A 144,179-nucleotide genomic window follows, 5' to 3' on the forward strand; every position below is an offset into this window, starting at 1 on the left:
TGTGTGGACGTTATGAAGTTTGGAACGTTGTTTTTTAGCCATCTTTGGTTCACTCGTCGAGCTTTGTGAGACGGTGCCGAGTCGTGTTAAAATGACCATGGTCTGCCACCGAAATTTTTGTCTGCCCACGGCTTCAAAGCAATCTCCAGAATACTTTCCCGATAATATTTCGCATTTACCTTGACGCCAAGCTCGATGAAAACGATTGGAGAGCGCCCATCTGCGGTTACAGCAGCCCAAACCATTACCTGTGGCGGGTGCCGCCTCCTGGTGACCAATCGATGACTCAAATTCTCGGATGAACGGTTAGTCAAGTAAACCCTATCGTTTTGGGAGTCTACGAATTGCTCAATTTGAAAAATTTTCTCATCAGAAAACATAATGTTCGGAAATTGACCGCTTTCGGCCAAGCGAAGCAACTCCTTCTCTCTGTCAAATCTGACTTTTTGCTGCTTTGGTGTGAGATCATGCACCTTTTGGATCTTGTAAGGATCTTGAGATCATTTATCACTATGCGGCGGATGCTACGGTCAGATATTTTCAGTTATTTCACCATTTGATTGGCACTTCGTCGAGGATTTAGCTCAAGTCGCTTCTTCACTTTTTGAACCATTTCACGTGGCGTTGTAGTCTTTTGATGACCACCTCCATGACGTTTCACGATGCTACTAGCATCATTGTAACGAGTAATGGTGCGATAAACAAAAACTTTATTTACTTTAAGGTGCTCGAGCTCACGAACAATCGCTGGTTGTGATTTTCCAGCCAAATATAATGCAATAACCCAATTTTTCGATTGAAATCCATTACTGATTTTCTTTTTAAGCGTTTACTCTCGGCAAAATGCTTCCGCTTGTAAACAATACTCTGGACTGTCATTTATCCAACTAGCAGACAGCTGATGCCCGTGGATCAGCTACGCGAGCGGTCTGAAGTTGGTTACACTTCGAGTGCCGGACCCTGTAGCATACGGGTATTATATTTGAGTCGAGAGGTATTCCAGTGAGAAATCAAAAATATATAGAACCAGGCTATGCAAAACGTATCAAGCGCCCCTCGTATATGTACGCGCATAGATATACATATATATATATTAAATTCATAATAGAGAACTATATACATATTTATATGTATATATATATATATATATATGTACATATATGTATTTACAAAACGCAAAAACTATTGTAGTTCACACATTCATGAAAAAAGGTGCTAAATGCGGCTTTGCTTTTGTTAAAAAGGAAAATACGTAAATACTTGATGTGGGCATTTATTTACATTACGTCATCAAGCTAATGTATGTAATACTCGTATTTGAGTCATTGTCATCTTCTGCCTTTACTGCTAACTAACATCGTGGATTAGCATTAAAAGTGAAAACACTAAAAAAGCACTCAATCTGACACTGACTGCTGAATGATCATTAGCATCATGTATACACATACTCGTACATACATACAAATCCACACAACTACACACATTCGTATAGAAATGAGTAGGTAAACAAATAATGATTTCTCTTAAACAAGCACGAAGTCATTTAGTTGTATTTCACGAAAATCGATTAGTTCTGAACTGGGAGCTTTTGGTAATTTAGAATTAAAACTAGTCCACATATCTCTTTTGCCCCACATAAGCAACTGATGGGTAGATTTCATTCATTCCCTTTGAGGGTAGTTCGAAACTAGTAAGAAACTCGATTGTTGACGTCTAGTGCGCTTGTCACAGCTATGACATAAGGGTTCGCCTTTGTTAGGTATTTGCCTGTGCTTCGCGTCTCTCTCTTATGTGGCACAAAAGGTTATTCAATAGCGTCATGAGCTTTCACTAAATTGAGGGGTGTTCAACTTTATCCCAAAAAAAACACCGAACTGTTTGCAACTAGAAACAAGCAGCGTAAATTTTGTAAAAATATTTTTATCAATCAAAATATTCGCCATCAGTTTTGTCGTTATTGTAAGGAATATCGCTTAGGCAAGTGGTCACAACTGCTTCTTTCATCAGGAAATGCGTTTTCGAGAAGAGATTATTTTTTGTTTGTCGGGACAGACTAGCAAGTACAGCACTCAGACACAATTACGTCCATTGTACTGCATTGGGGTCACTTCTTAATTTTCTTCAAATCTACCCGACCTCCGAAGAAATCTGAGTAGATCTTGTGGTGCCAAGGAGCCAAGGTGTCGCTTCTTAACGCATCAGTGTCAAGGACCTCAAGCCTAATTCGAGCGAAGGTCAGGCAGGCGCACAGAAAGTGGTCCTCCTCTCCACATGCTGGGCAGAGTGCACGTCTGAAATGACTACCTTTTCCATGTGTTTTGCTCATAGGTAGTGGCCCGTCATCAGTCCAACCAGCTGCTTACAGTCCCCTCTGCTTAGTGACAGGAGGAACTGCGACCGGGGCCGTAGAGACCATATTCAGGCCCCGGGGGAAAATTGCAAATGCGGGCCCTCTCCAATTATGTCTAATTCATATAATTCGAATTACTCTTGAGTTCGGGCCACTCTGAGATCTCCCCCCCCCCCTCTCGTCGGGCCTGAGTGCGACAGTCGGTCGGACATGACAGGTAACACCAATTTTGTTCATCTGCAGCCTCTCTCAGCCTGCCCAGTTCGCTTGTGAGTTAGAATAACCCGTTTGCTCTACAGCCATCAAGCTGTAGAAGGGCGTAGCAGAACGGGCTCCGAGCCACAGAAGTTGGCCTAAGAGCCCATCTTAGCTAAATAGTCAGAGATCTCGTTACCCGCGTTACCCACGTGTTCCAGGACCAATGCTAGCATAAGGTTACTATGTCTACCAACATAGTTCAGCATGGATTTACATGACTCGACTACCATTCAAGTGGTTGGGGGCTGTCTAAGGCCATGAGCGTAGCTTGGCTGTCGCTGCAGATACATATAGATCTGCCTCTCCATCTATTTTCCACAACAAAGTTCATTGCTTCTTGAACAGCATACACCTCCGCTTGAAACACAGCTACTCAAAGAGCAAAATGCAGTTTTGAGAAGAGATAATAGTTGCACTGTGCGAAATCAATCAAAATCTTCTTTTTATAAGAAACTCACTCACAACTCTTGACTCTTGATTTCGTGGTTGGGTGGCATGTAAAAGTGACGAGCGGTCAATTTGAATACCGGGAAGACTCAGTAAAAGGAATGGAAACAACCACCATTTCACTTCAGTGATTTTCATAGACGACTGATTCTAATTTTTTTTCTGTATGAAATCACGTATTTTTTCCAATTTTTTGGGGATAATTCATTTTGTTTCTTTACCAGCTTCTATTTGCTTGTGTTTGTTTGAGTATAAGAATTCCGTTGATTTTTCTAATTAATTTCTGTCTATAAAAGGCTAAGGTGTGTAAAGTTTTTTTTTTTGGCCATTAAAACTTTAAACTTCGAGTGTGAAAATTAATTTTTGAAAAGTTGAAAACAATTAGCAGATATCATTCGAAATTGACCAATTTAGTAAAAATTTTCATATGATATTATGATTATTATTATTAAGCACTGCGATCAAAAGAGATCTATTGTGCAAAGCCGGCTGAAGTACCCTATATTTTGGGGCTTTTTAAGAATTTTATCACATTCTGGAGCTTATTGTTCCATAATTTTTATGAATGTACGGCAATACCACTGAGGTAGTGCAGCCTTTTTCTACTTAGTGCAGGACATGTACAAGGAATGTGTTCTTAATTTTCAGTGTCCATTTCACATAGTCAGCAGATGTTGGTCTGAGTGCGACCAATTTTGCTTAAGTTGTATCTCAGGTTACAGTTATAAATACTTTAGAATTTTTGTATGCGCATCAAAGTAATGAAATTACTGTGGCACAGCTAAGGTTAGGTTAGGTTTTTGTGATAGTCGGCTTAGAGTAGCCAACTCATTGACTATTGAGCATTGACTCATATAGACCATTGTGGGTCCGAGGTGGTACCACTGTGTAATACGAGAACCTCAGTGTTTCTTCATCATTGGAACCATTTAGACGTCCTTATGAAGCGTAGGATAGTTTTTATCCCAACACCGGATAGTTCCGTAAGAGAGTCAAAGTAGTATTTTCCTAGCCACCTTGCTCTACTCCTAGCTAAGACTAGACAATTACAGAGGAAGTGTTCTCCTGTTTCTTCCTCTTCCTCGTCTCCACAACTGCAATATTCATGCGAAAATATGCCTAGATGAGCCACGACCTTCGAGATGGTTTCTCTTGAGAGGTTAAGCAATTCTCCTAACCTTTTCTTATGTATTTGCAGGCAAACTAGTCTGGTGGCAATTCTTTTCTTTTCTTTTCTTTTCTTTTCTTTTCTTTTCTTTTCTTTTCTTTTCTTTTCTTTTCTTTTCTTTTCTTTTCTTCATGACCTATTGGCCTCCTGGAGAATATTAGTTTTTATTCTTAATTTGCAAGTTGCCATAGAAATTCTAATATTGCCTCTGTTTTCAAGCAGTGGAAGATTTGACTGACCTTGAAGACTGTGTTATTAATATTTAGCGCTGCCAGGTATTCCTGAGCAACCTTTGATAACTGCCTTCAATGGTGCCTTCTGATTGATAGACGCTACAGCAGTTCAGAAGTCGGGCAGATAATTATAATCCTAAAACTTTTGAAAAAACTCCATAAAAAAAATTAATCTGTTAGGTGTTGGCCGATCTCCTCCTCCTATTTGTGGTGTGCGTCTTGATGTTGTTCCACAAAGGGAGCCGACTCCGAACGGCAAATGATTTTTATGAGGCGCTTTTTCATGGCAGAAGTACACTCGGAGATTTGCCATTGCCTGCGAGGGGCGACAGCTAGTAGAAAAAATGATTTCCATTATTTGATGTTCATGCACGGAGATTCATGCACCCGTGAACACCAGAATGGTAGTCTCGCACCAACTCATTCGGCTACGGCGGCCGCACCACAACTCCATAGTCTAACACATGAGCTGAAAAGTCCCAGGCCTAACACATAGACGGCTCTAGTTTTATTGCATTCACCCATTTTCAGTTGGTACTAACCTTACACATTCAGCTGATAAGATTTCATGATTTTCTAATCATTAATTCATAAGTTATTGTTTTAAGAGTGACAGTGCTTTTGTTATTTTCAAATTCCATTGGATTAAAAATAATTTCGTGTTTTAATTTTACACAGCTTCTTTAAGAGAAAAAATACCGTTGAAACAACAATAAAACGATGGCTTGCTGACTTCAAGCGTCGGCGTAGAGACACCGATAATCCATAACGCAGTGGACGTCCAAATGAGGAGGTAACACCACAAAACATCAAAAGGATCCACAAAATCGGTTTGACATATCGAAAAGTGAAGTTGCGCGAGTTAGCTGACATCGTAGATATTTATATCAAAAGAACGTGTTGGCTTTATATTGCATGAGCATTTAACTACGAGAAAGCTCTGTTCAAAGTAGGTGCCGCGTTTGCTCACTGTTTTGTCTCATCTAGACAACGCACCATGTCACAAGTCCTTCAAAACAATGGCAAAACTACATGCATTGAACATCTACGGTATGCGCAAGATTTGGCTCCCAGCGGCTGGCTGTGCGCAGACATAAAAAAATGCTCGCCGGTAAGAAATTTCGCTCGAATGAAGAGGTTGTCGCTGAAATGAGCGTTCAGCATTCAAAATATAAATCGTTCTACAAAAGTGGTATTGAAATGCTAGAGCGGTGGTGGAATGATTGCGTTGTTCTTGATGGAAATTACGTTGATAAATAAAGTTAATTTTGAACAAAAAAGTGTTTTCTTTATTAGGCTCGGGACTTTTCAGTCCATCTGTTAGTAGTATCTATTGAAAAAGCACACACCAAGTTTCAGCTTGATCGGTCTATTTTGTGTTTGGCATTTGTTTGAATCGAGAAAGTCAAGTGATTTCCCTTTTTTCATCACGAGAAGCACCAGCTCACTCCTCGGCAGTTGTGGTTGCGAAATTAATGGTAGTAGGGGTCCAAGTCGTTTCACGTCCCCCTATTCTCCAGACTTGGATCCCTTGGACTACTACATATTTGTTCCCCGATTTGAAGAAATGGCTGGCGCGAAGAAGATTTTATTCAAACGAGGAGGTGATTGCAGAAATGAATGGCTATTTTGCAGACTTGAACGAATTCTATTATTCGGAAGGGATCAACATTCTAAAACAGCGTTTCACGAAGTGAATAAACCTAAAAAGATACTGGCCCTTATTATGAGCAACATTCGATCTTCGACTGTAGTCGAAAGTGCTGATCGAACGAATTTTCATTTGGTATTATGGTGCTCATTCGTTGAAGAATAGGACTATTGTGAATTTCGATCGCTCGACGCATTTACAATAGATAATTTTTTCTCAGCTGATACAGCAAATCAAAATAAAAGAACAACCGATTGTGTTGAAATTCTTTGCTAGCAACATTTTTAAAAGTTAAAAAAAGTATTTTTTGTGAAAATGAGTCCAACGGAGTTGTGGTTCCACGATTCATCGGACGATGAAAGATTAGTGGAACTAGCTAGAAGTAGAAAACAGTTGAGGGGCGAATCCAACCCCCTAGAAATGGCTTCCACTGAGTAAGTTTAGAATTTTCAAAATGTGTTGACGTACTTAATATTACAGAAATTTCCTTACAGATTTTTAAAGAACTTTAGATTATCTAAAGAGGCGTTTATGAACCTACTGTCCAGTACAGAAAACCAGTTGCAGCAGTGAACCCGAGCCAAATCCATTTCAAATATTTTAAACAAGTCACAGTTCTGCGATTTTGTGCTCAGGGATCGTACCAATTGAGTATTGGTAATGAAGGTATGCTAGGACTTGCTCAACCCACTGTGTACGATGATGCTGAAGATATTGAAGTGGAGTCAAATAACGGAGAAGCAGAAAACATAAGAAATGAAATTCTTAGAATATTATAGAAAAATCTAAAAAGTATTAAATAGAAACCTTTACGCCACAGTTTCTGTTTTATTTTTGTTAAAAATTTTCTTTATTCAATTATTCGTCATTCGAAAAAAATATGTATTTCAGTTCCTCTACGTATATTATTTCAGCCCATGCCTGCCAAGGGAAAATAAAAATGTATTTCTATAATCACAAAAAAACCATTATTAACCTTAATCCATTTTGCTGCCGTTCTAACTGGTGGTCCCAAGCAATTCAGCTCCGTTGTAAATTCCTTACATTTTTTTGCTGCTTGAACTTTGGTGCAAATCCCTTTTGCGAATTGTGGATTCTCTTCCATTAATGCAACTAGCCTTTCTAATTGCTGTTTAGTACTCAAGACTTTCGACCTGCATAAAATTAACAACATTAGTATATATTTATTATTTGGTTACTATAAAACCATAAATAATCGCAAACAACTTACATTTTAACAAATTTTCCCACAATACGCTACACAATCGAAAGCAAAATTGCATTCGACTCTAAATTCGGTATACAACGAAAATTTCGACAGCATTGCACCGCTCATAATACCAAATTGACATTCGATTTTCGATCTTCGACAACCAACGAATATCGAAGATCGAATCTAACTCATAATAAGGGCCACTATGTCGAAAAAAAATTTGCCCCAAATAATTAATTAGTTTTTATTTTTGCACGGACTTTTCAAACGATTCTCGTCGTTTATGTGAATTCATGCATTTTTTATTGGAAGTGTATACGAATTTGACAGTACGCCGATACAGGCTAGATATTATGACGTACATAGATGCATAAAATGAAAAAATGTTATACACTTGTCAAAGTGTAGTCGTGAGCCGATACTCTGCTCTCACTAAATTTAATAGATGCAGCTGTTTTTTACATTGATTTGCTTACAAGCCACTTTGAACTTTATATTATCTTTAATTATTGTACTTACATTCAGCTTTTTTAATTTTGCACACCAGAAATTGGTGAGAAAACTCGCCTGGGTTGGATTACATATTATATTCGTGACAAATGATGTACATTTCTGTTAGCTGTCTTAAAGAAAAATTTTACTTGATAGTGTAAACTAGGTGTAATAGAATCAAATGTATTTAAGTATAATATATATAACATTTCAATTAAAAAAAAATTAAAAAAATGACACCATACATGGACTGCTCTTGAACTAGTAATAATGTAGTCTCAAAAGTACTAGTTCGTATTTGGCAATATAACACACTAGTTCATGTTACGACTGGGTAGTGGCGGCGTTTTATACAAAGAGTAATTATGGAAAATTTGCGTGACACATTGTGGCCAGGTCAATTTGGTTGAACTTTAACACGTTAGTGCATACATACATACATACTTGTATACGTAGAAACAATATTGACATTCTTTTTCTGGCCACATACCTATGCATACAAACACTTGTAAATATTTATCAAGCAGTGTCTATTGTTGGTATTTGTAACTTTTTCGGAGAATGCTCAAAATACGAGGGCCGATCAATACGTACCCATACTTGATGGTAGATGGCCGTATTTAAGGGAGTTCGAACGATTATCACCGTTTACTGGCGCTCATACCATATGTCAGATGTCGTGACGTCATATTAAACATAGGTTAGCTTCATTTATAGATTCAGAGGTGAGTTTTTATTTCACCGTAAATTCATTGCTTCGTATTTCTCGACAACATGAAGAAAAGCAATATCAAAACGCAATTTGCTTATTACTTTTGGATAGAAAAGTATGTGAAGAAATATAAACGAAGATGGAGCTGTCCATGAGGAACCTTCACCGTCTATAACAGCCATAAGTGCAATCACAATTTTCATACCTGAAGTTTAACTTCATCTCCCAATTCGTTTGTACCGCAGCGGTTAGATATTAATGATCAGATGATATTAATTCTACAGTGAAGGGTGCCGCGTCGCTACTATAGAAGCACCGAGCAATCAATCGCGATACGAACTGGAAATTAATGAAAGCATAGGAGGTACGAGAAAGAAAAGAGAATATAAAAAATATGTGTGTAAAGAGCTTGAAGACTCCAATAAAACTAAACTCTTACATATTCGGATATCCGGCAGACTTAGAACCTCAATCATCTACTTTTACAATTTTTCATCGCTTATCAGTTACACAAAATGGTTGGATCACATCGGGAACTAGAGAGAGAGACTTAAGTAGAAACAAGTGGTATCGTAGACCTAAATGCGCCCCTCTGCTTTCTCGTGGAGAGTAGCAGTCCCCGCAACCTGACATAAGACGGCAAACAAAAAGTTTCAAGGATAGAACTAGTTTCTACAAAGACAAATGTGGGAATATCTTCAAATGAAGATTCAAAATGATAAACCCTTTCCAATGTTTGTGAATGAAGTTCTAGTCTTATCACTCTATCAAGACTAGAAGAAAAAAACACTAATGTGGTTTAAAAACAACAAAACCCTCGGAGCTGAGGGTATACCGGAATTAAAAGTCGGAGGCTAAGAGCTGGTAAAGAGCATGTACCACCTATTAAGCGCATTTTGGCCCGGCGATTAGTCTCTAAGTATATAATGTGCAATCCGTCAAGATGGTGATCCCTAATTCCAGCAAGATAATTCACCTCAATCTTGCCTACAATATCACATCGGCAATACTAAACCAATTGTTTGGGTCTAATCAGTGTGGCTTCAGGCTTGACAACGCCAACCTTGACCAAATTTTTGCACTACGCCTGAACTGGAAAATTCCCTAGATAAACGAATCAGTCGGTACCCGTCAGTTTCTGTTTGACCGTAAATTCGCTTTTGATAATACGAACAGAAGCTGCCTTTACGAAGCCGTGTGTAAATTTGCTGTCCCGGCAAAACTTGCGCGGTTATGCCGAATAACGTTGAGCATCACCTTCCTTCGAAATAAGATAGGGCTTCTGGAGGACCCTTTTCAATAAAACGACATTTTAGGCAAAGGGATTCACTTTCGGGTAACTTCCCATTCCCTTGTTAATTCTTGTGCCAATTCTTGGCTTCTCCGCCAGACCGTCGGTGCAGTTTTCTTTAACATAGAGAAGGGACAAAAGAAGTTGGTCTAGTGCTAGGCGGAAACAAAATAAAGTACCGTCTAACAAAACATTCCTTCATCCCAACCCAGCTTTACTCAAGGGAACTGGGTCTGGATGAGGTACTGTGATGAGTAGAGGGCACAAAAGGCCATGTAGTGGAATGACAAACCTCAAATCAATCTATGTATGTCTATATCTTCCGTCTGGGAACCCACAAAAGATTGCACACGTCACTATTGGCCGGCGTTCTAAAAGACGCCCTTCTTAGAAAGCAGCATAGATACCCTCAACAATGTCAGCCTTCAAAGCAAGCGAGGAATAATTTTACCAACATATGCTATCACGGGATCGGTAAACAACCGAAAAGCAGGGTTCTCTCTCGACAAGCAAATCTCTCAACATAATTGTTCTTTGATATGGCGCAAAATCGTAGCCAAACAAGCACTAGAAGCATTTAGATGAACTGTTCAATGTAAAATACCTGTTCAACCCTGTCTTCGTGAAGTGATGAATTGTACGAGCTTTATAATTTCATGGAGATAGTAAAGTGCACAAAAGTCCAACGACTGCTATGGATTGGCCGAATTATACATACATCAATGATGATTTAGCGAAAATACGTATCACTCATTTAAGCATTCATAGATGAGCAATGGAAGTAAGGTCACCCCGAATGCGGTGGAGAAACACTAGTCCGCACTTTATGTCTTGTTTTATATTTGTTTTAACTTTCCAAAGCGGACTGGGGAAGCTTTTTGGTCTCGGCTCGGACTGTGAAATGAGAGCAACATGTCTCGCACATTTGTTTTTCATGGGATGAGGCCAGTTGACCTGATAATTGTAGTTACCGAAGAAATCGTTATTCCAAATGAAGCTGTGAATAAATCATGACAGGTCAGTACTTTAGTGAATTATTCGAACTATTAGAAAAGAAAAAAAGGAGGAACATTAGAGCAAAGGAAAAAGAATGTTTCACCAGGAGAATGAACGGACATATTCATTCGGGATTTCTACGGTCATATTGTGTGAACTGCAACTACTTTAAAACTCCTATAAATTTCGAAGTGCCAACCACTCTGTCGCATATATGTTTTTGGAAAACATTAAGCCCATGAGGGAGTTCTAAGCTTACGTAGTAGAATACAAATGGATACTCGGCTGAATATAACGAAAAAAACATACTAGGATTACTCCAGGCAGTCAAAAAGTGAAGACTTACAAGTTTTGATAAGGGCAACTAATTGCTGGATATTGTCTATTAAAGATCTCGTCTGAAGAAGAGAACAAACAAACGTTTTGTTGAGAAAAAGAGAGTGAGGGACAGCGAGAAACAGTAGTCGTTTCAACAAGGCAATGCGCTGTCTCACAAAGCGTGAGTCGATCACAAATGGCTGAGATATGTGCCACACATCTTGTCAACCCCAGAAAATTATGCATTTCACTCGTTAGTAACAATTAAAATTAAAAATAATGCAATGAAATGAAAACAAAATGCCCAATTATCCCGTCAGTAAATCAGTTGATTCTGTCAAATCACTGAGAGCGGTGTAGCTGTTCGTGGATGCCAGCACCTTCTGTATTCTTTCCAAAGTGTATCAAACTAGCTTACCTCAGAGTAAGAGGCATTTTGAAAACTAAAAAAATGTTAAATTAAATTAAAATATTTGCCCAAAGACATATCGAAAATTCGAAAAAAACTCGATTAAATTAATTGTTCCCCAAAACTTTTTTGTGTCCCTAAGATTCTATCTTATATACAAAATAAAAAAGTATTCTTGGAAATTTAAGTTCAGTTGGGTTTTTTGAGCAACAGCTATTAAAGAATTCCCAAATTTCGTTAAGAAATGAATTTTTTCAAGCCAAATCATCTCTTTTTTTAACTAAATTCAATGTACAGTTACACACGTAAAAAATACCTGTATGTTTCATTAAAAAAATATGTTTCAATATTTTGAAAAGTATTGAAAAACGGAAGATATTTCACTATAAAGAACTTGATCACAAAATTTTCAACATTAAATTAATATTGAAAATTATTATTTTTTTTTTAATTCTCTCAGTTTTTTAAAAGTATATTTCATCTAAAAAAATTTAAAAAAATGCACAAAAGTATTAAAAAGTATCGAAGATATTTCTGCATAGAAATCTCTAAACCCACATTTTCAACACTGAATAAATTTTAAAATTGTTACATTTTTTTAACTTTTTAAGTTTTCAAAAGGCATATTTTATAAAAAAAATTATAAATCTGTTAAAAAGAAGCGAAGATATTTCTCTATCAGAACTCGGTACCATAATAAATATAAATTTCAAAATTATTGCATTTTTTTTTTACTTTTTATACTTTTAAAAAGGATATTTTAATCCAAAATTAAAAAAAAAATTATCAAGGTGTTAAAAAGAACCAAAGATATTTCTCTATAAAAGCCATTATACCACAATTCTCAACATTAAATAAATTTAAAAATTATTAAATATTTTTCAATTTTTTAAGTTTTTAAAAAGTATATTTTGTTCGAAAAAATTCAAAAAAAATTATAAAAGTGATAAAAAGAATGAAAGATATTTCTCCATAACAAACTCTATACTAAAATTTTCAGCATTGAATAAATTTCAGAATTATAAAAAGTTTTTTATTAACTTTTTAAGTTTTTAGAAAGTATATTTTTTCCACAAAAAAACAATTATATGAAAGTCTTAAAAAGAAACAAAGATATTTATCAATAAATAACACTATAACGAAATTTTCAACACTAAATAAATTTCAAAATTATTTATTTTTTTTCAACATTTTAAGTTTTTAAAAAATATATTTTATTCCAAAATATTCAAAAAAAAAATTATAAAAGGGTTAAAAGGAGCCAAGATATTTCTCCATAACGAACTCTATACCAAAATTTTCAACATTGAATAAATTTCAAAACTATAAAAATTTGTTTGTTAACTTTTTAAGTTTAGAAAGTATATTTTTTCCAAAAAACAATTGTATGAAAGTTTAAAAAAGAAAAAAAGTTATTTATCAATAAATAACACTATAACGAAATTTTCAACACTAAATAAACTTCAAAATTATTTAATTTTTTTCAACATTTTAAGTTTTTAAAAAATATATTTTATTCCAAAACTTTTCAAAAAAAATTATAAAAGTGTTAAAGGAGCCAAGATATTTCTCTATAAAAAACACTAGAGCAAAATATACACCATCAAATAAATTTCAAAATTATAAATTTTTTTTTTTTATTTTTAAGTTTTTAAAAAGTATATTTTATTTCACGAAATTCAAAAAAAAATATAAAAGTGATAAAAAGAACCAAAGATATTTCTCCATAACAAACTCTATACCAAAATTTGCAACATTGAATATATTTCGAAATTATACAATTTTTTGTTAAATTTTTAAGTTTTTTTAAAATATATTGTATCCCAAAAAAATATAAATAAAATTTAAAAAAGTGTGAAAAAGAACCAAATATAATATTGTATAATTCATCATAAAAAATCTCTACTAACATTTTCTATACTAAATAATATTCAAAAATTATTAATTGATTTTTAAAAATTCTTTCAGTTTTTAAAATGTATGTTTTATTCCAAAAACTTCAAAATAAAATTGTAGAGAACAGAACCGAAGATATCTCTCTATCAAAAACTCTATACCAAAATGTCAACATATAATGAATCTTAATTTTATAAATTTTTCCAGTTACTTAATATACTTAAGCATACAAATAAAGCAATTTTCAATGCCCAAAATAAATACTTGGATCCATATAAAAAGTAACTGCAATATTTTGGAGTTCGAATTTTTGTGTTCGCTACTGTAAATGCAATAATATACTACAACGATAAATTTTCACGGTTTCTATTGTACATACGTGTGTGTTTGTATGTATTCTTCTTCTAATTAGCAGTCTACAGTTGCAGCGCATATTTTTTATGAGGTGTTTGGCCGAGCTTCTCATTCAATTTGTAGTGTGCGGTTTTGATGTTGTACCATAAATGGAGCGGCCTACAAATTTATGCAGCCTCTGAGCCCTCAGCCGTCAGCCATACTCTGTCGATGGGTAATGATTAAAAAAAATTTTTTTTTTTGTGCAATTGTTGTTTCGAGTCCACAGCGAGCATCGAACCCGGCACGAATATAATAATAGTCACCAACATAGCAACTCGATTACGAGCACTGCAAAACATAACTGATAAAAACTCTACACCATAAAAACTAAGCACATGCACATTCGTGCCAAATGTTTGTGTTTGAAGCGCACACCAACAACGCCTCCAGTTATTTAAACTGTGCGGTTGCATGTGAGTGAAAGAAACAACATTTTTTCTACATATAATCAAGAGGCGGCCATTTTAAGCTTTCATAAACAAAAGTGACGAGGTAATTAAGATTTAAATTGCATTCTTGTGTAAGCAGTAAATCATTCTAAGCTAAACAGCAACAGTCCAAAAAACTTGTTCCCGAAAAAGTGCTGGAACAGAGATGGAAGGTGTGAAAAGCCGGTCGAGGTGCATATGTGTGCAATAATTTTTAATATTTCATACATTTTATTATAATATTTATTACATATTACATTAGTTTACAGCCGGAGACAACCCAAAGAACCAGACCATCCAATTTCTAGTTAGAACCAGACCAGTGTTAAAGCCAGACCATACAATTTCTATGTAGCACCGAGCAACCTAATCAGCAAAATGCTCGAACGCTAGGGCAGCTGGAAAGAAATATGTATATCGAGAGCGTATTATGAAAAAAAGATTGACCTCGCCACACTGCAACAAAGCGAAGCCGCACAGATAGAGACTCAAAAAGACAAAGCCTATAGCATGAAAGCTGGCTACAAATATGGCGGACCCAGACGTGGGTGAATAGAATTGGTCCTTTATGGATGCCGTTCTGGGCCCTCCCGAAGAAATATAGAAAGCAGTTCCGGGAGGGGTGTCTCCCCAGAAGGAGAGGAGGTATTGTTTTAGTGGCCATACCACTCGCCGCAGTAGACGACGGTCGCTGTAAGTGCGAAGGCATTTTGAACCCTACCTCACCCACCAAAAAAAAATCCAATTTCTATGTTTATAAAAGCGGCAAGTGATTGCGGATTTTTTTTCTATTAGACATATTAGGCTTACAAAAAATTTCTTATATTTTCATATTTTTGCAAACACAAAAAATATATTTTTTAACTTTGTAAACATGTTGAAAATATTTCATTTATTAAAACAATGAAGTATTAACCAAAAAAAGTCATTTCCGTGCCTTTAATTTCACGTATCACTTGCTTTGATAGGTTAACGAATGCTCCAGATATTAGAAATTTGTGTGATCTCCCTTTTATTTTGTATGATTCCTTTTATTTCAGAGCAAATTCTAAAAAAAAGTTCTCTAAAGCATGGAAATGAAAAATTTTACTAAAAAAGTTATCAGGCAATACTGTTTTTCTTGCAGCACAAAACGTGGACAAAAGCTAACTTTATTCATGTCGCGGCACTTCATTGAAATTGCGTATATCACTTTCCGGCAACAGATTTCGAGATCGGCCTAGATTGGAAGAAGACGAAGTTGTCTAGTGATGCTTTTCCGATCGGCTGAATTCCGATACCCTTTGGTTGATGCTTCCTTGCAAAGAAAGTTAACCCTTTTTTATTTAAAACTAGCTGTACCCGGCGCGCGTTGCTACGCCAACAACTAAAATAAATTTAAGAAAAATAACTTTAAAGAAAAATCAGTACACAAATATTCAATTCATTCTAAACGATTTTATTGATTTTGTTTATTTCGAAAAAATTGGTTAAACGGGGCAAAAGTTGCTACTCTGCTACCCTTTTTTAAAACCTTCGTTTTGGCACCCGGGTCTGAGCACACCCCTATGTATGGGAATATGTGGCAAATGCGCCACATTTACAAGGTGAAGTGCAAAATAAGCAAGACTGAGCTAAAATAGAAACGACCGGAGCTATGTTCTGATAGCTTCGAGTTTATTTATTCAAAATAGTCCCCTCTGGCCTCGATACAGTGTTTTGCGCGATCTAAAAGTTTTTCGAAAAAGTGTTTCAAGTCATTGACCGGAATATCCTTCAGGATGTCGGTACAAGCCTTTTGGATGGCCTCTACAGACGCAAAACGTTTTCCTTTCATGGCCAAGTGCAATTTTTCGAATAGATAGAAGTCACAGGGAGCCATATCAGGCGAATACGGTGAGTGATTGATGGTTAAAATGCGATTTCTAGTTAAAAAATCAGTCACAAGAGTGGATCGATGAGTTGGTGCATTTTCATGCAATAAGCGCCAGCTTCCTCCTTCGGGTATTCAGGGCGAATTCGATGAATGCGATGCAACAAACGCTTCAAAACGCCAAGATAGAAAATTGCATTGACGGTTTGACCCGTTGGCACGAACTGCTTGTGGACAATTCCCTTGGAATAGTGAAAACAAATGAGCATCGACTTGATTTTTGATTTCTCCAAGCACGATTTTTTGGGTGGTGGCTCGACTAGGGCCTTCCATTCGGCACTTTGACCCTTAGATTCAGGCTCATGTTGGAAACACCACGTTTCATCACCAGTTACAATGTTGTAAAAGAAGTTCTCGTCTTTTCTCGCCTCTTTCATGAAGTCCTTCGAAAGCTGAATTCTGAGCATATTTTGCTCCTCAGTTAACTTGTGCGGAATGAAACGTGCACAGACCTTTCATAAACCCAAATGATCAGTTAAAATGCCATAAATCGCTGTTTTGGAGATATTCAATTCCGATTCCATGAATTTCAACGATGATTTCCATTCATTTTTATAAATTTACGAACGATTTCGATGGAGTTTTCGGTGATTACTGATTTCGGGCAGCCCGTATGTTCATTGTCATTTATGTCCTCACAACCATCTCTGAAACGTGTAAACCACTCATGAACTCTGGCACGAGATAGACAATTATCGCCATACACTTTCTGCATCAATTCAAATGTTTCGGTAATCGTTTTACCGATTTTAAAACAAAATTTGATATTAGCTTTTTGTTCGAATCTTATTTTTTGTACCGATGACACAAACATACTGACACTTTAGACGCAATAACATCGCTTCCACTGAACCGAATGTCGCCAAGCTTTCACTCAGCTACGGATGTAACTTCCAACGCACTAACTCATTAAAAAGATGGCGCCATCAAAAACATTTTTATGACGTCAGCCTTGTTTATGTTCGAATTCACCTTGTATAATTCATTTTTAAGTATCGCAGGTATATATTTTTAATTTCTTACATTTTTCATTGGTTTTGGCATGAGCTACCTACAGAAGTAAAAATAATCGCTGAAAATATTTTGGTTTGTGAAAAAAAGGATTTTCTTATTTTGTTCTTTATTTTGACTGTTGAAGAGAAAATGTTTATTACAATAAAACTTATGGTAAAATATGAAATAATATTTATTTATGGATTCGGTGGAAGTAAAGTAAACTGGATTCTTGCATACAATACAATAGAAACGATTCAACGAAGCTTTTCGCCTCCTTGTAGACAAAGACGACAATCTCTCCTATCTGTGAGTGTGAATAGAGAATTGAAAAATAACGGTTGGATTATTCATACGATTTTCAATTATTATATTACAAGGAGCAATGTATGCAATAAAGTCGTCAAAAAATTTCGTTTCGCATCACTTTTTCCGAGCCCATCTACAAAACGGAAGTTACAGAAAAACAATAGCTCCCTGCAGCGCGGTGAGACTCAGAGACATAGGAAGCTGGACAACAAGGTCGTACGGTCACAGTAAGACCCTCTTACAGGGATCCTCGCTGCTCAAAAACAGATAAAACTACACAGTCCCCGACCTTAACTTCAAGAAAGGCTTTACGGTACGTTTTCCACCGAGAGCCGAATGGAGCAAAGGGAAGGTGATTGGAAGATACGATATCGAAATCTATACCGATGGTTCTAAGATGAACTGCGGTGTAGGAGCTGGCTTCCATTCGGAGCCACTCAACATATCTCAGTCAAGTTGTCTTACTGACTATGCCAGCGTGTTCCAGGCAGAACTGTTAGCGGTCAGAGAAGCATGCAAATCACTAAAACTCTAAAAGGAAGTTGGTGCAAGAGTAGCTATCTTCTCAGACAGTCAAGCAGCTATAAAGGCCTTGGACTCCAACTCCATTTCATCCAAACTAGTCTTACAGTGTAGAGAGGAGCTGGAAATGCTTAGTCATTGGCGCGAAATCACTCTGATATTGGTTCCCGGTCACAGGAACATACGGGATAATGAGACAGCGGATGAGCTAGCAAGAAAAGGTTCGACACTAGACTTAGCATAGACGGTGGTAATCTCCACCCCACTCAACACATTAAAAGCATCCATTGCTTCACACTATCATGCTTTAGCCGAAAGAAGATGGAAGCAACTAACTACATGCATTACAACAAAAAGCACATGGCCGTCATACAAAATCCAAAGGACGAATGATCTGTTAGGATGTTCTCGGCCAAACATCTCACTCATCACTGCAACCCTTACAGGCCAGTGGAAAGTAGGGTATCATGCAGCTAGACTCAACCTACCCTTCAATCCTATCTTCTCCTATCAAGCGGAAGGAGCGAAGGAAAGTCTTTTCCACTACTTATGTGAATGTCCAGGGCTAGCTAGGGCACGACTCCGCTCCTTTGGTAAGCCTTTCTTGCTGCAAATTAATGAGATCTCAGACATTGAGATAAAGAAATTGCTGCTTTACTTGGACCTCACTAAATGGATTTGACTTAGAAAAACAAAAAAAAAAATCATTATACGAGGACGGTGGTAGTACGAGTAAAACGGTGCTAGTCACTAATTAGGACTATTTCAGTGGAAATACTCAACCACTTCAACAACTACAGAAATTGTTAAAATACATCCCAATCACATGCATTGTCAATATACATACATATACATATGTGCGAAATCCACTAGAATGGTTCAGTTAAAAGTAAAACAACAAAAGCTTACTGAATTTCTGCTTTTAATGCATTTGCCTTAGCCTCAGCATTTGATGGCATCCTGACTGGTACTACGTGACGTATGATGAATGTATATGTGAATTGCAAGGTTTATGATTCACATGTATTATAATAAACCAGTTTTGTTAAAAGCTTTAATACTTTGTTCTCAAATGTATATTTCTTTATTGCCGTCATAACTGATAAAGCACCCTACAAGACGCCGAGCGTCATCTAATCAATCTTCTGTTGTTCAGCGCTGAATGAAATCTACTTCAGTATTTACTATCAGGCTTTTAAGAGCAATGCAGCAGAACAATGGAAAATATTTGGATGTATGTGATTTTTGCATTTCATTTTTAACATTCATATAGACTTAATAGCTGCCTCGCTCATTCTTCCTATCAGGCCTGCATGAAATAATAATCATATATGGCGGCAATAATAATCAAAATTGTTATATGAAGCAGTCAGGCATCTCTGAAACATTAATCATAGCTGAGCATTGAAGTATGTATGCAATTAATGTATAATCAAGACTGAGGATTGGTATTGAGTATTGTAGCACGATATTTGCATTGTTCAAAATCAAGAACCATTCTCGATAGTTATGGTGTTTCTTACAGCTTTTCAATAAGTTCCTGTAGAAACAAACTAAGTTTTAAATTATTTGGTAATAGGACATGACATTACTCTTACCAGCTATGATTAAAATAGTATTTCTGGTCCTCACTGCCGATTCAATCACACTTGGTCTACTACCAGCATTGGTACCGACTTCATATCTTTTTAAATGTAAATTAAAACCACACCTATCAATAAATATAAGTTTCACTTTACTATTAGTCGTGCCCTGAGCAAATTCTGTCTTATTAGCTTTTCTAGGACTTAGAGTATCTGGCGAGTTCATTGCTGCATTTTTCATATAAGCAAATTTGGGAGTAATTCTTAATTCCCTTTTTTTACTGCTGTTTCATAAATATAGATTTTTTTTCGTCGAATATCCGTTTTTTCGCTTGCGTTTGGGTCAAACTTAAGTGTTCTAGGGTTAAATAAATTTGCGAAGGCTATTTCTTAATTATATTGTATTAACTTCCAATTCCAAACCAAACTGAGTCAAAAAAAAGTTGTTTTTGGTAAATTTCTAACCCAAAAATAAAAAATGCAGAAAAATATGAAGAAATTACCGGCAGCTCTGCTGTGTAAAACGTGCATGGCGACCTCTCCTAGGCTGGAAAATAAGTTCGTAGCGCTTTTACCGAAGACTTTTATTTAGACAAAAAACAATAATTAGATTAATAAGTTAATCAATTATACTATATGCGCCGTTGCTGTTTGCAACCTCTTCCCACCTCTCGATCAATTTTTTGATGGCGCTCCGCCAAAAATCGCTTGGTCTGGTGTCAAAGAAGCTATTGAGCCAGTTTTTAAGAACCTCTTTGTTAACGGAGGTAACACCCTTCATATGGTTTGACAGGGAGTCCGGATGCTGAAGGGTCTCCCATTCGAGCTCTTGGAGTGCGGATTTGACGACTTGGGCAACATGGGGCCTGGCGTTGTCGCGAAGGTGTACGGTTTGACCAAGTCGATCAGGTCTTTTCAGTCGAATAGCCTCATTCACGCGCGGTAGCTGGACAATGTAGAGCTCCTTGTTAACCGTGGAATTCTTTTGAGCATTTCCCAATGCACCATGCCCTCCAAGTCCCACCAGGGACATATCACTTCTTTGGAAGAAGATCCGGCTTGACTCTCGACTTCGGCGTATCTTTTGGAGCCATCCACTTCTTTCTATGCTTCATATTGACGCTGTTTATGATCGCGTGTTGCTCGATGGCGGGCGAGATGCTGAGAAGTAATTTGAACGCGACTTGTTTTTTTTTTTTTTTTTTGTTGAGCTCGTGAGGCACCCAGGCTCCCAACTTTTGGGTAAATCCCATTGAACGAAGGTGATTGAGAATTTTGTGTTCGCAGTTCATTTTTTCCGCTAATTTTCGATTGGTTTGAATTCAGAAGACCTTGCGCTGCGGGATGTGTCATCGAGTCAAAGTCACCATTTTTGAACTTTGCAAACCATTTCCGTGCTATAGACTGACTTATGACACTTTCTCCATACACGTCGCAAATGTCCAGAGCTGCTCCGGCAGCATTTTGACCTCGATGAAAAGCAAAGAAGAGCAGGTGGCGAAAATGTTGATTTTTGCCTCTTGGGTATTCCATTTCCACGCCTCAAAACTAATAAAAAATTAAATATAATATCTCAAAACTATAATTAACATAGTAGAGCAGAAAGAGTTCTATCTAATGAATACTTCCCCTTTGCCCAACAGCAAAGAATCTTTATAAAATAAAAGAAAATATAAAAACGCTATGAACTTATTACCCAACCCAATCTTATCAGGAAATCTAAAATATGAAAATCTGTCTTCACTTTTACTTAACGAGGCATAGTCAATCGAAATCTTTGAACCTGTTTTCTCGATGTTTTCGTTTTTGGATTATGATACTCTTGCGATAAATGAGCGCTATGTATGTACATATTATATTAAAGTAAAGGATTTACTTAATTTTTTAAGAAATTTAAATTTTTTTTTCAAAATAGCTTTTATTTAGTAGAAATTGTACTAACACGTAAAGACAATTTTTCCAATAATAAAAAAAAATTAAATAATAATAAATAAATAAATAGAAAAACAAGCACTGATTTACTATGAATTCATTATTTTCAGTTTAATAATTACACTGGAAAATATTATAAAGAGTGGTTAAGTTTCAAGGGCCGGTGTTGATTTTAAATAAAATACAATTTTTTAGGAAATTGTCATTTCTCTTTATTATGATAATATTGGTATGGCTCAATTACGTTTGGAACAAAATATTGGCCAAGTGACTGCCGGGGCCTCGGCGGCATACCTCCATCCGATGGTCCAAATTTTTGATGACGCTGAGGCATAATTGAGGTTCTATGCCGTTAATATGCTGAATTATCTCATCCTTTAGCTCTTGAATTGTTGCTGGCTTATCGACGTACACCTTTTCTTTCAAATAACCTCAAAGAAAGAAGTCCAACGGTGTCATTGACGTTTAGGTGTGGTTCATATTCAACATCGGCCCTTGAAATTTAACCACCCTTTAGTATTTCCAAAAGGGAAATTTCTCCACCCCTTTTTTTGACAAAAAATTGTACAAGTAAGATTAGTTGATATCACTGGCACACAAAAAAAACAAGTTGTCTGTACACCGGGTGTCACCTATCTACGGCCATGTTTTTCGACCAGCGGAATACGAATTTCAAGTCAGTTTGGCCGTCCAGCCTTCAATTACGAGTAAATTGCAAAAAGCCCCAAAAATTAGCGAAAATTCGAATAAAATAGCAAAAAATGGATAAAATAGCAGAAAATTGCTGCTGAAAAAATTGAAAAAAATCTTTTAAACATCTTTATTAAAAAAATACAAGATTAAAATCTGAAAATTCAAAAAAATTGTAAAATCTATGAAAATGACGTATAAAAAGAATTAGAAGAACGATTTTCCTAACTTTCAAACTGTTGTCCGGTGGTATCGAACTCTTTTATTTTCAAATGATCTACGGAGAGGATTTCTCTTTCATTGTTATTATCTTTTGGTATATCTCTTTTGAGTGTCCAGCAATAGTCTGTCATCATGTTGATATTCCAATTTCCTTGATACCTAGTCTCCATTTCACTTATGTCTTGATGAAAGCTAGGAAGTGTAATTTTAGATTCATTAAACATCCTAAGTTTTTGTAATTTGTCACTAATTCTTCGACTATTGTCCTGTAATTTTCACTTTTATTATTTCCTAAAAAGTTATGAGACACATTTTTTTCACTTACGCAAGGTGCTCTCTCCGTATCATTCATTTTACCTATAAAATTAGCATCCTGAAATAGAGTTCTAATTTGGGGTCCATTAAAAATTCCCTGTTTTAATTTGGCATCACTTATCGCGGGAAACTTTTCTCTCAAGTACTGAAAACAATCACAATCCTTGTCCAGAGCTTTGACATATTGTTTCATGAGACCTAATTTGATGTGAAGTGGCGGTAGCAGACAGCGTGAAGGCTGAATTAATGGTGTTCGTATTACATTTTGAGTACCGACATTTAATTGCACTCTCGTAGGTCATTCTTTTTTCACATAGTGATTCTTTCTGTCTCTGCTATCCCACAAGATAGCAACGATATTTTGTGAATCCTGATTGTTGGCCTAAAAGAAGTGTTGCGATTTTGAGATCCCCGCAAATTTGCCATTGATGTTCTGAATACTTTATCTTGTCCAATACAATTTCCAAATTTTCATAGATCTCCTTAAGCTTCGTCGAATGGGCTATTGGAATTGGCGCTAATGTTTCCAAATATTAAGAAAAGCAGCTCAATTAAATCTTATATTTTGCGCCCTTTTTTTAATTCACTGCTCTCTCGAAATCTGAGTTGCTTTGGTGTTGGAAAGTATCTGAAAAAAAATTCTTTAAAATTATTTTGTTCACATGTGTTTTTTTTTTATGTACATATGTACCTCCGAAAAGTTTTGCTGCATTGTTCCCACCTTCCATCCCCATCAAGAAGTTCTCACAACTCATCCGAAACGATTTTCTTGACAACGCTGCTGACATAGAAGGTGGCGGAGAATTAGTCCCGTTTTGTTTTTGAATAACTTTGGTACTAAGTAAAAAACAAATTGAAGGATGCAAATCTTTACTTAGACGTTTTGGCGCCCCATCATTTGTCTGTTTGTATACTGCAGCTGTCTAGTTTACAAGTGTTAAATAGGATTGGCATACGACGCCATTTGCAAAAATTATAAAATATTCCGATAGGTTGATTAATTTTGCGCCATCTGTACTTATTTATGTACGTCCTTTGCTGATCCTTCAGTTCGTGGCCTGTGCGTAATCGTTTTTTTTTTTTTTTGTATTTTTTTTTTGGAATTTTTCTCCCCAGCTAAGAGAATAACACGCTTGCTATATTGTCCTTGATGTGATCAATGAGCTGAATCATTATTCGGCATACAGAGTGCCTAATCATTTTTTTTATTCCAACCTAACCTTCACTACACTTTCTCACAATGTTTATGAAAATTTGCTTATATCAGGCATAAGATTATCTATTAATGAAACTAATTTCTCTTGTGCGATTGATTTTAGATTAATCACCGCAAGACCCGTCTGGAGAAACGGGCTCCACACAAACATCGATAACTTTTACAATTAATTTTGTTTTTTGAAGTTTTGCTAAGGTCAAGTTGAAACATTATGTATTAATGCTATGTTTTTATTTTTGTAAAATAAAGCAGTTGACTAGCAAAAAAAAAAATTATTGGAAATCATCATTTTTTCATGCCTCTTACTACCCCTAACCCCTTAAATGCTTTCTGCTTCTTGCTGCCGAAAACATTCTTCCTGCTGGAGAAAAATAGCAAATAATGTTGTCTCACTCATGCACATGCAACCCAACCAGTTTAAACGAATGACTGATCGTTGCAAGCTTTCACTTCATATGCAAACAATTCCCAGTAGTGAAAAGTGAAATTACCAGACACTCTAGTTAATGAAGGAAGAAATCATGCTAGTTCATGTAGCAGTTATGAAATGAAAGCAAAAAATTCAATGTGTTAATTTTAAAAATAAAACCGTTTGCCACATTGACTGCCAAACGAATTTGTGAAAAGTTGCACTGCCATCCAAACATGTTTCACCTGTATCCGTTATGAACCGCCACAGCCGAACGATCTGCACGTGAGAGAGAACCAATTCAAGAGTGCCAGTTATCAACTATTAACGGCTTACCTTCCTCTTTATAATGAAATAAACATCCGATCATGTATATTAAAAAGTAGCATTTTTCTTTGAATATCAAAACAACACCTCTGTTTGGAAAACACTATACATACACATATATCATCAACTGGTATAATGTTGATGCATAGGCAGATAATTAATATTTCATAGGAGATCATTAGCCTTGAAACAACATAAAAGACGAACTACTACAAGGCGAACTGGTAATAAAGTAGTTCAGAACTAGTAGGTTTGACTGTAGGGTTGGCAAGAATTTGCATGTGCATTAGTGTTTATTGTGCATGTATTGGATTTACATACATACGCGTTGGCCGATCGGCAATTTGATTTTTTCTAGGAGGTTGTGCTTTTCTCGGCCGCCACCTACAATAATGACTACTAATATCTTTGAATTCTGAACATACATACAAATATATGTATGTATGAAAGTATATCAAATAGCCACTTATACACACATTCATACATACATATGTATGTATTAGCAAGTCATTATCCGTTGTATTTTAAACCTGATATTAACGGAGATAAACTGACACCAAATAAAGCCTTCTACAACTTCAAAGCCATAGCTAACAACTGTGACAAGAGTGTGTTGACGAGACTCATCCTCTCATCCCCGTCCAACTACATATCCATGCTCTTTACTTCTTTATCAATTTTATAAAAATTAGAATTAGTGTTGCGATTGTTTTTTTTTTTTTTTTGAGTCCTATGATATCAATATCGTCGTCCTATGTTATCATATGACTTCGTATAATTGAAACGATCTCATAAATATAAAGCCTAGGTAGCCAGACAGCTGGAATACTACTTTCAAACATAAGATTAAGTACATATGTAAGTGACAAAATAGGCAACAACCTTTGATATCAAATGTTTCTGAGAGATCCTTCCCAATTCCGGCGTATTGCCCAACGTTACTTTACACAGCCGTATTAGTTTTGTGGTAATAGAGTGTTTTGCATATGGATCTGTACAACGCTCACGATCACAGATACATACATACGTACTATAGATATATATAAAAACTGTACAGCTCGAAATGCCTTGCGCCACCCAAAAAAGTATCAATGTGACAACATGAAACATTCCCCTTACATTTTTTCGAAATGCTGGTGAAGTGACTATCTTCTTGACCGGATATAAATCTGAATCGTTTGAATAACGAATATGCAGCTGTCATCTTATACATATGTGTATCTCGCACAACCTATGTACACAGTTATATTCGACAAAATTCTATGATTATCTTTAAATTACCTACCACAAATCAATCGACTTGTCCGTGGTAAACAAAGTAGCATCGGTGTAGAAACAATTGACATACAATGGAGAAATCTCAGCGTTCCGGCAACCACATTCTGCAATATTGCGCTTGGTTGATGATACACTTTATAACAAGCGATTTCTCGATGTCACAACAATCACAATAATTATAGCCTTAAAAATATAATTTTTCACATTTGATTGCTTATGGACCGACAGCTATGGAAAAGGAGGCTTATAACATTTATATGCAATACATATGTATGCATGTTTATATGTACATATATATTTTGAAACTCACATCCTTTACCAAGCTTTATTCACAACAATATCAAAATTAAGTAAAACCGATTTATTTCTAGTTGAGTATGTATGTTTGTATATAATGCATATTTCGAAAAAAAATTCCAAAGAAAATGTTAAAAATATTACTTAAAGATTTATATTCATTAGTTCATCAAAGTAAGCACCAGCCATTAAGTCTTCCTCACGTATATTAAATATTTTCATCAACTCGTTAGCTATTTGCTGCCCCTCTTCTATCGACTGGTCTGGCCGCAGGCAAACTTCGAATTCCATAAAGTTACCTAAATTTATCACTTTATCCATATGTATACGCGTTTGACCGTGTAGAAATAAATAGCGCTTTTTCTCCAATACTCCTTTTATGCCATTACTTTTTGCCAAAATCTTCTCAAGCAATACGGGATCTTCTACATCGACTCGATTGAATGTTGAGAGTTTTGGTCCGGTCTTATTGGGGCGTACATAATAAATCAACTGCGAGGGTTTTGGCGGCTGTAGGTAGCGCAGTTTAAGTCTTGTACCATCAATCTCGTCTAGAAGGTTAAAAAACACATCCTTCTGCTCCAGTAACTCGCCGGTAGACTTTGTAAGTTCACGTGCTATTTCCACTCGACGTTCAAATTCTTGGTCACTTCCAATTCTTGCCTTTATTTCCACATTTTTTTCATCACAAGGAATACTTGCATGCGCATGTTTGGACATTTTTCAGTAATCGATTGAGAAAATGCACACTATTGGCGGGAAATTTAGTTATGCATTAACTATCAGTGGCTCCTACCACTGCGAACGATGTACTATGCAAAAAGCTGAGATCGGCACAAGTGTTAGGTTTTTGAATTTTACAGTTGTATATGTACTTCCATTCAAGATTTGAATACTTTCAATATTTAGTTATAATCAAACCAGTCGATTGCTTTTATGAGCACGCTTTTCCCTAACAAAACAAAAACACATTCGTTCGCATAATAGAAAACAAGGCGAATTCATACACGTTGCAAGGTACTGACAGCAACGAACAATACCCAACCATGCAAACCTGCAATGTGTGCGATCAGCTGTTTTTGTTTAGTCGGTGAGTTAATTTTGTGATTTGTAACAAATTTAAATTTACCTCGCGTAAAGATACGAATGTTTCCATACATTTGGGAAATGTTAAATTAAGTAAGTTTTTTGGATTTTTGTACATACTATTTCATGTGGTTATAAAATTGTTAATAAGTTTTCAAATACGAAATATTACATAATCGTCATTTAATTTCAGATATGCCAATTTACAGTAGCAGCATTAGACGTATTCTGGATAAGTGGCCCGGCAAGCAACGATTTGGGGTTTACAGGTTTTTGCCTCTGTTTTTCATTCTCGGTGCCGCTCTTGAATTTTCAATGATTAACTGGACCGTAGGAGAAACCAATTTTTGTAAGATAAACATTTTTTTTGTTTTTACCTTTGTGGACATTGACATATTTTGAACTTTTAGATCATACATTTAAAAAACGACAGGCGAAAAACTTTGTGGAGGATAAATTACAAACAACACAAAATCAGGTGCAGCCACAAGCTAAAGAAACGGCGTAACAAAATAGTAATCGATTTATTACCATTAACGGCAATTATTACATTACAAAATGCCTGCTGGTGTTTCATGGGGACAATATATGAAATTTCTTTCGGCGGCGATGCTATCAATGATGGCAGGCTCGCAACTGGTTCATTTATACTACAAACCGCTGAATGACATAAATGTCTACATAGAACGTGAAATGAAAGCTGCAAATGCACAAAATGCAGACGAAAAGCCGCCGGATGGAAAAATATTACCTAGTAAAAGCTAATTATTTATAAGAACTACTAAAATATAATATGTAAAGCAAAAGAGGACGAATTTTCTTCTTACAATTATTGTTTTGTTCAAAAATGAACTGTATTTCTTAACTTATACTTTAAAAAAGTAGATTTTCGTTATAAAGCCACAAAAACTTATGTAGCTGCAGAATTATTTAAATTGTATAATAATAAATTAAAACCAAAAATTGCCAACTCTTCATATTTCAAGAAGTTATTGCTGAATATTAGATCTGTTCTCTGCAATTCCAGCGTCAGTTATATTAATCAGAGTTCCAGCAACCTTAAAAGATGACAAATTAGGTACCCCTTTAGCGCTGCTACTAAAGTTTGTTGCATCGGTGTCACCATTTGTCAGAGGTACTATGTTCTGAGCAATCGTATGCACTGGAGCATTTAAAAATGAATTCATTAATGTCCGATTAATATTGTTTGATATCACGTTATCAATATTAAATCTTTCGTGCGATTTACGATGGTTTTTCAAACAGGTCTGTTGACGATACGCCTGTCCACAGACATCACAAACATACGGTTTCTCACCGGTGTGTATATACTCATGATGGCGCAACGTTTTTCTTGAAGCAAAACACTCGGAACAATATTGACATTCAAAAGGCTTTAATTTCATGTGCACTGCTCTAACGTGCGCTTCCAACTCAAATTTTCTAATAAACTGCCTACCGCAGTGCTCACACGGCATCTTATCAGTTGAGTGAACTAACATATGTTGGACGAGCATAAATTTTTTCGCCATTCTACGGCCACACACATTACACTCGTACTTCATTTCGTTGGTGTGCAGTTGTAAGGTGTGATACTTTAAGGTGTAACGTGAATGGAACACTTTCTTACACACGTCACATTCAAAACGCTCCTTTAATTGGTCTTGAGCGGCTTGTTCTGCGTCAGTAGGATGTTTAGAACGACGATGGTATTTAAGATTACCGGATTGGTTGAATGTTGCGCCACATTGTTCGCAAACATATTTTTTCACACAGGGTGTATCCGAGTGTTTCAATCGTTTATGTTTTTGCATTGCAATAAAACTAGTATAGACACGGTCACATCCAAGTATGTTGCACGAATATGAACGCACCTCGGCTTCATGAATTTCCTTGATGTGCGTATATAGTCCACCGATGAATGTATACGATTTTTCACATCGATCACATTGAAAGGGACGCTTGCTTCCTTCATGCACTTTACGTCTATGAGCATCGAGGGTGATTTTGTGAGCAAAACTGTGGCTACACTGCTCACATTTGAAGCTGTTTTTAGTACCTTTATTGCGTCTCTTCGATTTACTATCTGTCTGGTCAGTGTCCACAAGCTTTTGAGTATGTCGACTAACATCGATAGCTTTTTTCATACTTTTTTTATGTTTTTGTATTTTTGTAGCCACATATTCTGCAGATCGTTTACTGCGTACGCGTGTACATTTTATATTTCCCAAACCATCGTCATTTTGTCTATCGTTTAGAATACATTCAAGAGTATTAGTTAAATTGCTTTTAACTGTTTGACTGTTCAAGATCCTGCTATCAACATTTGCAGATGTCACTGATATAGATGGTTTTTCTAAATCAACTTCGGATTCATCTTGGCTATAACTTTGCCATACTTGATCATAGCTTTCTTCGTTGATAACGTTATTTGAAATTTCACTTTGTGTAGCTTCACGTTTAGCCGAAATATCTGTGTCGAATGGATCGGGGTCAGGTACACTCTCGCTCATTAACGTTCCCACATTATCTGACTCAAGCAAAACTGATTCGGTTTCCATAAGTGTATCCTTGTGCTATGGATATGAAAACAGAAATTTACTATGAATTTCATTTAAAAGAATCTCGTTGAGACTCTCACCAAGAAGTTAAACATATCTGTCGCCCGCGCAGTTTCTGGTTCTTTACCCATCCCTTGATTTTCTTCGGGTCCATCGTCAATTTCCACTTTATTAACTCCATGGCAGAGTATCGCCTGCAGTTTTTGAGCACTTTTCTTTATTAGTTCGCGAAATAATCCAAAACTTTGCAGTTTATTATAGCAATGTATGCACACACACTGAGGATATTCCCCCAGTATCGGTTCAGGCGCTTCAATAGGCCAATGCTCGTCCATGTAGGAGGCTATAAGATTTTGTAATTCTTCATTATTAACGATGCTAATACAGAAATCTTTACACTCTGAAACTTCGTCTGCTACATCTACATTTGGTATTAAACTGTTATCTTGTATTTTTAATTTTTTCAGACAAGTGCGGCAATGCTGATTAAGATTTTCTTTAGTTAGGAATGGCATTTTTCGCTTATTTGCATTTTAAATAATTTTTAAAAGAAATCTGACGATTGTTTATTAGAAGAGCACAAATGTTTGCTATTGATGTAGCTTTTTTGAAGGTTCGGTAAATGCAATCCGAAATAACCGAATACATTTTATATCTTCAGTACCGAAGTACCGTTCATAGTAGCCCCGAATATTTGTTCATAGTTCCAGAGAAATTAAATTACACTATTTTTATTAATGGACAATATGATTCAATATAAGAAACTGTAAATTACAATTTTCCCACAGTATTTTCCACAAACCGGTTATGAGTAACGTTTGCAAGTGCTTTGATATCATAAATATATTTTACCTGGCATCTCGACAAATTGCTCAGGTGACCATGCCATAATACTACGTTCACATATAAGTAGATGATCTGCTTTTACGTGCTTACCGCCCAATCCGTAATAAAAAATCTGAGATTATGAAATAATTCTAGATAATAATTATAATTTTTGACAAAAAACCCTGTGTAATAGGCGAAGCATCCCAGCATAGCTGGTTGTGCGCTGGGTTTGGGACCCGCCACTTAAAAAGCCCCCCCAATGAAAACAGCAACAAAGCCTCGGATGAGAACTTTCAACACTGATGACGACCCCTGCAAACGAAATAAGGAATACGATTTGAGGGCATGCACCTGGAATGTCCGGTCCCTTAATGGGGAAGGTGCCTCTGCCCGGCTGGTTGATGTCCTCGTGAGAGTAAAGGCTGACATCACTGCCATCCAAGAGATGCGATGGACGGGGCAAGGTAAGAAAAACATAGGACCTTGCGACGTCTACTACAGCTGCCATGTAAAGGAGCGCAAATTCGGTGTCGGATTTGTTGTGGGAGAGAGACTTCGTCGCCAAGTACTGTCGTTCACTCCGGTGGACGAGCGTCTCGCAATAATCCGCATCAAAGCGCGATTTTTTAACATCTCGCTAATTTGCGCCCACGCCCCGACGGAAGAGAAGGACGATGCGACCAAGGATTCTTTCTATGAGCGCTTGGAACGTTCCTATGAGCGCTGCCCCCGCCACGACATAAAAATCGTGCTTGGCGACTTCAACGCCAGGGTGGGCAAGGAGGGAATTTTTGGTCCCACAGTCGGAAAATTCAGCCTACACAACGAAACATCCGGTAACGGACAGAGGCTGATCGACTTCGCCGGGGCCCGAAACATGGTAGTCTGCAGCACCAGATTCCAGCATAAAAAGATACACCAAGCTACCTGGCTGTCTCCTGATCGAAAAACGCGAAACCAGATCGATCATGTTGTGATAGATGGAAGACACGCTTCTAGTGTATTAGATGTACGTACGATCCGAGGAGCCAACATCGACTCGGATCATTACCTTGTTGCAGCCAAACTGCGCACACGCCTCTGTGCAGCAAAAAACGTACATCTACCTACGCAAAGAATGTTCGACATCGAAAAGCTGCAATCACAACAGACAGCCAGAAGATTCGCCACTCGACTCTCACTCCTGCTCTCGGAGAGCACTGCCCAACACACCGGCATGTGCGAGCAATGGAGCAACATTTCTCGTTCCCTACGTACCGCCGCCGAAGAAGAAATCGAATCCCGGCGAGCCCAAAAAAACAATTGGTACGACGAGGAATGTCATGCTGCCGCAGAAAGAAAGGATGCCGCCTATAGAGCCACGCTGCGATCGGGCGCAACGCGAGCCATGTGGGATCGCTACAGAGAGCTGAAAAAGGAAGAGAGACGTATTATCCGACAGAAGAAACGAGAGGCCGAAATACGTGAGTGCGAGGAGCTTGAGATGCTGGCCAATAGGAACAACGCCCGAAAATTCTACCAGAAAGTTCGGCGGCTTACAGAAGGTTTTAAGACCGGGGCGTTTTCCTGTAAGAACAAAGACGGCGATCTGGTGACTGACGTACAGAGCAATCTTAAATTATGGAGGGAACACTTCTCGAACCTGTTAAACAGTGACAGCTGCGCATGTCATAGAGAATGTGAAGATCCCGATACCCCAATCGATGACGACGGAATGGTAGTTCCGCTACCCGACCATGACGAGGTGAGAATAGCAATATCACGGCTAAAGAACAACAAAGCCGCGGGCGCCGACGGACTGCCGGCTGAGCTATTCAAGCATGGCGGCGAGGAGCTGGTAAGGTGCATGCATCAGCTCCTATGCAAAATATGGTCGGATGAAAGCATGCCTGCCGATTGGAATTTAAGTGTGCTCTGCCCAATCCATAAGAAGGGCGATCCTGCAATTTGTGCCAATTACCGCGGGATTAGTCTTCTAAATATCGCCTATAAGGTTCTAGCGAGCGTATTGTGTGAAAGGCTGAAGCCCACCGTCAACCAACTGATTGGACCTTATCAATGTGGCTTCAGACCTGGAAAGTCTACCATCGACCAAATATTCACAATACGCCAAATCTTGGAAAAGATCCATGAAAGGAGAATCGACACACACCATCTTTTCGTCGACTTCAAAGCTGCATTCGACAGTACGGAAAGGAGTTACCTGTATGCCGCTATGTCTGAATTTGGTATCCCCGCAGAACTAATACGGCTATGTAAGATGACGTTGCTCAACACCAGCAGCGCCGTCAGAATTGGGAAGGACCTCTCCGAGCCGTTTGATACCAAACGAGGTTTCAGACAGGGTGACTCGCTGTCGTGTGACTTCTTTAACCTGATGTTGGAGAGCATCGTACGAGCCGCAGAACTTAATCGCTCAGGCACAATATTTTATAAGAGCGTACAATTGTTGGCGTATGCTGATGATATTGATATCATCGGCCTTAACAACCGCGCTGTTAGTTCTGCCTTCTCCAAACTGGATAAAGAGGCAAAGCGAATGGGTTTGGTGGTGAACGAGGACAAAACGAAGTACCTCCTGTCTTCAAACAAACAGTCGGCGCACTCGCGTATTGGCACCCACGTCACTGTTGACAGTTATAATTTCGAGGTTGTAAAAGACTTCGTTTATTTAGGAACCAGCATTAACACCGATAACAATGTCAGCCTTGAAATTCAACGTAGAATCTCTCTTGCCAACAAGTGCTACTTTGGACTAAGTAGGCAACTGAGCAGTAAAGTCCTCTCTCGACGAACAAAACTAACACTCTACAAGACTCTCATCATGCCCGTCCTAACGTATGGCGCAGAAGCTTGGACGATGACAACATCCGATGAAGCGACGCTTGGAGTGTTCGAGAGAAAGATTCTGCGTAAGATTTTTGGACCTTTGCACGTTGGCAACGGCGAATATCGCAGACGATGGAACGATGAGCTGTATGAGCTTTACGACGACATAGACATAGCGCAGCGAATAAAGATCCAGCGGCTTCGTTGGCTGGGTCACGACGTCCGAATGGATACAAACGCTCCGGCTTTGAAAGTATTCGATGCGGTACCAGCTGGTGGTAGCAGAGGAAGAGGAAGGCCTCCTCTGCGTTGGAAAGATCAGGTGGAGAAGGACTTGGCTTCACTTGGTGTGTCCAATTGGCGCCGGTTAGCACGAGAAAGAAACGACTGGCGCGCTTTGTTAAACTCGGCCAAAATCGCGTAAGCGGTTATCGCGCCAATTAAGAAGAGAATAGATCATTATTCTTACGGAGTGTAAAGAAAAACGTCAAAATAAAAATTAAATAAAATGGATGCCGGTTAAGAAAACAGGTTTATAAACATAATTCGAATAAAAACTTGGTTGAATATTATTAACTAGGCATTCATATTACTGAAAATTAGTGTGTTCATAAACGCTTTGTCCTCTTATTACTTATTATAAAAGGCAATATCGAATTTCGAATGGGTTTGCTGCCATAATTCTTTGAAACCTCAGTAAACGTCGTTTACGAATTTCCTCCAACTGTTTATTGTTAGTAGCCAGTAGCGCAATTCAATTAGATATTCCTTCTTCTTGTCTTTCCTTCAAATCGATAATAATAATTAAACAAACCAAAAACACCGAAATATTCCACCAAAATAATGTCTATGAAGAAAAACCTTTCACAGGTGTTTGTCAATTTTGTAGGTAATCTGCCATATGTGAACGGGTAGACTAATTTTATGGATTTATTGGTAATTAAGATAAGTAAAGATTTTAAGAATTGTTCAAAAATATTTTTGAAGTGAAACTTATTTACGCGCGTCAGAGAATAATTTCAAGGCCGCGACCACGAGCTAGTGTTACGAAAAACCGGTACAAAATGTATATATATATAATAGGACTATCAATAAGTTCGTGCGGTTTTACAACAGATGGCGTAACTTGATTATTATTCCATCGATCCACATTTCCAAACATTCATTGGAGAGCTACTGTCGTAAGGCACAAACGTCAGTATAAGTTTTTTATTTGAAGCGTAAACAACAATATTTTTACCACACTTGAAAATGTCGAATTTCGTGCCAAATAATGTGTTTTTGCGGGGAATTCTTCTTCATTATTTTAATATGAAGAAAAAAGCAGCCGAAAGTCATCGTATCTTGGTGGAAGTTTATGGTGAGCATGCTCTATCTGAGCGAACGTGCCAGAAGTGATTTGCACGCTTTAAAAGTGGTGATTTTGGCTTGGAAGACGAAGAACGCGAGGGTGCGCCGCCAAAGTTCATGGATACCGAATTGGAGGAATTGCTCGATCAAGATCCGGCTCAAACGCAAGAAGAGGTTGCAAAAACTTTGGGAGTTGATCAATCAACCATTTCCAAACGTTTAAAAGCCATGGGAATGATCCGAAAGGTAGGCCATTGGGTGCCGTATGAATTGAAGCCAAGAGACGTTGAACGCCGTTTTATGGCATGCGAACAACTGCTTCAACGGCACAAAAGAAAGGGTTTTTTGCATCGAATTGTGACTGGCGATGAAAAGTGGGTCCATTACGACAATCCAAAACGTCGGGCAACGTATGGATACCCTGGCCATGCTTCAACATCGACGTCGGCGCAGAATATTCATGGCCTGAAGGTTATGCTGTGTATCTGGTGGGACCAGCTGGGTGTTGTGTATTATGAGCTACTGAAACCGAATGAAACGATTACGGGGGATGTCTACCGACGACAATTGATGCGTTTGAGCCGAGCACTGCGAGAAAAACGGCCGCAATACGCCGATAGACACGACAAAGTTATTTTGCAACATGACAATGCTCGGCCACATGTTGCACAAGTGGTCAAAACATACTTAGAAACGCTCAAATGGGATGTCCTACCCCACCCGCCGTATAGTCCAGACCTTGCGCCATCCGATTACTATCTCTTCCGATCGATGCAACATGGCCTGGCTGACCAGCACTTCCGTAATTACGATGAAGTCAAAAAATGGATCGATTCGTGGATTGCGGCAAAACCGACCGAATTTTTCACAAAGGGAATCCGTGAATTGCCAGAAAGATGGGAAAAAGTAGTAGTAAGCGATGGACAATATTTTGAATATTAAATTTGTAACCATTTTACGTCAATAAAGTTTCAAATTTCGAAAAAAAACCGCACGAACTTATTGATAGTCCTATTACATATTGATCAAATCAAAAAATTCTTTATAGAAAGCGCTTCATTACCAGACTCACAGAAAGATGGCATATGCAAATTTGAATATGTGAATTTTCTTATACATATGCTATACTATGGCAACTAGAATCATGGCCTATATACGTACATATATGTATGTAAAGATGTGTTTATAAATGCTCACAGCTGCAGCTGCTGTGCGTAAAGTGCGCGCATGAGCATACAGTAACTTGCAGAAAACAACATAAATAATTTATAAAAAAGTTCTGTGTCGGACATTTCAGTACTAAAGGGCGGCGCAAAATTAACCATTAAACTTTTTACTAAAAAAAAAATACCAGTCTAACGGTTAGACGCGATAGAAGTGAAACCTTCCGCAAAACAAACTGAGAGAGAATGAGACGGAAGCAGCATTTGGAGCGGGATAATTATAGGTTCATTATAATATTGCTATAAAGTTCATATTTTATTTTCTTCATTTTATTATTATTCATCCTCAATGTTTTCAATTTCAACAAATGATACGAGTGGCTTATGATAGCTAAAATATGATACAAATGATTTGGTTTCGATGTTGTCAAAATATCTTTGAAATACCGCGTCAATTGTTGTTTTTGATCGTGTTGTCGATTCAGTGCGATTGTTACACATTTTTAAATTGAATGTTGAGAAAGTCAATTAAAGGAACCGCTGTGCCCAATGCAAAATTTACGTTAAAATCGCCACTTAAAATCATTGGAACTTTATCGTAATCCTTTCTAAGTATCCGCGATACTTCTGGTGTATACTTTATTAAATTTTCGTGAATGAATTCCGTGATGCTATTTATTGATTGATTCGGTGAAATATAAATTGCCACAATTAAAACTGTTTTTCCATTGCTCAATCTGGTTTCGCATGCACATATTTCTCCCACATTTTAGAGAGCTGAACAGATAGTGATTCTAGTTGCTGTGCATTCAGATCTATCTGTGGAGTTACAATACGAGCACCGTCATTTTGATTGTGGTATATTGCAACACCGCCTGCAATTGCGGTAAATATTTAAAAATGAAAATATTTACGAATATAAAAATACGGGCGCAATACAGCACTCGCGGTTGCTATTATGAGCGTCGTAACGGGTATATTACACAGACGTACTAACATACACACAAACATTCGTAGGACTCTTGGTCTAAGCAAGTATTAGGTAGTGTAGTATAGGTATACATAATGCCTTCTCGCTCACCGTGGCTCCGTAATACGCAGACGCCCACACATACGTACTAGCATACATACAAACACACATACGTATGACGCTTGAACTAAACACCAAAGCAAGTAATAGGCAGTGTAGTATACATACTACAATACTCACTATACTAGCGTGGCTCAGCAGTACGTATATCAGCATATAACGCTTCGTAGCCAAGAGTGTCGCTTTTTCGTTTCATCGAGTCTCAATTATTTTAAAAGACGGAAATCTTTATTTTGTCCCTTACGTGCTCCATTGCTTGTCTGTTTGTATGCTGCAGCTATCTAGCTCACAAGTGTCAAATATGATTGCCCTAGGACGATATTTTCAAATATTATAAATCTTTCCATAATTGATTAATTTTGCGCCACCTGTTAGAAGTAAATTTCGAAACAATTATTTTATGTTCTCTGTTAGTAAATCGCTTAGTATATTACTTTACGTATGTAGTTCTTCAATTGATAAAAAATGCACAAAAACATATGCATATATCTGCAAGATTATAAACTTACTCTGAAATCAGAGTATTTGAAGGTTACTGTGTTAGTACGTTTTAACGTTTATGTGTATATGGAAAGTTTTTATGCGTTTCGATAGCTGATCAGCTGTTGCAAACAAATGTTTCTATGTATTAAAAGTGGATTTGTTCGTACATTTGCATGGGTAAATAATTTTGGCGTCACTTCATATCTCTTTTCATAATATTAATTAGAAAAAGATGGTGTGTGACGATAGTGTACCATAATTGCAAATAAAAAAAGAACATTTCATTCTGTTAAGAATTGTGAAGGAAGTGTGAAGTGAATCGTGTTTCAAACAAAAATTGAGAGTAAGTATTAATTATAGATTAATTTTAATATGGAAAAAAGTGCTTCGAATGAAAATAAAATATTTTATATATTATTTTGAGACTTGTTTTAATTTCATTGGTGATTGAACAAAACAACCGAACAAACGGGAATTTTGGAAGATGATTTAGACAATTTTTTTGGTGCGTAATTTTTTCATAACGGGAGTTTCATTGGTGATTGAACAAATGACCATTTTTTATTTTTTTTGGACATTTTTTCATATTAATTTCTATAAAAACATTTTTAGGTAAGTGAAAATGTCGCATCAAACGAATAAAAAATTTAGATTTGTTTAAACGGAAATTTTGTTAGTGATTTCGAAAAGTGACGATGTTTCGTGAAATTCCATGTTCATTAATTTCATATATAGAGAGATTTAGACAATTTTTTCGGTGCGTAATTTTTTTCATAATCAAACGAAAAAAAAATTATTTAGATTGGCTTAAACGGGAATTTTGGAAGATTTAGACTCCGTATTTATATAACGCCGAAATTTCGACGTACGGGCGATCCTAGTATGTATAAATTCACAAATTTAAATTTGCATTTGCGTTTCTGTAGAGGATTTTGATTTGGTTGGGAATTCAACAAAGTTTTACAGAGAACCTTAGACAGACATAATATTTTATATATATATTTTTGGATGATTTGGAAAAAATTAAAATATATATATATATATATGTAATTGGCGCGTTCAGCCTTTTTGGGTGTTTGGCCGAGCTCTCCTCCTATTTGTGGTGTGTGTGTTGATGTTGTTCCACAAATGGAGGAACCCACAGTTTCAAGCCGACTCCGAACGGCAGGTATTTTTATGAGGAACTTTTTCATGGCAGAAATACCGGAGGTTTGCCATTGCCTGCCGAGGGGCGACCGCTATTCGAAAAATGTTTTTCTTAATTTCAAATACATAGTAATATTAAAAAGCTACTAACATTCTTTTCTTTTAATCAACGCTACAATCTGAAACCTCTCATATTAACTAGAGATTTCAATGTAAATTTTGCATCGGACACTCCCATGATATTATTCGAATTTTTAGAGCATCAATGAGCATGAGTAATGACCGCTATATTTCAACAACAAAATCAGGAACATCGATAGATTCCGTATTTTTTCGCTATATCGACACAATCGAGTTAAGAACATATATATCCTATTTCAGTTACCACAAACCGATTGTATCCACTGCTGCTATTGCGCCATCAATACAAAATATTATCGACTATTATTGTATGTAATTTTATAAAAAATCATTACAATCCTCATTAAAATATTTAAATTGAATCCAGAAATTAAGAAGTTTCACTTCAAATATGCGCACATAGTACGGCTGTTGTTGTTTCTTTTTTTTTTGTTTTTTGTACATACGATAATCGTCATTTAATTTCAGACATGCCAATTTACAGTAGCAGCATTAGACGTATTCTGGATAAGTGGCCCGACAAGCAACGATTTGGGGTTTACAGGTTCTTGCCTCTGTTTTTCATTCTCGGAAATTTCTTTCGGCGGCGATGCTATCAATGATGGCAGGCTCGCAACTGGTTCATTTGTACTACAAACCGCTGAATGACATAAATGTCTACATAGAACGTGAAATGAAAGCTGTAAATGCACAAAATGCAGACGAAAAGCCGCCGGATGGAAAAATATTACCTAGTAAAAGCTAATTATTTATAAGAACTACTAAAATAAAATATGTAAAGCAAAAGAGGACGAATTTTCTTCTTACAATTATTGTTTTGTTCAAAAATGAACTGTATTTCTTAACTTATACTTAAAAAAAAAATAGATTTTTGTTATAAAACCACAAAAGCTTATGTAGCTGCAGAATTATTTAAATTGTATAATAATAAATTAAAACCAAAAGCTTCCAGCTCTTCATTTTTGAAGGAGTTATTGCTGAATATTAGATTTATCCTCTGCAATTCCAGCGTCAGTTATATTAATCACAGTTCCAGCAACCTTACATGATGACAAATTAGGTACCCCTTTGGCGCTGCTACTAAAGTTTGTTGCATCGGTGTTACCATTTGTCAGAGGTACTATTTTCTGAGCAATTATATGATATGGTGCATTCAAAAATGAGTTCATTAGTGTCCCATTACTATTGGTTGATATCACGTTATCAACATTAATTCTTTCGTGCGATTTACGATGGTTTTTCAAACGGGTCTGTTGACGATACGCCTGCCCACAGACATCACAAACATACGGTTTCTCACCGGTGTGTATGTACTCATGATGGCGCAACGTTTTTCTTATAGCAAAACACTCGGAACAATACTGGCATTTAAAAGGCTTCAATTTCATGTGCACTATTCTAACGTGCGCTTCCAACTCAAATTTTCTAACAAACCCCTTACCGCAGTGTTCACACGGCATCTTATCAGTAGAGTGAACTAACATATGTTTGTCGAGCATAAATTTTTTTGCCATTCTACGGCCACACACATTACACTCGTACTTCATTTCGTTGGTGTGCAGTTGTAAGGTGTGATACTTTAAGGTGTAACGTGAATGGAACAATTTCTTACACACGTCACATTCAAAACGCTCTTTCAATTGGTCTTGAGCGGTTTGTTCTGCGTCTGTAGGATGTTTAGAACGACGATGGGATTTAAGATTACCGGATTGGTTGAATGTTGCGCCACATTGTTCGCAAACATATTTTTTCACACAGGGTGTATCCGAGTGTTTCAATCGTTTATGTCTTTGCATTGCAATAAAACTAGTATAGACACGGTCACATCCAGGTATGTTGCACGAATATGAACGCACCTCGGCTTCGTGAATTTCCTTGATGTGCTTATATAGTCCACTGATGCATGTATACGATTTTTCACATCGATCACATTGAAAGGGACGCATGCTTCCTTCATGCACTTTACGTCTATGAGCATCGAGGGCGATTTTTTGAGCAAAACTGTGACTACACTGCTCACACTTGAAGCTGTTTTTAGTACCTTTATTGCGTCTCTTCGATTTACTATCTGTCTTGTCAGTGTCCACAAAGTTTTGAGTATGTCGACTAACTTCGATAGCTTTTTTCATACTTTTTTTATGTTTTTGTATTTTTGTAGCCACATATTCTGCAAATCGTTTCTTGCTTACGCGTGTACATTTTATATTTCCCAAACCATCGTCATTTTGTTTATCGTTTAGAATACATTCAAGAGTATTAGTTAAATTGCTTTTAACTTTTTGACTTTTCAAGATCCTGCTATCAACATTTGCAGATGTCACTGATATAGATGGTTTTTCTAAATCAGCTTCGGATTCATCTTGCCATACTTGATCATAGCTTTCTTCGTTGATAGCGTTATTTGAAATTTCACTTTGTGTAGCTTTACGTTTAGCTGAAATATCAGTGTCGAAAGGATCGGGGTCAGGTACACTCTCGCTCATTAACGTTCCCACATTATCTAACTCAAGCTTAACTGATTCGGTTTCCATAAGTGTATCCTTGTGCAATAGGTATGAAAACAGAAATTTACTATGAATTTCATTTAAAAAAATCTCGTTGAGTCTCTCACCAAAAAGTTAAACATATCTGTCGCCCGCGCTGTTTCTGGTTCTTTACCCATTCCTTGATTTTCTTCGGGTCCATCGTCGTCAATTTCCACTTTATTAACTCCATGGCAGAGTATCGCCTGCAGTTTTTGAGCACTTTTCTTTATTAGTTCGCGAAATAATCCAAAACTTTGCAGTTTATTATAGCAATGTATGCACACACACTGAGGATATTCCCCCAGTATCGGTTCAGTCGCTTCAATAAGCCAATGCTCGTCCATATAGGAGGCTATAAGATTTTGTAATTCTTCATTATTAACGATGCTAATACAGAAATCTTTACACTCTGAAACTTCGTCTACTACATCTATACTTGGTATTAAACTGTTATCTTGTATTTTTAATTTTTTCAGACAAGTGCGGCAATGCTGCTTAAGATTTTCTTTAGTTAGGAATGGCATTTTTCGCTTATTTGCATTTTAAATAATTTTTAAAGGAAATCTGACGATTGTTTATTAGAAGAGCACAAATGTTTGCTATTGATGTAGCTTTTTTGAAGGTTCGGTAAATGCAATCCGAAATAACCGAATACATTTTATATCTTCAGTACCGAAGTACCGTTGATAGTAGCACAGAATATTTGTTCATAGTTCCAGAAAAATTAAATTATACTATTTTTATTAATGGATGATACATATATATTCAATATAATTTCATATAAAGACCGAAAATTGCACATTTTGCACAGTTTTTCCACAAAGTTGATGAAACTGGACCGGTTATGAGTAACGTTCGCAAGTGCTTTGATTTCATAAATATATTTTATCTGGCATCTCGCCAAATTACTAAGGTGACCATGCCATAATACTACGTTCCCATATAAGTAGATGATCTTCTCTTTCGTGCTTAACTCCAAACCCGTAATTAAAAAGCGAGATTTCCCATACAAAATTTCTCTCCCGAAATCTGAGATTGTGAACTAATCCTAGATAATAATCATAATTTTTGACATAAAACCCTGTGTAATAGATCATTATTTTTGCGAGTGTAAAGAAAAACGTAAAAAAAAAACTAAATATAATGGATGCCGGTAAAGAAAACAGGTTTATAGACATAACTCTAATAAAAATTTGGTTGAATATTATTAACTACGCATTCATGTTACAGAAAATTCGTGTGTTCATAAACGCTTTGTCCTCTTATTACTTATTATAAAATGCAATATCGATTTTCGAACGGGTTTGCTGCCATAATTCTTTGAAACTTCAGTAAACATCGTTTACGAATTTCCTCCAACTGTTTATTGCTAGTAGCCAGTGGCGCAATTAAATTAGATATTCCTTCTTCTTGTCTTTCCTTCAAATCGATAATAAGAATTAATCAAACGAAAAACATCGAAATATTCCACCAAAATAATTTCTATGAAGAAAAACCTTTGACAACAGTATTGACAGCTGATTGTCAATTTTGCAGGTAATCTGCCATATGTGAACGGGTAGATTAATTTTCTACATGTGGGGGTTTTATTCCCCCACATAATTGGTGACCTCTACGACTTACCAACACGCGTCAAGGAAAAGGCAAACCAACATCCACGTGCTGTTATCATCGGAGACTCCGCGGGCGTGGCAACAAGTGCACGCAGCCTTGTGCCTTCCAGGAAAACGCCAGTCGCCCTCAGTAGACACGGCGGATACTGGTGACAAGACAATTCCTCGTCAATGATTCCTATATTACCGTACAACAGCTACGAAATTCCTCGTCGATACCCGCGCGGATATTTCGGTTACCCCACCTTCAAGCTCATCAGCCGCACCTGCAGACTCAAGGTCATCTGCCGCACTCGCAGTCTCAAGCTCATCTGCCGCCCCTGCAGACTCCAGCTCACCTCCACAAGAATCATTCACGACCTTCGCAGTACTTACTCAAACCAACAAATTTACAGCCATCCTCAAGCCTTTCCGGAATTGCTGGGTAATTTTTCCAACCTCACGGCAGCCAAGCATTCCGTCAAACACTTTAATACCAAGCACTGGGCCACCGACGCGTTCTCATCAGATCATGGAGCTCGCAGCAGCCTTGCGCCTCAACGAGCCTCCTCGTATAACACTAGGTGTAAACACGCTCCACGGATTAATCATGAGCATTAAACTCAACCTTATTGGTTCCCAGATAAGGCCTTCATTTGGGGGGAGTTGTGTGGGAACACAGCTGAAAGTGTCGTACGGGAACACACCTATACATATCCTCTTGGCCACACTGAATTCATTCTTCATTTTTATTCATTATTCAATTTAATTTAACGCCGTTATTCGTTCTAAGAAAGAGATCATTCGAGAAGCGTTCTTGCAAACGACAAGACATATAAAATTAGGGTTCATTTATAAGTTATAAGTTTTTATCTTAACAGTCTTGAATTAAACATCACAAATAAATAGTGTTAATATAAAATAAAAAAAATACCAGTCTAACGGTTAGACGCGATAGAAGTGAAACCTTCCGTAAAACAAACTGAGAGAGAATGAGACGAAAGCAGCATTAGGAGCGGGATAATTATAGGTTCATTATAATATTTTTTCTGTCGAAATTCACGACACTTTTCTGCATTATTTTTCGGCATAATTGCGGTAAATATTTAAAAATGAAAATATTTACGAATATAAAAATACGGTCGCAATACAGCACACGCGGTTGCTATTATGAGCGTCGTAATGCGTATAATACACAGACGTACTAACATACACGCAAACATTCGTAGGACGCTTGGTTTGAATTTTTTATACATATGTATGTATGCTATACTATGGCCTAGCCCATGTACGTACATACATATTTGTGTTCTGAACTTCCAGCAAAACAGTGCTTATTAATATACACATATGCATCTACATACAACCGCACACACAGGCCACTCACTTCATTCCTGTAAATGCGTATGTCGTCCAAAGCTAAAATTCTATGCCTAGCGACTACAAGAACAAAATGCATTAATAGGCGCAGGCGTAGCGGCCATCATCCTAGTTGCCATAGCGCTGAACAGTCGCGGCGGCGCCGAACAGTTTCAACTATTGTACTGTGCAACAAAAACTCATCATCAAAAAATTGATTTATAAATTCGAGCTCATAGTTCTAAGAGCAAGTACAGTAGGTTCTGTTTTTATGCGGTAGATACGTTCCGCAAGAAACAGCATAAAAAAAGCTACTAGTTCTATAGTAAAACTATGGATACGTTTCAAAAGTGCTAAAACCGCATAAATCTGAAATAATGTAATAAAATCGCATAAAAAAGGGCACTAGTCCCATATTATAACTATAGATACGTTCCATAGACCGCATGAATCTGAAATAATTAAATAAAATCGATAAACAAAACAGTGTATTTTTGAAAATTATATCTTTATTTAAGAAACGTCAGAATCGAAAAATAAATTTAAGTCAGAAATAGAATCAGACAATACCCACATGTTGCGCGTTCGTTTAGGATTTTGGCGTAAAATCACTTTCGTCACTTGAGGAAATGTACACGTCTGATCTAGATAGTTATGCAGGCTGTTCCATACTTGTAGGGTTAGCATTTCTAATGTAATCTGTGATGAGTTTTTGCTTAGCTGGTTTAGAATCTTGTTTATATGTACAATTCCCGATAGGTCGACATGCATTTTGTAATTTAAAAAAAAACCGCACTATTTCAAAACCGCATAAAAACAGAACCTACTGTACTTTCATTCATAAAACGAGCCGCCCATATGCTAATTTTCTCGACAATTCGAAAATAGTCAATATTGGAATATTTCGCGTAGAATTATTTGCCAATAATCAATTTTTGTCAAGTCGAGCGCCCGCGGCTCCGTAAATATGTTTGTACCCATATATGTATGTAAATATATGTTTCTAAATGCTCGACAACCGCAGCTGCTTGTTCAAGGTTACTGTACATTAGGCCGGGTCGATTTGTGGGAAGGCAAAAAAATCGCCCATTGCTCTGTGAAAATCATATTCTAGGGATCAGAATAAGAAATTTTGCCGAAGGAACCATACCTCTAAAACGATTTCTGATGTCCCCCAATATGGGTCGAACTTTTTAGTTTCTTTTCTATAACTCACATTCATTCATTTACATATGTTCTGACTAAATAAATTTCTTAAGAGAAAAAATAGATAATATTATAAATAAATAAAAATAAAGAAAAAACATAGCCATTTAGCTGATTTTTTCATGTAAAGGCCAAAAATGGTGATATTTTGAACTTGGGGGACATCAGAATTCGTTTTAGAGGTATGGTTCCTTCGGCAAAGTTTCTTATTTTGATCAATAGAATACGATTTTCATAGAGCAATGAGCGATTTTTAAATCGACCCGCCCTACTGTACATGCAATGCTGTGCCTATGAATGCGCGCTGGATTTCTTGAGAAATTTTACCATATGTTTTGCTGTGGCGAGGCACATATGTACATACACACAACATATATACATATATCCGCATATATACATACATATATAAATTCACAAATTTAAATTTGCTTATGCCATCCTTCTGTGTGCCTGGTAATGAAGCATTTTCTATACATACATATATATACGTATATCTTTTTTCTTCTTCTTTTTGGTGTCGCTTTTTCGTTTCATCGAGTCTCAAATCACTCCCAACGATTCTAAAGAAGTTTTCACTTCAAAAAGTACAATTGGGGGTTTTATTCCCCCACAATGTGTATATGGAAAGTTTTTATGCGTTTCGATAGCTGATCAGCTGTTGCAAATAAATGTTTTTATGTATTAAAAGTTGATTTGTTCGTACATTTGTATGGGTAAATAATTTTGGCGACACTTCTTGTCTCTTTTCATGATATCAATTAGAAAAGGATGGTGTGTGACGATAGTGTATCATAATTGCAAACAAAAAAACAACATTTCATTCTATTAAGAATTGTGAAGAAAGTGTAAAGTGAATTGTGTTTCAAACAAAAATTGAGAGTAAAAAAGTGCTTCGAATGAAAATAAAATATTTTGTACATTGAGATTTGTTTTAATTTCATTGGTGATTGAACAAAAAAAATGTTTGGCGAGGAAAATATCGCGTCAAACGAAAAAATAAAGATTATTTAGATTTGTTTAAACGGGAATTTTGGAAGATTTAGACAATTTTTTTGGTGCGTAATTTTTTCATAACGGGAGTTTCATTAGTGATTGAACAAATGATCAATTTTTTTATTGTTTTTGGACATTTTTTCCTATTAATTTCTATAAAAAAAATTGTAGGCAAGTGAAAAAGTCGCATCAAACGGATAAAAAAGATTATTTAGATTTGCTTAGGGTTGTTTTTTAGTGATTTCGAAAAGTGACGATGTTTCGTGAAATTTCATGTGCAATCATGTTCGATAATTTAGAGAGATTTAGACAATTTGTTCGGTGCGTAATTTTTTTCATAATCAAACGAAAAAAAAGATTATTTAGATTGGCTTAAACGAGAATTTTGGAAGATTTAGACTAAATTTTGCTCTCCGTATTTATATAACATCGAAATTTCGACGTACGGGCGTACGGACGTACGTATTAATTCACAAATTAAAATTTGCATATGCCATCTTCCTGTGTGCCTGGTAATGAAGCGTTTTCTATAGAGGATTTTGATTTGGTTGGGAATTCAACAAAGTTTTACAGAGCAAATAGAGGGACCTACAGTTTCAAGCCGACTCCGAACGGCAGATATTTTTATGAGGAGCTTTTTCATGGCAGAAAAACACTCGGAGGTTTGCCATTGCCTGCCGAGGGGCGACCGCTATTAGAAAAATGTTTTTCTTAATTTCAAATACATAGTCATATTAAAAAGCTACTAACATTCTTTTCTTCTAATCAACGCGACAATCTGAAACCTCTCATATTAACTGGAGATTTCAATGTAAATTTTGCATCGGACACTCCCACGATGTTATTAGAATTTTTAGAACATCAACTGAATTTACAAATGAGTAATGACCGCTATATTTCAACAACAAAATCAGGAACAACGATAGATTCCGTATTTTCTCGCTATATCGACACAATCGAGTTAAGAACATATGTATATATCCTATTTCAGTTACCACAAACCGATTGTATCCACTGCTGCTATTGCGCCATCAATACAAAATGTACAGACTATTGAAGCACCGACTAATGTCCAAATTTCAGAAATAAATTAATAATAATATTTTCCACTATGTATTATTGTATGTAATTTTATAAAAAATCATTACATTCCCTATTAAAATATTTAAATTTAATCCAGAAATTAAGAAGATTCACTTTATCACTTCAAATATGCGCACATAGTACGGCTGTTTTTTTTTTTTTGTTTTTTGTACATACTATTTCATGAGGTTAAAAAATTGTTAATAAGTTTTCAAATACGAAATATTACATAATTGTCATTTAATTTCAGATATGCCAATTTACAGTAGCAGCATTAGACGTATTCTGGATAAATGGCTTGGCAAGCAACGATTTGTTGGGGTTTACAGTTTTTGCTCTGTTTCTCATTTTCGGTGCCGCTCTTGAATTTTCAATGATTAACTGGAGCGGAGGAGAAACCAATTTTTGTGAGTTAAACATTTTTTATATATACCTTTGAGGACATTGATATATTTTGAACTTTTAGATCATACATTTAAAAAACGACAGGCGAAAAACTTTGTGGAGGATAAATTACAAACAACACAAAATCAGGTGCAGCCACAAGCTAAAGAAACGGCGTAACAAAATAGTAATCGATTTATTACCATTAACGGCAATTATTACATTACAAAATGCCTGCTGGTGTTTCATGGGGACAATATATGAAATTTCTTTCGGCGGCGATGCTATCAATGATGGCAGGCTCGCAACTGGTTCATTTGTACTACAAACCGCTGAATGACATAAATGTCTACATAGAACGTGAAATGAAAGCTGCAAATGCACAAAATGCAGACGAAAAGCCGCCGGATGGAAAAATATTACCTAGTAAAAGCTAATTATTTATGAGAACTACTAAAATATAATATGTAAAGCAAAAGAGGACGAATTTTCTTCTTACAATTATTGTTTTGTTCAAAAATGAACTGTATTTCTTAACTTATACTTTAAAAAATAGATTTTCGTTATAAAACCACAAAAACTTATGTAGTTACAGAATTATTTAAATTGTATAATAATAAATTAAAACCAAAAGTTTCCAGCTCTTTATTTTTGAAGGAGTTATTGCTGAATATTAGATTTATCCTCTGCAATTCCAGCGTCAGTTATATTAATCAGTTACAAATTAGTTACTTCGTTAACGTTGCTACTAAAGTTTGTTGCATCGGTGTTACCATTTGTCAGAGGTACTATTTTCTGCGCAATTATATGATATGGTGCATTCAAATCTGAGTTCATTAGTGTCCCATTACTATTGGTTGATATCACGTTATCAACATTAATTCTTTCGTGCGATTCACGATGGTTTTTCAAACAGGACTGGTGACGATACGCCTGCCCACAGACATCACAAACATACGGTTTCTCACCGGTGTGTATGTACTCATGATGGCGCAACGTTTTTCTTATAGCAAAACACTCGGAACAATACTGACATTTAAAAGGCTTCAATTTCATGTGCACTATTCTAACGTGTGCTTCCAACTCAAATTTTCTAACAAACCCCTTACCGCAGTGTTCACACAGCATCTTAGCAGTAGAGTGAACTAACATATGTTGGACGAGCATAAATTTTTTTGCCATTTTACGGCCACACACATTACACTCGTACCTCATTTCGTTGGTGTGCAGTTGTAAGGTGTGATACTTTAAGGTGTAACGTGAATGGAACACTTTCTTACACACGTCACATTCAAAACGCTCCTTCAATTGGTCTTGAGCGGTTTGTTCTGCGTCTGTAGGATGTTTAGAACGACGATGAGATTTAAGATTACCGGATTGGTTGAATGTTGCGCCACATTGTTCGCAAACATATTCTTTCACGCAGGGTGTATCCGAGTGTTTCAATTGTTTATGTCTTTGCATTGCAATAAAACTAGTATAGACACGGTCACATCCAGGTATGTTGCACGAATATGAACGCACCTCAGCTTCATGAACTTCCTTGTTGTGCGTATATAGACTACCGATGAATTTATACGATTTTTCACATCGATCACATTGAAAGGGACGCTTGCTTCCTTCATGCACTTTACGTCTATGAGCTTCGAGGGTGATTTTTTGAGCGAAACTGTGACTACACTGCTCGCATTTGAAGCGGTTTTTAGTACCTTTATTGCGTCTCTTCGGTTCACTATCTGCCTGGTCAGTGTCCACAAGCTTTTGAGCATGTTGACTAACCTCGATAGCTTCTTTCATACCTTTTTTATGTTTTTCTATTTTTGTAGCCACATATTCTGCAGTTCGCTTACTACGTGCGCGTGTACACATTATATTTCCTAAACCATCGTCATTATGTTTATCGTTTGGAATACATTCAAGAGTATTAGTTAAATTGCTTTTAACTTTTTGACTTTTCAAGATCCTGCTATCAACATTTTCATATGTCACTGATATAGATGGTTTTTCTAAATCAACTTCGGATTCATCTTGGCTATAACTTTGCCATACTTGATCATAGTTTTCTTCGTTGACAGCGTTATTTGAAATTTCACTTTGTGTTGCTTTACGTTTAGTTGAAATATCAGTGTGGAATGGATCGGGATCTGGTACACTCTCACTCATTAACGTTCCCACATTTTCTGACTCAAACTTAACTGATTCGGTTTCCATAAGTGTATCCTTGTGCTATGGATATGAAAACAGAAATTTACTATGAATTTCATGTAGAAAAATCTCGTTGAGTCTCTCACCAAGAAGTTAAACGTATCTGTCGCCCGCGCAGTTTCTGGTTCTTTACAAATTCCTTGATTTTCTTCGGGCCCATCGTCGTCAATTTCCACTTCATTAACTCCATGGCAGAGTATCGCCTGCAGTTTTTTAGCACTTTTCTTTATTAGTTCGCGAAATAATCCAAAACTTTGCAGTTTATTGTAGCAATGTATGCATACACACTGAGGATATTCCCCCAATATCAGTTCACGCACTTCAATAGGCCAATGCTCTTCCATGTAGGAAGCTATAAGATTTTGTAACTCCTCATTATTAACGATGCTAATACACTCTGAAACTTCGTCTGCTACATCTACATTTGGCATTAAACTGTTATCTTGTATTTTTAATTTTTTCAGACAAGTGCGGCAATGCTGCTTAAGATTTTCTTTAGTTAGAAATGGCATTTTTCGCTTATTTACATTTTAAATAATTTTTAAAGGAAATCTGACGATTGTTTATTAGAAGAGCACAAATGTTTGCTATTGATGTAGCTTTTTTGGCAATTCGGCAAATACAACCCGAACTAACCGAATACATTTTATATCTTCAGTACCGAAGTACCGTTGATAGTAGCACAGAATATTTGTTCATAGTTCCAGAAAAATTAAATTATACTATTTTTATTAATGGATGATACACATATATTCAATATAATTTCATATAAAGACCGAAAATTGCACATTCTGCACAGTTTTTCCACAAAGTTGATGAAACTGGACCGGCTATGAGTAACGTTCGCAAGTGCTTTGATTTCATAAATATATTTTATCTGGCATCTCGCCAAATTACTAAGGTGACCATGCCATAATACTACGTTCCCATATAAGTAGATGATCTTCTCTTTCGTGCTTAACTCCAAACCCGTAATTAAAAAGCGAGATTTCCCATACAAAATTTCTCTCCCGAAATCTGAGATTGTGAACTAATCCTAGATAATAATCATAATTTTTGACATAAAACCCTGTGTAATAGATCATTATTTTTGCGAGTGTAAAGAAAAACGTAAAAAAAAAAACTAAATATAATGGATGCCGGTAAAGAAAACAGGTTTATAGACATAACTCTAATAAAAATTTGGTTGAATATTATTAACTACGCATTCATATTACAGAAAATTCGTGTGTTCATAAACGCTTTGTCCTCTTATTACTTATTATAAAATGCAATATCGATTTTCGAATGCGTTTGCTGCCATAATTTTTTGAAACTTCAGTAAACATCGTTTACGTATTTCCTCCAACTGTTTACTATTAGTAACCAATTGCGCAGTGGTTGGTGCGTGACTACCATTCGGAATTCACAGAGAGAACGTAGGTTCGAACCTCGGTGAAACAACAAAATTACAATAATAAAAACGTTTTTCTAATAGCGGTCGCCCTTCGGCAGGCAATGGCAAACCTCCGAGTGTATTTTTGCCATGAAAAATATCACCATAAAAATATTTGCCGTTTGGAGTCGGCTTGAAACTGTAGGTCCCTCCATTTGTGAAACAACATCAAGGCGCACACCACAAATAGGAGGAGGAGCTCGGCCAAACACCCAAAAAGGGTATACGCGCCAATCATATATATAATATAAATAATTGCGCAATTAAATTAGATATTCCTTCTCCTTGTATTTTCTTCACTTCCTTAGTAATAATTAAACAAACCAAAAACACCGAAAAATTCCACCAAAATAATTTCTATGAAGAAAAACCTTTCACAACAGTATTGACAGCTGATTGTCAATTTTGCAGGTAATCTGCCATATGTGAACGGGTAAATTAATTTTATGGATTTATTGGTAATTAATGCATATGTGAACGTTCTTTAATTTAATTTTAGCCTAATCAAAAAAGAAACTAAAGATTTTAAGAATTTTTCAAAAATAATTTTTTTATTTTGTTCACAAAACAAATATTTGTTTTTATAGCGATTTATCCAATGAAATATTTATTAAATCCAACGCGTTTTGTTATATAATATAGATCTGAAAAAAATATAAAACTTATAATTCCTAACATATATATATTATTGCGCCAATATATATTTAAGCTAATGATTAAAATACTTTATGAGATTACATCAAAAACATACAATTATGCGATAACTTATAACAAAGAAGATTTTTAGCTTTTTTCAGTCGTGTCATTTTTAAAATGCTTTAACCGATGCTGTTTCATTGCTGTTGGCTGCCGAAAGCCTTTTCCACAAACATCGCAGAGATATGGTTTCTCACCAGAATGCCGGTAACTGTGGAAGCGCAAAGATTTTTGCGTTTGGAACGATTTGTCGCACAATTTGCAGGGAAATAGTTTCTCTTTGAGATGCGATGAACGTTCGTGATTTAACAAATCTTGATACCACATAAAACTTTTATCGCATTGACCACACGGTATTCTGCCATCGGTAGAATGTGTGCGCAAGTGCTCGACCAGCCAACTTTTTACCGGAAACCGTTTACTACAAATTCCACAAACACGCGACATATCTTTCTTAATGTGAAAACACATATGTTTTTTCAGCGACAAATTCGTTAAAAACGCCTTGGGACATAAAGTGCACTTGAATTGAGCATCTGCACTCACCACTGCCTGATGCTTATGTTTCACATGTTCTTGCAGACTACGGATATACCTATACGACTTGTCACAATGCCCGCAAGAAAATGGCATTTTTGTTATATCGTGAGCCTGACGTACATGAGACTCCAATTCGGAATTGAACGCGTAGCTTTGCTCACAATGTGAACATTTGTATTTGTCTTTTTTGTCTACTTGAGACATTTCTTTCTTTACGTCGTCCTCTTTTTCCACACTTTGCTTCCCACTGCATTCGGATACCGATGGCGGCGACGGTTTACCACTACACTCGGATACTAATGGTTCGAATGGAACTACTGCATCGTCTTTTAATTCTACATCCGCCAAGTTAGCTACTGATGTTTCGAAAAATACCTCTTCGTTTTCCATAAGTGCATCCTTAAATAAAAATTTTACATAATTTTCATATTTCAATTGCCTATTAAATTTTTACCTGTAGTTTATAATCCCATACTGATAGACCGACCGGATCAGTTTTTTGCTGCTCATTTTCCTCTTCCTCATAATTTAATTCTACTTTAATGATGCCACTACTACAATTAAGTACTGTGCGTAATTTTTCTGCGCTCTGTTGTGCCCGTTTACGAAATGCAACAAAGTTCTGAAGCTTATTATAGCAACCAAGGCAAACATTTTCTGGAAAATTATGAATGGCCAAATTTGGCGCTTCGCTCTTATACGGACCATCCACATAAGTACAAACTAGATGCTGTAATTCTGGATCGCTGCAGATGTTGAAGTGCATATCCTTATTATCCGGTGTCTCATCTGTATTACATGCACTAGAAGCCATCTCTGTGCAACCATTTAGTCTTTTTAAGCAAGTACGACAGTGATCCTTTGCATTCTCCTTTGTTAACAACGACATTTCAATTTATTTAAGTTAAGGAATTTTTAATGCCACCGAAAATAATTTACAATTGATTGCGCGAAATAAAACACAAACTGGTCCTTCTCACAACGTTGCCATATGGTGTAGAAATTAATTTTAACCCTTAAAATTTATAAGAGACTTGGGGAGACCAACTTAAACTGGGAAAAAGATATGCGCAATTCTTAATAAAGGCCTTTTCATTGTTATAGATGTATATAAATATAAATTATCCAAAGTTATTCAGAATATGGAAAAAATTCTTTAAGCTGCTCTCTGTATTTTATGTTAAGAAACAGGTGACAGGTGTAAGCCACTGTTAAAACATATTTGTCCTAATGAATTTCTTGTCGTCACTATCTTTCGTAGTTAAGCCACCCAATTTTCGTTTTATCGAGGTCGAATTTAGCGATCTGATTTGCGTGATGCCATTTTGAAAATCAGATGTTAAGACATCGAGTTACTGACATGAGAAAATCGAAAAAGGTCAAAACAGAAACGTGACAAATATTAAGCCACATTTAGTAGAATGTATAGATAAGCGACTATTTTATATAACTAAATCTGTTTCTATATTCCATACGTTCAAATTTAATTTGACAAATGAAATAAAACAACTTCTGACACCTTTGAAAATATAAACTTGAAAAAATAAATGTTTAAACACTAACTAACTAATCTAACCACATGCATGCAGAGATAGCCAGAAACAATTCCCATATGGATCAAGGCGCATTCATTAAAGGCGGTGGTACTAGACCAACAACAATGTTCTGTATATTTGATTGTCAAAACAAAGTATTGGGTAACTAGAAAACAAATAATGAATTCGCTTGTTTCATTCTGAGCTGACAGCCACATGGACACGGCGAAAGAAAAAAAAAAAAGAACTCAGCTGATTTACCAACACTACCTTTAATAGATTCGCTTTGGATGCTATATTTTTGAAAACCTACAAAACATCAAAATGTCACAAAAATAAAAATGTCTAGATTCATTTTCGAAAATAAAACTTAGTCATATATTTCTTGATAATTCGTATTCTTAAATGTAAAATTAAAATCATGTTTATTATAAAAGGAAAATCTTATAGCTATATTATAGGCAGAATTGTTTTGAAATAAAAACAAATTAAGATGTATAAATGCAAATGTGCTGATCACTTTCATTTTCACATTGTCGGCAACTGAAATTGAAATCGAAATAAAACCGAAATGAAAATGTGAAAATTAATATCGACCCATTGAAGGCAAAGTAATAATTAGTGTTTTTGTTTAATTTTTTGCAAAATATATTTAACTCAATTCTAGTAATACATAAACATATGTACATATATATATATATATGTATATAAGTAAAATATTGGGGTATATGTCAATAATTAGTGAGAAGGGGAAAGTATTGGCACACATGACGTTAAATTGAATTCTCTAAGGATTAATTGAGCATCTTTCTTAATCTTATTGAACACATTTCCGTGACCAAGGAAAATAGTAACCTTTTCTTTTGAGATAATACAAGGGCTTTTACATATACACGTTTGCTTAGTTAAAGTAACTTCTATTAATTTTAAAATGAAATATAATCCTTTGCTTTTAATGTTGTATTATGCAATAGTCCAGAGGTATTTGTTTAAAAAATTTAGTTTAAAATTAAGGTTTGAGTTCAAGATCCCGTTCAAGTGTACAGTTGTCAATTACCTTAGATCTGTAATTAATCCTTTACATGACTCCTTTTTTGAATATTTTCATGACGAATGCGAACAAAATGACCGATTTCGTTTCCACGACAGTTCTACGTTACCGAAACGACTCGGATTTATATCCGGCCAAGGACTGTCACTCCAGCAGCATATAAGTAAGGGGAATGTTTATGCTGCTACAACAACAACAACATCAATTTCGAATCGGATCTTTTAATAAGCACTGGAATTGCCCAATTTTTTGATTTTCATCAACTAAAAAATATTTATTAGCTAAATGCCTATTGAACTCTTTCGCGTGATAAACTGAATCCACATTTCGACTAACTTTTTGATTATTCTGAAAGCATTTAAAGAAGTGTTACTATTAATTCGTCTGTATCTTAATGCATTATTAAATATTGATAACATAGATTTATTTTTCATATGAGAGTTCATACTTAATCCATTTCTCCAGAGTCATCTGTATTACTTATGAATATTGAAATGTATATTTTCTCCATGAATGGATTAATGAGGTGCAGTGCGATTTTCTTAAACCTCATTCGTATGTAGATGGATAAATTGTGTTAGTGTGACTCGGTTTCCCGCTCCGGTTTTAGATGTAAAAATATGAGTAAATATGACACAAGACCTTAACAATAAGACCCAATTAGTGTAATTGAGTACGAATCGTGTATAGGGTCGGGGGCAGAAATTGGTTTCCAATATTGCCAATTGTAGCTGACTGCAAAAAACGGAAAATATCATATAAAACATGGCGTGCCTTCAAGCTCGACTTAATAATTTATACTTACGGACGAAAGATTGTGGTAAACGTAATGACAATGTTCGGCAATGATGTCGACATTCACTTGTTGGACGTAGAAAAATATAACGAGTTCCAAGCGCTTGTTGCACGTATACATTTGCACATTCGGTGTCGGGCAAGGTGTACGCGGGAGCTTGAGCTGTATCGATGGCCATGTACCGTTCCAGCGCTATGCCGGTACGGGTCAGACGCAAAGTTGGGCTTGCAAACAGTTTACGTAATAGGCGTGCCGGCAACATACGATTACAGCGCCACATGTTATGCGTCTCTAAGTTATGCATGGGCTCTTCTTTACGTTGTGAGTGATTGAATTTGGTGAAGAGCTCCTCAAGGTTGGTCACGTCACGATTAGTCGATTGCACGCGATAAGCGTCACGCAGGAAGATCTCATGATTGTTGACATAAACATTGTAGAAATCCTCGAGCTGAATTGGTTCTTGTTTTATCTATATTAGGAATTGTAAGTATAGTTAATGTTGCTGGAACATCATAAAAATTTCCCCAAAAAATGCTGAGGTCACAGTCTTCGGGCCTTGACAGTTTGGATCGTTCCGCTAATGTAAAACCGACTGTCATGGGTACGAAGAATGCAGTTGTATACATCTACTCACCTTAAATACAAAAGGCACAAATTCATTTGACATATCGGCTGTACTGTCCTTTTTACTGCGTTCATTTTGAGATTTGTTAGAGTCCTCATAATGTATTGCTGTCTCTGCTGTTAAATCAAGTACACTTTCTACATTGGAACAAGGATCACAATTGAGTGCATTTACACCTTGGAAGAAAGGATTTTGCATGAGGCACGACTCGTCGTACAATTCTGTAAGTCGTGGGAAACGTTGCAACAATGGCAGTGTAATGCGACGCCACATTCGCATGCTGGGATAAACAAATGAATGAACACTCTGTTCTCCTGGTGCTGACAATGATGCTTCGGTGTATAGTGAGTCATTCCGATGGCGATAAGCAAATACGCACAGTGAAAGTAACATAAGATAAAACAGCCAATAAAGAATTTGCCGACGGCGATCAAGGATCTGACTGAGCAGCTCTAATTTAAGAAATGCTAAAGAAGATGGTGTTGAGTAGTTTCTTATATCCAAATCGCGATCCGTTTCCAGTGAGCTTTGTTGTTGAAAATACTGCCATAACACGTAATTATCGAAATAAAAGGGTCGTATTTGGAATGAGTTTTCAGATAAATTACGAAAGTGGCGAAGCGCATTCACATATTTTTGCAGCACTATATGGCGTGTAAGCACAGCGGGAACGCCATTAGCAAAATTAAATTCGTCCATATTACAGCAAACTACAATTTCAACAGTTTCTTTTTCCACTTTCCATGCTTTTTTTAATCGTAAAAAGAATTTTCGTGGTTTCCCTTTGTATGAAATAAATTACGAATATACTTCGCTTTGTGTTCGTTTAAGTTTTTTCAATTTTGTTTTGACATCGGAAAACTTTTACGCTTTGTAGTGCTTTTCTTCCTATTCACAACAAATGAACGTTATTCACAATAGATTTATGTGAAAATAATAAGAAATGTTTATTTCTTTCATAAAGGTGCAAATAGATTGATGCATACGTCCGACTTAGGATCCCACCAAACCCAAATAATTTTATTTTTTTTTTAATTTCTATAAACGGTGCAGTCATTGTTTTTTCATAGCTTTTGTTATATGAATCCGTATTGTAAAGACTGAAAGGTAAATTTGTAGCTAACGTGAATTTGTTGTTGTAAAAAAATGAAGAAAGAGGTTTCGCTGACTCCCACACGGAACACCACAATTAAACTTTCCAAAGTTTGGATCAGTTGTAATAGCAAGTCGAATTATTTCACAAAACTGCATTAAATATTTAGTTCCGCGTAGGTTTTATGCACACTGTCTTCAGCTGGAACAAGTATGTATTTTAGCCCAGACTCAAACAATTTTTTAGGGGAGTCGTTGGAAACGCGCGTAGTGACCAACATACATATAGACGTGTTCTGAGGAGGTGCCAGAAACTTCAGTCTACTTGCAATTCTATACATGTAGAACTGCAATAATTTAAATTTGCTAGGGGATATTAAAGAGACTGAAATTTGGCACTAGGAGGATACATGTGAAAGGCGGCTCTCAAGACGGCTGTTTGGTTAATATTTAATTTTTTTAGTATACTAGCACATCGTCAGCGCAAAGTTGGTGATCCACAAACGTAAAATCAGATAACAGAAGTAAGCTTAATTCGTCAAACGCTATGATAAAAAGAACGACTAACAAGGGAGAAGGCTTGAAGAGTTCTATTATTCAGCAGAAGAATGGAAGAACGGGTGATGGAAGGACGCTTATTTCTCGGTGGGATATGGTGGATTCTATGAATTTGAAAATACTTGTATCCATCTTCCTTTTTTTGAACTGCCGTAATAAAACGCGCATACCGATCCGAACATGCCCGCTGATATCCTAGAAGTTCCTTCACTACCGCATTGCAAGCACGTTTTCTGAAATTTTCACCAGTTAGCCGAATTGGTTTTGTATTTTAGCTTTGGTTTAGAAACGGTGAGTGGGCGGTTTAAATGGATTTTAGTTAGGACAGAGAAGTGGTCGCATCCATGCAAATTACCATACTTAAGCTCTATGATAGGTTCCCTACCCCTTCTCTACCCACAAATTTTTTACCCATACTGTCCTCAGTCTGTGTTCAACTTCATTATCCATTTGGTATCAATTTGGTAGATAATGAAGTTCTTTGCCGTTTATGATATTTACTGGAATAAACAGCCAGTTTAAAACCTCGTCTCTAAAAGAAACCATTAAGGGAAATTTTGTGCAAATACTATTTTCAATCAAAATTATGGGTACGGTTTTCTTGTAAATTGGTGTCAGCAACATCTACATTGTCCTTTGCACTGTTAAGAATCCGAATATCTTCAAACTGTGTATCAGTTTTTAGTTTATTGCTTAGATATATTTGTGATAATTCGCCTGAACTACAGTGCAAGCTTTAAATAGTCCATCAAGCAAGAGCTATAAATATTGCATCAAGCAATTGCATTTGGGCACTTTGTCACTAAATTTTTTACATGCCTGATGAATCCGATAGTTTTACCCGATGGCTCCTAGTATATGTTTTTGCACTTGTACGGCAACGTTGGCTATTGTAAATGTGAGGCAATGTCTAAATAAATGTCAAAACGCAGATTACTACCAGAGACGTTCTGCGCGTACCTAGAAAAAGAAAACGTTGAGTATTATTTTACTTTTTGTTTCTAATTAAATTAATAAAAAATAAGAATCGAATCGTTTTCAAGCTAAATTTGTGAGATAGAGTGATTGGTAAGTTCAGCGCTTCTCAAAAAGAAAATATTAAAGTAGCAGAAGAAAAACCGTATGGAAACGAGCGAGTAAGTGGAACGAATGTGTCTGTCGGTCCATGCCGAGGGGAAGTCGGAAGGCTTTGCAAATTTCACTACATTTGAGAAAAAGTGAAGTGAAATTGTGTAAAAAAAGTATTGATGCGCAAAATGAAGTGTATAGAAAATATAAGTAGAGTAAAATAAGAGTGGCATTGAATAGTCTCCTGGGATATATTAAAATGTGGCGGCTAACAAATAAGTTTGAGATTATTTCAATAATATAGTGATATTTTGACTGGTAAAGTGCGATGTGAGTTAAGAAACAAGGGAGACAGTACAAGTGATGTTTGATGCGCATAAAGCAGTCGAAATTGAAGCGCCGCAAAGACGAAATAGTGTAAAAATGTTATCGAAAAATGTTAATGTGGATGGCGTTATGCTACGCAACGCCCGCGCCGCCGCAGACGCTGTCTACGCTGCCTCATGTCGTCATAAATGTAGTGAAGCTGAGCGACATTGACTGCTTTAAAAAGTTCTAAGTGATTAAGGAAACAATAAAATACAATTTAGGGTGTACTTTGAAGGTGTTTATATCATTCGTTCATTGACAAAAAAAACGTGTGTCCACAAATGTATGAAAGATACGATGTGTAAAGTAGCGTGGAAAACGCATGCACTGCCGGTGTAGCGTTATGTGTACATAGTGACGACGGTCGGCTTCGCGCCGCATAACACGCATACGTTGACGTCGGCGGCGTTGTCATGCGAATGGAAACAAAAGAAATCAATGGCAAGAGTTTGTTGGTAGTGTGAGTAAGCGAGTGCGCTCTATTTTATTTGTTTGCCGGACAGGGAGAGTGAGAACTCGGTGACTGAAATTGAGCATTGCCATCGCTCACATTTCACTTTGAACTATGCTGTTTATAATTATGCTAATCGTAAAGAAAACATTACACGAATAAGTGCGTGTTTATCGACAAGTTACAATATCAATGGATATATAATACGGGGTTTTCTTTTGTAAATTAAGTGTTTGAAGCTACTGCATACCTTTATGTTTGAAAGGCATATTTGTTGAGGAAGAGGCTCCTGGTGAAAATAAATACGAACATATACAAATATTTTAGCATTATAAAAAGTATGCAAAAATATAAATGCATGGTTTTAAACCGTACCGGTACTGCAACGGCCAGTGAACAAAGTGAACAAAATGATAATATAAAATAATAAATAATGTTAACATTTTGCTTTGACTGAGAAAAGTAGAAGGTAGCCACCACCAACTAAATCCCCCCTTTGCATTCCGTGTTTGTCCTCGAACTTCAGGTTATGTATATATGTATGTATATGCATAACATCCCACTTCTGGCTCTTACTATGTTTCTAATTCATAGTATTGCCGATATTGAAGTGATACGCTCGCTCTTTTAACACATGAGCAGCTTTTACGTTACAACCCTTTACGCTTATCAGTGCTTTGCAATAATTACTGACAAAAATATACATCAAGGCATTTCTATTCTAGTAAAGCATTTTCCTGCTAAATCAACTCTGCAAAAAGTGCAAGACGTTATTATATCTGGTCCTTAGGCCTAATATTATATCGTGATTTTGATCATATTAGATTTATACATTTTACGCTTCTTCGTTACGTAGCTATTTGCCAGTTTTTTCCTGCATACCGAGTTAACATTACTGTGGACTCTGAAGACGTTATGCAGCCTAGAGCTTCACTATTGCAGGCAATTGGCGGCATGATGCAAGTGAAATGGTGCACTGGGTGCTTGCTATATTACCACACGACTTTCTTTCGGCTTCTTTACGGTTGCGCTCTCGTTTTTATCGTACTATATCGTTTTGCCCATTACTGAATGAATAGTTGCAGAAGTGTAGTGGTTGCTGCAGTAAGTTGTCCAATGTGAAACTGCATTCCGCTCTCCTACAGCTCCATCTCCACACATTGTTGCATTACAAAAAATGTGTAGATACTCGGCAATGGATAATATACAACCAATACGTGAGATGAAACCAATGGGCAAACGAAAATAGCGGAAACGATTCGATTGAACGGCATGTGATATTTTTTTGATGGTTCAAAAGCAATATTTTCTTCTCTATATTGTGGCGACATAAACAAAGCGTAAAACTTCTTTACAATAGGGAAGCAAAAGTATAGGTGTAGTGAGTTATTGAAAATCGAAAAATCATTAATTGCCAGCTAAAAATGCAGATTTCGAAGCCAAGATGCGTCGAAGTGCATCCTTGAATATCCTTGAAAATATGAGAAATTATGTGGAAAAGAAGTGAAAGTACATAATTGTGAAAATGAAAAGATAAATGTGAATTAATTGATTTAAATGTAAAAGCAACATTTTCCGGCATGCTCCGAATATCTCTCAAATGACACGCCTCTGTTGTCTATTACAGTTTCATGGCTCCATTTTATGCATGGGCCACAGTGTATGCTTACTACAATTTTACATGTATCGAAATACTAAATATGCAGAAACGAAACAACTGATCAGTTGAATGAAAAAAGTGTATGAAATAAAACGACTTTTCTAAAATTGTTTATTACGAATGGAGTATACGAATATGTATGCCTAAACATTAACACTAGAAACGTCTGTAGTGGAGTACAAACGTCAATTTCTTAATATTTGTGGATACATCGTTCTAAATACATAGATGCAGTTATGGCTTCAAGTTGGAGATATCCAAATAGAACCAAGTATCGTGCGAAAGGTAAGAAAAAATTCACTTTTAATTGTTGCTAGATATGTGACTATATATTTATAAGTAAATATTTATATTTGCATATGTACATAGAAAAGCCTAACATACTATATTTTATGATTCTTAATTATTGAAACAATCTCGAAAAATCCCATACGAACAACTTACATATTTGTGATACTGTGACATAATATTTTAATAATATTTACTTCACAAGATCTACGAACTGTAATTCTTACAATTTGAACATTTTTTAAAAGCCCACTTGGAATTAACCTAAAATACTTCACTATTTTTGCATATTTTAATGCCAGTTTTATATAACTCCATCCTTCGTATTAGTGCAATATATGACCGTTCTATATAAGTCGTGTTCTATACGCCATTTTCCCGCTCGCTATCTCTATGCTCGATTAACTTGAAAGCAACAACAAAGTTATCGAGTCAGATTTGCCTATAGCTTATTAGGCCGCATTGCCTTACCAGCATATGAAATAAAAGGCAGCCCTCTTCCCGCGTTGCCGACGTATGTTCATATGCTTCACCTATTCGCCACTTGCTAAGTCTTGGCGAAAAAAGAGGTTGTCTGTAAAGTCGGTTTACTGACGATAGTTTAACGTGACAACGTCATAAGAAAATATTGATGGAATGGTTGCAATTTTCAAAACAAAATTTTAATTTTATTTGTTTGATAGGTATTTTGTATGGATATAGAGGAGGAGGTAAATGGAATTGCAATGGAATAGGTCAAGTTACATTTACACAAACGTGAAAAATGACGAAACATTTATCAAATTCATAAAAGATATCTTCAATTTCGATTGTGCATCAGCCGTTAATAAGTCAACAACACTAAGTGGCACCATCATCGATTTGGCTTTTTCAAGACACTTTACACTCGAAACACTCCCTTTCATTTCCTACTTTTTCTATCATCGTTCTATTTTCAACAGAGAAATGGTTCATTACCATGCACACAGGAAGAAGGCATATGCAAATACAAGTATGTGAATTTATATACAAATGAGCATATACATACATATATATGCTCACTCAAGTAGGAGAGAGCCAGATGTCGAACGTTGCCGAACGCGGGGGCCGATTGTGCTCTTTGTCGTTCGTTCCGCGCTCTCGCTTGCAGTTCAAGCACATTAGCTTACATTTGCTTGCATACGGAATAGATTCGTATATTTGATATGTCCATATGATTTGTATGCATCTTTACATATAGATTTGTTCTTTTTGAAAATTGCGCGAAATTGTATATGTATATGCATGTTTATATACATATATTAGTATACAACATATCTTATAAGGTATGTGGTAAATATTACCATACATTTTTTCCTTCATATATAATAAAAAAATTAATAATAATAACATTAAAACAACAGGTATTATTAACAAACTTGGTTTTATTTTAAATTCTTCAAGTAAATCAAATTAATAATAATCAATAAGAAGGCATATGCAAATACAAATACGTGAATTTATTTATGTACATATGCGCATTGTACATACATATATACGCTCACTTAAGTAGGAGAGAGCAAGATGTTGAACGTTGCCTTTCGTTTGCTTTGTCGTTCGTTCCGCGCTTTCGCTTGCAGTTCATTCAAGGTAACGACAATAAGCAAGGTAACGGCAATGAGCAAGGTAACGACACATGTTTTCGTGCGTGCAGCCTGTTAAATCGAATTATAAGACGACGTCAAAAAGAGGCTTATAGTACTACTGACAGGTTATGAAATCCGTTGTTACTATTGTTCGCAATACATTTTTGATGAACGCTCCTGAAGTGGCAGTACTAATATATGTATGTTACATCCATGGTGAAACGATTTTTAGAGGTGTACTACCTAGCAGACCGTTATTACCGTTATTACTCACGAAAAAACAGCAGGAAATATAGTAAATGAATAGAATAAATATAATAGTAATGGACCTGGGACACTACCTTGTTGGACAACAGAGGAAGCAACAAAAGGAAGAGACGATACATTATCGAGTCGAACTATACAGTGTCTATCAATAAGATAGGAAATTAACCACCTGAGAAGTTGAGAGTCGGGGCCAAAACCCTTAAGTTTAGCTATTAATATATAATAGAGATACCCTACTAAAAGAATTATAAAAATCTCTATAGATTTCAGCTATTTTAAACCCCATTTGAAACGTAACCAAGCTATCCTCCGGAACAAACTCATGATAATTGGGACAACAAATATTTTAACTGGCGCTTACAACCTTTGCTGGTTTTTTGGCCGAGCTTTCCTCCAATTTGTGGCGTACTTCTTGATGTTGTTCCATAAATGGAGGTACGTACTTTTGGGCCATCTCCAAATGGCAGATGAGTTTTTTTGAGAGGCTTTTTAATGGCAGAAATACACTCGAAGTTTTCGTATTGCTTGCCGAGGGGCCACTGCTATTAGAAACCGACCATTTTAGATATGACGGCCGCCTTGGATGTATATGAATCCACTTTGCTCCAGGAAAGTTGGCCGGACTGTAGAGAGAATGTTGAAATACATGTTAATGTTGTTGTTGTAACATCATAAACATTCCAAATAATTGTTTAGAGAATGATGTTGGAGTGACGATCCTTGGCTGGATATAAATCTGGGTTGTTCCGATACCGTAGAACCGACTGTCGTGGGAAACACCTGTAAGTGATGTTACATGGCTTCAAAACCTTGTTAAAGTATAAAAAATACAATAAAAGTAAAAATGCTAGAAAGTATAGGCCCATTTCAAAGCTTTCCGCATCATCTAGGACAAATTGATGTTTGTTGTCAAGAACATCGTGGGTCCGGAGAAGCATGGCTTCTTTCCGGGCTGCTCAACAGTGCCTAATCTAGCTGTTTTCTCGTATGATTGTATCGCTGCCTTCCAATCAGGGTGCCAGATTGACACCGTTTAAACCTACGTCTCTAAGGCCTTTGGTCGTGTTTCCCATGTAATGTTAATTAAAAAATAGCCTACGTTGATTTCCTCTCAGCCTTCTTGTATGATTGTATCGCTGCCTTCCAATCAGGGTACAAGATTGACACCGTTTGAACCTACGTCTCTAAGGCCTTTGGTCGTGTTTCCCATGTAATGTTAATTAAAAAATAGCCTACGTTGATTTCCACTCAGCCTTCTTGAGTTGGATTTCATGTTATTTTGTCTTAATCGCCATTGCTTGGTTATCGTCGACAATGTTAGGTCTTATTCTTTCGTTGTTTGCTCTGGGGTTCCACAAGGTAGATAGTATTCTGGGCCCGCTTTTTTTGTACTGTTTATCAATGATATTTGCTCTTGCTTCTCGTCAGCAAAATTCCTACCTTATGCAGATGATGTTAAGATTTAATCGGCGATCACCAGTCCCTCGATTCTGAACTGACGCAAATTCATCTAGATAAATTCAATAACTGTAAATAAGTGTTTCTAAATTACCTTTTCTAAGCGTGGCACAGTGTAAGTGAAATTTAAGACTGGTGTAATATTTAATTCGAAGTCTGCTTTTGCTAGTTAGACAAATTTTATTATTACCAAATCTTAGCCCATGCTGCTTTTATTAGGCGTCATAGCTCTGATAACTTGACCCTTATAGGCTGAGGCTTTTGTATGCGGCGTTTGTGCGTTCCAAACTTGAGTATGCATCCTTCATTTGGTCTCCGTATAAACACTGCTAGAATTGACGAATACAGAAAATTTTCTTACATTTCGCATTGCGTAACGGCCTGTTTTTTGGATTTAACTTATATCATTTAACTTAAAATCATTGCTGAACAGGAGAATATTCTTTTTTTCGTCTTTATTTTCGATTTTATCCGTGGTGCTGTTGAGTGTCTGGTGCTTCTTAAAAGGGTTTTCTTTAATATTCCGACCAGCGCTCGCAGTTTTTCTATGCTGGTCTCTCAAAATATCTCTACACTCAATGGAAATTCTTCGCCAAAGGAAATTCTTGAATATTTATTATTGTGAGGTTATGTTACCTATATATGTCATTAAGTAAGAAACGCACGTCATAAGGGGTTACGCCACTCTAGCTACTGTAAAAAAAACAGTTTTTTAAGGATTTTTTTTACATTGAAAGAAAGGTGCTAGGAAAAAACTTTTTAAGTATATTATTAAGCATGTATTTAAGTGTAATTACAAATATTTTTATTGAAAAATATTACAAAATGGCGCCTTTGGAGTGAATCTCTGAACGCGCCCTGCGAAAAAGGCACTTCACGGCACGCAGTACAACTGACGTAAATGTCCACCTAAACCAAATTAAAAAAATTCTTCTCAATCGACGTGAGTATAGCTGTAGAAATACGTACGGGATTTTAGAAATATTGAAATTTGTGTATATTGCAGATGTTTGAAGTCAAAAGTAGAATTTTTCATCTAAAATGGAACCGTTAATTGTTTATAAAAATTTTTCTAATTAATTAATAAAAAAGTCCGTACGTATTTCAGTGCGGAATAATGTTCTAAAGATCCTTGTACAATTACAAGTGAAAATATTAAAAATTGTTTGTGTTATGCTGCGTGCAGTTTTGAAAAATCACGTTTTGAGATAAACACGGTTTAAATTTGAATAGTCGTGTCAGAGACGTCAGAGGCGCTCGCGCAAAAGTGCGAAATATTAGAGATAAACATTTTTTTCACGCATAGGCCTTTTTGTTTTATATTCTAAAGAGTTTAAAGCATCTTTTAAGCAAAAAAAAAAATTTCGATATTTTGAAAATCCTAGAGTGGCCTAACCCCTTAACGCTAAGAAGGCATTATTTGAACTGTGAATATAGGGCACAAAGAATGTTGGAAGCAAGGCGAATCTATTAAAGGTGGTGTTGGTAAATCAGCTGATTTGTTTTTTCTTTCGCCGTGTCCGTGTGGCTGTCAGCTCAGAATGAAACAAGGCGAATTCATTATTTGTTTTCTAGTTTCTCAATACTTTGCTTTGACAATCAAGCCTACAGAACATTGTTGTTGGCCCAGTGCCACCACCTTTAATGAATGCGCCTTGGTTGGATGATACAAATGTAAATGGGTTGCCATACTTCTTACAATTAGCATGAAAGAAATTATAATATTCATTAGCTTAATAAATAAATAAAAAAATGGGGGTTTTATTATAAAGAAACTTGCATATGCGGAAAAACAAAAAAACAATTTTTTTTTCGACAGAAAGGAAAATTTTATCAGTTTGAGCATCCCAAATGAGTACATCTCGATGAACCAGGTCCGTCGGAGTCAAAGCATTATAGGTTGACAACAACAACAACACCGTATTCATTACGACAAAGTTAGTACAATCAAGGGGTTTTGGGGTTAAAAAAAAATTGCTGAAAACAAGCGAAGAGTCGAACTCAAATTATAGTTTTTTTGATGTTTCATTGTTGTTTTCATTAAAAATACTTTTTTGTTATATTACTATTTTTTTTGTGGATACCAGATACCAAACGGAGGGGAATTCGTCGATTTATATGAGGGTTTTACTCATATTTACCTAGTGATTTAAGAATTATGCATAGCTAAACATGGAGCTCCATGGATCTCTAAAAGAAATATGCAAACTTCATCGAATTTCGCATCATCAGTGAATAAGTCAATTGGAGAGTGCAGAAGAATCCATTGATATGCTTTAGTTCACTCAATATCTGCATCTGTTATAGGAACAAATCAGTGTTCAATGGACTACATCAGAGCTATGTGAGGTGTTGGCTGCTTGCAGACGCGTTTTCGGTATTTTGGGCTATTCAATTCAATTTATCCTATAGTAAAATTTTCCATTATTGAATTTTGAATGCTTTAGTTTCAAACCCGCCCAAGTGCATTGTAATTGAGTATTTTTAGCGCCACTTGTACATTGTACAATGGGACACCGCTCGTTGTTTTTCATTCTTATTGTATACTGTTCAAAAAAATCTGAAACCAGCGTACAATCCGAGACCACAACAATGTACGGAAGTTAGTTTCTACAAATGTATCTATGTATACATTAGGGTGTATCACTTTAAAAAAAAAAAAATAAAAAAAAAAAAAAAAAAAATACGGTTAACGAAGTTAAATTGATTGTATTTTAAGACTTGCATCAAAATATTTCGGAAAAATATTAAGATTTACCTCAAAAATCTCATTATTTCAATTACGTTGATAAATTTTTTAAACATTTTTATGCCTCAACCCTTCTACTATCTAAGCTAATTTTTTAGATAAAATATTTTTGAAAACTAATATATTTTTGTGAAATATTTAGGTAAAAGTCTTAAAACAAAACTAATTCTATGATTCCGGTGGAAAAATCAAATTCGCTTTGTCTCAAATGAAATTTGATTTGAAATTTTATTATATATTTACCGTTGCAAATTGGATGTTTTCTTCTAAAACAAAAAAATAAGAAGCATTTGTTATTCGGTCTTAATGTATGGTTGTGAATTCTGGCCAACATCAGTGGATAATGTTTTTAAATTGCAAACGTTTGTAAATTGATGCTTCCGTCCAATAATACGCGTTTGGTGGCCAGAAAACTGAATATCGAACGCTGACTTGCACAGAAGGTGCAATCAATTTACAACTGACGTCGAAATCCGTAAGAGGAAGTAGACGTGGATTGGACGCACCCTCAGAAAACCAGTCGAAGAAATACAAACGATTGCCTTGGAGCGGATCCCACACAGGTATAAACGCAGGGGTAGACCAAGGGGGTCCAGGCGACGCAGCCTGCATGACGGAATAACCCGCATGGGTTATTTTATCTGGACTCAATTGAGGCAACATACAAACGATAGAAATAAGTGGAAATCACTTATTTTGGCACTATGCGCCACATAAACGGCGCATAAGCAAACTATAATTCGTTATATGGAGAAAGTGCACATTAACGCCAGCAAAAAAATGTAAAAATTGTCAAAAATCATGCATTTTTTGGGTCACTTCAAGCTTACTACTAACTGACAGCTTACTACTTTTTTGACAGATCACGCGTGACTACTGTCAAACTAAATACATTTTTCTTCAGTATTTATTGACATTTCATCATGCAAAGACTTACGCTCTCAACAACGTTTAAATCGTACAACTCTACAAGGTCAAGTCCAAAATAAACAAGACTGGCGTCATCAAAATGTGATGGCACCATCTTTTAATGAGTACGTAGAAGTTGGAAGTTACATCCGTAGCTGACTTCCAGTGAAAGATTGGTGACATTCGGTTCAGTAGAAGCGAAGTTATTGCGTCTAAAGTGTCAGTATGTTTGTGTTATCGGTACAAAAAATTAGTTTCGAACAAAAAGCTAATATCAAATTTTGTTTTAAAACCGGTACAACGTTTACCGAAACATTTGAATTGATGTAGAAAGTTTTGGCGGTGATTGTCCATCTCGTGCCAGAGCTCATGAGGGGTTTACACCTTTCAGAGATGATGGGGCGGCCCAAAAACAGTCATCAAGAAAAACTCCATCGAAATTGTTCGTAAATTTATCAAAAAAGAACCGCAATCATTGTTGAAATTCATGGAATTGGAGTTGAATATCTCCAAAACACCGATTTATAGAATTATAGAATTATAGAACTGATCATTTAGGCTTACGAAAGGTCTGTGCACGTTTCATTCCGGACAAGTTAATTGAGAACCAAAAATTGGTCAGAAATCAGCATTCGAAAGACCTCATTAAAGAGGCGAGAAAAGACGAGAGCTTCCTTTACAACGTGGTGTTTCCAACATGAACCTGAAACTAAGCGTCAAAGTGCCGAATGGAAGGCCCCAGACGAGCCACCACCCAAAAATCGCGTTTGGAGAAGTCAAAAATCAAGTTGATGCTCATTCGTCTTTACGATTCCAAGGAAATTGTCCACAAGGAGCTCGTGCCAACGGGCCAAATCGTCAATGCAATTTTCTATTTTGGCGTTTTGAAGCGTTTGTTGCATTGCATACGTCGAATTCGCCCTGAATACTGCCAAGGCGGAAGCTGGCGCTTATTATATGATAATGCACCACTGACTGATTGTTTGACTAGAAATCACACTTTAACCATCAATCACTCACCTTATTCGCCTGATATGGCTCCTGTGACTTCTACCTATTCGGAAAATTGCATTTGGCCATGAAAGGAAAACGTTTTGCGTCCGTAGAGGTCTTCCAAAATGTTTGTACCGACATCCTGAAAGACATTCCGCTCAGTGACCTGAAACACTCTTTCGAAAAGCTTTTAGATCACGCAAAACAGTGAATCGAGGCCAGAGGGATCTATTTTGAATAAATAAACTCGAAGTTATCAGAACAAAGCGGCTGTCGTTTCTATCTTATTTCAGTCTTGTTTATCATATTTTGGACTTCACTTTGTTATATAGTAGGAGAATGAGTTATATAATATATTTTGGGAGAATGAGTTATATTTTCCAAAAAAATTATTAAAATTAAATAAATAAATAAAATGTCAAAACTTGACAATAAGTTCCTGTTTTACAGTTATTTAACGCGCTGTTAATGTTTCTATCCGCAGTGCATTAAGTAAGTCTGCCTTGCCGTCCCACTATTTTTAGTTTTAGTTAATTGTACCTAGTCTGTAAAGTTCTCTAAATTGTTTGCGATTGCTTGTGGGGGGGGGGGGGTGATTAATATTAGAAAATTCTCTCCAATCATTTAGTGTCTCCACTGTGGTCATCGAACCCTCCACCAACCGTTTGGTAGTCATTTACAAGCTTCTGCGGTTGCAGCGGTTCCGAAATACCTATATGTTAAACAGTTATGAAAATAAGAACATCCCTAAGATATATACACACATACATGCAAACCTTTTTTTACTTAACGACATACATACATACATATGTATCATATTTCTGTTGTTTTGTAAATAACGCCATAGTGTATTGCATTGCATTGATGCACAGTTACACGTGCGCCACACCATCTGACGAGTCAGCTAATAGCCCACAAGAATAATACCTTAAATAATTGACTGCGCAATTGATGCAATTTCTTACAACGTAAATAAGAGCAGACTTTTACATACACATACGTGCATACATACATACAGATATAATATTAATGTGGATGTCGGCAGGTGGGAATCATATCAGAAATAAAATAAGAAGTGCCACATTATTGAGTTTGTTGTTGTACCAAAATGCAGTTTGCATGCTTTTGGACATCCTTATGTAGAACATCCAAATCATGCGTGTAAGCATTCCATGGAGAAACGCGTGATATCTCTTATACTACGAGCTCCAATGCTGTGTTATGGTAAAATTGAGTGAGCTACAAAAATGTATGTGCGAAAAAATTGAACTAACAATTAAATTTTGCAAACCCGAAAAAATGTAAAAAAATCTCGGATCACATATTTTGAACATTTCATGGTGTACTGTAAAATTGTTGTAAATTTTTTTTGGGACTCTTATTTACTCTGTTTTTCTGAACTATCTTCTTTTACAAGGTGGCACAAAATTAATCATCAATTTTGTTTTTGAATAACTTTTTTACTAACTCAAATTTTTACTGATGGAAATCTTTATTTTGACCTTTACGCGCTTTCCACTCTTTGTCTGCTTGTATACTGCAGCTGCCAGTTCACAAGTGTCAAATATGATTGACCCACTATGCCATTTACAAAAATTAAAAATCTTCCGATAGGGTGATTAATTTTGCAACGCCCTGTATCTTTACTACCAATGCTACCCAAGGATGAGCGATTTACAGGATTTGCTCTTTAACTGTGGTGAAAAAGAACAATGGGAGGGGAACTTTGGCTGCCACTTCACTTGGGCGACTCGGCAGCCGAATTCTGCACGATCATATCACACATATTCACACATTCGTCCAATCAGTCCTTGTTCAGAGAGCGACGAAGTGCCATTGGTTGATTTTTTTTGTATATCACCAACGCAATCTCAGTTTGTTTTGTAAACACATCCCAAGGGATGTCAGCCCATCATCTGATTCTGAAAACCAACAGAGAATCAGGCAACTTATAACCCTTCATTCTTATAAATCACTGCAGATTGTGCAGTCATATGCACAGGATTGGGATATTGTCCAATGTGTCCTGTGGTTTTTACGACTAATGCCCGGAGACTCTACATAGCACTCCTACTTTTTGAATGCGACGCTATAGCGTCGATGAGGTTGAGAACATCTCGGCCAGATGTAGTCATAAGAAAGGCATATAAACTCCGCTCAACATAGCTCTATCTTAAGTTTATTAAGCGAACTGGGTTTGGATGAGGTACTGTGATGAGATGGAGGGCACAAAAGACAATGAGTCTGCTGCTAGAGTCACAGTTCTTAGCCGGATATAAATTCGTGTCGGTTCGGTAATGTAGAACCATGAATTGTTCGATGCTCTTGCTCGTCGTATCCGAGTTCACCATAGAGGATTAGAAGAAGATACACCACAGTAAAGAGAGCACATAATGCAATCGAAATGCAGTATTCCTAAGCTGAGTGTAAATACTCGTAAATTTCGGCTTGCAAGTAGCTGTACCGGGAATACTGCTTTCCGTACCGGTGACGTAGAACCAACTGTCGTGGGAACGCTTGCAGGTGCCTCGCCATCCTTGTTTGTAAAAATTACTCTGATTTCTGAGCAGTTAGGCAGATTATAACGGCGCTTCTTATGACGACTGTAGAAAAACTATCTTACTCATTTGGTGGGGCGTTTGATTTTCCTGTCGTGCTCTCTGTGCATCCCAGTTTAAAACTTGTGCCATGAATTTGTACTGGCGAGCTAAAAGACTTAGACTTGAAGCCACTTAATAAAAGAAATATTGCAATTAGAGTTTGTAATCGGTTGCCTGTGGCTTGATCCGTGCCAAGTATTACTTGAAACATTATCTGCATATAGCGCTCCACTCCATGGTAAATTGAGCCATGCCAAGCAATGGTAAGCACGTCCTGGTTGCTCTTCGATCTTAACTTCGAAAGGTGTTCGCAAATAAGCTGTTCAACTGGATATTAACGACATTTCTGCGCCTAATCTCATAGTTGAAGATGTAAACAAGGCGGCACAAAATTAATCACCCTATCGGACGATTTACGCATAATTATTGCAAATGGTGTCGTACGTCAATCATATTTGACACTTGTGAACTGGATAGCTGCAGGATATAAACAGCCAAGCAATGCAGCGCGTGTAGGTCAAAATAAAGATTTCCTTCACCCAAAATCCTTTTTATTTATAATTTAATAAAAAAAGTTTTTCAAACACAAAATTGGTTGATTGATTTTGCGCCACCTGGTAGCAGTGTCGAAAAAAGTTAAATTAACCTAAAGTTAAAAAATTACAGTGACCATAAAGAATGCATGCTAATTTTTGCAAATCCAGCTTGACTTTTACTCTTAAATGAGTGATATTTTCAGGAAATACCAATGAAACTTGTACTCACTTTGGGACCTGCCACGTAGTTTAGTTTTAAATGTTTTTTTTTACATTTTTGTTTTTCTTAAAACTATTAAATAGCGAATTTTTGCGGGCGTTGCTTGCTCTCGCTGTCATTGTCTTCATCCTCTGCTATTCATACTGGAATTTTCATGTTAGCTCCGTCAACTACCACAACGCGGTACTCACGCACTTGGCAGCGCTGCCGACGTCCTACTAAGCACATTAACTGCTCAGCTGTTTCTGTTGGTTGCTCTCGACGTAGCCGTCGTAGCCGCCGTTGTCGAATGTTTTATAGGTAGTACATATGTCATGGAAATTTCACAATTCGCGAAATAGCATATTATTGTATAAACAGCGCTAAAGTTCATGCTCGTGCAAATAATACGACGAACGAAACGCTAAAAACGCAAGCAAAAATAAGTATAAAGCATAAAAAAGCACCAACCGTTTTGTGTTGGTTCATATTGCAATGAGGAATAAAAAAGTAAGATGAAATAAAAATTGTATGTAGTACTTATCTATGCAAAACCATACATATGCACATACATACATACATGCACACATACATACATACATACATCCATATGTACATATTTACTTGCGTTAGTATTGCTATTGAAAGTGCTATTTGTTTCAATGAAAGAAATTTTGACTTCTGGTTCCTTGCTCATGCTTTAACGCCTCGTTCACACTTCAACTTAGCCAACCCCACCGCCCCTAAATAACTTAGGCCCGAATTCTCCCTTTGGGTCATTTGTGTTTCTTGTGTATTTCGAACGATCAACTTCGTTTACTTTGGCTTTTTCGACAGTGGTGGTGCTGTGCGTGTAATGTCATTCTAGCAAAGTTTGCTTTTCCATATCATGTTGTATTGTTGTAATGGTGTTGACGTTGCCACTGTTGCTCTCCGTTCCATTGTTTGTATTGCTGAATCCAATATGTGGTTATTGTCATCGTTGTGGCTATTACTATTACTTTGTTTTGTGCATTATAAATTGTTATCATCTCTCATCTTCACTGCCTGTTGGCTGCTTTCGCCTGCCAATGTGTGCGCTTTTTAGCTTCAATATCGAAAATGAATAGGCAAACACCGGTAAAATGAAAGGAGTATGTTGAATGCCAAATCAACAAGTCAACGTGGATTTGAGTAAGTCTTTCAAGTAATTTTTTTGGACAATAGGGATTCTGTTTGCTTTTAATAAAACAACTTATTGATCTTAACAAGTTTTGCTTCTCAATCAATAAGTTATAATTTTTATACCAAATTGTAGGCTACAGTGTGTAGTAGTTTTTTGTTTTATTTTATTTATTTATTTTTTTTTTTTCAAAATTACAACAATAGTTTCTTCAAATTATTTTTTTAAGTATATTTTATTATAAAATAATCCACACAAAAAAAATTATAAAAATGTTGAAAGGACCAAATGTATTTATTTCACTTTTCATTTAAATTATTTTGAAAAACTGTTTCATTTTACTTATTAAGCTCAAGTCCACAAATAAGCCTAGACTACTTGAATGCGAGGCTAACTGTAGAAAATAAAGTAATAGGTGCCTTCGATTCACCACTTCTCTGCTCGCTATCTCTGGGCTCTGCTCACTTGATGAAAAAATGATGATGGGTCGAGTCAAATCTCATCTAATCTTACGTTGGAGAGAGGGGGGGTGTCGGCAAATATCACGCAATTTTTTTCTGATTGAAACAAAAAAATTGTACATGCTTAAGATTTAATCTCAAGCGTAATCGTAGTATGATTAAGATCATTCACTAATTCGTTCAAAAGAAAATAATTTCATTCATACTTCGACGTTATACATTACTATTGTCAAACCACCATATTTGTTTTATACCAAATATATCAATTTAATCTGAATTTACGGTACAGTGTAGCCCGTCGGTTGTTTTCGCGCTATCACTCAGGTTGACGTTTGACAATTCCGGACTTTAAAGAACATGACGGAAAATCATTTGCTCCATTTCTAATACGCGTACCGATTGAACCGCTGAATGCCTTCATCAGCACGCCTATTGATCTCTATTGCCCAAGTATACGTGATGATTTAGAGAAAATATGCTGCAGTACATGCGGTATTTACTTCGCATCTATCACAAGAGCTGCAGAGCACAGGCGAGCAGCTCACATTGCACCAGCTAAGCAAGCGCGTATGTTCCGCAAAGTGCGACCCTCACGGATTGTCACAAGACGAGCTAATGAGTTACTGTGCGCAAGCGTCAACGGCTTAGAGTGGATAGATCAGAACGAAGTTGAAGGAGTACATGATTTTACTGAAAATCATATGGACATGTTGGTCCCAATAGTCTCTCTTGAAACCGCGCATGATTCTCCATGGACTGAATTAGAGTAGATATTCTTTTTTTAATCGCAGTAGTTACGATTTAAGTCTTCTATTGTTAAATTTTTATTACACTTATAACTCTCAGCAATATTGATTACTAGTCTTAACTAGTCGTAAATAAAAGCACGGGATGCCCCCTACATATATTTATAACAGTTGCTAAGTCTATTCGGTACTGGCTAACGCTTGGCGAATCGAAGAGGCCTAATATAAAGTAAAAAACGTTAATTACTTAGGATTATGGCTGAACGATCAATGGGACCATGATCAAGAATATTAAGAAACTACTGACGCGCGGGACATAAATTAAGGACACGATTTTTAGAGAGCTTCGTGTGGCCGACACTTTTATGGAAGCCTTTGAAATGTGGCGATAAAGAAAAATGATAAGAATAGGCTGGATTGGCAAAGTATGCTAAGTAAAGTTGCTGTGGGGCACACTCAGGCTCATAGCCCATTGTGATGCCGCGTGGGGAGCTTGTCCCTATCTCTCCTAAAACCAGTGTGTGTTTTTCAAAATGTTTAAAATATCTCTGATTTCTACAGAACTGAGATCTTCCAACTCATTAAAAAACTGTTTACCTAGAATAGTAAACCTACGTCTGGATAGAGCAGTAGACAGTGGCACAGTAGGTGCGAGATTGTCTCTTCCTCCTCCTCATCTAGACAACTTCTACAGAATTCATGTGTTTGCACACCCATCCTTTGGGCGTGTCTACCTATTAGGCAGTGCCCCGTTATGAATGAAATCAGTGTGTTAAGGCTATGCTGATTTGGCTTAGCAGAGATTCTGTGCGTTTAGCATTGAGAATCGGCCACAGTTGCCCGGCGATTCTGCAGGTGGTTGCATTACTTTATCCTTTGTTCGCTTCGCTTACGACTTCTTCTTACGACTTTTTTGTTAGGAATTTTATCGCCGCTTGACTATCAGTGAAAATGTAGATATCATTTCCGGGTATCGCATCGCACTGTATCAGTGTCGCGGCTTTCATTATTGCCATCAGTTCAGCCTGAAAGGCTTTACAGTAGTCGGGGAGGCGAAAACTGAAGGTGATCCCCAGTCTTACATCGTCCTGTTCCCACTCTACATGGCAAGTGTAGGCGAGAGTGCATAGTCCACTAGTGACCATAATCCGTGTTTGACCACTTACTTAAAATGTGCACCCTTATTGCCGCACTGCGTGCGTTATATATTGTCTGCAGATCAACCGGAAGGAAGATTAATGTCGCATATTATGTTTTCGATGGTGTAGTTGACATCACAGCGGTTATAAGAACAGATGCTAGTCTTTGAACCTTTTTTTATATTCCCACCCTTCTCAAGGGCATTCCACCATATTACAATACGATAGTATAGAATTGGCTTAACCACTGCTGTGTAGAGCCAATGTAATAGGACTATGAATAAGTTCGTGCGGTTTTTTTTCGAAATTTGAAACTTTATTGACGTAAAATGGTTACAAATTTAATATTCAAAATATTGTCCATCGCTTACTAATATATCATTCTGGGTTCCAATCCCCATTTTTCCCCAAATGAGCCTTCCGCAGGAGTACAATGCGCTCATTGCTTTGCGTGCTCTGCCTACGACTGTGAGCCCCCAATTTAGCTTCCTATCCAGTACAAGTCCTAGGTATTTTGTGTCTGTTGTATCTGTTACTCTAAGTGGTTTCCCTCCTAGGAATATTCGTTTGAATGTTAACAATATTACCACAATGGATGAATAATTTGTAAAACTTAATAACAGTGCTGAGAAAAAATCAAATTAATCAAAACAAGCATTGATCAGATTACTCGAAAAAGCTCGACATACTCGAATTCATGTTCAAAAATTTTCTAGTAATGAGCACCACATAGATTTGCGGGTACAGGTTGCTTATAAGCCCATGCCGGTTGTAAATGAGCGAACTAAATTCAGAGCTCTATTCGAAACTAATAAAAAATACAGATCGAAGATTTGATGAATGATTTCATATTCACTTCTCGTAATAAGGAGCAGAAGCAATAGGCAAACAATTTATAAAAAAATTTGAACCATTTCAATTTTATTCAAAGTCACAATTACTTGAAAATATTTCGTTCATGTTTATTTTTCTTCGCGGTATAAATTTTCCCGGGCGTTGCTTCATCGCTTTTTCACTTCCGAATGTGCATTTGATGAAATCCTTGAAAAGTTCCAGTCTTACTCCATTCTTTCTGTTTTTTATAACGAAATTATTTGAGATCCTGGTCGTTGAGCAGGCAGATCTCCACTTTTGGTAATGTTTTCGCAATCGTTTCTACGTCTTGAATACACTCTAATGATGCTTTACGGATATTATGACAGTTCACGTAATATTTGATGAGTCCTCCGATCACACCACAAGCCCCATTGACATGTCCCAAAGAGGAAAATATCAATTTTTTTTTCAATTTTTTCGAAAAATGTATCGCGAGAAAAAATCTTCAATTACGAAGATCTGCTGATGCGGCAATGTGGAAATGTGTAAAAAGCGTAAAAATGCTCAAAACTAACACTCTGGTGTTACTGATTTTTGATGTTTGATTTTTGGTTTTGAAGTGAAATGCATTGCTGCCTCCCCTCATTGTGTGTTTGTGCATGGTGCACCGCATTACACAATAATTTAAATAGTTTTTTTTTCTAATAACGGCCGCCTCTTGTTAGCGCTCAACATTCCTCCGAGTACATTTCCGCTAAGTAAAATTTCTTCATAAAAACCGGCTGCCGTTCAAAGATGGCCTAAAATTGATTAATCACCACAGCGGTGTTGAATACTCATTTTTGTTTATGAATTTATAAAAGTCATTGTTCCAAATTTTAAATACTTTTGCTATTATTATAATATTCGGTTATCAAAACGATGACGTTATATGTAAATCCAAAAATATTTGCATAAATTAAAACACAAATAAGAAGTAGACGAAAAACAAACCGTGAGCATAGCTATGCATAAAACGGAACTAAATGGTGCGTCAGTATTCATTTGCTTGTATGTATGTGTGCGCACATACAGTTGAGAATGCAAAAATAAATATACAAAAATCCGGCCAGGTAAAAACAAAAAAAAAAAAAAAACACGAATGAGCTGTTTTCCATTTGCCACTTTTCTGCTAGCGTAAGGAACAATTTATATGGGATAGGAATAACAAATTAGCCGAGCAGAAGCGACCTCAAGCTAATTTATTTATACAAGGTGGCGCAAAATTAATCACTCTATCGTCCGAATGGATACAAACGCTCTGGCTTTGAAAGTATTCGATGCGGTACCAGTGGTAGCAGAGGAAGAGGACTTGGCTTCACTTGGTGTGCCCAATTGGCGCTGGTTAGCGCGAGAAAGAAACGACTGGCGCGCTTTGTTAAACTCGGCCAAAATCGCGTAAGCGGTTATCGCGCAAATTAAGAAGAAGATTTATGTTTTTACAAATAGCGTCCAATCATATTGGACATTTGTGAACTTGAAAGCTGCAATAGCTGATAGGCAAGCAATGGGCGCTCCAAAAAGTCCAAAATGAAGATTTCCATCACTCTGAATCATGCTTAACTTATCAAGAATTCGCTGAGATCAGTGCTTCCAAGTATATACTGCGTTAAATAAACATAGCACTAGGACTTATTGGGAATTTTTTGTGTGAAAAGCTACAAAAGCCTAGCAAGTCTAAGAGTACAAACTTTGTGCAAGAATAAAAAAAAAAAAAAATTCATCAACATTTCCATCTCATTTTTAATGAGAATTTTTAGAAAAACTTTGGATATGCAGTTTTATAACTTATTATTGATTGGCTGTTTGTGCACTGCAACCTAAAACTGCTGTAGGCTTAATTTCTACCAGGAGATTTAGTAATTAGTCTGCGTCGTGCCACAGCTGGGCAGTCGCATAGAACGTGTTCTGCTGTTTCTTGTGCCTCTTAGCAGGGCCTACAAGAACCGTTTTCTATCACACCTAAATAAATTTTCTGATAAAAAAATTATTTTTATAAATAAATTTCTGATTAAAAAGAATTTATTCTCATAAATAGATTTACAATCTATCGCCTAATCTTCATCATGTGATAATTAAGTTTACAGTGTCCTGTTAGTAGTTCAGTGTAAAGTTTTATGCCCTTTCTGCTTAGGTTAAGGATTGCTTCTGCCTTTATCGGTGCCCGATCTATGAGTCTTTTCGATTGCCGAAAGGCACTTTTGAAGCTGTTATTTACCTCGCAGAAAGGTTCAGGACCTATGAAGGGCGTGTTTGCCCCTTTTTTCGCTAAAGTGTCCGCAATTTCATTCCCTTCGTGCCCCTCATGTTCCGGAACCCACATCAAGGTAACAAAGTTTCTTGATGCTAGGGAGTTGAACATTTTAAAACATTTTCAAAGCAACCTTGATTGGAATGAGAAGCTAACCAGTGATTTTAGAGCTGCTTGACTGTCAGAGAAAATATTCATATTGGCACCGCGCGTGCCTCTCCGTAGACATTCTCTGACACACAGCTCTAAAGCGTGGAGCTCCGCCTGGAAAAGGGAAGGGGGTTTTACCATTGCAATTGTTTTTTTGAAATGTGAGCCGACAATTCCAGCCCCGGCACTATCATCTTCCATTTAGGACCCATCAGGACCCTGTGCGCCCTGTTTTAAGGATATTTCATTGCTTCTACACGCTGAGCGGTCACTAATAACCACTTTGAATTTCTTGGAGAATTCTAGTTTCCTTTCCATCTTGTTGTGGACTGTCAGGCACGGAGAACTCAGGATTGAACCCAGAATTCTTACATGGCCTATAAGATTGCTTCTTTCCGATGCAATAGATTAGGAAGCCTTAGAGCTGCATTGACTGCCGTTCCTTTGGCTACAAGATATAGTGCAATGAGTCCAGTGACCATTCCTAAAGCCGCTGTGGGGCAGGTTCGTATTGCTCCCGTTACGCTCAAACAGGCCATTCTGTATACCTTGTTAAGTGTTATCTGAGTCTTAGTTTAGTTCACTTTTGGCCACCATACCAGAGAGGCATAGGTGATCATTGGCACTATTGTTGTCTTATAAGACCATGCCATCATCTTTGGGCACATACTCCATGTTTTACCGTAAAGCCTTTGGCGTACGTTTATTGCTCTCAAGGCTTTATTTGTGATGTACGACAAGTGGTTTTTCCAGGTCAATGTTTTATCAAGGATTACTCCCAGATATTCCATGCCCTCAGATAGAGTTAAGTCGGCGTTCCCTAGTTGAAGGGTCGTTAATTTCCTTCTTCGGGTGAAGAGCACCACACATATTTTGTTCGGATTTAACGAAAGTCCTTTCTCCCGACACCAGTTTTGCGTAATGTCGAGAGCTAGTTGCATGCGATCAGTTATAGTATAATCAAATTTGCCTCTAACCATGATGACTAGATCGTTACAACTTACTAAATTTTGTTATAGTAAAGTGCAAGTTTTAAGTGGCTCAAAACCGCGTTAATTTTTGAAAAAAAAAAATTTCGTCGGCGATTTTGTGAATTTTCTCCATTTGTATATTAGTTATATATTTTGTATATTATCTCACTACGTTTGTTAGCATTTCGTTTCTTTAACAGCTGCTAACGAAATCATTCAGTGCTGCCGATACATATCACTCATTTGTTGCAAGAGTGCCATATTTCAGAAAACTAAAATTTCAAGAAAAAAAAGTTTTTAGCTTACCATATCTATGCAATTGAAATCGCTACAAAAATTGTTTACATTGCATGAAGAAGAACTTGTAATATCTGCAAACTTGCGTAAATTTTTTTTGATTATGCACCGAAAGAGGGAAATGTAAAGAGCAACTCGTTTTTTTTGCAAGAAGGCATTCATTAAAGGGCGATAGACCTCGCTATTAGAAAATTTTTTCTAGAATTTTTTTATTAAGCTCCTTTATATAGCCATTTGTTTAATAAGCTCCTTTATATTATTAAAAATAAATCAAAACATTTCCAAGTAAAAAAAGTTATGCAACAAATTTTCCGATTTTCGTGGTGTCCACATTTTTATGCCCGCAACTGTAAGTAGCATATGATGACAATTTATTTTTGGCAGCACCGAATATTTATTTAAATATATATATTTAGTTGCTACATCTGCTTTGGCTGCAAATATGTAAAGATGTTCATATTTATTTCTTGTACTGTTGATGATGATTTTGTTGATGTTGCCGATGTGGGCGGTTAAGTGCCACCATTTAAATTTAGTTGCAATGACAAACAACTTAAAAATACATATTACATGTTTATGTACGTTTCTATTTTTATTATTTATTGTATTTAAATTGATCACTCGAATAAGGTAAGGCAAGCAGTGTAGAAGAAGTGGTGTTAAATGAACTCTATTAGTATTTAAATTTGAAATAACGCTAGGAAAGATGAAGATGGTTTACCTTGCAGAAGTTTAAGACCAGAGTGCAGAGAAATACACAAAGTTTACCATTAAAATTAAAATTAAAGAAGTAATTAAAATAAATGGACAAAAACTATTTTTATCAACTCATTGCTTTTAGAGAAAACCAAACGCCAATTACTCGTATTCACACGATATGCACGATGCCTACGATAACAGCTCAACACTTCTTTTCTTTTTAGATGTTCATTATTTTTTTTTATAAAAGTATATCTCATTGTCTAACAAAAACTATATAAACTTAAAATTCAAACTTTATACAAAAGCTGGCGAAATTCCCCAAACTTTACATCTTCATTTTGCGCTATTTATTTAATTATGGAAAAATGTTTGTTATGCAGTTTTATAGCTTATGCAATTTTTGTATAATAAAGTGGAAGTTTGAAGTTGCTGAAATATCCCGTTTATTTTTATAATTTTTTTCTTTAACAGGGTTTCCCATATTCTCCCATTCAAAAAAATTTTTCCTGCATTTGCTTTGCTTTTCATCATTTGTTTGATGGACTTCATGCCGTTCTGCTGAAACCAAAGATCGACCAAGCCAATGCCTTCAATTTCAGCGCTCAGCTCACCTTTAACTGGAATGGCGGTGCCAGCAGCATTTTCGAAATAAGTTGGCAAATGGTGCTGGGTGTTGAAAATCTATACCTGACAAAGACCTTGACTTCCCCAACATAAAGGCGTGTACACTCAGCCTTGTTTCGTTCAAATTCCACACCTAATTTGAGCTGTTTTAAGAACCTATCTGAAATGTGAAAACGAAGTACAGGGTGGTCCATCTAGAGTTAGGAAATACATTCAATGTGGCTGTTGAAAAAAGCATAAATATGTTTCCATGCATTTTCTTTTATTGCCATTAAAAATGGCATGCGGTTTCATTCAAACTACTTTACGGTCGGCTCTATCTTTCAGTCCAATTTTTCAGTATATTACATACTCGAGAGTTTCGGCACTTATGTTAGTAATCGTAACTTCGATTTCATGTTAAAATTTGGAATCGTCTCTTGAGTGGTTTGCGTAATATTTGTACTAAATGTCGACTCGCAAGAAATTGTCTAATGGAGTCAAATCGCAGCTCCGTTTTTCACAATTTCAAATTTCGAGGATTTTTGAAAGGCTTTTTTAAAGCCTTTTTAAGTATTTGCTATTTTTTTTAAGCGAAAAGCGATCAATTTTGTAAATTCTTAGGTTAGCCTACTGCGTTTGCTACTCACTGTGAAGAAAGACCAATTATGATACCTCTTGTTTGGGCTCAAGTCTCCCCGCTAATTTCCATTGAGGTCATACCACTTTGGCTGATATTCTAAATGTAATTTTGCAATGCAGTAATAGAGGTAGGAGTTTCGAATACAAACCCAATATTTCTTCAACACTATTTCGTTTTATTGACTGATATGAAATTAGTTTCACTGCACGTAATTTTAACTATTCGATTTCATATTTAAAGCGTGGAAATGGCAGAAAACTGGCAAACACTTTTAATTTCAAGCATCGTAAATTTGTCTCAAGATAGAAAAAACGAATCAAATAATATTACAGGTAAATAATTTTTTGTTTTGCAGTAACTTAGTTTTGGCAGTAACTTAGTTTTATATTTCCGCGGTACAAAATTGATCGCTTTGGGCTTGCCCAAATATTTTATATTCTACTTTCTTGAGATTTTTGACACATTTTTTAAAAATTATTTGGCATATCTTTTGACTCGGGTCAATAGTCGTTTTATGTAAAATTGGTGCTTAAAAAACTTTAGAATTGTGGGTGAGTGACATATCACTGGCTTCGCTTGCACCACTTTTACAGGCTCACCTGGTCTAGAGTTCGTCGTGTATTTTCAGCTTTTCGACGGTCTATGTTTTTTTTGGTAAATGCGCAGTTCGCAGACAATAATGAGATTCGTTTCCGATTAGATACATATTAAAACCTAAATAAAGCAGCACTTATTGCATTTATGCACAAGTAACAATAGACAACATTGTGATCTAGAAGGCAGTCGATTGTCGGAAAGTAATAAAAAAAGGAAAGCTGCTTGCTGACTTCACCTGTTTATTACACCACAATTAGAATACAAGTCGGAAACTTTACTGATCGGGTTTTTGTTTTTGATTTTATGCTGATTGTTTTTATTTCTGTGTACAATTGCCATATCTATTTTATAAAAACCATATGCATGTATCCTAGGGTGGATCTTAAAAGATGGTAAATCAAAATTTCACAATCTATATCTGTGCACCATGCAAAAAAAAAAAAAATAAAAAAAAGTAAAAAAAAAAATAAAAAAAAAAAACAGAAATAAAAAATAAAAATAAAAAAAAATAAAAGAGGTTGGGGATCTGAAAAAAAGTTATTCGTAAATGAAAGACTTGTCGCGTTGACATGAACTACGTGGTGGTTGAAATTCAAAATTGGCGCACTTAAAAATTTTTAAACTTTTTTTAGCCGTAAATTGTTCAAAAAACAAATTTAATTGATACTTACGATTATAGCTCATGTGTCCAGAATAAGTTGTAAAAATTGCAGCCGCATCGAAACAGTCGTTTGCCAGTGATTTCAAATCCTCACTTTAGAATTTTCTATATATGTAAGTAATATATTTTAAGCTCCAGTTTTTCAGTGTTAGTTAAGTTGTGATGAATTTCTAAACTGAGTTTAAAATCCTGCAACATTGGGCGTTTCTCCTTACTCATTTAGCTGGTGAGCATACTTAACCCTTAACAGCCAAAAAGCCCCGCTGCGGAGACATAGACTTATGCGATAGAAAACGAAAAGCCCCAATACGGGTACATGAAAAGCATTCAGTTTTCATTTCATTTATTTATCATCGTTGTAGTTTTCTTTACCAAATATTGCAACATAAGTATTGTGGAATATTTACAACTTTAAACGTTTTAGAATTTCACCAAATTTTCCGTCGACTTATGGGCGAGTAAATAAATAAAATAAAAGTTCTTGGTAAATAATAAAAAATAAAAGTTCTTGGCCGTTAAGGGTTAAACTTGCACTGAAAACTGACCCTGAGACATCATTTAAAATCTGGATATTTCATTCGTAACTGCAATAAATATTGTTCTTCTTCTTCGTCTGTTGTATGAAGAAAAACTAATGTTTTTCCTCTTCATCTGTTGTATGAAATTTTGTGTGTTTCTTCCACGAGGAAGGAGCCACGCCTCGCGTTCGGCTACATCTTTAGCAACTTTGATTGCAGAAACTGGAGCTTTGCATGTCATGTAAGATTTATTGTAATTTCAATAAGACACAACTGCTTAAATCAGGAAACCTCAGACCACGGATCGAAAATAATAGTTATTTTAGAAATTTCAGCTAAGAAAGTCAGAAAGTCGGAAAGAATTTGTCTATTTAATATTTGTATGGAGCAATGTGATGCATGCCAAGAAGTATTAATCCTATCTGATTTAAATTGTTTTGAGTTTTTTCAAAAAAGCTAATTACCGTTATTTCTTCAATATAAACAAAAAAATCAACTTTAATTTTTATTTTTCCGCTGGAGGTAAAAGTCAAACTTTTACTGGCCGAAATTTATATCTGGCCGAAAAATATCAATTATAATTTTAATATTTGACCAAAAAACAATTTAACATTTATATCGGACCGAAAAAAAAACAAATATTAATTTTTATATTTGATCAAAAAAAATTTGTCTTTCGAATGCCAAAGTAAACAGTCAAATTTTAACATTTATATCTGGCCGATCCAAAAAAAAAACAAAAAGAAAAAAACCAAAAAAACAAGTTTTAATTTTTACATTCGAATTTCCTAGTACAAAGTTTAATTTTAACTTTTATATCTCACAAAAAAAAACAATTTTAGTTTATATATTTGACCAAAAAAAAAACGTCCTTTTCAATTTTAAAGTAAAAATAATTACAATATATCGAATATATCCTTTCGAATTTTTCGGTCAAAGTGAAAATAAAATTTTAACTTTTGTTCTAATGAAATTTTATTTTTTGATAAAAAACTAAGTAGTAAAAATACCAATTAAAAATATCAATTATTTATTGACTCTTTTGAAATAAAGTATTGTATAACAGTCGCAGTCCCTGTTACGAGCATTCTACAAGAACTCGTAATTCTCTTAATCGTTCAAGCCGCACACCATTTTTATTTTGGTTTATTACTAAAAATTTTAGCGAAAATGTCAAAATTTCATATTATTAAAACATAAATTATATATAATAGATATATATATATATATTGTAATTGGCGCGTACACCCTTTTTGGGTGTTTGACCGAGCTCCTCCTCCTATTTGTGGTGTGCGTCTTGATGTTGTTCCACAAATGGAGAGGCCTACAGTTTCAAGCCGACTTCGAACAGCAGATATTTTTTATGAGGAGCTTTTTCATGGAAGAAATACACTCGGAGGTTTGCCATTGCCTGCCGAGGGGCGACCGCTATTAGAAAAAAATGTTTCTTAATTTTTTTATCTTTCACCGAGATTCGAACCGACGTTCTCTCTCTGAGTTCCGAATGGTAGTCACGCACCAACCCATTCGGCCATGGCGGCCGCCAAAAGTCAAATTTTACCTGGCGGAAATTTATATCTGACCGCAAAAAACCAATTATAATTTTTATATTTGACCAAAAAAACAATTTTAACATTTACACAAAAAAAAAATAAAAAAAAAAAAAATTTTGATCAAAAAAATTTTCCTTTCGAATTCCAAAGTAAACAGTCATATTTTAGCATTTATATTTGCGGAAAAAATAAAAATAAAAAAATTTAAGTTTTTATATTTGACCAAAAAAAGGGAAATTTTAATATTTATACCTGGCGGAACGAAAATATAAAAAACAAATTTTAGTTTTTATATTTGACCAAAACTATTTTCCTTTCGAATTTCCTAGAACAAAGTAAAATTTTAGCATTTATTTCTGGCCGAAAAAAAAAATTTTATTTTTATATTTGACGAAAACTATTTTCCTTTCGAAATTCATAGTACAAAGTTAAATTTTAAAAATAAAATTTGAACTTTTGTTTTAATAAAATTTTAATTTTTGATGAAAAACTAAGTAGTAAAAAATACCATTTAAAAATAACAAATATTTACTGACTCTTTTGAACAAAAAAGTATAACAGTCACAGTCCCTGTTACGCGCATTCTACAAGAGCTCGTAATTCTCTTAATCGTTCAAGCCGTACAACATTTTTATTTTGGTTTATTACTCAGAATTTTAGCGAAAATGTCAAACTTTTATATTATTAAAAAAATAAATTAAGCAACAAAAAAAATGTTAATAATTTTTGACGTGATAACGTCTTATAATTCGATGTAGCCGGCTGGACGCACCAAAAAATGCTTGAACTGCAAGCGAGAGCGCGGAACGAACGACAAAGAGGCACGATCGGCCCCCGCGATCGGCAACGTTCGACATCTGGCTCTCTCTTACTTGAGTGAGCATATATATGTATGTATATGCTCATTTGTATATAAATTCACATACTTGTATTTGCATATGCCTTCTTCCTGTGTGCATGGTAATGAACCATTTCTCTGTTGAGAATAGGACGATGTTAGGAAAAGTAGGAAATGAAAGCGAGTGTTTCGAGTGTAATGTGTCTTGAAAAAGCCAAATCGGTGATGTTGCCTCTTAGTGTTGTTTACTTATTAACGTCTGATGCACAATCGAAATTGAAGATATCTTTTATGAATTTGATAAATGTTTCGTCATTTTTCACGTTTGTGTAAATGTAACTTGACCTATTCCATTGCAATTCCATTTACCTCCTCCTCTATATCCGTACAAAATATCTATCAAACAAATAAAATTAAAATTTTGTTTTGAAAATTGCAACCATTCCATCAATATTTTCTTATGACGTTGTCACGTTAAACTATCGACAGTAAACCGACAGGCAACCTCTTTTTTTTTAAACAAAACCGGTGTTGCCAAGAAATCATAGACTTTAACAAAAAAATATATTTTCTTAAAATTTGAATCTTCCTTAAAAAATAGTGAGAGCTGTTTTTTTGCTATTTTTGAGAATAAATTTTCCAACTTTGCGTTCCGAGTTAAAAAAATGCGCCAATCTATAAAAGGTGATATCGATTTTACAAATACAACAATTTGGTGCGATTTTGCCAAATTTCAACTCAAGAAAGAAGACGGCAAAGAAATACAAATACATTGATAATCAGGCACCAATCGGCACCTTGTACCGATTCGTCTTGGCTCCTATATTGAAATTTTGAATTTGAACGCCCCTCTGTCATTATCAATTTTGATTTTTAGCGCTTGAAGTATTTTCATCGAAAAATGCCCACTGCCACAAATGTTTTGGGAACTTTTTCATAATACAGAAAGAAATGCCCATATTTACAGAACTTTTAAGTTCTTTCGGTTCCGACTGTTTAGTTAGATTTTAGAAAGTTCACGAGCTCCAGTTCTATCTTCTTATAGGGATCTCTAAATATGTAAATCTCGACCTGGGTATATGGCGTTCCCCAACCACCGAGCGCACTTGCCACTCAAATTGGCGATGATTATGGTTTTATATTATATTTTTATGTATATTACAAAATATGACCATTTTGTAAATTTTTAATTTTTTATACATTAGTTTCGACCTTTGGTTGTTTTATTTTAATTTTTCGAGTCTTACAATTTTTGAAAGTTTTAAAATTTTGTAGAAATTTGTTGCATATAACACAATGAAAGGGTGCCCCTACTACCCTAATGAATGCATAAGTATGTATGCATATATACAATATATATATATGTGTGTGTATGCAAGTAAATTTGTGTTGATTTTCCATTTTATCTGGAAGGGGATGCTCTGAATGAATGCATAAAACGATTCAATGGAATATAAATTTAATTATGATTTTTGTTTTTCTAACATCAGTTTTTTATAGCGATTGCTTTAGATTGTCTTTTGCTATAATTTAGTGATTTTCGTTGTTCCTATTGTCAGCGGTGATCTTCTAAGCATACTTTGAGCTGCAAGTGATTGTGCGATCGCGCACGTTTTTTGTCGCATGAGTTACAGCCAATCTTTTTACTCATGTATGCGCTAAGTGTGTGTATGGAATGGGTAGGTTTGTTTTAGAAGTGTAGAGATTTGTTTCAAAAAGTAGTGAAATAGCTAATATTTTGGCTGCAAGATGTTTTGCACTGATGGAATATTGGCTCTCTTCGAAAAATGGCATAATTTCATCAGCCGAAATGGCACTTAAAAAGTTTATTAAATCATAGTTTTTTTCTGAAATAAATCAACCTTATGTTTTATTTGTATATATTTGTATGTATGTATACCAAAATTTGTTTGTGTAAAAAATTATCAGCAGTCGCATACTGAATTGATTTAATTTCATTCATATATTTGTTCTATTCGCATGAATGAATATATGTGCATAAATAGATCTTGTTATCGGACCAATTCAAAAGTATAAATCTGCGGTAATAAGATTATTTTCCCTTGTTGCATGTGTGCGTTTTTGTGTACGCACCCTGTAGGGAAATCAGCAGACATTGAACTGGTGCGCTTCTAATGTTCTAATTTAGAGCTATGACAAGTTCGCGTTTGGAACGATGACGTCCTAAGAAGTGTCACACTGCATTCTGTTTCTATAGTCGCATAAAAAGAATTAAATTTGATAATTCATATCTATGAGAAACCAAATTGTAACCCAAGACTACTCAGGATGTCTGAAAGTAATAAAATTTTTGAATAGGTAAAACACCAGAAATAGTCAACTTTTCCCCAATGTGGAAACGCGACTGATTTGTGTATTAAAAAAATTTTCACTACAGTAGAAGAAACCACAAATATCCGAATCCAATAAAATAATAATGAAAATGGCTTTATTGATTTTCAAAATATTCTTCTTGGAAGTTAACACACTTTTACATTCTCTTGAACAAATTTTGAAAGCGCTTTTGCCACTCAGAAGTGGAACCAAAACGAGCTGTTTAAAGGCTTCAACAGCTTCTTCAGGTGTTGAAAAGCATTGATATTTTATTTTTGATGTTCGGGAACAAAAACAAGTCATTAGGTTCCAAATCAGGGCTGAAGGCGGATGACTATTAATTCGATGTTTTGAGTGCTCAAAAACTCGCTTGTATGAGACGATACATGAGCGCTCGCATTTTCTTGGTGAAAGATGATTGTTGTTGTTGTTGTAGCAGCTTACACATTCCCCATACCTACATACATACGGAGAATGCTGCTGGAGTGACAGTACTTGGCCGGATATAAATCCGGGTCGTTTCGGCAACGTAAAACCGACTGTCGTGCAAACGGTCAAAGATGATTCGTCTTTGGCGGTTGATTTTCCTTAAGCGGTTAAGGGTAGTCAGAATTTTCAAAAAATTTGATTTTTTTGCATTTTCTTAAAGTATAATATCTTAAAAATATTGTGTGAAAATTTGAAGTGAATCCAACAAATACTTTTCGAGTTATTCAACAATTAACAAAGGGCGCTTGGGCGCTCCGGAGCGTTCGCAAAACTTTAAATGCGTTTTTCTCAAAATTATGTTTTTTAAATTGGTGATCACTGTAACTTAAAAACCGTTTGGTAGATTTCAATAAAATTGTCGCTAATCTATAAAAGGTGCTTTTGAAAAACATAAAAAACTCGTGCCTGGCCGAGGATTTTTTTTTTCAAAAATTTCGATTTTTTTTCTCAAAAATTTCGATTTTTTTCTCAAAAATTTCGATATTTCTCTCAAAAATTTCGATTTTTTTTTAATTTTTGTTAAAATTTTTTTTTTAATTTTTTTTTTTAATTTTTTTTTAAATTTTTTTTTAAATTTCGATTTTTTTTCCAAAAATTTCGATTTTTTTCAAAAATTTCGATTTTTTTTTTAAATTTCGATATTTTTTAAACAATTAATTGTCAGTTTTTTTTCTCGAAAATCTGAAAAACATTTCCTGAGGCCGCCATATTGTTAATTTTGAAAAAAAGCTACGATCAGGCATAATATTGTCTATTAATAAAACTAATTTCTCTTGCCTGATTGATTTTAGATTAATCTCCAAGGACTGGTGATGATCACCGCAAGGGACTTCTGGAGAAACGGGCTCCACACAAACAGCGATAACTTTTACAATTATTAATTTTTTTTTTTGAAATTATGCTTAAGTCTAGTCGAAATATGATGTATTAATGCCATGTTTTTATTTCTGTAAAATAAAGCAACTGACTAGCAAAAAAAAATATGATTGAAAACCATCATATTTTCGGGTCTCTGACTACCCCTAAGCTCTTAATTTTCCCAAAATTTCTGGCAAGCAAGTATCATAGTTGCCAACCACTCAAAATTTACTGTTTTAAGTTTCTCTAGTGGTAAAGTTGGGATATGAGCTATTTTTTCGAAAAAATAGGCGACTATTTGCTGTGCGGTCGTTCTTCCACGAACAACTTTTGTTGGATTAAGCTCGTCTTGGAACACTCATCTTATCCACTGCTGTTTTGTTCTCGGCTCATATGCATAGATCTAAAATTCGCCACCTGTTACGGAGTCATAGAAGTGCTTTGAACCACCGCGACTGAATTTCAGCAACATTTCTTTATCCAATTACCAATCGACATGAGTCCTATTTTGGGCAATTGTCATATTATGCGGTATGCAACGAGAATAAATCATCTTTTGCGATATTGAATGTATGCTGATCCCACTAATGCTCCAGGATGCACCTGTTTAAGTTTTTTCCATTTTATATTTTTTTAATTTATTTATTAGAAATATAATTGTGCAAAATTATATTACATAATGACTTCTGTTCTTATCTGGCTTTGATCTAATCACCAGCGATCTCATAAAAAAACTTCCTCAAAATATTATATCAAGGATAACAAAGATTATTAATGCCAGTTTCAAATTAATATATCGTCCCCTTAGTATTAAAATAGCCTATAAATTTTTTGATGTTTTGAGAAAATGAATTTCAAACTTTTTGTCGAAAGTAGCTCTCACTCAAATCTTTATATGTCTGTAAATATTTATTATTTTTTCACTGACGTTTTGACCCACTTTGTGGAACTAGAATTTGACAAAATTTTGACCACATATAAAATCGACGATGGAGAATCCAAAAATTCAATAAAAAAATAATAGCCTATGAGCACATAGGCTATTGTTATACTAAGGGGACGATATATATTCCCAACTACTGGAAAACAGCTGAGGTAATCATGTTTAACAAGCCAGGACAATCAGCACACGATGTAACATCATACCGGTCTATATCTCCTATTGCCTATGATTTCAAAATTAATGGACAAATTACTAGCCAAGCGTCTCAATTACGTAATTGAACAGAGAAATATAGTTCTTACGCACCAAATTGGCTTTGGGCGCAAAGCTTTCACTGAAAACGACTTTGAAGAAAAACAGGAATGCTCCGCTGTCTTTCTTGACGTGTCGAAAGCCTTCGGCAAAGTATGCCACGGTGGTATTCTCAATAAGATTAACGCATTACTACCAATACAATAACATATATATACATATATATATAATTGGCGCGTACCACCCCTTTTGGGTGTTTGACTGAGTTCCTCCTCCTATTTGTAGCGTGCGCCTTGATGTTGTTGGACAAACGGAGGGACCTACAGTTTCAAGCCGACTCCGAACGGCAGACAGGAGCTTTTTCATGGCAGAAACACACTCGGAGGCTTGTCATTGCATGTCGAGGGGCGACTGCTATTAGAAAAAACTTCATTTTGGTGTATCACCGAGATTCGAACCTACGTTCTCTCTGAACTTCAAATGGTAGTCACGCACCAACCCATTCTACGACAGCCGCCTATTAACCTATGAAAATCATTGTCAGATCGCTTTTTTCGAATCAAATACAGCGATACGTACTCCGCACTCAAAGAAATTAAAGCTGGCGTTCCACAGGGTAATGTATTGGGGCCACAGCCACGATTGCAGACGACACTGTAATTTTGTCGGTTGGTAAAACACAGTCCGAATCAATTGAAAAACTGCAATGTCACCTCAACAACATCTATGAATGGACAACAAGATGGCGCATAAAGTTATGTGAAACAAAATCGGTACATGTCGACTTTACCTACAACAAAATCAAATACCTTTGTCTGTACATAAATGGAGTACAAATCCCACATCACAACACCGATAAATATCTGGGTATGACCTTAGATACTGGAACGAATACTTCGATTGGAACGAACATGTTAAAAATAAAAAAGAAGAGTTGGAAATGAAATACCGAAACGTGATCTAGCGTATGAGCAGGCGATTTGCTTTATCCTCATACACTAAAGTACTGCTATATAACCCTATGCTCAAACCAATGTGGGCGTATGAAATCCAACTATGGGGTTGCTCAAACACCAGCAATACCTTGCAAATACAAAGGATTCAAAACGAAATATTGAGATGTGCTGCTGCTTGTTGCTGCGGTAATCACAAAAATATGCCATATCGGACATCAAGAGGCTCTCTCACTCACCATGCTTAAAGGGAAAGCTCTCACCGATCGGAGTGGGTGGAGAGAAAGACTGAAGCGTAAAAAGCCGCTCATCTTACGCGGCAGTCACCTACAACTACAAGGAATTGCAGAGCATCATAACTCGTTTATATACGCGAAAAACCCTGAACATATTGCTCGTAGTTACTTGTATTCACTAGTTGCAATAAAAAAAAATTACTATCTATCGGTCTTTCATTTTATATTTTTGTCATAATTGTAAACTTGAGAAACGTGCCCTTATTAGTTTTGAATATTTACAATGAAATAACAAAAAAGAAAAAATAAAAAAAAAAACGGTAATTTGAATATTTCACCTATTTAAACGACTTTCCGATGCTTTGAATAGCCATGTAATCCAAAATGAGTCGGCATACATTTGATGGCGGAAAGCTTGCCGCACGATACGTAAACTGCTGTTAAGTAGCAACGATTTACATTCGCCTAAAATTTTGAGAAATCTCAAACAACTTCTCTGAGTATGTATTTGTGTGGCTGTAGCCAATTTTAATTTCGTATAATGCAACGATGTTTAAAGGCGACTGCCGTTGTTATCGGTCCTGCCTCAATATATTTCTGCTTGTGCATACACCCTTTTTGCTGCTAGTTGCTTTGCTGAATGCAACGAAAGCCGAATGTCCTCAGTTTTGGTTGCTTGTCCTTCATATTTTTGCAGTTCTTTCGTCTACATTTTTCGTTGGTGCACACACATTCATCCATATCTATCTATGTGTTCACCAAATTACATATTTGCACTCGTGCACATTTGCATACGCACAAGTATTCGGTTTGCTGCATTCAAACAACATAAATAGTTGTGTATGTATATGTTTGTATTGGCTGGCGGCTGCATTGCCTTTGTTATCCTTTACCCCTTTTTTACTCTTCTATGCGGTAATGTGTTGTCCACCCTTTGGTACTCAATTTTCAACACTTTGTTTGTTTGCTCTTTTAATTTTGAGTTCGTTCCTTCACTTTTCGGATAAGCGTTTGAAAATCGTTCAATGACCGAAATTGCACTCCGGGAATGAGAGTAAGTTAACCCGCCACGAAATAAATATCAGACGTATTTTTTATACGAACAAAAAAGGTAATTTCTGAAGTCTGGCGAAACGTCTAATTTCTTACATTTATTTGCATTTCAAAGCGAGCTGCTAAAATGCGACCGAAAGCAATGCCTGTGTAATGTTTGGCTGACTTTGAGAACTAGTTTGGGAGATACTTTGTATACTTACATATAGAGTTGGTCACGATAATAGCACAGGGTCATCTTTGGAAGTTTTGACTATTTATTTATTTATTTTTATAATTTAATTCTTTTAAATTTTTATATATTTTTATTTTTTATTTTTTTTATTTTATTTTTTTTATTATTATTATTATTTTTTTTTTTTTTGTATATATACATACTCGTATATAGATTTTTGTTTTTAATTTATATTTTTTTCATAAATAAACTTTTTCAAAAATATGGCTTATACTATGACATGATTTCGTTTACTGCAATTTTGGCTGTGTCCGGGATTTTTGTCAATTTTATATCAATGCATTTCTCATTTTAAATTTAGCCTTTTGAGTCGCTTTTTGGGTGAATTTTGTAGAAAGTTGGATTCTTTGCACTCAATGTTTTTCGGTGTTCGTTTTATACAAACATAAAAAAATTAAATCCAAAAATAATAATATAGTTAAAACTTGGCAAATTAAAATTACTCAAATTTGACACAAATAATGAATTCAAGTAAATAAATAAGAAATGAAAAATAGGTGATGCCGTGCGGACTTTTGGATAAATGGGTGTACTCGTTAATTTATTTAAACTCGCCCAAACTTGATACATGCATTGCTCCCCAACTCATTTAATCCAATATGGAATTATCATTGAGATCGGTTTAAGACTTCGTCTACATTTTATATGTTAAGGTTAAGTTTCCGTCCATCTCTATGCTTTAACTCTCACTGTTTATGTGTTTTTTTTATTTCCAATAATTGACAACAATCGAAGATTAAATTTAAGTAAAATGTGCGCGAGTATATAAAGCTCGGTTCGGACCTAGTTTAGTCTTTCGTACTAGTTTTATAACGTTTTGCATTTTTTACATTTATTGTAACTTTATTTTTTATTATTTATTTCTTATTTTCTTTTTCTAATTCTTCCATAATGAAAGTAAGTCAAAAAATTATAATTTAGTAATATGCAAAAAGTTGACTTGATAATTTTTCCCATTTTTTGGGAATCGACTACCATTTTCATGAATATCCTCCTGATCTGCGGCTATGCTGACGACTTTGCTATCGTTGCGAGAAACCAACGCACACTTGCCCATTGTACGCTGGAGCTGATAACTAAAGCAAACCTAGTCGGCCTTGAAGTTAATGTCGATAAGAGAAAATACTTCGTTAGGTGTTTAAGCGCCACCTGCTATGGCAACTTGGAGGTCGGGCCAGTGGAGAGTTTTAAATACCTGGGTGTAAACCTTAGCAGCGTTGGAGACTCCCTAATCGACGTGAATGATAGACTACAATGTGCTAATACAAGTTATTTTGCTCACCTGAAACTTCTCAAAAATAAATTACTATATCGTTTAAGCTACAAATCTACAGCCTCCTGCGTAAGACCAGTAGCAACATATGGCTGAGAAGCATGGGTAATGAAATCTAAAAGAAAGAACTTCCTTCTCCGTTTTGGGCATAAAATCCTAATAAGGATATTTGGACCAGGAAGGAAAGCTGATGGGTCTTAGAGAATTAGATATAATAATGAGATCGATTAGCTGATATCAGGTCAACATATTGTGCCTTTGGACACCTATTCAGAATGGACGACAGCACTATTACAAAAAATACCTCCAACTCTTATTATGATGGGCATTAAAAAACGTGGAAGACCGCCAAGAAGATGGGCAAACGATGTTGATGCCGATTTACGCCGTATAAATGCTAGAAAATGCGAAGCAATGAACCAAGTTGTATGGAGCACGATTGCGAAGGAAACGCTGGCTCACCCCGAGCTGTAATTGCTGTTATGATGATGAAATATGTTTTTGATATAATGTGGCTTCCTACTATGACTCATGGCTCATAAGCCTCGTAGCTCAATGCGTTGGCATCTCCTGTTTTTGTTAATTGTATGTTGCTGAAGAAAGGAACGAATGCAGGTGGGAAGTTTTTCGATCGGCAGAGCTCATCTTTCAACTTAATATGAACGCCTTGATGCTGTCCTACAAATAAAGAGTTTCCAGTTTTATACCATCACCGAGTATCGTACCGTACCTCTAGTTTTTACGAGAAGCTTTTTATGGTAGAAATATGTCGATTTGCCATTGCTTGCTGAGAGGTTTTTGTTGTAGTATGAACTATATTTTGATTGATTTAATTTTAATTGATATTAAAAAATATGTAAATAAATAGTCAAAATTTGTCAATATGTGACGTACACTTCTTTTGACGCTGACAGTATAAATGCAAGCGCCAATAAAAACAACACGGCTTAGTCTTAGTAAAAAAGGAGTTAACCCTTTACAACACATATATAACGCTTCAAAAGTAATTTACTAAACTACATTAAGCCAAGCTCATAAAAATTAATATTCGAAGGTTTTCGGTGACTGCCGCTGATTACAAATCCGATGACAGTTTTTCAGAATTCAAAATGGCGAATCCTAGATGACGAATAAAATTTAAAAAATGTCAGCTAAGGTTGTGAAAATGACTGCTTTATGTCCGAGTTTCAGAAAAGTGGTAGTAGGAACTCCAACAGGATGTTTTTTTGGGCTTTTGCGCCCACTTTTCTCAAAGCCATGACATGACGGACACTTTTTGACACCAGAATCGTATTCAGCGCACAAAAATATTGTACAAAGTCATCAAAAAAAAAAACTTCTCGACCTGTGTAATTTATAGACTCATTTTAATGGGCTCACAACTCACTATCCCCTAACCTAATAGTGAAATAAAGTAAACGGTTTTTCGAATCACTTTGTTATTATTATTATTATTTTTTGTATAGCTGTGGATAGATTTTTTTACTTCTAGGTGCGAAATTATTTCATCAACACTTGAGGCTTCTCTGTTAATTGCACTTAAGCGTTCGTCAATGCGTCAATATAGCTATATGTGCATACACACATACATCCGCACAGTATGCAAAGCCTTATACTTATATATGTATGTATGCACATATGCATTCCAGTAACATCTCGATATCCATTCAGAAAATGAAATTTAATCCTTAAGCACTGTACTGTGCTGTTCATCAGCCTATTGGATCGTTGGTATGCCGTAGCCATGCGCACTCTCATCGTCGGTTGTCCTCAATGTGTGTTCGAGTTTCTTTATTCTTATAGAGCCTTCGCTGCATTTTGTTTTTGTTTTTGAGTACACCTATACAAGTGCGTAGACAAACGGTATTGCTGTGCGTAGTTCCTGAATAAATTGCTGTCTCGGTTCAGACAATCAACCTACATAAATGGATGCATTTTTCACATACACATATAAATGCTTGTACACTCACATTAGTATATGTGCGTGTTAAGTTAAATATTCGTTGGAAATTGCGTAAACTGTGAAGGGACGCAGTTTTTCGCTACCCTTTCTGTATACATACATATGCACCAACAAAGCTTGTACTTACTTATACTCGCACATACAAGTGATGTAGCGTTGGAAGGATGTCTGTCATGTGTGTCGTAGGTTAGTGCCGTATTAAATTTCTGCGTTCAACGCCCCAATGAAATTTAAGTTGAGTTCTTCTTTTGTTTTTATTAACTTTCACACCTTGAAGTCCGTTTGAATTTCAACACGTTTGTGGTTATTCGACAGTTGAGGGATTCTTAATTACATGTATTTACTCGTAAACATACGCTGGGGTATCCCTACCGATGAAATGAGATCCTTCATTTTTTTAATATAATTAAATTGTGGTCATGCGAGGTGTGGTTTTTATTTAATTAATTTAATTTTCTTTTAGTACAACAAATATATGTAGGTGTAGTGCTCATGAATAGAAATCAATTATTTTTGTATGTCCAGTCAATTTTCACAGGCCGCCCCAGAGGCGAATTCTTCTAATGGTGCACACAACTAATTTTGGTGCACACAACTAATAAGCAAATGAAAATTTAAACAACCAAAAAGTAAAAAAAAAGAAAATTTAAATAAAAACAAAGTTTAAATAAAAAAAAAAAATAAAAAAATGTAATTAAAAAAATATAAAGAAATTTTAAATTAAAAAAAAAAAAAAAAAAAATTTAAATTAAAAAGAATAAAAAGAAAATTTGAATTAAAAGAGAATAAAAATAAAATTTAAATAGAAAAAAAATAAAAATAAAATTTAAATAAAAAAAATAATAAAAATAAAATTTAAATAAAAAAAAAATAAAAATAAAATTTAAATAAAAAAAAAATAAAAATAAAATTTAAATAAAAAAAAAATAAAAATAAAATTTAAATAAAAAAATTTAAAATTTAAATAAAAAAAATATAAAATTTAAATAAAAAAAAAATAAAAATTAAATAAAAAAAAATAAAGTTTAAATAAAAAAAAAAATAAAATTAAAAAAAAAAAAATAAAATTTAAAAAAAAAAATAAATAAAATTTAAATAACAAAAAATAAAATTTAAATAAAAAAAAAATAAAACTTAAATAAAAAATTTAAATAAAAAAAATGTAAATAAAAAAATAAAATTTAAATAGAAAAATAAAAACAAAAGAGAATTTAAATAAAAAACGCGTTAATACAAAAAAACAGAAAATGTAAAAAAAAATGTAAAAGCAATGTAAAAAAAAGTTAATAAAAATAATAATAAAAAAAAGTTAATAAAAATAATAATAAAAAAAAGTTAATAAAAATAATAATAAAAAAAATTGTTAAAAAAAAAAAATAAGTAAAATAAAAATAATAATAGAAAAAAGTGTTAATAAAAAAATTTAAACAAAGAAATAAATGAATAATTGAACGATTAGTCGATTAACTGTATTCGCTTATTTTTCGAAGCAACTTTTTTTTCGTCGATTCAGAAGGTATTTTTCTCGTCCCTAAAATACAAGTAACTTTTTTTGTAAATAGGTTCACTACTATGTTAACGGCCCGGAATATGGCTGAATTTCAACTATTTGAGGAACTAAAAAGTCGCCAAGCATCTGCCTCTAGCGTCATCTGCAGATTTGAAGAAGTATAAACAGAGTCAGTATGCAATGGAATTATGGTGAACATAAAATTTTATTTGATAGAAAAGTAGCTTCCAATAGCAGTCGCTCCTTGACAGGCAATGGTAAATTTTTGATTTTGTTTTTGCCTTTTCCCAAAACTTAAATTGCCACTCCGCGGACATCGCTTTGAGGATGCCGTCGATAGAAGCTATTAAGAAGAATTCGCTGAAGGGGCTGAGGAAGATCTCTCAAACACGTTTAAAAGGTGCTTTAATGATTGGTTCTATCGTTGGCATATATGTATTGCTTCGAATTGAGTCTATTTTGAAGACGACAAAATAAATTTTGATTATTAAACAAATTTTGCGTCTTATTGAACAATCCCTGGTACTTTTTTGACAGAATGTATCTAAAAAAAATTAAATACTACTAAGTAAGCGTATCCCTTTCGCAATACGCGTGCAATTTGCTAGTTCTGTCAGAAATTTAAAAAGCGTACTTTGTTTTTACAAAATGATTTCCGCGTAAGAAAAACGATTTGAAGCAGTGTCCCAAGTAAAAACCCTAATGCTCCAAAAATGCCACGTACATATGCAGCAGAAGACGTCCATAAATAAATGGGTGCAACCAACGGTATACCGAAGTTAAAAACGTTGACGATTTTACTGGACAAACCCAAAAAATACCTATCCAAAATAAGATAAAAAAATCATTGATTTGCCGAGTTTATCGTAGCATGAAGCTGAAACAGCAATTTCTTTCATTTTACATTTGTTGTATCATTTATGAATTCATCACAACGGATTTGTCGATTAAGACACTGGCAGTTGGCTGCTGGCAGATTAGAAAATTAAATCATTTTCTTTTATCATTTCGTTCACTCTTTTTTTATATTTTTTATATTTATTTTAACACCAACCCAATAATTTCGTAAATCCAATATCATTTATCCATTAGTTGATATTCATAAGCAAGATTTGATAATTAGTAAAAACATTCTGCGCTGCTTGAATAATAAATTATCTTTGACGGCATATTTCTTCTCATTTTCCCTTTGCAGTTCCACAAGATCCCGAAGATTATTATCGGCTGGATCCAAAGAAATCCAATGCAGAGAATGCCTATGATATCTACACGGCGCTATGTTGCCGTGACACACGCGACACGAAGCGCCTCTTTTTGCTTAATGGGCTGGCCACACTTTGCCAACAACAACAGTCAGAGCAGCAGACTGCAAAAAGCAATTTAGGATTTAACACGGAAGAGTTGCTTTATGGGTAAGTTGAGTGTTTTTATGTTTTTATTGTTGCCAATATATTTTTTGGTAACGACCTGCGGATTTAAGTTGGATTAAATAGAGGGATTCGCTACATAATTTATTTTTTAAATGTGATATTATTTTGCACTCGCCGTCTCTTGCTAATATGCATTAGTTGTTATTAAAGAACTCCATCTTGTAATCCAGTTGACAACATTTGTTAAAAAAATTACATCACGAAAATAAAATATTACATGCTCTAACAGCGATTAGCAATACGAGAGCAGACCGATAAGTACTTTAACTAATAAAGAAAAACAAAACTTTTTCGTGAAAATTGTATCTTATTTTTTGTTAGTGTAATGATCGTATGTCCACTAATTCTTTAATATCGTTCGTAAAATATTATTTCTAGAGTCTTCCAAATATGTCTCAGATTTCAATGTATATTACGAGGGCTGCAATATATATTTCTGGTCTTGATCACTTCAAGTATTGTCAAGAGCCATCTAATATTTCTATGGGAAAGCTCGACATATTTCACCAAAAGCGAAATGTTTTGATGTGTGAGCCGTATTAGCGTTGCTAGAAAATTTAATGAAACCATGAACATTTTCATGTGACAATTTTTTCACAAACTTCGACATATATAAACAAGACAAGAATGCATCGATGTGAATGACGAGCGAAAGATGTCAGAGCCAAGTTGCCTAAATCCTAGCCCCTCGAGAGTAGGGGCAGCAGGTACTGAGATGATTTTATCTCATACTTCATAAAGCTGACGCAAAAAGGACTGTAAGGCACTCACGAAATTCGAGAGCTGAAATATTGTCAACCTCTAGCGCTTCCGATCTGTGGTCAGAAATATGTCGCGCCCTTCCAAGTTTATGTACTTGCCCAGCGCTCGCTGAGTTGGCGCGAACCCCATCCTTTCAGAAGTAGACTGCAGGTGGTCAAGGGAATCTCAATGCTCTCCTTTCGCGGGGAAACTACCTCACAGGTCCCTTGTCTAGTCATTTCATCTGCCTCACAGTTTGCCGCAATGCCACTATAATTAGGTTCACAGATGAGCACTATATCGAAGAATTTGGATACCATCAAAAGTGAAGTCTGGTATTCCCTGACCACTGTCATCGAGCCTAGGCCCTAATTGCCGCTTGGCTGTCGAAGTAAATATTTACTTCCATGACGGTTATAACACAAGTGAGCAGGCAATCAACCGTTTTTTTATTGCGACTACTTACACACTTGTAGTGGTCAGGTAATCTGAAATTGGGTCTGATGTGGCAGCTCTTCGGAGAATACTCTTCCACCAATCCTTCCTTCCAACTTCCAGCCATCCGTGAACAGGTTCATCAGGCCGTGTCTTCAAATACTGCATCGCGTCCAGGGTATACGTTGATCAGTCGTCAAGGGGATAAACTCAAAGTTTCAAGTGTAGCCCGAGCCTCTCAGTCTGATTGTGGCACGTGCAGCGGCATTTTTGCCTGCCATGTTTACAGGTACCACATTTAATTTGCGTTAAGCGCTAGAGTAGCAGTAGTTCGAAGCGCCCACTGATTCCAGAAGTACAGCTCTCTCCAGCTTCTTCACCGATATCATCCTCTCCAGTCAGTTCCACCAGACAATGAATCTATCCAGTAAAATTAGCTTTATAATGGCATTAAAGCCCTTGTATTTATCTATTGCGACTGTTGCCTTCCTTATCCTCTCCTCAATGTTGGGCTTCCACGTAAGCTTACTGTCACTGATTAGATCTAGGTATTTCACTTTGTCAGAAAGCACCAACGGAGCGCCCCCTATTGAGGGAAGTTGAGTTCTGGATATTTTATATTTCCTCGTAAATAGAACGAGCTCCATCTTGACAGGATTCGCCGATAAGCGGCAAACCACCGGCCAACTAACAAGAGCGTTTAGATATCCCTAGAGTTCCGATGTGTCTAGGAGCCGTCTCAGCTTCCTATAGGTGCCCGTTGGGGTGGCTTCTGCGATAAAACTCCAATGGAAATTAAGAGCAGTGCATTACAATATGCTCCTTGTGGAAGAGTATAAAAGCCTCGTTGAGGGGATGCCGTTCAGAAATAACATACCAAGGAAGAGTTTCGATGTATTCCAGTAACGCTGCGTTAATTAAGGCTTTCAATAGGTTATTTTTTGTCTTAGATCACGATTCAGCTGAATGTTCATGGCGTTGAGTTCTGCGGCGGTAAAACTTTGCGAGATGTGCCGAGATGTGTGTTGCTGAGAACAACTGGTGCATAAAAGTGGACGTAAAAACGTCTAAAATATTTTAACTATTGTGGGTGAAGGTTAAATATCTGGGGATAAGTTTCAAGCTAGTGGGCGGCATTCCTAGCATCCTCTCTCTACGCATTTCAAGCCTATTCAGAGTAGCTAGGTAGGTAGGTGAAATGGTTGAAGTACCAATCTGACACTCTACAAAGCGCCGTTTTGATACTATTATGAGACCTGCAATATTCAGATATCTACAGCCAGCCAGAGCTGTTGATGTAAAGGAGAAGATTGCTGGGATTTAGGTTGGTGCACTGCCCCAGGCTGTCTAAGAAAGGAACACCCAGTGATTTTAATCGTCTAGCTGCCAAACCCGGACATTTACAGAGAAAGTGCTCAACAGTCTTCTTCTCTGAAAGGTCCCCACAGCTTCTACAATGGGTGTTAAATGGTAAACTAAGATTTTTCGCGTGTGAGCCGATCGTCTACAAGTTTGGAAATTGAATGGCGTGAACTCTCCAGGACTTTCTGGGTCCTCCGTATATTGTACTGGGGCCACAGGGTTTTCGAAATAGCAGATGGACAAAAGGAGCTCCATCTTTTCTGCGCTTTCCTGAGAAATAAGTTGTGCAGTTCCCCTTTAACAACAGGCAGGGGGATGCCGATGACCGGGTAGGAGGTCTCTGAGACCAACTCAGTCCTCTTCGTGGCAAGTTCATCAGCAATTTCATTTCCCCCTATGCTCCTATGTCCTGAAACCCTATTTAGAATGATGTGAAACAAATTAATAACCTCTGTAAAATGATTTATTCAAGCATACCCACTCATCTTACAGATTCCCTCAGGGCTAATGACTTTAAAGACTTTCGCTTGCCCTTCATGTAATTTTCGGTTAAAGCAAGTGACGCGATGGTACTTGGTTAGTTTATGCAGCCTTCTGCTAACACGATCCTTGGTTTCATTATCCAAGAATGCAGAAGAAAGTGTCAGCTGCTTCGTGGGATTTGTCGCGAACCTAACGGTTGACGCCTATGCTCCAATCGGAGTGGAAAGGAAAATAATAATAATAATAACGGTTGGCTGGCTCATACTAGAGATAAAGTTTCAGGCGTCCAGGTGCACATTTTTGCCTGCTGCTTCTGGCTTGCGCTGTTCGTCCGGTAACAATTTTATGTATGCGTTTGAAACTTCGTGTTCTATATCACTTGATTGAATAGCTAAAGCATGACATTCTGGAATCTAGAGCTTAAATTTTTATAGGAGCTATACCCAGTTTACTTAATAATGGAATACTAAACGCATGATCACATACCTGACTTATTTTATTGATCAATGAAACTTTTCTTTAAAGGTTAAGCGCCTCGCTAGTTCACACATTTACGCAAGTGCGTGCCGCCGCATTGCGTACCATCCGCTATATCCTGGTTACACCGCGCGATGTTAAAATATTCAATTCTATGCAGCTGCAACACTTGATATGCCGTTCCATCGATGTGCTGCTAAAGAATGTGCTACTGAAGAATGACGACGAACGCGTACAAGCACTGAAATTGGTGAGTAAATGTGTAAAATAATGAAAGTCTCCTCCTATTCTATCACTATTTCCTAATATTCCTTTGGCATTCTTATAGATTCGGAAGATGCTGGCCATTTCGCCTGCCGATATCAATCCCGTGCTGGTGCGTTGTCTGGTCTCACTCGCCGATAGTGGCATCGAAGATGGTGATAATATGCTGCGCGCCTGTCTGGCAACACTGTGTGAATTTGCGGTGCTAAATCCTACGCTGTTGATCGTCTGTGGCGGTGTTACGGCAATTACACGCAACGTTCTGGAATGCCACAATCCTCGCATTGCGGAGAGTTTGTGTGGCGTGTTACTCTATTTGCTGGAATGGCCGCAGACTCGCAACATATCGGGTGTGCGGTTAGATTGTCTCGCTGCTCCATATTGTGATTTTACATACCGTTTGGGCATCATGGACAAAAACAAGTATGTACCCCCATTTGGATTTGACCAAGCGGTTAGTTTACTAATTATTTGTTTCTGTTTCTACTTTTTTACTTACTTTAGAGATGCCCGCGAGTTACGTTACACCAGCTGTCGCCTGGCGTTGTTGTCGGTATTACGCAGCTGGACTGGTACTATTGAGTTTTGTAATCCCAGTAAGCCATCGGGCTTGAAAGCAATAGTGGATACGTTGTATCTAAATCAAATTGAAGTTAGAGTAAGTACAAGAATGCAGTTATTCTATTATTAGCGTTAAATTGACAGAAATTTCACTGTTTGCATTCATTTGCGCCGCTTATATAAAGTTCGGCTGTGCTCGAACTCAGCTTATCTTTACTTATTTTTTTGCTATATAATTCACTTGTGCCACTATTTCCTCTATAGAAAGCTATATTGGATTTGCTTTATGAGCTTTTAAATGTTCCGCAACTACCCTGGACGGATGACTATTTGGTAGCGCTGCAGACTGTTGATCCTTCAGATTTTCAGGTATGAATAAAGAATTTTCAAAATTAACATTAAAATAAATAAAACATGCAAAATGTATAATTTCAGGATGCGTGGTTGCTCAGCAATGGCTTTGTTGCCATGGAGGGTCGCTGTATTCTGCCAAGTTTGGCAGCGCGCGCACCAAATGTTTGTGAACAACATTTGTCATTGTTGTTGTACTGTTTTCTAGAGACTGGACTCCTAAATGCACTCGTCGAGGTAATCAGGTCGAGCGATGCACATCTATCGGTGCGTGCAACTGTGCTAATTGGTATGTAAACATGTGTTTTGGGAATGTGGTTGCCATCTTTTAATACAATCAACTTTTATTATTTGTAGGTAAAATTCTGAACTTAATGCACACACATTTGCCTGCTGATATTTGTAGTACCAGCCCCGCTCTACCTACACTAATTTCACACGCAACTCAGGGTAATCAAAATGCGACCGCCGCAATATCAGCTTTACAAAATTACCAAAAAATGCTACGCAATCGTCCTGCTTCATGTAGTTTATTTTTGGATAGTATTATACAAGGGGGATGTAAGTTGCTGCTGTTGCTGTATACTGAATTAAGATCGCAGCCTTATGGAATATATTCCTCTTTTCGTTCTAGCCTTAATACAAACGCGTCTGTTTCGTCGTGAAATCAACGCGCAGGATCATGCGCGTTCGTTCAGTGGTAATGCGCTGCCATCATCTGGAGCTGCTGGCCAAATAACAGGTGGCGGCACTCTGGGTATCACTGCTGGCGGTGGTCTTATTACGGGTGATCGTCAGCGCCTGGACTCGGTTTCATCGAGCGATGAGTCGAACACACAGTCATCTTCATCGCGTCGTTCGAGTTTTCGTTTTAAGCGAAAACTATTGCCTTTCTTCGAAAATCAACGTGTGGCGAAATTAATACGTGATTCCAATGTACTGGCTTCACCCGATATAAGCAATTGGGATTGGGAAATTGTTATAACTATTTTGCGCGTATGTTGCGTTTAAATATTTGATATAACTTACAAAAACAAGGGAGTAATATTTTATCTTTGCAGTCGAACGTAATGCGTAGGGTAGATGATACTGTTAATAATTTTTTAAAAACGCTCTTGGACTATTACAAACCGAGTAAAAATCGGTTTTCTCACGAGGATTTAGCACATGGAAGAGCAATACCAGCTTTCGTGGTTGCTGGACTGGACTTCATAGATTGGCTTTTGGCTAGTCCAATGGTATGTAATAAGATGATGAATAGAATTATTTTAAAGTTAAGGATTATCATAAATGGAAAAACTAGTAAATAATATTCTGATGGCGCTTACAATAAATGCGCAGTGCGTATTGGAAATAAAAGTTGCATACGGTTCCGAGCAAGAGTTATGGGAATAAAAATGGAGGAGATTATGAAATTATTTAACAAGGCATTTTTGTATGTGCATATACACAGCACATCTAAAATATGAACTAATAATGCAGGCTCTAAAAATTGTTTAGTCGCGCTTCAGCTTTACGCTACAGGAAAATCAGAAGTTATACAGCCTTTAAAACATAATCATAAAAAGGTTATAAATTCAGAAAAACCGATTATTTTAGCGAAAGTATAGATTTGGGAGTATTGTAAATATAAATTGCAATTGCACGAGCTGTACAGATTAAGTAAAGAAATCGACGCTATAAACAGGACTCAATACAACTACCACTACTGAATCAGTCAGGTTATAGACAGGCATTAAACAACAATCATCGAGAATTTCTTACCACCTTCCTTAATTCCCGATCCCCGAATTCCATCATCAGAGTTCAACCACCACCCATCGCAGATGAAGAGCTTCAGCTACCTCGTGAGACACGCGCTATCTTGGCACAGTATTGGAGTAGGTTAAGGGGGTTAGCATCACGAGAATGGCACTGGACTGGAAGCCGTAAGGGAGCAGAGGTCGCGGTCGACCAAAAAACACTTGAAAAGGTTGATGCAGCGCGAACTAGCAGATGCCGACATCTCATGGGACGGTGTAAAAATAGCAGCACAGAACCGTGTACGATGGAAGAGTCTTGTTGTTGTTGTTGTAGTAGCATAAACATTCCCCATTCTTACATACGGGGATTGCTGCTGGAGTGGCAATCCTTGGCCGGATATAAATCCGGGTCGTTTCGGTAACGTAGAACCGACTGCCGTGGAATCGATGGAAGAGTCTTGTCGAGGCCCTAAGCTCCCGAGAGGAGTAAACAAGGAAAAAAGGGGTTAGGGGTAGTCAGAAGCCCGAAAAAATTATGATTTTCAATAATTTTTTTTTTGCTAGTCAATTGCTTTATTTAACAAAAATAAAAACATAGCATCAATACATCATGTTTCGACTTGACTTTAACAAAATTTAAAAAAAAATATAAATAAATAATTGCAAAAGTTATCGCTGTTTGTGTGGAACCCGTTTCTCCAGAAGTCTCTTGCGGTGATCATCACAAGTCCTTGGAAATTCATCTAAAATCAATTGGGCAAGAGAAATTAGTTTTATTAATAGACAATACTGTGCCTGATCGTAGCTTTTTTTCAAAATTAACAATATGGCGGACTCAGGAAATATTTTTCGGATTTTCGAGAAAAAAAACCGACAATTAATTGTTTAAAAAAAATCGAAATGTTTGAAAAAAAAAATCCTTCGATCAGGCACGAGTTTTTCATGTTTTTTGAAAGCAGTATACATTTTATTGAAATCTACCAAGCGGGTTTTAAGATACAGTTCAAAACACATAGTTTTGAGAAAAAGGCATTTAAAGTTTTCCTATCGACTTATGTAGATTTACGTACCTACACTGTGTCATCTATTCCTGAGCCATATAATAGTTCTTCAGCTGTCATAGCAGCTTCCAAAATATCGATTTGCTGTTGCCGACGTACCATTCTACCTTCTCGAGTGTTATCGTTAGCGCACTTATCTGCCACTCTTATCTGCAGCTGCTGCTAGCTACTTGGAGCGTCCGAGCGCCCTTTGTTAATAGTTAAATAAATCGAAAAGTATTTGTGGGATTCACTTCAAATTTTCCATCAATATTTTAAGGATATTATACTTTAAGAAAATCAAATTTTTTGAAAATTCTGACAATCCCACATTCTTTAAACTCGAGAATCGATACGCACCATACTAACCACCCATTTCCATGACCTCTTAAGTCCATTCACCTAAAACCTATCTCTCTTTGGACCCAACCTGTCAAAAAACACAGGTAGATGATGAATGCCGATGGCTACGCTGTACTGTCAAGTCTTCAAGAACCCCATTGATCCTACCCCATCATTTTAGTATGCCTTGGCCATTATCCTGCAGATATACCCATTTCAGCGGCATATTTCATGTGGCATATGGTAACATTACTTTGTCTAATATTGTCACATATGCCCTTTGAATCCTTCAATTAAATAAATTGGACCTACTCCGCTATATGAAAAGCTACCGCATACCATGACCTTAGCTCCACCATGTGCGCCGCCGTTTTTGTGGTGAATTGGGAATTCTATTCCGTGTTGGGTGGGCGCCGAACATACTTTCTGGAGCCTGTACTGCCAGAACACATGCACTTCTGCAAACTCTAAACGGGCTTTCACGTGATTCTTTGTCAGTAGCTGTACGTTTCGTGGACTCCTATGCCCAGTTTCGGTACTAACTGGCAAACTAAGGTCGTCGTGCATGATTTTGGCTGATGCAAATGGATTACTTATTATATTACAATCGTCTTGAACGGATATATTGTGCTTTCGCCCGCGAGATTTTTCCTTATTTTCGTAATTTAATGCAGTTGGTACCATCTAAGCAAAACATCTTATGGAATCTTGAATTTTCTTGTATGCCTTTCGCTGCTTTCTTAGCCTGTTGGCCATTATTCGCTTTTCCTCTTTACCGTCCCTTTCTCTACCCACTATGGTCCAAAAGTTTGGTTAGGTATATCTGGCTGATCTGAATAGATTTCACATGGACCACAAAGGCCCGTAGGGCTAGCACTGTTGTTGTCGCGCAGTGTTAAACATAGTTCGTGATACATGTCTTGGTGAGTTTTAATAAATAGATTAAACTTTTGTCAGAAATATCCATCAGACATGAAAAGTATACCGCTCCCAGGTGTTCTAACGTACCCCTTTCTTCTTCTTTTATAAGTTACACGCGTTGTTCGGGACCAATCCCATTTCAGCAGCGTGATGTGGAGTGAGACAATGTCCCGTCAATACTCCAACCAATATTTCACATTCCTTAAGAGTGATAAAATAAGGTGGATTGTTTTCGTGTTGCAATTTCGTAGTATTATTTTGGCAATACTCAGGCAGGTCGAAGCTTCCCATATAGACTGTGTTTCCAGATCTAGTTCTTCGTCTAGTTCCATCTTCAAAACTGAGAGTGAGGGATATATGTTCGACGTACTCATTTTAGGCAAGTGAGTCCCTGCCTTAGAAAGCTCTTTAACTCTTACATTTCCCTCTAGTCCCTTGTGTCCTGGTACCCAGTAAATTGTAACCTGTCTATTCTCGCAGAGTTCGTCCATTTTGGATCTACAGTGTTGCATGCATTCCGAGCTAGTCATTAATGCCATTATTGAATTAAGTTGTTTGACTATCGATGAAGATGTTTCTGCTGCTTTGAAAAACTTTTGGAGATCAACAGATCGGACAGAAGACAGCCGCTTCTACTCCTTCCGTCATTTTGGATTCATCTGAAAATAAATTGTATGCGTGGTGACCGGATTCTAAACCCTTCCTTATGTCCTGTATGTTATATATATATTTGGCGAGTAAGCCCTTTTTGGGTGTTTGGCCAAGCTCCTCCTCTTATTTGTAGTGTGCGCCTTGATGTTGTTCTGCAAATCGAGGGATCTACAGTTTCAAGCCGACTCCGAACGGCAAATATCTTTTTATGAGGAGCTTTTTCATGGCAGAAATCCATTCGGAGGTTGGCCATTGCCTGCCGAAGGGCGTCCGCTATTAGAAAAAACTTTTTCTTCACTTTGGTATTTCACCGAGATTCGAACCTACGTTCTCTCTGGATTCCGAATGGTAGTTACCCATTCGGCTTCGGCGGCCACCCTGTATGTTACTTTGATTAAAAAGCCTTTGTGAGAATTATCCAGTCATCCTAGGTCTTAGTGATCTAGATCTTTTGGGTGAATCTCTTACTACTAATTTGATTGGATACCAGTTGAGCAGTCTAGGATCCAAAACGCAATACATAAATTAACAATTCTTTATTGAAATTGCTGGAAAGTTACTTACTTTTCGATTTTTTGTATACGAGGTCTGTTAAAAGAAGGTGAATTTTAACTTAACTCCTATCTTTGAAGTTAAAAGTTATTTTGATGAAATCACTCCTTTTATTTTGTTCAAAACCTTAATACGTGTCTCCGAAAAAAATTTATTCTGCTCTAAGATAACTACCGCATCAACAAAATTTGCTTCATATTTTTTATTAGTGTCCCGTTAGGTGTACCGCTATGGGGCGGCGTTACTTATATGTGTTACAGAAAAGTTAAGTATTGATAGTTTTTCGTGCCCGCACCCCTATTATTTTGTGGACAACTGTAGAACCGTCTGTCAGTAGAGGAACGAGTTCGGTTGTTTTAAAATTTGTAATCTGTGATGTAAATTGAATTTCAACAATTTTGCAATAAATATCAAAAATTTATTTTGCCATTTAAATATAATATAATTTTATAAATACTAAAATATTTAATTATCTCCACTTTTTTTATAGATGGAGAGCATCCGTATACTCACCGACTACTTTTCGGATATTAGCAAGCAACTGTTAGCAGTGAGCACATCGAGTCGCGTACACGATTGCCTCTTTAGTCCACAGCACATGAGCAACACAATGTGTCAGCAGTATTTTTTATACATTGGCCGCATGTGTCGCGTACAAAAGGGTATTCGTATTTTAACTGACACGGCTGTTTTTGAGCAGTAAGTTCCGATATTATTTAAATCTATGGGTAGTAAATGTAATTATTTGTTTATATTTCATTTGCAGCTTAATCAATTTAGTGCGCAACACAGATCATATCTGCTATGTGAAGCTAACTGTCTCTGGTCTGGATTACTCTTTGGAATCGGTGACACGTAAAGTGCTGGAAAAGGCTTTAACGGCAGCAAAGATTCGTAGTGGTCGCTTGTATGCCACACAATTTTTAACGGTGTTATTGCGTGCGCGATTACACAACTTCGAAGTGTGGGGTATACCGTTGATAATCCAGCAAACGAAAGACCCAGATCGCAGTGTGGTGCTGGCGGCTTTGGATGTGCTCGAAGAGGCTTGTCATGAAAAGGTAGCTGAGCAGAGACATTAATTGGATGTTTTATTATTAAAGTATTAAATTTGTTCTCTTCTTCATGTTAAGTATTATCTCGAAGAGATTGTTAGCATATGGCCGAATCTTAAGTCACTCGGCGATGTTGGGCGTTTACTAATGGCGCGTTACTACTCCCTTTCACGTGGCTTAAATCATTTGAAAGCGCGCATTCAGGAAGAGATTGAGTACTGGAAGAATGGCTACAATAAGCGGTAAGAGAGAAAGTGAGAAAGAGAAAAAGAGAGAAAGAGAAAAAGAGAGAAAGAGAAAAAGAGAAAAAGAGAGAGAGAAAAAGAGAGAGAGAAAAAGAGAGAGAGAAAAAGAGAGAGAGAAAAAGAGAGAGAGAAAAAGATAGAGAGAGAGAAAGAGAAAGAGAGAGAAGGAAAGAGATGGAGAGAAAGAGAAAGCTAGAGAAAGAGACGGAGAGGGATAGTGAGAAAGAAAGAGAGTGAGAGAGAAAGAGAGAGAGTGGGAGAGAAAGAAAGAGAGAAAGAGAGAGAGTGAGAGAGAAAGAAAGAGAGTGAGAGAGAAAGAGAGAGAAATAAAGAGAGAAAGAGGGAGAAAAAAAACTAAAATTTTGATTGTTTCATTTTTATAGTCCATATTTTTTGATTTTATTGTTATTGTTTTATATATAAAATTCATTTTCGCAGATATGTGCTGCTTGTCGACGCTAATACACATTCCAGTTTAACATTGCATGTACGCAATGAGGACGGACACTATAGTCGCCGCAACTGCAATACCCGACCGATTATAATTCCTCCAAATATAGCACCTCATCTGTACGGGCAAATGATTCAAACGGCTCAAGGCACAACAGCTTTGAGAAAATATGGTGATTTGCCTCATTTGGTTGAAGTGATTAGTAGAGGCAAGTGCTCAGATGATGCAGAGTGTCTGGACTTGAAAGCGGCCATTTGGGCTGTGGGGCATGCATCAACACACTCGAATGGAATTGAATATTTTACAGAATCAGGTTCAAGGTAAGTGTAGATTTGAATGAAAATCAGAGGAGGAGGGGCGGTATGCCATGTAAAATATCGATAAATGGGGTTAAATATGGCGCATGTGTTGCACGAGCGAACAATTCGTAACCTCATTCATGCAATTGTGTCACTCCTACTATGGACTTTAAGGACGTTTCGTTGTTCGGGTAACAGATGACTTTTTTCATTTATCAAAGATGTTATTTTTGCTTGTATCCACATCAATGAGAATTAATGCGAAAATTTGGTATTTAAATCAAAACATACTTTCTGTAAGTAGATTCCTTTGAAATGGAATACTAATTATTTGTAAAATATGACCTGTACCAGTACGGAAGTGACCGTAGATGTCAAGTGCCGGAAAAAAATTGAAATTTTTGTAAGATTTGTGTTATTTCCTCGAAATTGAACTGCGGTAAGAAGCTATGGTTGTTGATATTTTAAAAGTACATATGTAAACTAAGACTCCTTCTATGTTCGATTCTTTAGACCACAGAACATTCGACCAATCGCCATCCGTAAAAGGTTGGTATCGGAAAGCCCATTCTGAAGGCTTTTTCCGATTTCCTTCTGAAAATCGCGGCTTCTTTCGGGCTTTGCATCCTTCTGAGCCTGCTACTAGAAACCATCTTTTAGCTGTTCGAGCACTAAAGGATTTTCCAGTTCCTTCCGACAGGGCAGAAGAGGATTTTTAACGATGCTTGAGAGACTTGCGTATAAGTTTTCGGTCATCCCGTACACTATTGAGGTGTTTTCTTCCACTTTTTGATTCATTATGGTGGGATTTTGCATCCGCCAATCGCTTAATAGCACCGCGAACACCCCACCAACCTGACAACCTCAATCTGATACTTCCATTCCTCACTTAAAACTTGGATTCTCACTCTTTTGTTGTAACAAAGCTCACTTTTTTTTGGCATTTCGATAAAACGAAATTATTTATATCCGCTCGATAATTTTGCATTAAAAAGATTTTTATAACATTTATTAATAATAAATTAAAATAAAATTTATATTGACTTTAATTTTAGAATTTACGAGAAATTGGTAATCCTAGCAACAAAATGTGTCGTATACTCGATACGCGCCACCTGCTTTAATGTATTGGGCTTAATTGGTGGCACAAATGATGGTGCAAATATACTCTACAAACTAAGTATGTTTTTTGTTATTTGTTCATTATCTATTGTGACGTCATTTCCTTTCACTTACTTATCATTTTGAATTGATTCACTTTGTAGATTGGCTGAGTGTACGCCATGATCGTAACACAGTCTGGCCAGTGCACCAGCCCGAAGATTGGATGTCGAATAATTATACACCGGTGCGGCATCATTATGAAGACATGCCGCCGTACAATTATACAGGCATTGACGATCAAATCGATGGTTCCTATACAGGCAGCTATTGGAATTTGCTATTGAGCAGCAGTAGTACAACTGGTCAGGAAGGCGGTGGAGCAAGCGCTAGCTCAGATGCTCCAGATGCTACCAACGCGGAGAATAGCAAAACGTGCGATGATAATGCCACAACAAAACCACCACAACAACAGCAGTCGCAACAGCAAGCGGCTGCTGTAAAATCAAAAACCTTACCAGAAGGCACGCATATGCGTCATGGTAAACATCAGCGTTCACTATCTGAATCGAAAACGACAGATGTAATTAGCTTAATAAGCGGCACAGCTGTGGGCGTGATTGGCATGTATTATCCAGCGCACCGCGTCCGCTACAACTCGTGCACCGACTCGAATACATCGGGCGTGAGCAGTTGTGAGTCGGTGACAATGCGTATACCACCTGTGGGGTGAGCACTTGTTTGCCTATTGTTTTCAATTTGTGATGCCTTTTTTACATTGTAACACTGTACTAAATTTAAATAATTTTACAGCGATTTTCAACAATTCCCTTTAAGTCCTATACCGAGTATGTCAAATCTTGTTGTCGACTTGCCGCCACAAAGAAATTTGCTGTTGCGTGGTTCTTCCTTAGTTGGTGCTTCATATCTGCATACCTCACTCAGTCCGGCGGACATAAAAGGTTATGCACAACTGCGTTCACTGCGGAAATACTGTCGGCCGATGGTTTCGGAATCGGCTACAGACGTTTACGATATCATCGATCGCATTGAGTTTCTGTCACTCGGTTCGTCGGTGATGCGTCCACGAAAATCTTCTTTCGGTGAATCGCAACGTCGCATAAAAGTGCGTAGCTTGGATCGACAATCTTCACTGCGCATTCCGTAAGCTATTTCGCTATTGTTGCTCTAAGGACTTTTAATCAGTTTATTGTTTTCCAGGCGTTTGGATTTCGAAGAGTTGCAGCAAGTACCGCTGCCGACATTAGCCGCACCAAAGTTTCTAGCACAAAACGACTCCAAAGGTCCCTGTTATGCAGGTAAGACTGTCGAAGAGATATGTTAATTCAAACAATATTAATAGGATAAATCAAATAGCTGTATACTCTTACAATTAATTTGAGTATTGTTGAAAATATGTTGGTTATAACTGTAAAGTAAAGGGTTTTCCAATAAGAGGTGTTATTTTGATATTCAAAGAAAAATGCTATTTTTTAATATAAATGATCGGATATTTATTTCATTATAAAGAGGAAGGTATGCTGTTAATAGTGGAAAATAACATCAGGCAAATAACCACCACGACAGGACAATATCCTTTTCAATAAATTTTCCATAACGGAATTGCAAAGTGGCTGCTCTATGTCCTCGATAGCCTCACGAATGACATCTTTGAGGTCTTGAATCGAACCTGAGGTGTTGGCGTACACCTTCTCTTTCACGTGGCCCCAAAGAAAAAAGTCACAAGGTATTAAATCACAAGAACACGGTGGCCAATTGTGATCACCTCTTCGAGTGATAACATGGTCCGGAAACTTTTCCCTAAAATATCAATGGTTTCGTTGCTTGTGTGGCACGTAGCGCCGTCTTGTTGAAAATAAACGTTGTCCAGTTCAATACCATCAAATTCTGGCCATAAAAAATCGTTAATCACCTCTCGATAGCGCAATCCTACTCAAAATAATACCTGTAATTATAAAACCCTTTAGTTCTAAATGAACTCTTTATTCAAAAATGTAAAGAAATCACAAATTTAAATTTAATTTCTAGCAATAGCAGCTAAAGGCGATGCGTTTGCCTTTAGGCAAATTGTTTGGTAATATCTGGAAATTATAAATTAAGATTATAGGTTAGGTATAGAGAACCTCGATGTTCTATACTTCGTTTATTCAAATCAAAGTAATTATAAAAGACAAATGTTTGTTGTGTACTCGCGTGAGTTTTTACATCGAATGAATAGTCAGTTGCAATTCAATTTTCTTCAGCGAACTTAGCTACGGTTCCTAACAATTAGCTGTTTCAATGCTGCCACCTCCTGTTATACTTGTAGTTAGGGTACTCACTACAGGTATGTACTTAGCCCTGCCAAAAGTTCTGTTACAAATTAAGTCCGTTATAGCTTATAAACTATAATAATTTTTGTAATGAAGTTCATTTTATTTAATCATGAAAATATTGAAAAAAAGATTTTAAATTTTCTTTCAAAATGGTCAGTATTCGCTTTTACACAAGTCTTCCAACGATTAGGCCATTCTGCTATTGGAGCAACACGGTTTTCATGGTAATTGGTGTCGCTGCTTGAACAAAAGATTGTTTGAGAATCTCCAAATTTCTGAGAGGTCTTCGAGATGTTCTCCAATACTAACCACAAACTGAAGTCCAATGGATTCAGATTTGGACTTCCAGACGGCCAATCTTTTGCGGCTATGAACCTAGGAATATTGGTTTTTAGCCACTGCTGGGTGGTTTTTTCGTTATGTGCTGGAGCGGAATCTTACTGGAAGATCCAACGCTCTCCTTTGCAGAGTGTACTGCTTCACCACGCCTTCTAAGATATCCTCCTGGTACACTTTTTCCCCGGAACTAATACCTTTTTCGTAGAAATGAAGAGATGTAACTCCTTTACAAGACAAAACATTACTCCCCACCAAAACATTACGGAGGCTGGATGGTGGCCTCGCTGAACCTTTGGAACAACATTTTTTGACGTTTTGCTTATTAAAAACTTCTACAGTGAAAATTTTCTCAACTGTAAAAAGAATATTTTCATCGCCGTTGACCGCGAACCACTGAAGAAGCTGCTTGCATCTGTCGAGTCGTAATTTTCTTCAAGCGCGTTGTCAAAAGATGACTAGTTGAGCGATGGAAGGCAATCATGTGGAGATCATCTCTAATTGGCCTTGAAAGGGATCTGGTCGAAATATTAATTTGCCTGGACATGATTTTTTGCTTTCTAAAGGGATTTCTTTTTATAACTGCACTGGTTCGACCCACGCGAGGACGACCACTTCTTTTTCTGTCTGTCACTTCAGATGTTTGGGGAAAACGATTGAAAACGTTCTCGAAATATTAAGTTTTTTTCAGCAATTCGAAAATCTCACTTGCGCCTTTATCCCACTTGCAATGCGAAGATCCCCACTCCATTGTTAACAAGCGAAATTTGCCACGAAACTCTGAGTATAATTTATGAGCAGAAAATGCATACGAACAAAAGCAAAAATGGATGAGGTTATAACTTTTCCTGTCCTATAGAAGATACGGAATATTTTATATTTATTGTAATTTATTTTATTTTTGAAAAGTAAATATTTTCAAGCCTTAAATACTTCTAAAATATATTTATTTATTTAATTAATTATACTTTATAATTAAAAAAATATTAATCTAATTCAATTCTTGTTTTTAGGTATTTGTCTTCCGAAAAATTTGCTTGATCTCTTTCCCACGCGCAACCTCGGCCGTACTTACGTCTCCCGGGATATTCAAGATCAGGACTTGATGGACATAAATTTGCTGACTGCAAATCAACAATTCTTGAATGATTCCCTGAACAATGAATGTGGCGATGAGTCGTCGGTTATTTCGTCGCTTTCCGACGTATCGTCGGTGAGCAAGCGGTCAAAGTGGCTCGGTGCAAAGCATGGTCGTAATAATTGTATGCATTGTTCGCGGGCGCGTCGCAATCGTACGCACACACAACGCCTTGACAGCGACGCAGCCGCGGCATCGGCAGCGGCGGTGACATCGGCAGCAGGCGTAGCGCTCGCAATGGGTGGCGAACTTTATACAAGCAGCGGCACGTTAGTAGCTGCAACAACGGCTTCGCACACCGCACGCAAGACGAATAAACAACCGCCAATCACACAGCAACAGCCAAAGTCCCAAACGTCACAACAAAATGCACAAAGTTCTTCAACTATACAGTTATCTGACATCTCGTTTAACTCGCCCGAAAGTATACTCAGCGATGAGAGTATGCCCGATCGCCTGACCGCGAGCATATTGTTCAACGTTCAGCGCTTGGCGAACCCAGTCAGTGCGAAGCAGTCGAAGATGGCGTTGCTGGAGCTGAAACAGAAACATCCCACATCTTTTCAAGATATTTGCCTCTATTCGGAGGTGTGCAAAGCATTGGGACGTAGTAGTTATCGGATGAACGCACGTCGTTTTGTACAAGAACTGTTCCTTGATTTGAATTTCGACTCATTTTACGCCGAGCCCACAGATATATTATTAAAAAAGGAAAAAGACTTTGGTGCGTTGTCAGAGCGCACTGAGGCGGAGCAGGGGCAAGAGCAAAGCGGGAATGCACGTTTAATAAAAGGGATGAATAGTGTGCCGTCTATATTGGGTGCAAGTGCTGCAGCTGTGCATGGTGATATAAGTGGCAATGCTGTTAAGTCACTAACGGCGCAGGCATCAGCTGGTGGATTGATATATATGCCAGCTCATAAGGTGGTAACACATCTTGGTGGTAAACTGCAGCCGCTAGCTAGTGTTTACGAAGCAAGCTGTGAAAATCTGTTACAGGATGGCTCAACGAAACTGGAAACAAGCACAAAATCGAAACTAAAAGGTGATAATACCCCAGCGGATAAAACGTCTGCACGGTCAAAAGTCAAAAGCTTAGGAATCACATCATCGTCGGTGAGTGTCACTTCGTCGTTAGGTCGTGAAATTCAAAACGAGCTACGCATAACCTCCGATAGTGATGAAAGCGATTACGAGGATACCAATCGTTCAACGCAGTGGATAGCGACACCATCAGTGCTGACGAATGATGATGTCGACGAAGTAGACTACATTGCGATACAACGTTGCGACATTACCCCTGCCTCATCGACGACTGCAGCATTTTCATGCAATACGACATGCACCAGCACAACCTCCAGCCATCCGACGATCAGCAGCAGCAATTGCAGCAGCGAACAGACAACCAACAGCAGTAATCGAAGCAGTATTTGCACAGTTAGTCGACAACCTACGATGAGCAGTGTATTCGCGGACAGCAACTTGGAACGTGTTAATACAAATAACAATAACAACAACAACAACCACAACACAAACGCCAATTTGAATAGCAGCAATAGTAGTACGAATTTGAATGCGAACGTAAACACGAGTGCGAGCAGCGGCAGCATCGGCGGTGGCAGTAGCAGAGGCGGCGCGGTCATATTAGAGAACCAAAATAAAAAGTATACACGTGGACGTTTTTATACGCTTGAATTGGACTTGAGTTGTACGAAAAATAAATTTCCCATTACAGATCGTAGCCGCAGTAATGCAAATTGGCAAACGGAAAGTGCTGTCGGTGTCGCTGCTGCTGCTGCTGCTGCTGCTGCCACACCTGCCACTACAGCTGCGTCCAGTGCCGTGACAACAACTAAAGTGCTTATGCGGCGTGGTGGCGGTGTGGAAGATGTGGGAAGGAATGGAGGAAAACCAACGGGAAGCGCGTCAGCGACGAACCAAATATCAAATCCACTAACAACCACAGCCGCGACGACGACAACGACGACGACGACCAGCAGCAATACTAATTTTCACTATCGATTGCCAATCATGCGGCAATCATACACTGCGGGCATTATGCCGCAAATACAATACACCAACACAACTGGCAGTAATTCTGGCGATTGCGCTGCCGATATTAGCAACACTGGTATGATTCCTGGCGGCGAAGGCGCCGTCAACCCGGCAACAGTTGGGAATAATGTTCCTATAAGCAATCAGCCAACAAACACGACCGCTAGCATAACCACGCTAACAATAACGAAAAGCTTGGCCGCGTCCTTGGCTAAGCCCATCGGCAGTTTGTACTGTGAAAAACGATTGCAGGCGCTCAAGATGGATGCGAAAGCAACTGACACGTAAATGTATACGTACTATAATGCTGGCATAAAAAGAAACGGCAAAAACAACCAAAACCAACAGCTCAGTTTGTTAATTTTTTTCGCATACTACCTTTTTAATTGTTTTCTATTTGTCAGTTTGTTATAACTTGAAAACGGTATTTGTTTACGTTTATGCTTATCCCATTAGGAATTGAGTTTAGCGAAGTGTGCGAGCAAGTAGAGTCTGTGATAAAAAAGAGTAATTTTCTTTATCAAGGCGAGTCAGTGAGGCCAGTTTTAGAATATTAAGTTGTGGCATTTGAATTTCTTGAGGATTTAAAGTATAAACTAATATCAAATAAACCAATCTATATTTTATATAGCTTGAAAAATATTGAAAAAAATTGGACATATGAAAAAGACTTTGAATTGTATTTTATTTATTTGTGAACATATCTATGCAATTCTTCTACATCTCTTTAATATAATTTTGAAAATATGAAATTAGATCTGCCTTTTTTTTGTTTAAGTTTAAAGTGTTGAACAAATTATCGAAAAAAGAAGAAGAGAGGTGCAAATAAACGTGTGTATTTTATACTCAATGCATTTTAAAACAGTTTTTCCTTATTGAAAAAAAAAAATTGAAATTCTTCTGCTGAAGGAAAGTCATTTAGCAGCAATCTGCTCGCCTTGTACTTCGAGAGCATTTTTAAACATGGCTTTAAAGCTAAACATGATGCTATGTAAATAAAAAAAAAAAATCATTTTGTGTATTAACTGAATATTATGTTTCCCATAATTCTGTTGCAATCGAAGATTCTAAAATATAGTATATGTATATTATATATATAAAATGTATCCGAAGCAATCGAAAAGCAAAACAAAACAAAAAGCAAATTTCAAAGTAAAAAACGCATAAAGCTCAGAACATTACGATTTTATGAAAATTATTTCTCATTGTAAAATTTCAAATAATATACTCTGTATATTCTGCATTCAGCTATACTTACACAAAAACATCTTTAAAAGCAAGTCGATGATGGATTTGATAATAAGTCGGAATTGTAATAAAGGTAAAGTTACAATTAAGAAACAAAAAAAGGGGGGAAAAATTAGGCTTTAAAACACGCAAATTGGGAGGAAAACGGCCAACTTTGAAGAAGTATTTTATTTGAAATTAAAATTTGTATCGTTTGTCTGCGTGTGAGTTGCACGTATGCATGCGTTTAATGTTGAAATACTCGGTGTATGCAGTATGCACAAAAAACGATCAGGAGAACACAAAAAAAAAAAAACAATCGAAAAAGTACCGACACTTTATTTGCATTGATGAATTCATGCTCCATAGGCGGCGACTATCAACGTTTGTCGAAATTCGAATTGGATTTTTTTTTTCCGTGACGGGGGTTTGAATTGAAAGACAGAAATGATGCTCACAGCAGTCATTTTAATGATCAATAGTTGCTAAGCATACAATATTTGCCATACATTTTGTTTGTTCTTGCTGTAACAGGATAAACATTCCCCATAAATGTTTGGCGAATGCTGCTGAAGTTGGTCGAATATAAATTCGAATGATTGAGCTGGCATTACTTGGTTGTTCCGGCCACAGTGTACTCGTACACAGTGAGCTAGCTATTGGCAACATACTTTTTTGACAAAATGTATGTGAAGTGTTTTATATGTGTCAGTAGCATAAAGAAAATTTTCAACCAATACATTCTAGTCCGGGAGCCGGGGGTCATTTTGACCTCATCATTTCATGCCGACTGATTTTAATACTGAAGGCAGACGCCATCCAATGGATGACGAAACCAACCGTCAGCTGCTCCAGTAGCGGTGGGTACGTGCTTTGGATGCTGCGAAACGTGTCGAAAAAAAATTTTAACAACTCATTCAATACCGGCTGAAATTTTTTTTGTGTATTGCTGACATTTAGTAGAATAAAAAAAAAAAAAAAATAGTCAGCTGCGCCGGAGAGGGGGAAAAATACGTCGGCTGAACAGGCGAACTTCTAAAATAAATTAAAAAGTAAACCTACTTTATGCCGATTGAAATTCTTTTACATTATTTTGGACACATATGAAAATATAATAATGATGGTCAGCTGCGTTTATAGCGGTGGGAAGACCGTCAGCCGAAGCAAGAATGTATCATTGCGTTCATACATCTCGGCGGCGCGCGGAATTTTCAATGCTAAAAATGCCCGGACTAAAAATTATGTTAAAAAATTTCAAGCGGCATAAAATAGTTTTACTTTTAAATTTTTTTTACAAGTTCACCTGTTCAGCTGACGTGTTTTCCTCTCTCTATACCGCGCTGCTGACTACTTTTTTTATTCTACAAAATACCAACAATACATGAAAAAAATTTCAGCCGGTATAAAATGAGTTGGTAGAAGTTTTTTTTCGACACGTTTCGTACCCTCCCACAATCACACCCACCGCGGGTGCGCCAGCTGACGTTCATTTTCGTTATTCATGAAAGCTAAATCACAAGTATAGTCAAGAATTTAACGGTATAAAAACGCAGTCCAAAATCGACCACTGGCTCCCGGACTATTCGAACGACTAGTCAAATAAGCAAGAATACATTTTTTTTGTTTTGACTACTTGACTCACTGTATATGCACACTGTGGTTCCGGTAATGTGTGATTAACACTCACTATTGACTGCTGTTTGAATCTGGAAATATGCACCATACATTTAGTTATAAAATTATTTTTTTTTTGAAATAGGCGTCCATAATTTTTCAGTAAAAAAAAATGTTTTCAAAATCATTGAAACCATTACTTTTTATTTAAACAGCTTTTATGCACTTTTTTCTGGCATACCTTATTTTTTTTTGAAAAATTACTTTATAAAAAATACATTTTTTTTAATAACAATAAAAAGTTTCATATACATAAAAAGCCGTTATTTTCATAAATATTTGTGGCATAAAAAAGAAAAACGTTATCAAATCACTAGTTGCGATCGCAAAAAATAGTCACTCATATTGACTGTTGCTTGAATGCCGGCATAACTTCACATAGTAAATACGAATTTGCGCAGCTCAAGTATGCTTTATTTTTTTTTTTTTTAAACAGTCCCATGTCTCGTTCCTAAAATGGTTTCGGCCGCACACATTTATTTCAATGAAATATCTAAAAACCAAATTTTACAGATGATTTGTTCTCTCCTAATTTTTAATGTACAACAACTGTTCCTCAATTTTATATTTCAAAGAAATAGAAAAGTTTATGTTTGTGGATGCTTGACAAAACATTCTACTACTTTCGTTATGGCTTCTTTAATCGATGAGCAATAAAAATGAGATTTTGGGAATATACATACATATTTTCCTGCAATCTGTGGCTGCATAGACCTTTGCATGTTTAATGTACATCTCAAATTTAATTGTACCCTAATTATAGTAAATCTCTTAGAATATGTACGTGCTTGGAGGTTTCCTAACGGCAAACAGGGTTTCTATGTTACTTTATGCCAACAAATGCAAACGGTGGTCTGTCTGCCATTGCCTGAATGTTTTTGTTATTTGATGTTCGCATACAAAACCATCCGATTAAGAGCCAGTTTTGCTAAATCATCCTCGGCTACGGTGGCCGTCATTGTGTGCATGTCAATATACCAGCAGGGAACCACTTCCAGATGGAAAAACGATAGCAAAGCGCCTTCGAAGCCCACTGCATTTTAACATAAAAATTAAATGCCTTTCGATGGTACACAAGCGCTCACATAATTAAGTCACTTTATCTTTTTTAGAATGTTCGCTATATTTTGTATGCAATTTTTTTTGCCTAATTTTTTCACAAAAATATAGTTCATCGCATAACAAAAACCTTATAAATCAAAACTCCAAAGTTTGTACAAAATTCACAAAAATGTCAAAAAATCGTCATTAAAATTTCAAAATTATTAGAAACTTTTTAGGGAAGCAGTTTTATAGACTACTCAATTTTAGTTTCGCAAGAATACAACAAATTTCAAAAAATTGTCATTTAAATTTCAAAATTTTTAAAAACTGTTTAGGTATGCATTTTTATAGCTCAGTCAATTTTAGTTTAAAGTTTCACAAAAATACAACAAAATTCAAAAAAATGTCATTTAAATATCAAAAATTTTAAAAAACTTTTTAGGGCTGCACTTTTATAGCTCAGCCAATTTTAGTTTAAAGTTTCACAAAAATACAACAAAATTCAAAAAAATGTCATTGAAATTTCAAAATTTTTAAAAACTTTTTAGGGCTGCACTTTTATAGCTCAGTTCAGTCAATTTTAGTTTAAAGTTCGCAGGAATTCGGCAAATTTCAAAAAATTGTCATCAAAATTGGAAAATTTTTAGAAGATTTTTGGGGAGCTTTTTCATTCAATTTCAGTATTCAATAAATTTAAATTTCGCACTTTTTAACTTGAATTTCTGGCCCAGTTTTATAGCCCATTCAATCTTAGTATAATGAAATGTAGGTTTGAAATTGGGTAAATTTTGGATAAATTTCTTTCGCATACGATGTTGCACACTTTCTTCTATATAAAGTAAAGGGTCTTTCAAAAGACGCGCCTAGGTATTGTTTAAAAAAAAAACATGCCAAAATTTAGATTTCTTCATGTTTCATTATTTTTATTCCGAATTTAGATTCCTTCATGTTTCACCATTTTTATTCAAAATACGGCTCTTAACAATTCTATGTGAAAAATTACATCATTTAAATGTTCACCAAGAGCACGGCTACAGTCTGTCATATGAGTCTTAAAATTTTCAAGAACTCGCTGACACATCGCATTGAGTTAAGCAATCTTGATCCGCATTTTGTATTTCAGCTCTGGAATCGTTGTTGGCTTATTCACATAGAGTTTAAAAAAAACCCCAGTTTGATTTGTCAGTCCATTTTATATCTTCGAAAGAACCAGTTTCTTGAACTTTTGTCACCAACCTTTGAATTGTCGACTCATTCGGATGATTATTTCCACTAAAAAATCACGAATTTTGCCATTTGTTATTCTTTAATATGGACCATTTTCATAATAATTTTCAATAAATTTAACGGATTGTTCTATCGTTTAAAAATTGTCATCTGTCTACTTGAAAAATATCAAAGATGACATAACAAAGGTAAGGTCTAGGAATTATTCACTTACCGACACTTAGGCTTCTCTTTTGAAAGACCTTTTACTTCCGAACATTTGATTTATATGGAAGAAAAAATTACTTAATTATGTGAGCGAAAGTGTAGGCCAATTTCCGTCGTAATTGAAGGCGTCACACCGATATGTTTTACCTATTAAAAATTAGTGCATTCCTTCACTCTTTTGGCTTTTGCTTTACTGGAAGAATACACTAAGTAGAAATGTTTTGTTTTGTCATAAATCCACAAACATACATGCATATACACATACTTATATGTAAATTAGTATTAAAGAGATTCTATCATAAATATATTTACTTGCATATTATATGTAGTCCAATGAAAGCCGCATTTCCACAATAGTTAGTTACCATTTTGTTAAAATATTTATAAAAATACCGAGGTACGATTTTACTATTTAGTAAAATATAGAAAAAAAGACAAAACACAACAACACAAACATTATATTAAAAAAATAAATTGCAGCATTTCCCCATACAAATACACGCGTGGGCACACAATTAAGTCATTTATGAGCTATGCGCTATTATTTTTACTAAAACGATTTTTAGGTGAAATATGAATGAAAAAAAAAATTGTTTTTGCCTTATTTAAGGTTTAGCTTACTTTTATAATACATATGAAAATTAATAAACATATTTTTATGAAATTTTTTGATTGCTTCTGCATATTTAGTGGATATATAAGTATAATGTGCGCAAATATTTTTTTATATAGGAAAAAATGCTCAATATTATATGCAAAAAAAAAATTCAAAAATCAACATGATTGTTGAGTGAATTCAAACTTGCACTTTAATTGAATGGGCTATAAAACTGTTTACTCGAAATTTTTCCAGAAATTCTGAAACTTTAGAGCGCCTTCGATGTCTTGTCTGGCAGTATCAAAAACGCGCTCGAAAGGGTTCCCAGGCAGTTTGAGAGTCTGGTAGATCTCAAAAATAGATCCTCTAGCGCTGTTTAGATTTGCTAAAAGCGTTGAGTTGACATCCTACTTGATGCCCACTTTGAATCTTAATAGAGGTCAGCCGCCATCTGGTATCGCTAGCGACCAAAAGGTCTATGATGGCTTAATGCCAGGCGGGTTAGCCTCACCTAATTCACTGAATACTGAAGTTCATTGAGCTATGAAACTGTTTTAAAATTTGTTGAATTCTTGCTTGTGAATCTTTAACAAAGTTGGAAACATTTATTCACGCGGTTTTTTTGTTTTAAGGAAAAAAACTATACTTTTACAAAAGCTTCAACATGACAAGCATTCTGAATATTGTAGAAAGAAAAACTTGTGAAAAGAAAAGTCGAATGCGGCCTAGTATAATTTTTTTTTCTTTTATCAAATTGACCACCTGGTAGAATATCCCGTTTGCCGTATTACAGACATCTGTTTTCACAAGAACTTACAACGATTGGATCTACAAAGGTTACAAAGGCTTTTTACTACAGCAGCATTCTCCAAAAAATTTATGAAAAATTGTTCATATTTTCACAACCGCATTATTTCATTCGTTTTGAATTGCGTTCCGTAGAATAGATCCTATTTGAATGTTTTTTGGCTGGTACCGCTCTGTTAATAAAATGCCATAAATTCTATATAGTGATTAACCCTCTGTTAGACACCTTTTTTTTTAATCTTCGGTTGGGCACCCAGGTTTGGCGTTGGTTTCGTCCTGTTCGAGGATCCTTTTTAAGCTGGAAGCTCAAGGCGTTAGCTATAATAGAAATATGTTAAATTCATGTCCAAAGTCGAAGAAGCTAGTCTGGTCAGACATGGTTGCTCAATAGATGGTTAAATTCGTATTTGTGGTCGGTCGTTCGAAAACTCTCACGCATTCAGCCTGAGACTTGTATTTCGGGTTGTTGTCGTTACGAGTTCTCCATGTAAGGCAAATAATAGGCATGTCGATATAAGTATATGCCTTTTCTAGCGATCGCTCTTAGGTAGCACAAAAAATAAATAAAACAACAACAAAAAGAAAAGAACGATTCTCACCTCCGTTCAGAGGTATTGAAGTTGAAATAATCCTAATGAGGGCTAGCGCCGTTTTACTACCACTGTTCCCGTGTGATGTCTTCTTTGTTTTTGTTTGTTTGAGGCTTAACTAAGTGCGTGATGTTTTAGTATTTGCAATGTTTTTCGAGTTACATTTTTTTCTTATTTGTTTAATATTTTTCATTCTACAACCAAAAAAAATAAATTAAACTTCTCGTCTAAATTTTAAAATTTTCAACAAATTTTCAATTCAAATTTGAAAATTTTAATCTGAATTTTTAGATAAATTTTGAGTAGTCCATTGAATTTTGGTGAAATAAAGTGCAAGTTTTAAGTGGCCAAAGAATTCCAAATGCAGTAAAAAACCTTGTCAAAGCATTTTCAACGGCTCCTATCTTTAGCTGTCTTCTTCGCGCAATTTTAATCTTAGTGAAAGTTCGTTGATTGACTGACCATAATTTTTTAGAATGTGTTCGGGGTTAACTCTCCAATGAAGAAATTTCCAAATAATCGGCCATGAAGAAGTTAGCTCATGTGTAGGTAAGGTAGGCGTGGCATAAAATTGGTCTTTAGATACATTTGACTTTCGTTGAGCTATTTGTCCAGGTATTTTTTTTGTTTTTGGTTTTTAGGTTTTTTTTTATTTATTTTTTTTTTTATTTTTTTTTTTTATTTTTTTTTTATTTATTATTTTGATTATTTATTTTTTTTTTTGTTTTTTTTTTTTATTTATTATTTTGTTTATTTATTTTTTTTTTTTTGTTTTTTTTTATTTTATTGGGTTGGCCACTAAGTAATTGCGGATTTTTTTAGAAAATCAAAGACAATTTTTTCATGGAACTAAATAACTTCATTCTGTAATGTATTGCTCATTTTGATCAATGACCTTTTGCCATCTTTCAGGCGGCATCATAATCCCACGTTCATAAAACTTCTAGTTGTTATTAGCAAAAAACTGAATCAGCTATGATTTGACATCATCATCATTATTGAAATGTTTACCATTCAAGGAGTTTTTTAAAGATCGAAACAAAAAGTAATCGGATGGTGCAAGGTCAGGACTATGTAGTGGATGTGGCAAAGCATCCCTTTCCAAACTTCTATTATTTTTGCCGAGTGGCCAAAGATGTGTGTGGCCTTGCATTGTCATGATGAAATACAATACTTTTTTGATTTGCCAATTCGGGCCCCTTTCTTGAACTGCATTGTTTAATTTCGTTAGCTGTTCAATGTAGATATCAGAATTGATCGTTCGGTTGCGTGGTAAGAGTTCAAAGTAGAGAATTTCTTTGTCATCCCATCAAACTGATAACAAAACCTTCTTTTGATGAATATCAGCTTTTGATGTTGTTTGAGTTGGTGCACCTGGCCTGCTCCACGATCTTTTCCGCTTGATATTTTTGTAAACAACCCATTTTTCAGCGCCAGTTATCAGTCGTTTTAAAAATTGATAACTTTTATTATGTTTCTTTAGCAAATCACAGCTGCCTTGCGTTAAATGCGTTTCTTTCAGTTCGTAAGGGACCCATTTATCGAGTAAGTTGTTTTAAGTGATTTTCATTGCATGTCTGTGATACATGAAGCTTCTCTGCAATCTCACGTGTTGTACTGTGACGATCAGTATCGATTAATGCTTTGATTAGGGCGTCATCAACTTCAACTGGACGACCAACTTTGACTGAAAAATCACCAGAACGAAATTTGGCAAACGAATTTTGACACTGCCGTTCTTTTAAGGCTTCGTCAACATAAACAGCACATAACTTTTTATGATCTTGCGATACGATTTCCTTTGCGGAAATAAAAAAGCAAAATATGACGAAAATGTTCCTTTTGAGTTTCCATTTTTCAATGAACGCCAAACGAAAACTACGCAATGGAACAAAAAACTTTTTCTACTGATTGACAGCTGAATTGCCAACTATCAAATAACAAAATGTGTTTTACATTTGTACTACGTCTGCAAACCTAAAAATTCCACTGAAGTCATCTATGAGTGAAATCCGCAATTACTTAGTTGTCAACCCAATATTTTTTTTTAATTTTTCTTCTTTTTTTTAAATTTTTCCTTCTTGTTTTTAATTTTTTCCTTCTTTTTTAAATATTTTTATTTATTTTTTATTTTTTTATTTTTTTTTATTTTTTTATTTTTTTTTATTTTTTTATTTTTTTTTATTTTTTCTTATTTTTGTTTTTTCTTTTTTTTTCTAATTTTTGTGTTTTCTGCGTTTTTATTGTTGTGTGTTTTTTGGTAAGCCATTTTTTGTTGTAAAAACAGAAATTAATAGTGAAGTGGCTGTTTTTGGTCGAATATAAATCTTGGTTATCCCGTTGATCTATACCCGACTGCCATGCCCATGCTGATGTTTTCAGGTCATGCGTCAGCTCCAAGTGCAACTTTATATATTATTTGTTTGAATTTGTTTTGTCTTATTATAACTGGTTTACTTTTTCTGTCATAGAGGTTATTTAACGTTAAAATTTGCAAAATTCTCAGTCTTTGTTAGTTTTTCCGCGCGCTAGGGTCAATGTTTTCATCATTGTGCCACACAACCTGTGCTTACGTGGCACATCTAAACAAATTTCCTTCATGAAAAAGGATGTAGTGCGCTCGTTAGTGGCATTTACATATAAAGAAAGATCTTTTCAATGGAAAATATGTTGAAATTGGAATGATTTTCATTTCCTGAGCACACGAATGAAAACTGAAATGACTTAAATGTTTGCCCACTTAACACGGCAGGAATCAACGAGCATTTGTCTACAATTTAAAACTATTAATTATCACGTGTTTCAATACCGGCAATAGTGAATAACGTAATAATATTCTTAGTAGTACAGGCATTGCGAAAAAAATACGATACATTGCCAGTAAAAATATAATATTAATTCAGTCACAGTCTTTGGTTGTGTGTCCACGTGTGTATGCAAACATGTATGTGGCCGGCAGTTGCAGAAATATTTTACTCCCGTAAATATTGTACAAAAAGCGAATAGAAAGTAAACACGAAAAGAAAAACAATATATAAAAGAGTTAAAGAGGTAAAACACAAAAACAAAATTTAAATAAATTTACAATTTGCGTGTAATTCAAATTTTATTTTATTTTTTTAGTTAAATTGATCAAAATAGTGCAAGTGAATGCAATAACTCATAGTGAATATTGTAGCGAAATATAAATGTAGAATGTATTATTAGATAACACCAAAACTGATGACTGCCAACATGAAAACGAAAAACTTCATCTACACTACCTTACACACGTTTTTTTTTTTCAATGATATTTCAGTTATTTCGAGTATTTTTCAATTAGTTTCGAAAATAAATAAAACACTTGCAATTCTTACGATTAAACTGTGTGACATTGAAAATATACTTTCTTCGATATATACATCTAACTGTGTGTGGGTCTAGTTAAGTAGAAAAAAACTGCCTACTCAAAGTTTTGAAATGACCCTCGAAATTTGCACTTAGTGAAACAGTATTACGGAAAATCATTTTTCCATAGTGGGAAGCATTTATATACTCAACCGTAGCTGTATATTTATTTATACGGTGAAAAAGGATTGTATGCTATACGCAAGACTACTAACACACAAAAGCGAAGAAAAACTGAAAACTCCACATTTAGTACTGCAAAAAAGAAGAATTAAATGAATAGCTCTGACCGCCCTAGCCGATGCGACATCATTAAAATAGACATCAGCTATAATTCTTATGTGTAGCTATTCTCTGCTTTATGTCATATACTGCCTCTGTGTATTTATCCGTATTATGTCATAAAATTTTTTCATGTATTAGCTCTCTTATGCCGTAAAAAGAAATGTATTTTAAATAATGATTTAGCTTATATTTCCATAATTGTTATAAAAAATACTAAATGTCGACATTTGACAGATGTATAAGATTGGGGGAAAAATGCTATTCGAAATAAGATATTTAACTGCGTACAGTGGTGTATGAAGTGTTAATATATCTCAAGTTATGAAGAGAGTAACAGGCAAAACACAAGAAAAATTGAAAAATTTAGTACATTTTTTCTTTTTGAATAGCGTTTATCAGTGTAAATGTGAGATTATATGAGAATGTACTATTTTCAATTCTGTTTTAAAGGAGCTTTAAATTATGAAAATCTAATGAGGGTCGACGCAGATTTTTCATACTGTTATTTAATCCGAAACAACTCTCCATTCTTACTATTCAGAAAAACACAACCAAAAAAAAAAAACAATGGGAATGAAACGATTGAGTGAATTTTTTAATTGAATGTGATTGTTTCTTTTTTGGGTATGGAATGTTGATATTTTTATGATGAAATAAATATAAAGTCTGCTACATTGCCTTGAAGTACTATAGCACTAGAACTTATTGTAAAGTTTTGAACTTACCACTTTTTATAATTATTTTTTTTTATTATTGAATTTCAAATATTTTTTTCTGAAAAAAATACATATTATAAATTGAAGTTTGAAACTTGTTAGTGACAAAAAAAATCTACTAATTCTCACATTTTTTAAACAATATATTGTTTATAAGTCATCAAAAGCATTTGCGTCTCAGTTTTGTTGAATGTTTTTTTTCTGTGATGGAATTCGAACGTAATAGTGTGATTGCGTTATATTTGGCTGGAAAATCACAACCAGCCATTGTTTGTGAGCTCAGTCACCTCAAAGTGAATAAAATGTTTGTGTATCGCTCTATAAAACGTTACAATGATACTGGTAGCATTGCAAAACGCTATGGAGGTGGACCAAGAAAATCCGCAACAACGCCAGAAATGGTTCGGAAAGTGAAGGCTCGACTTCAACGAAACCCACGTCGAAGTGGAAGAAAAGTGACCAAAGAACTGAAAATATCGCAAGGTCAAGGCTTACAAGTTCCAAAAAGCACACGATCTTTCACCCCAGCAAAAAAAAATTCGGTGCGAAAGCGTAAAGGAGTTGTTGCGCTTGTACGAACGTGGCGAATTTACTAACATTGTGTTTTCTAATGAAAAAAATTTCCCAATTGAGCAGTTCCTAAACACTCAAAACGCTCGTGTTTACTTGACCGAACGCTCATACGAGAATTTAAGCCTACGTATGGCCACTCGAAGCAATTTCCCATCGCAAGTAATGGTTTGGGCCGCAGTGACCGCTGATGGACGCTCTCCAGGCTCGAGGTGTCAAAGTGAATGCGACTTATTATTGGGAAAATGTTTTAGAAGCTGCTTTAGAGCCGGGGACTCGCAAACATTTCGGTCGTAGACCATGGACGTCCCAACAGGACTCGGCACCGTCTCATAAAGCTCGTGTGAACAAAGAATGGTTAAAAAATCATGTTCCACACTTCATTTCGTCCACACAATGGCTTTCAAATTCGCCAGACGCAAATCCGATGGATTATAAGTTATGGTGTTTTGAATAGGTAACACTTCATATTGTTCACCCTCTAATAAAGTGCAAATTTCAGCTGACCCAAAAATCGCGTTGAATTTTGACAATTTTATTCGCGGGCATCTTCTGCAATTCTTCATTCATTCTTTTGTATGGAAGGAAGTACCAAAAAAAAAAAGCTCTACAAATTTTCATAAAAGTTCTACTCTTTTTAAACATATTTTTTACAAAAAATTCCAGTACGCAGTTTTATAGGCTCTTGAATTTTGTGCTGATAAAGTAGAAGTTTCAGCTGACCGAAAAATCGCGTTGAATTTTGTAAATTTTGTTTTTCGCCAACGACTTCTGCAGTTCTTCATTCACTACAAAAAAAAAAGAAAAAACAAGTTTTAGAAATTTTTACAAAACTCCCTTCCATGCAAAATAATGAAGAAAATGCTGGCAAAAAAAAAAATTGTCAAACATCAACACGATTTTTCAGTCAGTTAAAACTGCAACTGTGCACTTTAACAGCACAAAATTCAAAAGACTATAAAACTGCGTACTAGAATTTTTTCTAATTTTTAGAATTTTTTGCTGATAAAGTATAAATTTCAGCTGACCCAAAAAACGCGTTGAATTTTGCCAATTTTTTTTTTCGCGGTGACCTATGCATTTTCTTTATTATTTTGTATGGAAGGAAACACCCAACACCTTTAGCAAAAGCAATCGTCAAAAATCAACGCGATTTCTTAGCTAATTAAGACTTGCCTATTCTTATACTAAAAATCAATAGGCTAAAAAACTGCGTGCTCAAATTTTTGTTCAATAAATTCTGATGAAAAAGTGTGATGTAAATTTTTTTTTTGTGTATTTGTTTTGATGTAAATTTTTTGTTTGTTTGTAAATTTGCACAAAGTTTGAAACCTAGATTTAAATGGCTTTTGCAGGATAATGAAATATATTTTAATACAAAAATTATTAAAATTAAAGAAAAAAAAACAAATAAATTGTTGAAACTTTTCATTAAATCTCTGTGACATTGTTATTTAACGCAGTGTAGTTAACTTGTTATTTATTTATTCTACATTTCACCCTTTGATTTCACCATAAAAAATCACCATACATCGTCCCCTTAGTATTAAAATAGCCTATAAATTTTTTGATGTTTTGAGAAAATGAATTTCAAACTTTTTGTCGAAAGTAGCTCTCACTCAAATCTCGTTATGTCTGTAAATATTTATTATTTTTTGACTGACGTTTTGACCCACTTTGTGGAACTAGAATTTGACAAAATTTTGACCACATATAAAATCGTCGATGGAGAATCCAAAAATTCAAAAAAAATAATAGCCTATGAGCACATAGGCTATTGTTAAACTAAGGGGATGACATATACCCCAAAAAAGAAAATAAATCTCATTAAATTGAAAATGTCACTCAATCGTCTTACAATGTTTTTGAGAATGCGTATGGAGTATTTTTTTTATGAAATCAATAGGCAAATATCTTCGTGGAGCCTCATAGTTTAGGGTTCGTTGAGAACAAAATTGAAAGAAGTCTAATCTCATATCTTGGACCCGAGTTTCGTCGAGCTAAATGGCATGGCAAAGGGTTAAGAAATATTTTTTGAACACGCTCAATTCTATTTATCGAAAGTTGGTCGCAAGCTCTCCAAACGATAGCAGATAGCAGCTGCTCTAAGTGAGAACGAACAAGAGCCGTAAGCAGCAGATCAGAAAATTCAGCTGCATTTCTAGGAATGAAGCATAGAACCGCATACAATTTGAATGTTTTAGGTATATACCATTGTAAGCAGCTAAATATCTTATGTTCAATGGCATACCCAACTTTTTCACAGAATAAATAAATTTACAGTTATGTGTAAGAAGTGCATGAATGTTTCAACTTATGAAAAATTGGTTTTGCGTACATAGTAAATAAGTGCGGATTTTGAGTGTCAATTCAAAGTTTTGAGTGTGTAGTTTGTTTTTTTGACTTGACTAGGCCACGTTCAAATACGGGAGAAAGCATATGCAAACAATTCTTTTTAATTAAATTTATTATTTATGTTTTTTTCTGAATTTTTTTTTACTGAATTTATTATTTTTGTTTTTACTAAATTTAGTATTTTTGTAGTTTTATTATTAGTACTGTTTTTTGTACCAAATATTTGTTAGTTTATATAAAATTATTTTTTTATTTTTTCATTTATTTTCATTTATATATCTATTTTTTATTTATTTTATTTAAAATTAGAGTTTTATTTATAGTTCTATTTTTATTTATTTAAATTTATTGCTTATGTTTTTTTTTACTAAATTTATTATTAATGTTTTTTTTTTACTTAAATTTTTGTTTTTTATTTATATTTTTATTTTTATTTATTTAAATTTATTATTTATGTTTTTTTTTTGTAAAATTTATTTTTTTTACAAAATTTATTATTTTTTTACTAAAATTATAATTTTTTTTTACTAAATTTATTATAAATGTTTTTTGTACCAAATATTTGTTATTTTATTTAAAATAATTTGTTTATTTTTTCATTTATATTTATATTTTTTATTTATTTTATTTAAAATTAGTGTTTTATCTTTATATTTTTTATTTCTATTTTTATTTATTCAAATTTATTATTTAATTTTTTTTTACTAAATTTATTATTTTGTTTTTACTAAATTTATTACTTTGTTTTACTTATTATTATTTTATTTTTTTTATTTATATTTTTTTTTATTTATGTCTTTTTTATTATTCTTCTTATTTCTTACCTTATTTATTATTCATGTTTTTTTTGTTTTTACTATATATTCTTTATTTTTTTTAAATTATTATTTTATTTTTTTTTATTTATATTTTTTGATTTATGTTTTTTTTATAAATTTATTATTTTTTTTTACTATATTAAATTTACTATTTTTTTTACTAAAGTTACTATTTTTTTATAAAATTTATTATTAATGTTTTTTCTACCAAATATTTGTTATTTTATTCAAAATTATTATTTTATTTTTAATTTTTTTATTTATTTATTTTTTATTTATATTTTTATTTATTTAAATTTAATATAATATTTGTTATTTTATTCAAAATTATTATTTTATTTTTAATTTTTTTATTTATTTTTTTTTATTTATATTTTTATTTATTTAAATTAATTATGTGTGTTTTTTTACTAAATTTATTATTTTATTTTGTTTACTAAATATGTGTTATTTTATTTAAGAACCGCGTAAGTTTTGTTATCATGTATGTTTGTGTGTCTAATATTTTTTCATATTTTGTGCATTTAAACCATTTTAATATCTTTTTATTTTCCCTTACTGCCCCCTAAAAATGTACAAATCTTAAAAATGCTCTACGTTTTCGTGCTTTTTTTACCAACTATAGTAGTGTTTTAGTTCCTTCAAACAACACACACACACAAGCACACACACATACGCTCAAACTGAAAATAAATCATCTGCTGTTTAGACAGAGAGCAATGAAACATATTTAGGTGCACACGTACATAAATAAATGTACATATACATATATTAAAAAAAACAAAACACCAACAAATACAAAATATTAAATAACCAATGTAACTGCGTTTTTGTTTCCTATTACAACTACAAAACTTAAAACTAAAATACAAATGAAATAGTTAACTTACATAAAAAGCTAAATAAGAAAACAATAATTTGTTCATTTATATAAATATTTACTTAGTGAAATAATTTAGTATACGCGGCGTTTTCCTACAATTTCGTAAAGTTTTGCGTGCATATTAGTTTAATCTTAAATATACTTGTAAATTACGTTGTTAGTTCAGTATCTATAGCAAGATATTATTTCTAGTAAGCGAGAAATTAATAATCCTATAAAGTAAACTCTCTCAGCTGCTCACACAAAGAGTTTACATACTTACATATATTCAAATAAATTTGTTTAATTACATTAAATTGTATATTACACACATACTTACGTGTTGTTTGCATACAAAGCAGTGCATTGTTCAAGGAAACTCAAATTTCCAGCCGAAAAAATACGCCTCAGAGTGTGGTATTTCTTCTATTCTATTGTATGTGGATTTTTGTATACCTTTTTAAAATTATGAATATTTTCAATTAAAATATATTAGAGTTAACGTTCAACAGATTATGTAAGTAGCATTAAGTTAAGGTAATTTAAGTTGTAGCGTAAGCAAAATGAAAGCAGAAAAAATCTACTTCACTGCTCTACAAGCATGTGTGAAGTTTATTTTTCAGTTGTTGTATACATACAAACAACTACAAATGTACTAAAAACAAAAAACAAAAAAAAAAAAAATCAAGTGTATATTATGAAGTAGACGAAAGGCATCGTATAGACGTAAGGTTAGCTCGAACATATGCAATAAAACAAAAGAAAAAAAAAAAAAACAAAAAAAAAATGAAAAAACGATTGTCCGAATCTAAAATTTATATATCAATATATATATGAGTCTTATGTTGTGTTAATGGAAGAGCGCAAAGTACGCCAGTAGCAGCGCACCGACACAAATGTTACAGAGATATCCTAATACATAGATATTTAAATCGTAAAGTTGTATTTGTATAAGAAAGCAACTATATACATACAGATAAACCTATACATAGAACTGCGCTAAAAATCAATTCTTATTTATTATTTAACAACTAAACTGTAAAATGTTTAGATGATTCTATAAACTAAAGAAGAAGAAGAAAAAAATAATCACATAGATATATAAGTAAAATATAATGCGTAATCGCAAAGAAAAATTACCGAAAATCTGTGTTTGTCTTTTGCTTAAAATTGAAGGTATGTAAATAAAAAAAATCTGCTGTCGGAGTCGGCTTAAAACTGTAGCTCCCTCCATTTGTGGACCAACATAAAGACGCACGCCATAAATAGGAGCAGGAGCTCGGCCAAATACCCAAAAAAGGGTGTACGCGCCAATTATATATATACTCATATATAAAGGGTTTTTCAATAAGGGCGGGTAGATGTTGAAATGGAATAAAATGGCGTTTGCTGTGTGGCACGTAGTGCCGTCCTGCTGGAACCACATGTCGTCCAGGTCCATATGGTTCAATATGGGCCATAAGAAATTGGAAGGGCCACCACGTCTACCGAAAAATGGGCGCAATGCGCGCAACGTTTGCGTTAATGAACACTCATTTTGATAATAAAGTTTTATCATTTGCACGTGTTGTTCAATCGTGTGACTTGCCATGATGATTTGGCATAAACAACTGAATAATAAACAAAAGATTTGACAGATGTCACCAAAACAAAATGGGTGCCACAGGGCGCCAAAATCGACCCGCGCCAATTGAAAAACCCTTTACAAGGTGAAGTCCAAAATAAACAAGATTGAGCTAAAATAGAAACGACAGGAGCTTTGTTGTGATAGCTTCGAGTTTATTCATTCAAAATAGTCCCCTCTGACCGCGATTCACTGTTTTGCGCCATCTAAACGCTTTTCGAAAGAGTGTTTCAGGTCACTGAGCGCAATGCCCTTCTGGACGGTACAAGCATTTTGGATGACCTCTACGGACGCAAAACGTTTTCCCTTCATGGCCAAATACAATTTTCCAAATAGGTAAAAGTCACAGGGAGCCATATCAGGTGAATACGGTGAGCGATTGAAGGTTAAAATACGATTTCTAGTAAAAAAATCAGTCACAAGAGTGGATCGATGAGATTGTATTATCATGCAATAAGCGCCAGCTTCCTTCTTCGCCTTATTCAGGGCGAATTCGACGAATGCGATGCAACAAACGCTTCAAAATGCCAAGATAGAAAATTGCATAGACGGTTTGGCCCGTTGGCACGAACTGTTTGTGGACAATTCCCTTGGAATCGTAAAACCAAATGAGCCTCGACTTAATTTTTCACCTCTTCAAAAGCTAGTTTTTAAGTGGTGGCTCGTCTGGGGCTTCCATTCGGCACTTTGACACTTAGTTTCAGGTTCATGTTGGAAAACCACGTTTCATCACCAGTTACAATGTTGTAAAGGAAGTCTGGTCTTTTCTCACCTCTTTAATGAGGACTTTCGAATGTTGAATCCTGAGCAATTTTTGGTCCTCAGTTAACTTCTGCGGAGTGAAACGTGCACAGACCTTTCGTAAGCCCAAATGATCAGTTAAAATGCAAATTTACCAACAATTTCGATGAAGTTTTCGGTGATTACTAATTTTGGGCGTCCCGTATGTTCATTGTCATTTATGTCTGCACAACCATCTCTGAAACTTATAAACCACTCATGAACTCTGGCACGAGATAGACAATTATCACCATACACTTTCTGTATCAATTCAAATGTTTCGGTAAATGTTTTACCGATTTTAGAACAAAATTTTATATTAGCTCTTTGTTCGAAACTTATTTTTGAACCGATGACACAAACATACTGACACTTTAGACGCAATAACTTCGCTTCCACTAAACCGAGTGTCACCAAGCTTTCACTGGAAGTCAGCTACGGATGTAACTTCCAAAGCACTAATTCATTAAGAAGATGGCGCCATCAAAAAAATTTTTATGACGCCAGTCTTGTTTATTTTGGACTTCACCTTGATATTGAAACTTATTATGAAAATGTTCGACCTTTAAGAACAACATATCGCGAATTTCGTGATTTTTTGGTGGAAGTAATCGTCCGAAACTGTTTCTGTGGAGGATAGAAAAACTACTGGCAGATCAAAAAGGTGGAAGTTCTGTTGAGAATATTGTTGTTCATAGCGCAAAGTGTTGCTGAACAACCTTCAACATCGATATCTCGTCCTTCTCAACAACTGATTCATGTATCCATAGTGACAATTGGGCATTCATAGTGAAATGAATTCAGAAGGTAAGTCCAATATCAGACCATTAAGCGGCTCTCAGCAAATTTGACAGAATCAGCTCAAACTGGGGTAACGAAGTGTTTGTTGAAGAAAAAACTAAACACAGTCACAATCTCGAGCATAAATTAAATTTCCACTCAAACATGTTGCGTGTCTCATTTTTGTGAAGTAAGAAGTATGAAAAGACGGGGAAAGGCAAATCATCACGACGAGTTATAGAGACGAGTACCGATATCTTTGATTGCAGGAATCGCGATGTACAAAATGCAGGGGTGTGGCCAACATTGGACCGTTAACCAGCTTTTAGTGATTTTGAAGGAATCAGCTGATTCGCTTACGTCGTGTGGGCTGTGACGCCGGTTTATTTACAAAACAACTGAAATTGTATTGGTGATATACGAAATAAATCAACACAGTCTTCGCTAAGTCTGAATAACGATTATAAGAATACAGCAGTGAAGAAACATGAGCAAAGACTGTGTTGATGAAAAGTGATGTCGGGATGCCATTAACATCACGAATGATATTTTCATGCCATATGAAATCGCTTCAATAATCTTTCGCAAAAAATTGTATGCAAATTGTAATCGTTAGGTTTTAGCGCTTGCCCTATTTGAATTTTGAAAGAATGAAGTCTAAGATCCTTCCTCAATATTTGATGCACAATAGTTTTTGGAAGTTCGAGGATAGCCGCTCTTCTGCGCACGGACTGACGCGAATAATCATGCGAAATTGTTAAAACACCGTTTCATTTGTCCTGGATGTTCGGCTGATCCCCGACTGTGAGCTGTTTGCCACCGAACATTTTGCCTGGAGCCTTCGTTTCCATGAACGAATCAAATACTCACTAGGGATATCATGCAAACGCTGAATACTGTAAAGTGAACAAAATCTACGACGAATGGTTGAATGCGAATTTTTTTCCCTTGAAATACGCTTCGAATACAAGGTTGCGTCTTCCGAATTTGCTGTGTCGTCAGAGCTCAGAAATAAACGAACAAAAGGAAAGGAAATTCTTTGAGAAGGGGAAGAGTAGACGAAAGCAATGCGCACACACGCACTTTCTTGCCACGGCGTCTTCCACCTAAAACGCAAAAACCTGCATTTGGAGGCTTTATATTCATGTTCACTTTCACAATTTAACACGCAGCTCTTCGTTTTCATTAGTTTGTTTAGTTTAAATTTCACAAATCTCAATATTACCCAGCCATTCACTGAATTTTTCCAAACATGTAATTTATCCTTCATTTGTTTGTTTTGTATTGGTAAGGGACCTGACGTCGGACTTGCGAAATTTTAAGTAATTGTTTTGGGAAGAAGCCACCTTCGGCACGCAATTCGCCTTGCCACATGGATAACGAAGCTAATGCGGTCCCCTCCTCGCTGATATGGTCAATGTTTACACGAGAAGCTTTAAATTTAAAACCTGGTTCTGCTACCGGACACGCTGGACTTACTCAATGCTTGAACTGAAATAGAAACACAAAGTCGGTACACGTTAGATTTTGCTGCATTTAAATAATTTTTTTCCAATTATTTTGACAGTTCCACATTTATTCCATTTATTGTGAATAAAAAGTACAATCCAAAACGCAGTGGGGCTTAAAAACCGTACGATCACCAATACGCTCACGGTGGCGACGATTCGAGCTCAGGAGGCAGTGTAGAACACACAATTTTCCAAAATTTTCATACTCGCTTAGGAAGTTTTCTAAAAGGCCATTAGCCCACACTATAAATTTACCAAATTATAGTAAATTCTGACGATTTCTTTTAGATCGGGGGTATATAATGGTATATACAGGGTCCGGCGCTCGAAGTGTAACCAACTTCAGACCGCTCGCTCGCTCATCACATTTTGCCGAGAGTAAACGCGAAAAAAGAAAATCAGTAATGAATGTCAAACGTAATAGAGGGATTGCATTATATTTGGATGGAAAATCTCAACCAGTGAGCTGGAGCACCTTAAAGTAAATAAAGTTTTTGTTTATCGCACCATTACTCGTTACAATGATACGGGTAGCATTGCGAAACGTCAGGGAGGTGGTCATCAAAAGACTGCAACGTCATGGAAAATGTTTGAAAAAGTGAAGAATAAACTTGAGCGAAGTCCGCCAATCAAATGGCGCAAGAACTGAAAATATCTGACCGAGAATTCGGTGCATACTCAGAAATGATCTCAAAGTCAAACCTTACTAGATCCAAAAGGCGCACGATCTCACACTAAAGCAGCAACAAGCCAGACTTGAGAGAGCGAAGGAGTTGCTTCGCTTGGCCGAAAGCGTGAAACATTATGTTTTCTGAAGAGAAAATTTTTTAAATTAAGGAATTCGTAAACTCCCAAAACGATAGGGTTTGTTTGACCGACCGTTCATACGAGAGTTTGACTCATCGATTGGCCACCAGGAGGCAGCACCCACCACAGGTAATGGTTTGTGTCGCTGTAACCGCAGATGGGCGTTCTCCAATCGTTTTCATCGAGCCTGGCGTCAAGATAAATGCGAAATATTAACAGGAAAGTATTCTGGAGATTGCTTTGAAGTCGTGGGCAGACAGACATTTCTGTGGCAGACCATGGACGTTTCAACAGGACTCGGCACCGTCTCATAAAGCTCGAGTGAAGCAAAAATGCCTAAAAAAAACAACGTTCCAAACTTCATAACATCCTCACAATGGCTCTCACATTCACCAAACGCGAATTCGATGGATTACTCTGTTTGGGCCATTTTGGAGAGCAAGGTCCGAACTGAAAAGGTTCACCAGTCTCGAGGCGCTGAAAAAAGCCATTGTCCGTGAGTGCGCCAAAGTACCTGCAACTCACATTCGGGCAGCTGGCGATTCGTTTCTGGACCGTCTCAAGGCAATAGTCAAGGCAAAAGTTGGTTATATCGAGCAAAAGTAAATTGATTCATACTTTTGTATTATTTTCACACATTTTTTACTTTGAATTGGATAAAAGTAACGGGTGGGTCATATAGCGTTTGCTTTTTATTCTATTTTTTGAGAATGGTAACACAAATGACATGTCAAATGTGTTCGTAATTTACTTAAAGGTTTGACATTTACGAAATGGGACGCTATACACTTGAACAAAATTGGGAAATATTGAAAACCTATTTCCAAAGTGGTGAGTCTTCTTCTTCTTCCGCGGTTACAGTAAATGGCGAGCGTTACCGTGACATGCTCAACGAGTTTTTGTTTCCAAAAATTGAAGAGGATGACATGGACGACATTTGGTTTCAACAGGAGGGTGCAACTTGTCACACTGCCAAAGTTACACTCGAACTTTTGGCTACCGTTTTTGAATTCCGATATCAATTGGCCGCCTCGGAGCTGTGATTTAAGCCCGTTGGACTATTTTTTGTGGGAAGCCGTTAAGGACAAATGCTATGCGAACCATCCAGAGACGATTGATGTTTTAAAACACGAAATCGAAGTTGCCGTTCATGAAATTGGAGCCCAAACAATCGAAAATGTGCTTAAAAATTGGGTTGATCGAATGGCCTACTGTAAAGCCAGTCGTGGCAGTCATTTGAAAGATATTATTTTTTATTCATAAATGGCAAAGTTCAATCTTCAAAATAAAAAAAAAAGTTTTTTTTTATAGCCGATTCAAAAAGCAAATTTTACATGGCCCACCTTATAATTTTCCAAACTAAATTTATGGCCTTTTAAATTGGTTACACTTCGAGCGCCGGACCCTGTAGATGAGTATAAAAACGCCTTGGTTGTTTTATTATTTCATAATTAAGTTTATTTTCATAATTTTTTCGAAACAATGGTTTTCGTTCACACAAACTTTGTGTGTGTGTTAGTTAATAACTATTACAATATATTATATTTTTATTTGTATGCATGCGGACATCTCATACGTGAGCACTCTTCATTACTCAATACAATTTCATTGATTCAATTACTCAAAAAAATCGCTATAACCCTATAGCATTTGCAATATGCAAAATAATTGATGCAATACTGCAACTTTTCAAATTTTATCACTTTTCTTCTTTCTCAATAATACAAAATTTCGCTACGGAGATCTACACAACTTCTTTGTATGTACGTATGTTTGTATATTCGAAAAATCGTATCCTTCATTGAAATTGATTTATGTGTTTTATTGTATGTATGTATGTATATGTAAATATACAAATTTCGAAACATATTCACTATATCTATATAACTGCATACATATGCACATATCATTTACTTACTAGCACATGCGT

General features: G+C 35.8%; 7 protein-coding genes across 15 annotated transcripts; 3 read left to right on the top strand and 4 right to left on the bottom strand.

Annotated features, from left to right (window-relative positions):
- Window positions 1–26,311: 26,311 nt before the first annotated feature.
- LOC128858074 (uncharacterized) lies at window positions 26,312–27,250 on the bottom strand. Its single transcript, XM_054094011.1, has one exon. The coding sequence runs from the start codon at window positions 26,981–26,983 to the stop codon at window positions 26,408–26,410; it is 576 nt and encodes a 191-aa protein (XP_053949986.1). The 5' UTR covers window positions 26,984–27,250; the 3' UTR covers window positions 26,312–26,407.
- A 61-nt stretch (window positions 27,251–27,311) lies between these two features.
- LOC128858075 (small integral membrane protein 4-like) lies at window positions 27,312–27,857 on the top strand. The gene is made up of 3 exons (XM_054094012.1): window positions 27,312–27,442; window positions 27,543–27,698; window positions 27,760–27,857. Exons 2-3 carry the CDS (start codon window positions 27,545–27,547, stop codon window positions 27,855–27,857), a joined length of 252 nt encoding a protein of 83 aa, XP_053949987.1. The 5' UTR covers window positions 27,312–27,442; window positions 27,543–27,544.
- Window positions 27,764–42,115, bottom strand: LOC128857531 (uncharacterized). Its single transcript, XM_054093282.1, has 5 exons — window positions 41,552–42,115; window positions 39,915–41,480; window positions 30,763–30,868; window positions 29,991–30,442; window positions 27,764–29,925 (listed from the first exon to the last, which is right to left on the bottom strand). Exons 1-5 carry the CDS (start codon window positions 41,987–41,989, stop codon window positions 28,339–28,341), a joined length of 4,149 nt encoding a protein of 1,382 aa, XP_053949257.1. The 5' UTR covers window positions 41,990–42,115; the 3' UTR covers window positions 27,764–28,338.
- Window positions 27,908–28,263, top strand: LOC128858076 (ubiquinol-cytochrome-c reductase complex assembly factor 6). Its single transcript, XM_054094013.1, has one exon. It carries the CDS (start codon window positions 27,908–27,910, stop codon window positions 28,112–28,114), a length of 207 nt encoding a protein of 68 aa, XP_053949988.1. The 3' UTR covers window positions 28,115–28,263.
- A 6,053-nt stretch (window positions 42,116–48,168) lies between the features above and the next one.
- On the bottom strand, window positions 48,169–53,959 carry LOC128857532 (zinc finger protein 62-like). The gene is made up of 4 exons (XM_054093283.1): window positions 53,413–53,959; window positions 52,511–53,357; window positions 50,374–50,810; window positions 48,169–50,308 (listed from the first exon to the last, which is right to left on the bottom strand). Exons 1-4 carry the CDS (start codon window positions 53,845–53,847, stop codon window positions 48,800–48,802), a joined length of 3,228 nt encoding a protein of 1,075 aa, XP_053949258.1. The 5' UTR covers window positions 53,848–53,959; the 3' UTR covers window positions 48,169–48,799.
- Window positions 53,960–54,843: 884 nt separating this feature from the next.
- On the bottom strand, window positions 54,844–57,833 carry LOC128858073 (uncharacterized). The gene is made up of 5 exons (XM_054094010.1): window positions 56,975–57,833; window positions 56,350–56,809; window positions 55,993–56,279; window positions 55,551–55,892; window positions 54,844–55,036 (listed from the first exon to the last, which is right to left on the bottom strand). The coding sequence occupies exons 1-3, from the start codon at window positions 57,662–57,664 to the stop codon at window positions 56,188–56,190; spliced, it is 1,242 nt and encodes a 413-aa protein (XP_053949985.1). The 5' UTR covers window positions 57,665–57,833; the 3' UTR covers window positions 54,844–55,036; window positions 55,551–55,892; window positions 55,993–56,187.
- A 1,685-nt stretch (window positions 57,834–59,518) lies between these two features.
- LOC128858078 (rapamycin-insensitive companion of mTOR) lies at window positions 59,519–121,234 on the top strand. 9 transcript variants are annotated; one of them, XM_054094023.1, is made up of 21 exons: window positions 59,519–59,751; window positions 61,864–62,448; window positions 101,208–101,424; window positions 104,989–105,190; window positions 105,269–105,627; window positions 105,709–105,862; window positions 106,030–106,134; window positions 106,201–106,405; window positions 106,474–106,677; window positions 106,751–107,112; window positions 107,178–107,354; window positions 111,855–112,063; window positions 112,131–112,425; window positions 112,498–112,661; window positions 113,103–113,435; window positions 114,470–114,594; window positions 114,680–115,244; window positions 115,329–115,679; window positions 115,737–115,834; window positions 118,201–119,989; window positions 120,061–120,152. In XM_054094023.1, the coding sequence occupies exons 2-21, from the start codon at window positions 62,400–62,402 to the stop codon at window positions 120,065–120,067; spliced, it is 5,970 nt and encodes a 1,989-aa protein (XP_053949998.1). In that variant the 5' UTR covers window positions 59,519–59,751; window positions 61,864–62,399; the 3' UTR covers window positions 120,068–120,152. The 9 variants fall into 9 exon arrangements, with proteins under 9 accessions (XP_053949998.1, XP_053949989.1, XP_053949992.1 ...); XM_054094014.1 differs by having other exon boundaries at window positions 59,520–59,751; window positions 118,201–121,234; XM_054094017.1 differs by having other exon boundaries at window positions 59,520–59,751; window positions 61,922–62,448; window positions 118,201–121,234.
- The last annotated feature ends 22,945 nt before the right edge of the window (window positions 121,235–144,179 follow it).

The sequence above is a fragment of the Anastrepha ludens genome, chromosome 3 (assembly GCF_028408465.1).
Source record: "Anastrepha ludens isolate Willacy chromosome 3, idAnaLude1.1, whole genome shotgun sequence".
Classification (NCBI taxonomy): Eukaryota; Metazoa; Arthropoda; class Insecta; order Diptera; family Tephritidae; genus Anastrepha; species Anastrepha ludens.

What these genes read in the sequence shown, in the direction of transcription:
- LOC128858074 (XM_054094011.1), bottom strand. Translation starts at nt 26,983, where the DNA reads ATGTCCAAACATGCGCATGCAAGTATTCCTTGTGATGAAAAAAATGTG.
- LOC128858075 (XM_054094012.1), top strand. Translation starts at nt 27,545, where the DNA reads ATGCCAATTTACAGTAGCAGCATTAGACGTATTCTGGATAAGTGGCCC. An exon ending in CGTAGGAGAAACCAATTTTT is followed by an intron (nt 27,699 to 27,759) that starts GTAAGATAAACA and finishes TTGAACTTTTAG; the next exon opens with ATCATACATTTAAAAAACGA.
- LOC128858076 (XM_054094013.1), top strand. Translation starts at nt 27,908, where the DNA reads ATGCCTGCTGGTGTTTCATGGGGACAATATATGAAATTTCTTTCGGCG.
- LOC128857531 (XM_054093282.1), bottom strand. Translation starts at nt 41,989, where the DNA reads ATGCCATTCCTAACTAAAGAAAATCTTAAGCAGCATTGCCGCACTTGT. An exon ending in ATAAATCTAATATTCAGCAA is followed by an intron (nt 30,869 to 39,914) that starts TAACTCCTTCAA and finishes TCATAATCTCAG; the next exon opens with ATTTTTTATTACGGATTGGG. An exon ending in GCAATTTGTCGAGATGCCAG is followed by an intron (nt 30,443 to 30,762) that starts GTAAAATATATT and finishes AAATTATTTAAA; the next exon opens with ATGCAAATAAGCGAAAAATG.
- LOC128857532 (XM_054093283.1), bottom strand. Translation starts at nt 53,847, where the DNA reads ATGTCGTTGTTAACAAAGGAGAATGCAAAGGATCACTGTCGTACTTGC. An exon ending in TATGGGATTATAAACTACAG is followed by an intron (nt 53,358 to 53,412) that starts GTAAAAATTTAA and finishes TTTTTATTTAAG; the next exon opens with GATGCACTTATGGAAAACGA. An exon ending in CAGATACGTTTAACTTCTTG is followed by an intron (nt 50,309 to 50,373) that starts GTGAGAGACTCA and finishes TCATATCCATAG; the next exon opens with CACAAGGATACACTTATGGA.
- LOC128858073 (XM_054094010.1), bottom strand. Translation starts at nt 57,664, where the DNA reads ATGGACGAATTTAATTTTGCTAATGGCGTTCCCGCTGTGCTTACACGC. An exon ending in TTGTGCCTTTTGTATTTAAG is followed by an intron (nt 56,810 to 56,974) that starts GTGAGTAGATGT and finishes TTCCTAATATAG; the next exon opens with ATAAAACAAGAACCAATTCA. An exon ending in TTTACCACAATCTTTCGTCC is followed by an intron (nt 56,280 to 56,349) that starts GTAAGTATAAAT and finishes CGTTTTTTGCAG; the next exon opens with TCAGCTACAATTGGCAATAT.
- LOC128858078 (XM_054094014.1), top strand. Translation starts at nt 62,400, where the DNA reads ATGGCTTCAAGTTGGAGATATCCAAATAGAACCAAGTATCGTGCGAAA. An exon ending in GGCATCATGGACAAAAACAA is followed by an intron (nt 105,628 to 105,708) that starts GTATGTACCCCC and finishes TACTTACTTTAG; the next exon opens with AGATGCCCGCGAGTTACGTT. An exon ending in CAATCTTCACTGCGCATTCC is followed by an intron (nt 115,680 to 115,736) that starts GTAAGCTATTTC and finishes ATTGTTTTCCAG; the next exon opens with GCGTTTGGATTTCGAAGAGT.